The sequence below is a fragment of the Antedon mediterranea genome, chromosome 2 (assembly GCF_964355755.1).
Source record: "Antedon mediterranea chromosome 2, ecAntMedi1.1, whole genome shotgun sequence".
Lineage (NCBI taxonomy): Eukaryota > Metazoa > Echinodermata > Crinoidea > Comatulida > Antedonidae > Antedon > Antedon mediterranea.
The window spans coordinates 25,305,188-25,430,142 of record NC_092671.1 but is presented as its reverse complement, the minus strand read 5'-3'; the positions used below and the strand labels follow the sequence as shown (position 1 = coordinate 25,430,142).

Here is a 124,955-nt window from a genome sequence, read left to right as displayed (position 1 = left end):
TTGTACAGAATCTGGAATGCGAGTTAAGTGAACGGCTTTATTCCAAAATACATCCCGTTTTTATCCGACCACCTTGCTTAGTGTGAACTTATCTTCTTCTTTTTCTTCTTCTTCTTCTTCATGATTCTGTTATAATCCTTTTGATAAATAATGTTTTTGTATATATTTTAAAATAATGTTGTTGTTTTATTAGTAAAAAGCAACGCATTTAAGAATGTGATCATAAATTGCATTGATTTCATTGTCCACTGAGACGCTATTATTTTTATGGGTGGGTTTAAACTTGAATGTACTATATTATTGTTAAATGTTTTTTAATTAATGTATCAAATAATAGTGACCTTTGGTAACAAGAACCATGTTTTTTTATGGTATGATAAGATTGGATTTTTTAAACATTATGTTTAAGTTTCGTGAATATGAAGACGTAGGCTTGAGTTTTTCCATATCCACGCATGCAATCTCGTCAAGCGTGGTGCTGCTACGCGCTATACAACAAATCTAATTCCATAAATAATTCGGATTCTTAAAATAATTTCATCGAATAGATTTCAACAGATTTTCTCACTAACAAACGGAAGCGTGCGCTGTTGACCAATCGAGCGGGAAACGCGGATTTTTTACGGTTTTTTGAATAATGACACTCAATATTGACAACATACGACTCAATAGACATTATTCATGCATAGGAATATGGTTCGGATTCTACGTTTCTCTTTCCTGGTTCAATTCTATTGTGGTATATTTCTATCTATCAAACAGTCGTAAAAATAGGTTGCTTGCTTCAAAGATTACAAGTTAAACTAACAATCAACAAGATGACAACGCTTCGTGTCCGCCGGAAGCGTAGCATATACGGCCGAAATGATTGACATTTTAAAAACAGTACACATAATTTCAATCAGCAATGTGCCTACTTCGATGATGCAATTAAAGTAAACACTATTACTTGCCTGCAAATAATGTAATTATAAGAGTGTGACGTCATCAATATGCAGGCAATCAAAGTGGTTGTAAAGTCGCACTTTTTGTTCATAATGTTCGTTCAGTCGGATCATTCTTTCATCCATTTTCTCGTTCATTCACCTATTTATAAACAATGAAAACAAAAATTTAGGCCTATTGATCAAATGATATCAGACCAAATTTGTATTTCATCCAAAGTTTTGAAATTTGAATTTTTTTAAAGAATATTTATTTCTTAGCAATAATGGCGACGATCACATCTTATAATTGAGATTTTGTGTAACGCGGGGAATTAGAATGTAGGCTTAGACTACCTTTGAAAACTCAATTTCAAGAAATTATGCATTAATGTGTCACATGATATTAAATAAACTTCTCCAATGAATCCTTACGTCATCAAGAATGCAATTTTGTTATATGCGAGTTGAATTTCGTTATATGTCTGTTGCGTGTGTCGTCTGTGATTGTTCTACTCCGTGCTCACTTTTCAATTGGCTGGTCTAATGTTTTAGCGAATTAATTTAACAAATAAATAATGTTTTTATATTCGTGCAATGGAACAAATAACTTAATTCATTTTGTTGTATATTGCTATACTTATTCGTAGGCAGTCGAATAAGTGTCGAATAAGATATCTATCAATCATTTGATTGATTAATTTTGTATCACGTGTTGTTCAGTATTAGTTCTATTACACGGTAAAGTTCTATTTAATGGTTCTATTGCACGTTCAGCATTTTTACATATTATGTTAATGTTTCGCAAATCGACTGTGTAGAACACTGTTCTACTCCACTGCCACTGCAATCCGAGTGCTGCTTTTTTATGTAGGCCTACTGTATACAATATTATGATTGTGGCTTTTATTACAGCCAGGAAGGTGTGAATATCACTTACAGAGTGATTGATTCAAATAATACCACAATTAATCTTAATTGAACATTATAACTTTCCCAAATGCTCCAATTAATGTACTGCCTGTCGTGTAAACCATAGGATACATTAGTTTACAATATCATGTATTCAAATTTGATAACACTAGAGGATGAGCTCGCTTCGCTCGCTCCCCCTCTAGGAAGTGTAGGCGATGATTCTCGGAATGATAATGACTCGGGTAAAAAGTGCGTTCTCCTTGTACGTTTTTCTTTTGAAACTAACTTCCGCAACACAGTGGGCCGTTTCGGCCCCAGAAGGAAGACGTTTTAGACGGCTTGAAAAACATGGGCAGACATCTCGGTCCTAACGGGACGTACACAGATAGCCTACAGTTAGTCCTGCCAGCTTACTCAATTAAACTCGGCTATCGGGATTTCACTCGATTATAAACAAAATGTCTTATCATTAGATCTCCCTATGTAATTTTATAATAGGCCTAGTAGTCCCCACAATGTATTCCGATGCTTTATGGCGTATATTTAATTTGATCTTTATTAATCTGCAGCATAATTTTTCTTTTTTGAATTACTGTACCTTCACACGCGGTCCAATCAGAAAATAAACAAGAAACTAAAATGGCTATAGCCACTAACGGAAAACTTAGTTGAAACCAGGTAGTTGCAAGGTGAACTCGTGAATTCATCGTGAACCCGGAAATTACTTTGACCGCGTACAATTGAAATTGAGTTGAAAATCTACCGATGAAACCAGAAATGTTGTTTTAAAACTCTTTATAATATCTTAATAGTGAAAACCAATGTTATCAAATTTACATTTCGCGGTACATCTGAGATAGATCCGGTAGGTATCCAAGGCAGAGATTCGTCTAGAGGTTTTTCCATTGTGCTCGCCTATGTCAGAATTAACCATAATTTATATATAGATTATTATTGTAAATGAATCAGTAGTGATTTGTATCATGTTTGGTATCTTGATGTTCTGACGTACCTTTCATAGTATTGAATGTTAATGATGTATTATGTAATGGTGTATTATGTGAATAAAGGATTATTATGTTTTTATACTTGGATATCAAAAGTACAGGCCGGCGAATAAAGAATAATATAAATAGGATTGCCCTTTAAATAGTGCCACGAAGATGACGTAGGCCTACTCACGAGATGGAATTATCAATATTTTTAACGTAGTTGAAAAGTACGTATTTAAGTGAAAAAAGAGTCTTTATTTATCAAACCAGGTATTCTTATTATTTTAAAAATCTTTAACTTACAAATCAATGTTAAGATGATATTTTTTGGAAAGCACGTTTTATAAAACTGACCCTATGTTCAAAACATGCCAGAATTATAATTGTTTTAAATATTAAGGGGTGGGGGGAAGGATTGTTGTTTGTTACAACATAATATTTACATTATTTGAAATATATTAAGTAGTAGTAGTAGCAGTAGTAGTGGTAATATTATCACCCAAAGGTGTGCAGAACAGTTGTAAATAATTAAAAATGTGCGTAAACGAGAAAACAACGTTTACGTCAAAAGAAGATTGTAAAAGGATGTAGTCGGTCATTCTCGGATGGCTATTACGTGACGCGAATAATAATTCTCCGACTATATTCAATTGATAGCTCTTACAGTGGAGGAACGAGAACAAGCATTAATGTTGAACATCAATGATATAAAACAATCTCCGACTACAAATAGATAATATGTAAACAATCAGCAGTCATGTTTTTATCGATTGATAGAGAAAACTACTAGAAATACAATAAAATACATTAGCTTAATCAAAATGTAATCAGAAGTGTAAAACGACACCACAAAAGCTTGGTATGCCACAGTATCTAGGACACAACGCAACCACGTAGAGGCAGTGCAATATAGAGAGCAAGAAGCAAAAGATGGAAGCAGCGGATTAATTGAAGTTTAATTCAGATCAGTATGTGTGTTCTAAAAATAATAAATGATCTGTATTTGCTAAATGGCAGTATTCAACGAAAAAACATTCGTTATTTTTGTATAATAATATGTATCCCTAAATTCTAACAGACAATTCATAATTATCTGATACTATACTTGTTGTTTGACTTAAACAAGTTTGATTTTACAATGTTTCTCTCTGAAAGAAAGTTTGCAGAAAAGAAGGAAACATAACCAAACTTTGTTTGCAAACTAAGAATTTTCTACTGTTTGGAAAGTTTCTAATTTCTGTCTAGGCGGTGTAGGCATTTGTGTATGGTTATCCCATCTTTTCATTTGGTGCTTTTCTGTGATTGGTAGGTAATCACTGTACTACCTTTGGTAAATTTAATTTTGACTTCACACAATCACCATCAATAAACACGTGTGCATTAAAAAACAGTTATAAACATAATATATATATAGTTCTTTGCCTGATTTGTTTATATATAAAATTGTTTATATCTCTACCAAGCTACCTTCTTTGTTTTCTACTCTTATTCAGACTCCACCCTGGCTCCCTTTGTTATATTTCTTTTATTCCTGTCCAACCAGGCAGCACTTGCCAGCTTTATACTATGACGTTATCCAAATTCCTTCACTTGCACTGATGAAGGGCTAGTGTTGCCCGAAAGCTCTGCTAACTTTTCTGGCTGTTTACTTTATCGTTTTGATTTAGCTTATTTATATTTTATATATATATATATATATAAATCCAAAGGCAAATTACTGAAAATAATGACAATGCTGTGGGTATCAGTGGCTGAATCTCAATGGAGACACAAAAATAAAATAATCAAAAAGCTAAATCAAAACGATAAAGTAAAACAGTCAGAAAAAGTAGCAGAGCTTTCGGGCAACACTAGCCCTTCATCAATGCAAGTGAGTGTACTTTGACAAGTAGATAGAATAAATTGTTTGAAGGTTTGCACATGGCGAAATCAATTAAACTAGCTATAGCAGAGCATTGTTTCTCAAAAACAATAGTGAATGGAAACTTGCTATAGAAGAGCATTTTTTCTGATAGGTGTGAAAAGCAGGGTGAGACAAGCTAAAAACAATAGCATTGTCTCAAAGTTGGGTGTGGACTGGCCAAACAAGACCATGTGTCCAGACTGGGTTGTGAAATGTAAACTGGCCAGAAACTATGGCATTGTTTACTGTCGATGAAGATTCTTGTTGAATAAATAGATAGAATAAGCAGACAAGCGCTGCCTGAGTGAACTGGAATAAATCAAGAAATAAACACAAAAGTGGCACAAACTGGTGAATAGAGGGTGGAAAGAGTATTAAACAAAGAAGATAGCTTGGTAGATATAAACAATTTTGGAATAGAACTTAAAATATAAATCGACTGCCTCAGAAATTTATTGCCGTGTCCAATGGTGCTACTTATAAATAAAAAAAAAACTGTCAATTAACAACAGAGTCAATTCTGTAATGAGAGTATAGAAAGTGGCCTAATGGAGTGAAGGCTTATAACTCGACGGATAGCTAATACTAATATATAACTTGCCATAGGCCAATAAAATGTATTTTATTTTTGAATCAATGTACGTATAAACATTTTGTCTACATTTATATCATTTCTAAAGCTACGTTAAGCTTACTGACTGTTTTCATGTAAATATATTGTATATATAGCAGCTTTCAACATAAACACTCATATTATATTCATTGCCTCGTAATTATTTATATTTCAATTGTTATTTTGTTTACTTTGAAAGAGAAAGAAATAAATGTTATTATTATGAATGAACATTCGTCAGAAACGCTTGATTAAAATTAAAGTTAATACCGTATGAGAATCCTGTGATCGATTATTCGGCTCGGTTTTGTCTTTTTAGTGTTTTCCAACTTTTATTTTTTTGGTCGCTCTTATGCCATAAAACGATAGCTATAATAGTTTAATGATTTTTTTTCTTTCTTTACTATTAATTAAGCTCCAAATACACTATAAACAGTTTAAAAATTAATGCTCAATGTCAATAAAACGCAACATAAAAACAATTAAGAATATTAATTTTTTTAATGCCTGCAGGTAAATGTGGATAAAATTAATATTATATTGAGCTAATAAGTTATTGAAACATATGCCATACAAATAATAAATCCTCAGAAAGTGAAAAGATAAGGGTAGCGTATTATAGTTATTATTAGCCTTGAGAAATATTAAGATCATTGCGGATAATGTCATTACACATTTATTTTTAAAAGAATCTATACCGTAAATAAACAGGAATATAATGTTTTGTTCTAGTTTGGAAGATCATAAGCTTTCGTTCAAAATGATAGGCCTACATACATTTAACTTTCCTGATAACATACTTCATAAGGTTATTTTACTTTCAAACGCGGACGTTATAGTAATAGTCAATAATATTAGGCCTAAATAATAACCAAAAAAAAAGAGAAAAAACGTAGGGTAGCTTGAGCCACTGACAAATAAATCAATAACAAATATCAATGAATTAATTTTTGTCTCAATAAGATATATACAATAACAAGTTACAATAAACAATTTTCTAATTGGTAACAACCACAGCTATATTAACAGAACGGCATAACCTGGCAGGGAGATGTAAAAATAAATGTACTCAAATGAATATGGATTTTTATTGCGTGAATGGCACGTGCATGGAGGAATAATTAAACGCATTCCTTCATGGTGAGTACGAGTGCGTCATTTTTAGAGCATATCGATTATTAATGGTACGTGACAAGTAAAACAATTTATTTGCGCATTTACCATGTTAAATGAATGGTAGTTTAATATTAAGAATTATTAACCCATGGCCCTCTTGCGTCATGGGAGATATTTAATGGGTTTACAGCATAGGTATACCCATGGAACTATATTATAGTTTTATGGTATACAATAATTCACACGGCGCAGCAAAATGATAATATTTTTTCTCTCTTTCGTGGCGTGAAAAATACTTTTGTTAATGTCATATAATAACCATAACATTTTCATATAATATTTCGAATTTTTATCTTATAGTTTTTTTTATTTTCTAATGTTTTCTGTCATTTATTATTTATTCATTTATACTCCTCCTCTGAGTTTATAGCCTCTCTACCCGAACATGAACAAGATTTTATAAGAACGATTTCAATGACAGTTCATAGAATTTTATTACCATGTTTTATCTTTATATTTTAATTAACTTCTTATTTAAAATTGTAAATGAAAGCATATGGTTTTATATTGAAATCAATCATCTTTTTATGCAAATATGCCTGCATTTTAACTACTTTTAACACTGTAACAATCGTAGCAATATACAATAGAAATATTCATGCGAATAATTAATTGTTACAAATGTACCGTTATTTTTATATATAAAACAGAGAATTATAATAAAAGTGCGACGACCCCACACAAGACAAACACAAAATGTTTTCTGTCATTTATATAGTTTGATAAAACAAATATCATCATTAATATTTACATTTTTAAAATTTTGTATAATATTTCAATATATTTTCCATATTATCTACTTTTTAAAAATTACTTGCTTGTATTTTCTATACTATTATAAATATATCAAAAGGTAAGGCAAAATAATAGTTGACATACTAACTAATTAATTTGATATTTGTGCATGTCTTATTTTTGGATCGAACATTAAGTCAATGACAGATCATCCGAGCACTGAAAGAATCAGGAAAACGACACGATGTCTACCATAGACAAATATTATTGTAAATGTTTATTCTTAGGTGTTTTTATCCTTAAGGGCCACAATGGAAATAAGTTAGACCTTTGGTTACTTTTTTGTGTTACCCTGAATTCATTCTTTGTATTTTATATATTGTGTTTTTGTGAATTCGAATAAAGGAAAAAAAAAAAAGCAAAACAGATAATTATTCTTTATTTTTTTTAAAGTTTTCTAAATTACACACACAGCACTGAAATTATAGGATTTTAAATTATGAATTTTGTGTCTTTTGCATGCAGTTTTTTATCCATTAGTACAGTAGGCCTACAAAAAATGTCACATCCCCAAACGAGTAAAACTGACAACAAAATATAGCTTTTTGCTTAGTTATCACGTAATACGGTAATCAAACTAGTTCCTATTAGTGATACAATCTGTATCAACATTATCAGTTTGATTTGTTTTATTATGGCAGCTTAACATTGTTTAATACATTCTAAAATTGAAATTCTGATGAAAGCATTGTTAACGTCTTGTAACACCTTTGTAAATCATTCATGTAATGACTTTTATAGCCTAGTTGGTTAATTTTTTAAAATTTTTAAATAAGACACGATTGCATTGATAGCTTTAAAATAAAACAAATTGTGAAAATGAAAATTCAATATATTGCATCTTAACACGTGTATCATACTAATGTCAGTCTTACTCAATCGATATAGATTAGATTGTAGGTGGCAGTAGGGGGCAGATAACAATCGAATCTCGTGTAAATTTGTTCCACTCAGTCATGAGCAAGTGAACTTAAACATAATGGGAACATCATGTGGTACATTCTGCCATATTATTGTTATGCGTGTTTGATTTGTTTGATATCATACTGTTTGTTGTGTTTGTCTATGCTGTTTTTAAAGGACACAATTGGAATTAAGTTGATCTTTCTTTCGACTTTATGGGCTATCGTTGGTTTCTAATAATTATTTGCTGCATGTATTTGCTTGTAAATTTTGTGAATTCATATTGTCAGGGAAGAGTTAAATTACATGCAAAACCAGGGAAGAGTTAAATTATATAATTGTAATGTAACTATTCCCTGATATTGTCTTGCAATCTTATGCTGAAATGGGTTTTTGAAATTATGTTGAAACCGAATAAAATCAAATCAATTCGCTCAATTATTATCTTGAGAAAGATGAGAGTAGAAATTCGAGTGAATAAATAAAGTATTAGGACACACTACTGTAGTATTGTGTTTTTTTTTCATTGTCATTTTCGTCACATTCCTAAAATTAAAAACAAAATAAAAAAGTAGAAGTTGGTACAGTATTAATATTAGTATTGGTCTGATACTCATTTTGTTTATGTGCCAAGGATTGACACCGATTAATCACTCCCCAAATAAGAGAAATTATAAGCTTAAACATACCATTACAAAGTGTTTCTTTAAAGAGTACTTGTTGTTGTTTTGTCGGAGGAATACATCCTGAATTTTAAGCCTATGATTATTGGTAGCGATTCGTCTTAACCACCCTCAATATAGATATCTAAACCTGAGAAAAGGTCTTCAACTTTCACCTGGAAGAGATACAGTTTTAGTTTCAAACATCACAATTCAATTAACTGTTCAATATCAATAATTGTAATTGTTAATTAATTATATTATACCAACAGAGTGACCGGTGGTCACAAGAAAATACTTGTAAATTAGCACGTTCGGGATAGAGTTCATTAAAACGCGCACTCTCTAGGGATAAAGAAACGCTTTAGGAAAATCCTTGTTTCGCTGTATAAACATCTTCATTAGGTTACATAGACGTGTGATCAAACACAAGCTATAAATCCTATTACGAATACTTTATCACAATTTTAATGACAAATGTACACAGCTATACTTTCAACAATGGTGTAGAATAACGGCATTGTATTTGTTTTATTACAGAATAAATAGTTTTCAAATAAACATTGTAAACCTAACCCATCTAAATAGACTATCAATCACAGACATTATATGATTTTGTTACGTATGCGAGATTAAGGTACGTATCCTAAAATCTACTGTACTTAGCATCAAGGTCTAGCAAAGTTTGATCATAGACCTATTATTATTAGGATTATTACTGTAATGATTATATAAAAGTGCACTCTGAAAAAAAATAGTTGTAATATAAATATATATATTAATCCAAAGGCAAATTACTGAAAAAATGACAATGCTGCGGGTATCAGTGTCTGGATCTCAATGGAGATACAAAAATAAAAGCGAAAAGCTAAATCAAAACGATAAAGTAAAACAGCCAGAAAAATTAGCAAAGCTTTCGGGCAACACTGGTCAAGTGAAGGAATTTTGATAACGTCATAGCATAAGAACTGGCAAATGCTGCCTGGGTAGACAGGAATATAACAAAAGGTGACAGTGTGGAGTCTGAATAAGAGTAGAAAACAAAAAAGGTAGCTTGGTAGAGATATTAACAATTTTGGAATGAAACTAAAAAACAGCTTAAATGGTGGTTAATATTGAAAATTAAATTTTGGTAGTCAATGGAATAATTTTACCGATCTGAAAATATGTTCCTAATGTTAAATGTTCCTAATTAAAATATATATATTTATATATTATAATATCAGAGAAAATATTTTCAAAGCCTCTTACAATTAATGTCAGTAGATGAATATCTGAACACATTTAAGATAAATGTGTATCTTTTATCATCAAATGTGGGCAAAAATCGCGCACATTTCGTCTAGGCCTACACATACTTTCTGGTTTTTTTCTGTATTAAAAATCGAATTTGACTGAAACACTTTTTGAAAATTTAACCAGTGCTTGAAATAATAATAAATCCGACATCATTTAGCTGTAGAACATTGAGAAGGTGTATCATAAGCATAGGAAAATCAGCGCCTCCAAGCGGTTTATTATGATTTTATACCCAACTCTAATAGACGTCTGTTTGCCCGGCATTTCCCTCTATTACGTCATAGTTGAGCAGATATCTGACTATTAATTCTCTGACGCAAAAACTAATTATACTCTTGCATAGGCGTATATAATACGCAAAAATGAATAATTCAAAGAGAAAAATAACATTCGTAAAATAGTATCAAACGTAAATGTGCATGCTGTTGTTTGTTGATGAATATAGGCTACTACGCGCGCTGTACACAATTTCCCCAGTTTCTCAAACAATGGACCAATAACTAATTGTAGGTTCATGATCAAACATATATATGTATGTAAATGTATACAAATACAATATCCAAATATACGACATCTACTTCATAGTATTAACAATATTATCATAATCATGATTAACAGGTTAACAATTGAATCAAATAAAAATAAAGTTAATTCCCTTCATTCTTTGTAATGTACAATTTTTATTTTTTTAAATGTATTTCTTACTTTACAAAGAAATAGTAGGCCTAATAACGACACTCCGAGAGTGCATATATCCGCCTACTGTAACATTCTCCTACACAAGATTTAACAGAAAAAAAACCAGAATTTTTAATTGTTGTGTCATATATGCTGTGTGATTTATGGTACGTTCGCGTACCATCTACAGATGGTTCTCGAATACACAGTAATTTCAGCGTAAAAAATGTACGTACCACAGGACTATTAGTACATTGTCGTTTACAGAAACGAATAAATAGACACGATGATTCATGTAAAATTAGCACCCTGGGAATTAGGCCTTGTCTTAAAAATGAGTCCAATTTTTTTATTTGAACTCATTTAAACAAACCCAATTTGTGTTTTGTATATAACATTAAAGTTGAGGGATGGGGAAGAGGATGGGAAGAACAATTTTTAAATATATTCTCTATCCACTCAGTAACGAAATATTGTTTTAAATGTTTTATAGGTCTATCAATAACCGCTAAACACAGTAAAACATTTACGATTTATAATACTTTTTTAAACTGTCCCTGTTATAGTCGATTGAAATAGTATAGTACATGTAACGATACACCACTACGACGTTTATAGTTTTATAAGTATTAATTAATACAAACGTTGAGAAGCAACTGTCAGTAATCTACCCACAGTCACAGTAATAAATGTTCTTTGTATATTTTGTTTTGTATATAGTAACCACATTAACAGTAAGACAGTTTCGATTCAAATGACGACCAAAAATGGTTAATAGGTACAGTATTTACAATATTTTCAAAGTATTGCAATACTATATATAATTTTTATTCTCCAATCCTCGTATTATTGTGTGCAGGTATTTTTCAAGAGGACATCCATTAGACAGTGTATACCACGATCGGAAAACATCCCTATTTGGGGGCAAATCGTAGAACCTAAATTCGTTTTAATTGCCAATAACTAATTATCTAACTCAATTTAATTATTTTTTATTTATTTTTGTTTTATTTATTTAATTTCTGCCATATACATAACAAAGAAGACAAAACAATTATAAAAGGAGGCACGGAAAGACCAAACAGGTGCTAAACACCTATGCTAGTTGGTAAACCCAGAACAGAGAAAAATAAATAAATTACGTCCTACAATAAAAGCATCTACAAGAAAGCGACCAACTACACACATTTTCAGGGTAAACAGGGTTACATCAGGTGGTTAAAATCAGTACCGTACCGAGATTCTAACTAACTTTATATACCATCGACTAAACATTCTAGAAATAACGCGTGCGTAAACAGGGTTACATCAGGTGGTTAAAATCAGTACCGAGATTCTAACTAACTTTATATACCATCGAGTAAACATTCTAGAAATAACGCGTGATTTACCGAATTTTGCCCTTACGCAAATTTATATATAGAAGCATGTGTATGCGAATTTGGTGTAATGACTTTCAACTAACAATAGTTTCAGTTGAGTATTAATAGAATAGCCAACGCCAAACACAAACAGGTGAATTTGAAAATAAATAGGTTTTTTTAAAATCCAGTAAATTAAATCAAATTATGATTTAAATTTCCAAAGCCCAAATTATAACTCTTTCATCGTGTACAAAAATGAAGTTTCTTGGACAAGTAGTTCTTAAATGCAATTTCTGTTTACTTGCTACTTTAAGAGTGCTCGCCGGCTTTTGAAAATTCTGTCCTATATTTTAACACTAACAGGTCTGAAAATGATACTAAACAGTGGTCCAAAATTGGGACCGTGGTTCGGATTGCCTTCAAAAGTTGACCACATATCTATCTGTATTTTCATTTTGGTAAATATCTTGTAATTACTTTTTTGAGTAATCCTGCTAAACAAACGAACAAACAAACACACGCGATCGATTATATATTAGATAAGACAGGATAAAGGCAAACTATGGTGGCATCCTATTAGTGATTAATTAATAGAATGACGTAATGAATAAACGGCATAAATACGGAGAAAGATCGGTACTCGGTGTGTACATTACGGTTACGGGAGGAAAGTGTACGTTATGCTAGTGTAACAAAGCATATGTTTAATTATTATTTAATTTAGCTGATTGTCGTTGTTTTAAAATAATTATTGACCGACATCACAATGCAGCATTTGCTTTATTGATGCAAGGCAATCAAACAACACAGGATAGGCTTTCCTAGATCAACGGAAAATTACACAAAATGTCATTAGGATCTACGTGAATGGTAGTACCAAAACGTTATCATCCATAATCCGTACGTTATAACCTTTATCTAATTGAAAACCCTTCCCAATTAATGCCTATGTTGGCAAGCGGGCTCAGCGTCCTTTGTTTGATTACCTTTAATGATGCTAGACATACTTAATAGGCCTACTCATATTGAAAAAATTATTTAAAGACTGTTATATGTGTTATTTGATATTATGACGCATAAAACTACGTGATACAGGAACTGTTGGTTTAAAACTTAAATTCTTTATCATACATGTGCAATTTGGCTTTGACATACTCTTGCACAATTAACACACCATGTAGAATGTCCTACTGCATACCTTACAATTTAAAAATGCCCACACTAGCGATTGATAATCTCAAGAGTTAAGAGGTATGAATGTTTGTGGTTGCAAATGTAACATAACGACGCAACAACAAATTTACTAATGAAACTCGCTAATTAACTAGGACGAATTTTCCGGATATTGAACACTAGTCGAATCCCTCAAGTCCTGTTGTGGTCAATGGATAATGGGAGATACGGTTATTTCTAATGCTCCTACATGTACATACATGATCAATAAAAACAGACAGACGTAAAGAATGTAGAAATATCCTACTTAATAGCGGCCTAAAAACTTTATATTTCCGCCATAATACCGAGTGTCTGTTCACTTACTTTGTACTTGGTTTTGGTGACACACTCTCGGAGTATAGCAAAGAGCAGTATACACTGGAATTGGATTTGAGATGGGAACTTTTCGAACATAAACGTAAGCTTACTCAACCTTACCCTTCAGACAACAGAGAAGAAATCACAACCAAACCGACAGAGGCTGGAAAGTTTTTTAGCTGGTGACGTAGATGACCTCGTAGCACTACTACTAGGCCTACTACCAGGCACTACAAATGAATTCTCGTATACAAAATCGCATCCTAGCCATAATATGATATAAAACCACAATTCATGGATTGCCCGCCATTGCACATGTTAAAATTAATTTCAAATATAAAAATAGCATATTTTGATTATATTTTAAAATACTTAAAACTAAATTCGTAAGAAAATGATGTACTTTCCGTAGATAAAATTAATGACAAATTCTTGAAGCACACACGTTACTAGAGCACTCTGGCTGCGCATACGATTTATTTATGGCGACGCATGCGCAACAAACAAATGCAAGGATGGATGGAACACTAAATTAAATTGTGTTATGTCCTAAAGAAAAATCTCGGAATTCATGACAATTTCTTATATTGTCTGACACGTCACACGGAGGTATACATTGCAGTAAAGGGAGATGTCCTATCACTGGTCATTTCCATATCAACTTTACGTCGAAATTGTGTTTCTTTATTTGTTTTGGCCCCATTTAAAAATGTCATTTTTTTGGGTGTGACGTCACTTACAACAATGACATTCAAGGATACGCTATCAAATCACGTCATAGTTTTCCGGTTAAGACAAGGGAGAAACAACTGGAACGAATACCGTACTAACTTTCAATTAAGGCCTACAAGCCAAGTAAATAAACATGCTAATTCGGATGTATTATTTATTTCACCATATAACGCATGTTATAGGCCAGTATTTTGTGGCCAAGCTCTACCTTGTTGTTAAGTTTGATTTAGTATGTGGTTATTTTGTATCTTTCTAGGCTATAGGCCTCAAATATACGGTACAGAAATACTCGCACACATTTACCGAAAGATAATATATGTCGAACTCATACACATTATCATGTATTGTATATTTCACCATTAGTTACCTCTGAAACGTCTACCTAATTTTGTCCGTTTTTATTTAACAGAAACATAAACATGAGGCAGCATTGTCTGGCATTATTTCCGCATTTCTTCTGCCTCTCATTCCTTATATCCGTCGTCCAGATCTCGTTTGCAGACACTCATTAATAAACCCTGCCAGGCATAATCGTGACGTGGTCGTCTAACAAATCCCCATCTAATCAGACACCCTACTATCCAAGAACACAACATGTCACATTAACCTCATAGCATAACTTCCAACATACCCGTACATTATTCACAATTATTATGCCTATATAATTATATATATCGCACCCCAACATCATCAAGTTCCGTTTACACTGAGTTTCGTTATTGATATTTACTTATCATAGCACCAATTGTAGTAGTAGTAGTACGAACTCTGTGAATTTTCAAAACTAGTCCTACAATTATGTTTTATATAGCTTGTGTTCAGAAAGCGTTTAACGGTCGCTAAACAATACGCCTTTTTTACGAAACTTCTACGCTTCCCTACACAGCAGCATTGTTTGTCATCGATCGAAGATGTCTTCCTTTTCGTGAAAAAGGCATATGCATTCATAGCAATTAAGTTCAGATTGGAGTCATGAGATCACATGGTCGGAAAAATAGTTGCCTTATAGTAGCCCAGCATTTTCTATTTAAGTCATTATAATATCCTGATTTACTTTGTGTTTGTTCAGGTTTTCATAGGTAGGTCTATCTGTGACATTTTTATTATGATTTAGACATATTGACATAGATCAACTTTATTCGTGAAAAATGTAACATAATTTTTTGAAAATCGTCTTCCATGGAAAGATAGGATATTAAAATATATTGTAAATAATTTTATATGACGTTTAAAATACTTCTAAAATACATTTAAAAATACTATAAAACATACAAATATTGCAACATTTAACACACTGAATTAAAAAGTGCTCGAAAAAATGTGCGTATTGTGTTTTGAACAAAAGATAATTTAAAACGTGAATTGTTTAATTTCAGTCGCCTAATTCTCCCCGATATGTTGATTTTGAATTGAAAATTAATTTTGTAATGAATGAAAACGCTGCGCGAGTGGACTGGAATAAAAGAAATACAAATAAAAGAGGATGTATGTATATTGTAATACAATATAGCATGTGCCTCCTTTATTTTTATATACTATATAATACTATACTTACGAGTAAGAGATAACTAGATCTTCTGGTTACAGTGCTCGATAACATTAGTAGAGCTAGATATGTATCACAAATAAAAATAAACTTGGTTACTTTATGGTACAATTGACTACAAATTTGTTTCGTAAGCTAGCTTTGTAACTTTGCTAGCTTACGAAACAAATTTGCAGTCAATATTAAGTACCATGAAGTAACCAATTTATTTTTATTTGTGTTACTATACTATACTATATATACCATAGTATGTGTAATGAAAAAAGTGTAGACTGTGAATTCACTTCTAGATTCATTTTAAAAAAGCATCATCGTACGCCTCTTTAATGGTATTAAAATAATTGTTTTTGTTCTTTTAGTCATTTAGAAGAAGTATATAAACTACTCAACTATGCCCAATTGCTTGAATGTGGTGTCTTTGCAAATACTTATAACGTTTCTACTTGTATCGGCACTTCTACAAAATACCGGTACGTTTTTAGGTTTTCATCATCGGTAATACACTCACTGTAGTAGCGATATTTCCAACCATTTAGTTGGGAGACAGAACGCGAATTGAAATTATACATTTTACAAGGTTAGGGCAGAGCCATTATATTAAAAATATATTTCTCTGGGTTAGGGAAAACAACAAATAATTTTTAACCGTATAGGTCGATGTAAAGAAATATATATTATGTTATTGTATTCACCATAGCACTAAAATGACAATTTTGATAATGATAAGCAATTTAATATTTGTATTTGATTTTGTTTTGTTTTGTATATCTTTTGTTCAAATTTTATATTTTAAATATTGTAATTTAAATTTGATAAAAAGGGCCCATGGTTATCAGATCCTCTTTAAAAGACCTAGAAGGGACACCCTTTGTAAATATTGTTGACAAAAATAAATAAATACATATAATATTTAAATAATGGTATCTGTACCGTATATTATATTAGTATTGGTCTGTAACTTTTGTATTAAAAAGCGTTATTAGACTAGCATTATGTTAAATATCTTACAACAATTAGATTTATCTATGTTTTGAATTTTTTTAATTATTGCATAACTTTCACTAAAAGTTTTATGTCCTCCATGCATGTTTGTAAACAATGTTATCTTTAGTAAATGGCGGGACGAGCGTGGACGTCGTGAATAATTCGAGTAAAACGGCACAGCTTACAAAAGAGCTTGCTGAAAGATATCCTCAACCCCCAGCAACCCGCCCAGTACTTAACACTGATAATGTCACCGAGATTGGATTTACTTTTGTGTTAACTCATATTATTGAACTGGTAGATAAGATATAGCACTCCTGAATATATCCAATTCGGTTGGATAATTTCGTGTCATCATACGGTAGTCTATATTTTTTTTACAACTATTTGTTATTTTGTAAACATGACCAGTGCTGATTTTGCAATTTTCCCATTAAAGGCAAAACGCGGCCCCTTTTAAAATTCATTGCCTGGAACCTAACCGAAACGGGAATGCCTACGACTGCCACAGAGTACAATCTGGACACCTGATATTGTACTTCTAAAAAAGTATGTACAGTTACTAGGCATAGTTATAATACGGCAATGATGCAGATATAGAAAAACTGGCTGTCACAATTGTTCATGTTTATTTTCTTTGGGATCCTGCATGAGACAAGAAACTTCTTCTTTTACAGGATCCTCAATAATGCCTTAATTATATTATTATGTATATTATTGTTATTTTGCCATTATTGAAACTAAGAAAAAGAAAGAGAAAGTAAATAATAAAAAGATAAGAAGTTATGCAGATTCTAGTCATAGTAGTATATAGGCCAGAGATCTTATAAACATATTAATATATAAACGGCTTTATTATTGTTTTTCAGTGTAGCCTAGTGCCATCATAAAATAAAACCAAAAGTATATTTAATGGAGGTACTCAATTTACATAGGCTACTAATTATATAACATATTATCTAATCACGCTTTTATTTCAGAAATCGTCTTAAAGGCCAGGTGCGGGCAAAAAATGTCTATTGATCATAAAAATGATTTCACTAACTATTTTGTGACACTAAAACGACATCAACAAGAAACGTGAAAAGACTGTTATTTATTTATTTAAAAAATATCGTGATCACAGCACAAGGCTAAATTACAACAATATAAGCCTAACAATAATATAAAAAACAGATAAGAAATATAAAAAACATTCAAATATTAAACAATTAATATAAAATACAATAAAAAAAATGGAAAATTACCAAACAACTATATGCTGAATGCAAGAGGCATAAACAACTCGCGAAGATAAATTGCACAAGATGACCGTCGAAAACGAGAATCATTAAGAAGTTTGGCAAGGAAGGGTATAGCACTGTTGCCATATCGTTCTGTTTGAGCTGGTGGGGTGGGGTGTTGGAATAAGGAATTCGTTGGATTTTCTAAGAACCATACCGTGGTGCGAGAATTGATTCTTTAATTGTATCAGAACGGACGCATCGCTGTGCAAATTCTTTACATAATTTTTATTCTTCTCGTGTCAGGTTAGTAATATTTCTGATGGGTGTTTCATCATTGAACACTAAAAAAACAATGTCTCAACTTTATTATATTTCTTTGTAGAAATCACATGATGTAAATTATATTTTAATGTTTTTTTTTCGCCATACAAACAATATCGTTTTGTTATATGCTAAAATAATGTTCTTTTATACTTTTTTAAATTATAAATTAGTATAGACAAAGATCACAGATATTTCATGGAAAGTGTTCCTGTTAAAGTATGCTACAACGGCAGCGTTAGCCTTTCAAGCATAACTTTATTTAGAACATAATAATTGTCATATTGACATCGAAAATTATCCTAAAGATAGTCAAACATGTTTATTGGAATTTATGTCCTCGACACTTGATGAAAGCCAAGTAGACTTTGAGCCGATTGAAGCTAAGTGTAAATTTGTTGGCGATGGAATTTGGGAATTGGTCAGCTTTACAGGAAATCGATCGACTATAATTATTTATCTACTTTATATGCATCGTCAAACTTTTCGATCACATACACCGACGAGACTAATTTCAAAAAACCTTTTATATTTTTCCATACTATCTTTGTTCATTCCTGATGCCCTTTATGTTTCTTATACCGTACGATTCTGCAGGAAGATTAAATTAATTATGAAACAACTGTACTACTTGCGCAGATTGTCTTTCAACAGCTAATCGTCTTGTCTCTGCCTCCAGTAGCAGATAAAAGTCCAAAAATTGGTAATTTTTATTAACTTCGATAAGATAAGTTTTGTCTTGCTATTAATATGCCGGTATGTATAAGAGCGCATTTCGTTTCGACGACGCGGTCAGACTCCTACAAATTTACAGAGCGTGTTGGCGTCGGCAAATTGCTGCTCGGCTTTAATACGTAACGTAGACTTATTATTTGTAGACCCAAATGTCCGACTATATTCAATCATGCACTTATTTTCATATAATACAAATTCTAAAAAATACATAAATCAAATAGAGAACAAAAGCACAACAGTACGAAACGAAACAATATAAATAATAGTTAGGGAGCCAGAAAGGGTTTACGTGCACCCTCTAGCAAACTATGTTAATGTTTTTTTGCTTCCTTATATCAATACAAGTCAATTTTTTTGCTTTTGGCCGAAAAAAAATTGGGATGCTTGGTCAGTACAGGGGCCAAAAGGTCAATATGGTCAAAGTTAGAACTGTGCGTAACTTGGTAACTACTGGGTGGGTGTATTGAAATATTTTTTGTGCCAAACTACTCAGAAGACCCATATTTCTATTCACTCTAATCGGAAACTTTTGCCAAAGTGGACAGAAATCCTTTTCTGACCACTGGTCAAGAAATTGGCCATATGAATATCTCATCAATCACTGGTCAGAAAGTGATAATTGTGGTCTCAAATTACTCGCAAAGTATATTTTTATATTTGTTCTCTAATGTAATACAAATTATAAAACTGTTAATAAATTCCTAATTTTGACCTTTGACATATAGCCTGCACAAATATTGTTGGCTTGGAGCACACTTTTCATACCTCAGAAATTGTTGGGCGGATAATATGGTCATAGTTGGTGTCAAAATACTCAGAAGATACATATTTCTATTCAATTTAATGGACAACTTTTGCCAAAAAACACCTTATTTTGACATTTAACCTATAGCTGGTACAATCAGTTTTGCGTGGAGCACACATTTTTAATAACTAGCGAATGTTGTCTTTGCTTAATATCAAAATACACTCAAATTGATATCACTCTAATGAACAAGTGCCAAAAGACATATCATGACCACTGATCAAGAAAATGACCATAGAAATATTTAGCAACCAGGTCACAAAGTGATAGTTTTCTTCTCAAAATACTAGGAATGAATTTGAGACCACAATTATCACTTTCTGACCACTGATTGATGAGATATTAATATGGCCAATTTCTTGATCAGTGGTCAGAAAAGGGGTTTCTGTCCACTTTTGGCAAAAGTTTCCCATTAGAGTGAATAGAAATATGGGTCTTCAGAGTAGTTTGGCACAAAAAAATATTCCAATACACCCAGTAGTTACCAAGTTACGCACAGTTCTAACTTTGACCATATTGACCTTTTGGCCGCTGTACTGACCAAGCATCCCAATTTGTTTTCGGCCAACAGCAACAAATTTATTTGTATTGATATAAGGAAGCAAAACACATTGTTAACATAGTTTGCTAGAGGGTGCACGTAAACCCTTTCTGGCTCCCCAACTATAAAGGGAGGATTTAATTAGAAAGGCCCAACTGACTTTTAACTAAAAAGTATATGTTATTTTAAAATTAATTCATATTATAATAAAAATTTAATGTACTTTACTTTGCGCAATACTGTTTTACTAAGCCTTTCATTTTTTTTACGAAACGTAGCTTTCTCTTTCTAAGATTTCATCTTCATTTTGAAATGCAGCGTAATCGGGACACTGCTAAAATTTCACGCTACTCAGATTTCTGTCATGGCTTATTATGTTTTCATAGACTGGCCACGTCATCTGAAAATGTGCTTACATGTTAATATACTGAATTGAAATAAGTTAAAATGACGTCATTTTATTGTCTCCCTAAACACAAAATCTTTTCGTTTTATTTATCTGAAGTATTTTTCTTGTTCGGTAGGACAATTTTTTTTAGCAGTCATCGCGATTAGCGTGTTATGTCTCCTAATTGATGTAATAAAAGAGCGTGTTTCAGAGACGATGATGAAGAATGAGAAGGATGACAGACTACTACGGAAACAACTAGATCAATTGGAAACACAGCAGCAACTAAACCTCCATAGACAACTAAATCAACAACTACCACTAAATGAACCAGAACAGCAACAAGCAGAATTACAAGAACAGCAACAAGAACAAGGAATGCAACAGGAACAAGTACTCCAACAACCTATATCAGAACCAAAACAGCCACCAGTTTGGTGTTCAACAAATAAATCCTTAATTTTTGACATAGGAATGTTGGTTCTGGTATTTGTAATCATTTTTATATTACTATTTAGTACTGTTGCCAAAAAATAGTATCTAAAACGGGCCAATCTGGAAAAAAATTAGAAACAAGTGTTTTGTATTATATGATGTCTATATATCTACCAAAGTTCCAGCTCATCTGGCCTGGGAAAAGCCGCCATTTTAGATTTTCAAAATGGCCGACATAAAATACAGGTTTTGCTTATATCTCTTCTCTTTATGTATGTAAGTGATTTTGGTGGCAAAGTTTATGTTTTTAAGGGTCAAGGAATTCAAATACAGCATTTTGAAGTTAATCCAATAGCCGCCTTAAAATACAGATGTGTGCCCATATCTCAGCTTCTACAGCATGTATAGACATGATTTTGGTGGCAAAATGTAGGTTTCGAGGGTCAAGGAATATAAATACAGAATTAATTTAAGCTCATCCAATGGTCGACATTTTAAAAATCAAAATGGCTGCCCAAAAAAACCCATGAACTTTACCTTATATTTCCACTGTTCCTATGAGACATACATCTTAATCTTTCTTCTTATTATTTGGGATTTTGTTAAACACAATTTAAAAATGTAATACTTTTTCAATAATTTTTGTATTTTTCACAATAAAGAGATGCATTTCAAACAATGCAACAGCGTTACATAATATATGCTATGTAAATATTCATTAAAATTAAAATATTCATGGACATAATTGATCTATAACAAATTAAAAATCAATATTTAATCATTAACTTAGTTAATTCATTGAGATTTTACAGTGAACAATAATATCTCTATGTTAAGCAAGTTATTAATTCATTTCATGAATTGATTTATATGCTTATATATTTAACTACTCTAAGTGTATGTTAATTAATATTGTACTTTTTATGGCCTAATCTAGGCCTTTTGTCAACAATTTGTGAAAAAAAATACATTAGAGTCTGGTCTCTTAATATTCACCTTACAGTTAAAAATGTATTGTTTACAATGTAGAATAGAACTCATGTTTACTGGGTTATGGTATCTTGTGCTTTACCAAAAAACAACTCTTCCTTTGAGAGGACAAACTGTCTCCCAAAGAATAGTTGTTCGCAATCTAAAATAAAACTTGAGGTTACATTGTATGACCAAAATAAGTGTTCTATTGTCTCTATTTCTGTGTGGCAAAAAGCACCAAGTTGATATCTGCTATACCCATTAAAAAAGAAGTCTATTAGTACCCAACTGACGGTGCGAAAACCGAAATTGAAAGTATTTATCTTGGCCTTGGTAACAGTACGAAATGGAGTCACAAATATATTTGCCCAATTTCCTTGCGTGATTTTAAAACGTTGACAATATGAATAATAAGTTTATATTTGAAGAAAAGTAATTATGATTTTTTACTAGAAAAGTTACATGATTTTAAATTGGAAAATGTTATATTCTGTAATAATAATTCGTTGAACAATGTAAATTTGATTACTAAGTTTCAAATAGGAAACGAATGTCACAACGATTTGTTAAAGAAGGTACTTACAGCTATCCTTTTAGACAGCAATTAAACAAACAATAATAACTAAAATGGTCGTTTAAAGGAAGTTTTAGAATAGTACAATCCTAAAAGCAGTCATTGAAAAAACTTAAGAAATTACACCACTTTGATTTATAAACGTACGCTTAATCCCGAATTTTCTACCTTTGCGAGTATACTTTTTACTTTATCTAAAATCTCGACTGGATTTACAATCAATCTCTCAAGTTTGACAAACTTAAACTCTGGTTCCATTAAAAGCTTATCCATAACATCTTTCAATCTTAGTAGATCAAACAGAAGGTGACGCCGATCGTTTGACAGTAAACATCGTCTCGGATCAATCTTAGAAGTCATCTCGCAATCAACTTCATCATTAGAACGTTTATATGTAATTCTACAACCGTGACCTTTATTCATTTCTAACTTCAAAATGTTCTCTTCTTCCGCTTTCAGTAATCTATCAGCAGAATTACTTTTAAAAATGATCGATTTTTGTGATTGATTTTCCGAGTAAGAACCGCTGTCGTTGGCTTGAATAATGTTATCAAAAACTTTCAAATCTAAATTGTTCTCAGGAGAAACGTGCTCAGAATGGTTCTCTATGGGGCGGTTCACTTGTAAATAATGCTTAGTTTGTATGTCATCTTCATCAATACAGTTTTCGTGTTGATCTATTTCAGGGTTGACAGCTAACTTAGGCCAACTCGATTCATGTTGCATCACGATTTCTAAAATTAATCGCATTCTTGGTCTCGCGATAGTTGTGAGAAAGTTAACGAATTCTGCATAATCAATTCCAGTATTGGCTTTCATTATAAGCTAAAAACAATAAATAAATACAGTTGTCATTACAATTTATGACGATTTAATAAAGCATTAGGCATATGTCATGTCATTGCAACGGCCTATTTCATGTGTGCACCAATCACATTAAGTGTGATATTTCCCTTAAATATTAAGTGTTTCTCTTAACTCAATAAATATTTAAGTATTTCCCTTAAATTGTATTCACTTAGATAGGAGATTTTAAGGGTAAATGTTTCCCTTAGTCAGTGTAAATGGTGAATAGGGCCACACGCACACGTGTAATATAGTGCAACATGGGATTATTACAAAGATAGTAATTGTTTTCAGATGGTGCCATGCATTTTAAGTGAGGGCGTGTGGCGCAGTGTGTTGGACGTTCGACTACTGATCGTGAGATCGAGGTTTGAATCCAACTCTCGCCGCATTGCTTGAATCCTTAGGCAAGATACTTTACTTACGTTTGCCTCTCTCTTCACCCAGGTGTATAATTGGGTACCCGGTTAGATCAAGACACAATGCGCTGATTACTAGCTGCATTATGGGAGTATGTTTCCATACGTGTTTGATCCCAAAAAATGACTAATGTTCAGCGCATTGAGAGCTTGCTTATAATATGCGCTATATAAGAATGAACTATTATTATTATTATTATTATAGAGCAATCGAAACAAAATACTGCAATCCAGAATCCTGTATACTTTGAACGAGGGATTTTCGGGGAATTCCCATGCAGTATCATGTACGATGTTAGTATATACTTAAATCCATTGTGACGATGCTTTCAAAATAATTATTACTAAAATACTTACAGCATGATTCGGCAAGAAATAGTATTTTAGTGTGTTTAGGACATCTATATTCGGGTTAACTTTATTTTCAGCACATTTTAGATAAACACACTAGCAAATAATGTACACTAGGAATGGGAGTATGCAAGTCGTTAGACAACACTTTGTAATCCCACAATGAACCTAATGGATTCTCTATTTAAGTTACTTAATATTTACGACCTACATTTATTAATTCTCACATGTTATATAATAGATTAGCTTTATCGTGGCCTATCACATAACATGGCTTGAAATTCTCCTTGCTTGACACAGCAGATACAACATTGTAAAAAACTCCAAAATTATCAATATCATAAATTGGATAAAATACTGACAGTACATTACAATAAAAATGAGGTAAAAATACAAATGCAGCATAATCATTATCAAAAAAGGGTGAAAATAAAATAAATTGCGAATCTATACCTGGCACTGTTCGTCCCATTCATCCATGTCTTTGCAGTCGTAAATGGATCGTTGTACCGCTAATAGTTCGCTTTTCAAAAATTCCCAGACTATATTGACATTGCAGCCGTTAAACCAGTTGTGATTGATCGATATTGTATCGTCCTAAAATATTAAATAGACAGCAATTTATTATAAATGTTTTGTTATTTAGAATAGTAGAACCTTCTTTTATACTATTAATTCTTATATAATATATTAGATATTGTCCACATAAAAAAACATTTAAAGCCCCATTCCCTACGTTTTTTAGTTCTAATTTAAGATCAAAAACTATATTTAATGTAAAAATAATACTATATGGTCCTATTGCGATAACTTTTTTCGTCTTTAAACGGTTAAAAATGTGAAAAATAAGTCGATTCTAATAATTATAGCGGCCCGCCATAAATCCCAAAATGCATTGCGCGCGGATTGATATTTTTGTTTTTCAACTGTAATTCGCCCACTTTTCGATCGATCGTGAGGCCAAAACAAATGGAAGACTCCTAACTTTTCAGCGAAAATACCGGGTTTTCCCCAATTTGTATCAACGGAGTCTGGCAAAAATAGAAAGACAATTAATGCAGCAACTATACAACGTCAGGCTAGGTATATAGCTAGCGTACGATGTTCGTACGTTACTGATGTTTACCAGCTAGGCCTACAAAACTAAGCCTAGCTGGGCTAGGCCTAAGACCGTCCACGAGGTCGATCGCCGCGAGCTACTTAGGTAGTGCATTGTTTTTCACTTTTTATCATAATTTACCATAAAACGTACATTTAAGACAAGGAATGACATGGTTTAATGTTTTTAAAGTGATATATATGTATTATTTTCTAAAAAACGTCCAAAATTGCAGGGAAGGGGTCTTTAAATTTTTCACACAATGGTTATTCACTTCGACAAAAAATTGCATAGAGACAAAAATTACCTGAAAAAGGTGTTATTTCAAGCAAATAGTCAAATTATCTGTCAGATAACTTAAATGTTGTTTTTGTGCAGGTTTGTCTTATTATAAGTGAAATCATTATTTTTTTTTTATATGGAAGTGAAATTTTATACTGAAACTGGAAATATTCAAAGTCTAATTTCATTATTCTTCATTATCATGTTTTTGGGAGACAATAAATCGTTAAAATAAATAAATGTATTGTTACCATGGAGCATACATTATTGTTGTTCCAAGTATGGCATGGTTTGGGGAAAAAATAGAAATACGTTTTTTTTATATATGTATTCATGTTTACTTTGGCCATTAGCAAGTATTGACATAAGTAACATTCGCCTAGCATGTACATTAATAGACATCCATACAATACATTATTTTGTTTATCTTGTGGTAGATTAACGTAATAAAACGTTAATGCTATCATAGTAAATGTTTACTACTACTAGGGGAATATAGTACTCATCTGACGGTATACAGCATGTCATGCGTAGTAATTACACATTATTTTTAGCTTTTATGAAGCAAACTTCATACTGTATGAATGTACGTAAGTGGTTCAATGCTTCCCCACACCGTAAAATCTTGAAAAATATGTCGGCGTTCTTAAGTGTGGTTCCCACTAGCGACGCTACACAAGGACGTAGCGCAACGCAAGTAAATTGACCAATCACAAGCGATGGCTTATTCGCTTGTGATTGCTAACTGTCTATAACTTCACTTGTCATTGGTTAAAACGCTTGCGTTGCGTTTACGTCCTTGCGTTACGTTCTAGTGGGTGACGGTATGCCTATACTTCACCTGTAAAGCTTGGTCCAATAGCGACGCAATGCAAGGGATTTTTCCAATGAAAAACGACAGTTCGAATAATTCATCGCTTGTGATTGGTCAAGTACAATAAGTATTTGTTCCCTTCTAGGAACTGTAAGAATGGAGACACCTCATCAGAATGGTCACAAGTACTCAGATATGAGTAGAACGACGAGAGAGAGAGGAACTGTAATCGTTTTAGAAGGTAGTTCGGCTATCTTTCACATGAAATATCGCATCCCGGTCTTAACGGGACACAGATAGCCCACAGTTATTCCTGTCAGCTTACTCAATAAACTCGGCTATCGGGATTTCACTCGATTTTAAACAAAAGGTCTAATCATTAGATCTCCCTATGTAATTTTATAATATTCCCCACAATATACAGTACTCCGATGCTTTGTGGCGTATATTTAATTTGACCTTAATATTAAATTGCAGTATAATTTTTATTTTTTAACTACTGTACCTTCACACGCGCGGTCCGAAAATAAACAAAAAACTAAAATGGATATAGCCACTATTTTCCATTGTGCTCGCCTATGTCAGAATTAACCATAATTTATATATAGATACATCCTAATAAGTATGACAGACTAAAAATATTTCTTTTTTTTTAAACATCCTGTATGCAGACATTTCCAATTGGTTGGATTGCCAGAAGTAAAATTATGAAATTTATCGCATTACTGTCAGGGTTATACATAATAAATACATTACATTATTAAAATTAAGAAAATTGTAACTTTATAATGTGCTAAAAAGGAACATTTTGACACATCATATTGTATCATTATGGTTGTTGCGTAGAGTATCTGTCATATAATATTATATAAGTTAGTATACGTGAATTCTATTCATTTATTTTACCACTACCATGCTAAATTAGTTCACAAATAAAGGCTGAACAGCAACAACAAAAATCAACAATGCATTACCAGCATGGTCTATTCCTTGTCATTGCCGCATACTATTCTATGCCTAGTAAATAAAGTAATGTTTTTTATGATATAAATAAATATAAATACATGTTATTAATAGGCTACAATGTTAAATTTAATTTTTTTTTCTACCAGAAACAAGTTTAAATATTGAAATATTATATTACACCTAATATAATTCCTATTATTTGATTGAATGATTGTGGTTCACATGGCGTGCAATAGTACGTACTATTGAACTGTCGTTCAATAGTACTTTTTTTCGTGTAGGAAAAAAAAATCTTTTCTCGTCACCTATTTTTAGTTGCGTGACCTATTTTTAGTCGCGTGCAACGCGATTCTATAGCTCACTATGTCGGTCGGTTGGTCGGTTGGTCAGTAAACACTAACTTGAGCACGCGACTGCAGCCATGTATATGGCCTTTTTTACTTCCGCCACGAAGATTGAATGTTATTACTGGTTTCGCGATGGAAGAAGTACATTTTTAGAGAGATATGTACTAATTTTAGACCAAAAAGGCATTTAAATTAGATTTAGATCGTTTGTATGATTTTGATTAATTAACGGGGACATCCCTACAAGATGTGGAATTGTTGGGGAAAAAACAGAATTAGCCTAGCAGATGAGTTCAAATTGCCTGTCGAAGTTTCGTAATGGTATCACTGGATTTCTAGCCTAGCTAGGCCTGTTAGTATTAGGCTAGGCCTAGGATTGTTTGGTCGTCTATTTACATAATTAAAACTACAGTAGGTGTGTTTATAAAATTCAAATCAATATAATATTTAATATTATAAATTTTACTTTTTCAATCAATGTTTAAGAGTTTAATGGTACAAATAAATGGCATTTGTTGAATGATGAAAGGTTATATTTCAACACATTCACCTCATGCCATTATTTGTACACAAATAAACATTCATTATTTGTATATTATTCAACTATCCTTCGTGAAAACGTGTCAACAACGCCCCCGGTAGTTGACGCGAACAGTTTGTTAGTAAATAAATTGTGTAAAAAGTAATAATTAATATTTAAATATCCAAATAGCAATAAACATGTTAGCATGTAGTTAAATAAACCTTTCCGGTTGTCCGGACTTAGATAATTATGACGAACACAAAAGATACCCGTAAGTTATGGCATAGAAAACATTAATAAATGTTGCATGCAGGAAAATCGTAGATTGCTCATTCTCCGTATATACGCTTCAGCGATACCCACAAGAGAGAAAAAAGTACAATAGTTTGATAATATCGTACGGTACGTAATACCTCAAATAAAACAATGTAACATTTAATACAGAAGTAAATAATAAAGAAATAGAAGAAAATAGGTTTAGAATACGGGTTTTCTTTTTTAAAAAAGAAAAAGAAACTAACATAATGTGAAATTGGATCTGCCGGGTACCGCAGTAAAATTGTCTTATTATTTATTGCCGAGCTATTAGCAAAATCGTCTTATTGTAAACGAGTTATAATTCCACACGTTGCTTAGAGTGAAACTCCATAATAGAGCAATTTGTGACAGTAGTTAAAATGGTCAGAACTGATGTAAACGCTTGAAGTAGGCCTACTAACATTCAGTGATCAAATGACACAGATAAAAACTAATACGAAACTTATTTATATGAGAGGTTATTGACCGGAAGCTTCTGTCGCTGCTAAGAACTTCAAAAACATAGTGAATTGGATGAGTTGATTCCTGTATAATTGAAAGTGTTTCTCTTATCAAAAATGGATTCAATTGAGCTCTGCTCCAATAATATGTGAAGCACAATACGTTGGCATTTTAACTTATCCTTACATGTGGTCCCGATAAACAACAAAACAATACTAATATAATAGTGAGAACACTTTCAATAAAAGATTTATTTTTTTTAAATGTCACATACTGTAGTGCAAGGCTTCAACAGATTTAAGAAAAGAGTAACATAGTTAACCAGTGACATTTTGTAAGAGTGGACCTTAAGCACTCTCCTCGAAGACAAATCATTCTAAAAGTCTAATAAAAGTATTTAACAGCGGTAAAACATTATCATTTATTAATTAACTAATAAATTAAAATGTGTGGCTTCTATGTACAATTTCAATTTACTCAAAGGCCTACAAACTATACTGGTATGTGTTATAATTAATCTCTGCGAAAAGGGACAACTAAGTAAAAAATGTAAGGCAGTGTGTTCTAATTATATCTTATATTAAAACTCCAATGTTGTTACGAGCTATTTGTCAACAAGGACTGGTAATGTTAATTAAACTTAGTAACACAATCCTTCTTGATTTATATTTATTGTCTGAAAAGGCTGTAAAGAAAAGGTAATTTTCTTTAACACGTAAACTACGCGAGGTGTTAATATTGATGGATGCAACATCAATCCTGAATTTATTGATTTTAAACCTTTAATTATCTATCATGGGTATCCTCATCTACTGTCAGTAAGTGCAAACATGCAAATTAACTTGTCTATAGCAATAAGCGAATACTACTTCACAAGACGTTATGTATCTGTCTCTTCTCCTATCCATTGGTTAATCAATGAATGATTTGTTCATAAAGTTATCATCAAAGTTCATCGTGTGCTAATTACTACAGCTCAGTCATCGTATAGTAAATGTAATCATTGCTCAATCATGTAATCAATTAAACATTTCTTCTCTTGTAATTTTTTTTAGTATTCAAATTCTACTAGATGGAAATTAGTAAGCACAATGTATTTTTAAACTTTATACGCTAGCTAGGTTTAGTCAATTTAGCCGACGACTTGGCTAAGTCTATACCAGTGCGATCGAGGCTTTAGACTTCCGACGCACGTATTCTTAAATCAAACATAAGTTAGTATTTCGAACTAGGACTAAAGGTCACTTTCAGAATACGAGCGTTAGAATTTGAAAACATTTCAATACAACACGCAACATGTGTTTGATTTGTAAACCAGTGCTCAACTTACCGACTAAAATAGGAAGTTAAATACTCGATCCTAGAAAAAATTTCCTGTTTTACTAGCATTTTCTAGTATTTAAAAAACATTTTCTAGTATTCAAGTAACATTTTCTAGTATTCAAGTAACATTTTCTAGTATTCTAGTAAGATTTTTCAGTATTCAAGTAACATTTTCTAGTATTCAAGTAACATTTTCCAGTATTCTAGTAAGATTTTTCAGTATTCAAGTAACATTTTCTAGTATTCAAGTAACATTTTCTAGTATTCTAGTAAGATTTTTCAGTATTCAAGTAACATTTTCTAGTATTCAAGTAACATTTTCTAGTATTCAAGTAACATTTTCTAGTATTCAAGTAACATTTTCCAGTATTCTAGTAAGATTTTTCAGTATTCAAGTAACATTTTCTAGTATTCTAGTAACATTTTCCAGTATTCAAGTAACATTTTCTAGTATTCTAGTAAGATTTTTCAGTATTCAAGTAACATTTTCTAGTATTCTAGTAAGATTTTTCAGTATTCTAGTAAGATTTTTCAGTATTCTAGTAACAAGTATTCTGTTGATTAATTCAAGAAGAAACAAAATAGATTTGTCTGACGTTAATAGGTTTGTTTGAATTACGTGCCTAAAAGTGAGTAATGGCCGAACAGTTCTATATCAGGAACTTTGTGATAGTTTCTTCGTTTTGTGACCTATTACAGTAGGAGGGATGTTTTAACTAGCTCTAAGGGCAAAATATATGCAGGACCATCTTGTCAAGGAGACATTGGCACTGGTAGGTAGAACATCACTCATGTCATCCATAATAACAATTTCTACGAGCTTGAACAATTACTTACTAAATTGAACACTTGGTGATGCCAACCACTTGGAATGAATATTACTTCCCCGGCTCTCTGAATCACTTCAATGCACTGCTTAAGTTGAGACAATTTTGGAAACTTTGTCTTGTCATTCATTTCAGATGAAGTGACATCAAATGGTAGGTTGCCATACTTATCCCTGAGAAATTCCTCTTCGCCAGGAGGATAAATGAGCCAACGTTTACTGCCACAAATATTAGCCGACCAACTGAAAGATCGGAACACATCCGCATGCAACGGAGTCCTGAATTCAAAACAGAAATTTAAAGTCAATAAAAAGTACCCAATTTCCAATTTTGGAGAAACTTTATTTTGTCACATCTCAATCTTACAGGGCTATTTGAACACTCTGAACAAATTCTCTGTACCAGAGCATTTTGGCCCACATATATGTCTACAGCAGTCCATATTCCCAACATTTCCGCACATCACTGACTCCCAAACATGATAACCCTGAGATGGATGAATATTCACAATGTGATCCCAAACATTCAATTAGCCTCGATAGTAAACAACACCTTTGTTTACATTGTTCGGTCCTCTGCGCCATTTCAAAACTTCTAGGCCCTAATTATTCTTTGATGAGTTACTTTAGTACTGGACTAAACCTGGGATTTTGTCCAGGGCTATCTTAAAGCGGTATTCTTTTAAAGGAGAACTATCTTTATTCTGGACTAAACCTTGGATCTTGTTCAGGGGACTATTAATAGTAATCTTAAAAGAGGACTATGTTTAGTCTGAAATAAATGGCTGCACTTAACCTGTACTAAAATCACCAAAAGACTACAACCAAAATCGTACAGGTACTGAAATTGTTAGTGTATTACTATTTATTTACTATTACCAGATGTAGGGTCCAATGCACCCAATCCTTGCGAAGTTGTTTATTACAATTCTCAGAATGTTAATGTTTTTAATAATTAATGCCGTGTTGCCGCAGCAGTATAACACAAATTTTTGATTAATTATTTAACCAATCAAATAAAGTGCGCATTATCAATTATTATCACAATTTTTTTCAGGTCAAATGTTCAAAATTGTCAATTGTATCCAATAATTATCTGATTTGAATGCGATAATTATCGGTTAATTTTTCTACAGCGAAATCGGTTAAACCCAGTTTCCACAGGAACTTTATCGGTTAATTTTCGCCTGCGGAGAAAAACACGGCCATAGATAATATTTTTTGTCAAATTTTAATGACTGATTGCAAGATTTTAATGAAAATACGTGCAAATTCTATGATTGTTTAGGTTGTTTTTGTAAAAGATGTGGTACGGTGAATTTGTTTTCTTTTGTATGTTTTGCATGCCTTACACTACGAAAAAAAAAGAAATGAATGAACAATTCCAATCAAAGTTTTTTTTATTGTGCTACATTTTAAATCGTTGTTTGCATTATGTATTGTTCAATTCTGATAGCTAAATCAAAGTCAAATCAAATAAAAATTTACGAACTATAATGTCGCCTGAACTCTAATAAAGATATATGGCTTGTCAATCCGCGGGATTTTGCCAGCGCGTAATACATTTCAAAAAGAATTATGGGATTGCAATACGTGTGCGTTTCATTGTGCGATTTCATTTCGAACATTTTAAAGATATTCACGCTCATTTTCACCAAAGGAAAGAGGAAGAAGTCATTATTTCTTTAAAAAATAATACATTTTAAGAAAAAGCAAAAAATAGACAGCTGAGCCGTTGGAATACAGTGGTTATACATACCGTATTCACAAAATGAATTAAAAGAAAACTATTCCCATTTTACGACGGCGTTCAAAGAAGGTGATATAGTCCCATAATGCGCGCGGCAAGTGCGTGTTCTATCTACGCTTAGCAACACATTGTTGTGGCGACAGTCATGGTCATCAACTCATTCACTTCATGAAATTCAAAAGGTAAGCATCGCTAACAAAATTCTTTATAATTTAACATATTTTTTGCCGGTTATTTGTGCAAACCAAACGTTTAAATATAATGACTTCTTAAAATTAGGCTTACCCAGGTCCATTTTGAGGTAAACGATACTTCATTGCATGCTGTGACCTTATTCTTGTAGGGTTGGACAACTAGACTACCCCTGAATACTGCTCTCGGGGACACCTACGTCTTGGCATAATTATCTTCCTTCAGGATAGCCTAAGGAAAGTATTTATATAGGCTTAGCATAAATTACAACGCTATATGAAGAATGTTTCCAGAGGATGCAGAACCCTCAACTAAGTAAAACCTCAACAATCAACTAAGTTAAAAACCTGAACACTCAACTAAGTAAAACCTGAACACTCAACTAAGTAAAACCTGAACACTCAACTAAGTAAAACCTGAACACTCAACTAAGTAAAACCTGAACACTCAACTAAGTAAAACCCGAACACTCAACATAAGTAAAACCTGAACACTCAACTAAGTAAAATCGGAACACTCAACATAAGTAAAACTCGAACACTCAACTAAGTAAAATCGGAACACTCAACTAAGTAAAACCTGAACACTCAACTAAGTAAAACCTGAACACTCAACTTTATACTTCAACACGTCCAACAAATAATAATATTGCTCGGCTCGGAGAATTATACCCAGTGAACATACGCTATGTATAAAGTGTGACTAAGAGAATGAAGTGAGTTAAGCTATCTTGACAACAATATCTATGGACCAGAAGACACTTGTCCGTAATGAGTTCGGTAATGACCCAATGGGGTTATGTCACCAGATCCAGTACTAACAGCAAAAAGACATTTTTCAAAGATAGCATAAAAAGATATCTTATTCGTAAAAAGAATTTACAGAGTTAATCCACAAAGTGATAGAATGAGCTGTAACTAGGTTGTTAGGGACTTACTGAAGTTGCTGAAGTACATGTGTTCGTTGAGGTTAGATGAGGAGTCCAAGAGATCTTTGGTACACATTTGATCCAAAGTTACCTATTCCAAGGTTGGAATTGATCATTGTGAAGGTTGGTTTTAAAGAGTGCTGACAAGTGCAAGACATCATGTGTGCCTTGTACTATGACACTGGCCGACTTTTTTAATCTTAGTTTCAGTGTTTCATTAATTAATTAATAGGCGGCCTAGTATTAAACGTGTACAACTTGTAAGGAATGTTAACATCTACTGGACAACTTAATCCTGCCTGATCATCTCTTGATGTTGGATTCCATTTTACCAACAAATCTTCCAATGAAAGCAGCGGAAGATTTATACCCATTACAGGTAAATTTTTAACTTTTCCATCAATGATATTATTTATAAATCTTGAAAATAAACCAGAAGATGACACTGAAAAAGGTTCCAGCTTCGGCGAAGTATCGTTTAATCGACTAGATTCTTCAAAATAGCCCTCCTGTTGAGGCAAATCTAAGCAATTGATGAACAAGTATTTAGTTACACTTGAAGAGAAAGCAGAATGTCCTTTTAGAATTTGCAAGAAAGCTTTATTAAATTTTAAATTTAAAAAGAATCGTCATCCAGTATGTTGGACATCCAAAGCATGTTGAGTTTGTGACTCTATTTAAAGCCATCTAATCTGAAAACTCACAACTTATTCTTTCAGGTGGTCTCCACATAGCACTAGAAATAGCAGGGGCAGTTCAAATAATGCAAGCACACAGGACATTTGACATGTTTAAGCTGAACAACACTCCTGCTGCAAAAAAAGGATGTGCCATATTCTCTCACAGAGAACAGTCACCAGAGTTTAATTTCCCAAATCAGACAATCATATCTTTGGCATCATTTTCGTGGACATGGGTGCTTTCAAAGTGACATTGACAGATGGAATCACCTACAGTAATAAGGGACCAGGTTGCAGTTAGGATTAAGACATTGGATTGTTGCTTTGGAATGTAGTTGCCTACCATACAGCCCACTAAAGGTGGTCTCGAATGAAAATGTTCCATGATTGATCACAATTGCAGTCAGATCTATCTAAGCAGCTACAAAAGTTGGCCTCTCTGCCAAAAGATGGATGTTCAAGCCTTTTAAGGATTTGCGAGGAAGGAGTCTGGTTGAGAGATATGGTTTATTGTTTACATGTTTAGCCCCAAGAGCCATCCAGATTGAAATTGTACATACTGCCAACACTTTACTCGTGCTTAAATGACATACAAGACCCCATTTAAAGAATGGCTATCACAAAATACAACAGAATGGAGATTTAATCTCTCTGCCATCTCCCACTATGATCATGATGGTATATGGGAGCAGTTCATAAAAACTGGTGTGTTGTAATTTACATAATTGTCAACCATAACAGACCAATTTTGAAATTATGATCTTTGTGCCAACCATTGCCAGCACAATATCGGTCCGACATTATCATAACATCACTTGCCTTCAAAATGCTCTATGCACCAATTGAATCACAATTTCTTAAGTAATCATTATCACCTTACCAGAAAATGAAAAAGCAGAATTGGCCCTTATTGATATGAATGTTTATGATGGCGACATCATGACTTCGGAAGATTCATTCACCAGAGATTGGAAAGAAATCTTGTGTACCTCGTACCAGAGCACTGGCCAGCATAGCGAAACATTGGGCTATACTTGAAGAATGGCCTTGTACTATGACATTGGCCGACTTTCTCTTAGTTTCAGCTTAACAACTTAATCCTGCCTGATCATCTCTTGATTCTTACCAACAAATCTTCCAATGAAAGCAGTGGAATATTTATACCCATTACAAGTAAACTTTTAAATTTTTCCAGCAATGATATTATTTATAAAAGAAATCTCATTGTTTATATTTCTCAGATGACTCTGATAAAGTTTCCAGCAACGGAGAAGTATCGTTAAATCGACTAAATTCTTCAGATAGCCCTTTAAGCAATTGATGTACAAGTATTTAGTTATACTTGGAGAGAAAGCAGATGATCTTTCATGTAAACAATTTGCAAGAAAGCTTTATTCAAAGAAAAGAATATTTAGTATGTTGGACATCCAGAGCGCGTTGAGTTTGTGACTCTATTTAAAGCCATCTAATCTGAAAACTCACAACTTATTCTTTCAGGTGGTCTCCACATAGCACTAGAAATAGCAGGGGCAGTCCAAATAATGCAAGCACATACTGTAGGATCGTTCACATATGATATCGCTATAAGAAATGTTCTTGTACATTATAATGGTGAAAGAAAGACCTTGGTTCAGTCTGTAAGTAAATACACTATTTGACATCTTTAAGCTGAACAACACTCCTGCTGCAAAGAAAGGAAGTGCCATATCATCTCACAGAGAATAGTCACCAGAGTTTAATTTCCCAAATCAGACAATCATAGCAAAGGCATCATTTTCATGAACATGGGTACTTTCTCTTGATTTGAAACATCTTCATGGAATTGACACTTAGTGTCATCCCATGATCCGGACCGCCTCCCGGTCATTACTGATATCAGCGACATGTTGACAAACAATATCACTTTGTTATTCACTGCCATAAAGAAATTGCAATATTATTTTAATCAGTCTAAAATAATCATTTTAATTGTTATATCACAATGTACATTTTTAATATCAGAAAAATTTAAAAAATAAAAATAAATTTATTATTTTTATAACTAATTACACAAATTAGAAATGCTTGTCTCCTACAAGCAATGCCCATCTTTATCATCTTATTTTATATTATGTTTTATGGTGTTTATGACAGCTAACGACAATCCTGTTGCAAAGATAGAATGGCTCATTAATGGCAGAAAAAGAAACCCAAAGCTTCATCTATATATAAATTTACGTAAGGGCAAAATTCGGTAAATCGCGCATTACTTCTAGAATGTTTACTCGATGGTATATAAAGTTGGTTCGTACTTTCGATACTGATTTTAACCACCTGATGTAACCCTGTTTACTAATTAAATTAAGTTAGATAATTAGTTATTGACAATTAAATCGAATTTAGGTTCAACGATTTGCCCCAAATAGGGGTGTTTTCCCGAACGTGGTATACACTGTCTACTGCATGTCCATCGTGAAAAATACCTGCATACAATAATACGAGGATGCTTCGCATTTTCCTATCTCCTCCTACGATAATGTTTTTAATGGCTGAAAACCGGTTGAACAGCTCGAGTACAGCATCATAATGTTGAAGACAGATCGATTTTCTTTAAAAAATACTATTTTGATAGATTTAATATACGTTTATACAAATGTATTGATTTGCAATGAATGGAACATTCCAAATTATTTGGTTTAACCATACTTACATACCTCCATGGTTTAACACAAGTAGGTAAATGTATGGACCCTTGGAGAATAAACATAAATAGTATTGTAATGCTATACAATACTGCAAATAGGTACTGTATTAACCACTTTTGATCGCCATTTGAATCAAAAGTGTGTTGGTACTGTTAGTAATATAAACAAATATACTAATAAACTTTATTACTGTGAGTGTGGGTAGCGCATACTTTTAGATTATAAACACATAACAATATAATATTTTATTACTGACAGTTGCTTCTCAACGTTTGTATTAATTAATAATTACAAAAATATAAACGTAGTAGTGGTCTTTAAATGTACTTTACTATTTCAATCGACTATGAGACAGTCGGACAGTTTTAACAAAGTATTAAATCGGAAATGTTTTACTCTATTTAGTGGTATATTATTTATAGGCCTATAAAAAAAAAATATTTCGTTACTGAGTGGATAATAAAGAAATACAAAGAATAATTTAATATAAAAAATATATTTAAAAATTGTTCCTCTTTGTACCTATCCTCATCCCCAACCCTAATGTTAGATACAAAACACAAATTGGGTTTGTTTAAATGAGTCCAAATAAAAAATTTGGACTCATTTTGTGACAAGTTTCTAGGTGCTAATTTTGGTTGACTACATAAATCATTGTGTCTATTTATTTGTTTCTGTAAACAAATATTTTTTTAAGTTCTGCCGTACGTACATTTGAAATCGCCAGTTTTTTTATGCTGAAATTACTATGTATTCGAGAACCATCTGTGGGCACGAACTAGATGGTACCATCCAGTTTCTCAAATTCAGCACCATTCTTATACATTCATAGCCATGGCATTATTTTCATGAACATGGGTGCTTTTTAGTATGACATTTATTTTTGATGGGCAAGCAATGCACTCAACAAGATCAATACTTTGTAATTCAATACAATTTCATATTTGAACAATACTATAGAAACTTACCATGAATTTTTTGGGCCCATATAAACAAAGCGATAATCGTCACATGATTTGCTGTCTTGCCTTGTACAATCCCAGAATTCATTCAACCAGTCAGACGTAAAATACACAGGTGTTTCATAAGCATTATAGTCAGGAAATATCCTATAAAGGAAAATATAAAGTTGAAGGCAAATTGAAATGTTACAGAAAAAACAGATAATTAGTGAGCTGCACGATGTTACTGTTTGGCAGTGGAATATGCTTTACAAGAGGATAACGTACATAAGTCTCTTTTCTTGTAATGCTATGCCACCTAGTCTCTCCTCCTACTGTAGGTGTACAAATTAGTATCTGGTCAAAACACAACTGCGTTGATTACTGACTGTAACATCATGTGAGTATGTTTCCAGACGTGTTTAATCCAAAACATTACTGGGGTAATAATGTGAAGTGCTTTAGTTGCATTATTATAAGATCGACATATTATTATTATTATTGCAATTGGTGGTGGGTTTCCTCTAAATATCTCTAGACTGACTGGACAATTACAGTATATTACTAATGCAAAACTTCAATAATAAAATCAAGAAGAAAATTTTGAAAGCATCATTAATGAATGAAAGTAATGAATTAATCTATCTGTCATTATCATAAAGCAGAATTGGGAAAGGTCACAAGAATTCTATAAAATAAGACATTCTAAGTTTATATGGCCCTTGTAAGATTAATGATGCAGTCTCATTAACAAAAGACAAATGCCGACTACAAGTCCAGCACTCTTAATTCACCTACTAATGAAGGGATAAACAGTTGTCTTGTATTCAAGTTTACTACCACAATCAATCTTGGATACCACATCATCATCTCATTTACCGACGTCTGATTGAATGCTCTCAGAAATAATCACTTATCATGCAAGTGACGATACATTTATTATAGAAGTTTTGACCTTTAATTGTATGATTATACATGTTGGTCTATTATAGGTAAATAAAGGTTAAATTAAGTGAGAAAAGACCATTATTTTTCAACAGGATGTGAATGAATAATAAATAAAACAAACAAAAAATGTGAAAAATAAACAATTACTGTATAACCAGGGCTGGAAGGGCCAGTTGAACTTAAAGGATGGTTGCCCTTATTCAAAATTGTTGGCCCTTATAATTTAATAACTTTTATAATTTTTTTTTATTTTGCCGGGGAAGGAGGAGGGTGGGTGTGGTTAAGGGAGGTACATTTACCCCCACCCCCTCCTATATGATTTATATACTATTACACGATTATATGCAATATCATTTATCCCATCACAAAGAGAAATAGGCTTTCATTTCAATTCCATTCTCTTAAATGAGTGGTCACTTAAAATATTTTAAATTCAACATAATGAAACTGGAATTCAATAAAAAGCTTGTATAAGGGCTTTCCTTAATACCACAACACATGGGGGCCCTTACGCTCTAAAGTTGTTATCTTTAACCTAAAAGCACATAAAAGGTTTTCTACTATAATTGCTGTGTGTATTGAGACTTTAATACAAGAGGGCGCTGTCACTGTTCATATAAATTTCTTTTATTTTTTTAAATAATTACTAAAATAATACTAATAGTAAAATAGTTAAAAACAAGCACGAATGTGCGATACTCGGGGTACAGCAAAAGAAGCTGTAATGACGTCATAAGATCGGATGTAACGTCACATACACATCAATAACTTCGCTACCAAATACGGCTATACGGTACCATCTTCGAGACGTGCACATGGCTGCATCCGGCTCTAGCTTTGAGGACATGTCCCTGTGGTATATTCATGCCAAATCCAACCTCAATACTACAACGAATAAGGGAGGAGTAGTACTTTATAAATCGCACTTTTTGCTCAACAGTGTCCGGATGGAAGAAGAAGAGGAAAAGTTGAGAGAGTCCTAGACTCAGGTACCCAGAGTAATAAAACGAGATATACTCTATTATTACGTGTACAGTATATTTCACCATTAAGTTTAAGAAAAATAGGTTTCGCCAGGTGGACTCGAACCGGGGACCGGCCTTCTGCGTGTTATGCAGACTTGACAACCACTACACTACAAAACCTCTTACACCAAAAATGTGGGTTACACAAAGTTTTTTAATCCATTTAAATTACAAATAAATATGGTAATAAGCACAAAGCAAAATAAACATGTGTAAAAGTGATAATTACCGATTACATAAAATAAGTATTTCAAGAAATAACAAAAATAAGATATTTTATATCATATTGCGTATACAGTACTTTTCACCATAAAGTTAAAAAAAAAAAGTTTTGCCCAGGCTTGAACCAGGGACCTTCTACGTGTTAAGTAGACGTGATAACCACTACGCCAAGAAGCCGCATATAACTACATAACGCTGTGGTGTGTGTCACACATTGTGGCTTCTTAATTAAACAAATTAATTAATGAATGTGCGATACTCGGGGTACAGCAAATGAAGCTGTAATGACGTCATAAGACGGGATGTGACGTCACATACACATCAATGACCTACCAAATACGGCTATATGGTACCATCTTCGAGACGTCATATGGCTGCATTCGGTTTGAAAATTAAAAATCCGGCTCTATAGCTTTGAGGACATGTCCCTGTAGCATATTCATGCCAAATCCCAGCTCAATACTACAACGAATAAGGGAGGAGTAGTACTTTAAAAATCGCACTTTTTACTCAATAGTGTCCAGATGGGGGAAGAAGAGGAGGAGAAAATGAGTAAGTCCTAGACTCGGGTACCCCGAGTACTTATGTACTTTACCCAAATTGTTTGTGTATTTGAAAAACAATCAATTGTGTAAATAACTACTGCCGGGCCTGTTTAAGATTATTTTATACTAGCAATTATCAATAAATTACAACTTTTAGCTTTATAAAGCAAAATGATGGTTATTATTATTGATCACCTTTGACCTTGGATCAAGTAAAACTGTAGAATCTTAAATGTTGTCGGGTAATGTTATCAGTTTTCAACGACCCCACTGATTTTGAAACATTTTTAGGAAGGGCAAACTTAGCAGAAATGCGGTCCATAAAAATTAACACTTGTTTTTTTTATATCAATGTTGTTTTGATTTGTATAATTTCATAATAAACAATGCGAATTTAAAGCATTGAAGCTAGTGTACCCTCTCAGAAACCTACTTGGTGAAATGCCAATCTTTAAGATAGAGACATCTTTTGTTCTCATTGTAATCTTCTTCAATATATTCCTGCCAGTATTTGATAAAGTCCCTCATTAGCATGTCTGCTTTTGGTTGAGAACCATACTGTTCTTTCCCACAGTTGGAAACTGGAACTGTGGTATCACCTAGAAAAAATGACAATTTGCAAAAGTGTGTTATTGAAAAGAGTATTACTGTATGACTTAATACCCTTTTCACACCTAACAAAAGTAACAACTTGTAACCAGGAAAACAATTTTCTAGGAAAAAACACACCCACGAGAGGCTTGATTTTTTTCTGAGATTTCCCGAGAATTGCCCGTGCATGTATTGCCCTGGTATTAAACTGACCAATCATAGTAATCAAATATACTTTTCTCCCGAGATTTCTAACGATTTGCTATGCATGTATCAACACGTGTAATAAATCGGAAGATCAAACAAAATTCAAAAGTGAATTGGGTTGAAGCGTTCTAATTAGAGAATGCTAGAAATTGTCTATTTTCAATTAACATAATTTGTACTGTTACTAGTTTTAATAATAATATTATGTGCATACAAATAATAAATGCTTATTAATTACAATGGAGGTAACATTATACTATGCTTAGCCTACCATGTCAAGTTGAAAGATTGACTACATTCCAGTGAAAATATGCATTATGTGTCATTAATAGTGGTTTGAGATTGTAAAGATAAAAAGGTATGTCAGTCATAGCAGAGATTCTACACTGTTTGCATTGATTGTACAGTAGTTACATATCATTTGTGTAAACATGATGCATACTGTATCAATTTTTTTAATTGGAAAGATTCATTAGTAACAAAATATCATATTACAGTGCTTTATGAAAAAAGTAGTCACTAGTTGTAAGGTATCAAGAAATTTCCCAATACCAAAAACATGGATGGTTTTCAAGAAATGTGATATGCATTTTTATTGGTGAAAAATAATTGGACATCAAGAAGGATCATTTTTTGGAAAAGTTTATGGTTTTCAGAGAGTCTGATATTGGTTGACTGTTATTACCCTAGAAGTGACTTTGCTAACAATGATTTAACAGAATTAAAAAGGCTCCAGCCAAACTGGAACTAAAAACATATTAGCAATGTCAAGTACTTCCAGTAGTAGGCTCACCATTAAAAATAATCTATCAGAGACTCTCTGGATTTATAAAGTAAACTAAGACATTTTAAAGTTATTTTCATAGTAGATCAGATACTGCTTACCGCTTTGTATCACCAAAGATTTAGTCTCTTGCTTAAAGACCCCTTCCTTACGTTTTTTAGATCTAATTTAAGATCACAAACTATATTTAATGTAAAAATAATACTATATGGTCCTATTGCGATAATTTTTTTCGTCTTTAAACGATTAAAAATGTGAAAAATAAGTTGATTCTAATAATTGTAGCGGCCCGTTATAAATCCCAAAATGCATTGCGTGCGCATTGATATTTTTTTTTCTTCTGTAATTCACACAATTTTCGATCGATCGTGAGGCCAAAACAAATGGAAGACTCTCCTAACTTGTCAACTATACAACGTCGGGCTAGGTATATAACTAGCGTACGATGTTCGTACGTTACTGATGTTTACCAGCTAGGCCTACAAACTAAGCCTAGCTAGGCTAGGCCTAAAGACCATCCACGAGAGGTCATTCGCCACGAGCTACTTAGGTAGAGCATTGTTTCTCACTTTTTATCATAATTTACCATAAAACGTACATTTAAGACAAGGAATGACCTGGTTTAATGTTTTTAAAGTAATGTATTATTTTTACAAAACGTCACAAATTGTAGGGAAGGTTTCTTTTAATAATTAAATTAATTAGGAATTAAATAAATTGAAAGAAACCATGGCACTCTGTAACAAGCATTCTAAAATTGTAGTACAGTATAAAGATAGGTATGTACATACCAAAATGTTGGGATAAGTATTGAAAATTTGGCCTGCCATTACTGTCCACCCATTCCTTTATGCTTCGCCATTGGTTAATAGTACCTTTGAACAAGCAAGGTTGATTGGCAATCATAAACTTCTCAAAGAACTCATCATATGAGATGCTGTCATCAAGAACGGGGAGATTGTCAGATCTTTGTGAGCACGCTCCGTGTTCACCATCCTGATTGGTCATTATTTTGGCCACATGTAGAGTACTCTTGATTCAGACAGTACTGTAGTACATGGTATAAGCCTAAATTTAGGTTTATTAGTGTTCACTTCTCTTGCTCATATTTCCTGATATTCCCCGTTTCCTAGAAAAACACAAGAAGTACTGTATCAATATGTAAGTAGCAGTAACAGTATGATGGGATATACTGTACTACAAAGGACATTATTGTATTTAAAGGCCAGGTGCAGGCAAAATATTTCTATTGATTATAGTTATACATTCCAATAATCATCGATCTATAGTTTCACCTATGTTTCATAATTTTGTGATTTTATTTGTGTTACACAAGCTTGTTGAAAATAAGCACTTCCTTATCAGTGGGAGGATAGTTTATTTTATTTATTTATTTTATTTTATTTTATGTCTTTAGGCAATGTTAGCCTGGGTGCAGTACAAATTTTGCGGGAAAAAAGTATAGGAAAATTTTTTTCTTTTTTTTCTGATAGAGTATACCATATAGAATGTCAGAAAAAAAATCCCCATCCCAGGGTCTTGGGGAAAATTTTTTACGGCACTTTTAAATTTTGGCCTATATAACACACACAAATGCCTATTAACACACACAAATACCTATATATAGGGGATAGGGAAAACCAATTCACGGTTTTTTTAACTTGGAGTTGTGTTATGATTATTAAAATTAGCTGAGGCTTACTTTAATAACTACTTCTCATAGTAGTTGATAAATCGAGTCGATAACAATGACATCATCATGCCAGAATCCAATATGGCGTCCAATTTGGCGGAAAAAACAGGGTATTGCTAAACCCCCGCAAACCCCTGGAAACCTCCAAAATAACATAGCAAACCCCCACCGAACCAACATAAAAGTGATTGAATCATGTAGTGTACGACCCACTGGGTATATCCATGAAAAAAAAAAAATTAAATTTCTACTGTTAACTACTTATTTTTGGGGCAAAACATCATTTTTTGGTCAAAAATGATTGCTAAACCCTGCAAACCTCCAAAAAAACATAGCAAACCCCACCGAACCAACATAATAAAAGTGATTGAATCATGTAGTGTACGACCCACTGGGTATATCCATGTTTTAAAAAAATAAAATTTCTACTGTTAACTACTTATTTTTGGGGTAAAACATCATTTTTTGGTAAAAAATGATTGCTAATTTTTAACCAAAAAATGACGTTTTATCCCAAAAATAAGTAGTTAACAGTAGAAATTTTAATTTTTTTTACATGGACATACCCAGTGGGGTGTACACTCCATGATTCAATCACTTTTATGTCGGTTCGGTGGGGTTTTCTATGTTTTTTTTTTTAGGTTTCCAGGGGTTTGCGGGGGTTTAGCAATACCCTGTTTTTCCCGCCAAATCGGACGCCATATTGGATTCTGGCATGATGATGTCATCGTATCGACTTGATTCATCAACTACTATGAGAAGTAGTTATTAAAGTAAGCCTCTACTAATTTTAATCATTAAAACACAACTGCAAGTAACAAAAACTGTTAATTGATTTTCCCTATCCCCTATATATAGGTATTTGTGTATGTTAATAGGAATTTGTGTGTGTTATATAGGCCAAAATTTAAAAGTGCCATAAAAAATTTTCCCCAAGACCCTGGGATGGGGATTTTTTTTCTGACATTCTATATGATATACTCTATTAGAAAAACCAAAAAAAAATTTTCCTATACTTTTTTCCCGCAAATGTGTATAATAATTGTTCTGCACCCAGGCTATGTGTCCTATCAGATAGGTGGTAATCCCCCTGATACAGGGGTTATTGTGTGAACCAGTTCAAAATACACAGTAAAATCTCTATTCTTTTGTACACAAATGTTGTAAATAGAGAGGCATTTTTAAAAAACTATGAAAAATAAACAGTTAAGTTATAATAAATTACCGTAAATAACTTCTGGTATTTTTATTTAACTTCAGTTTTATTTTCATGCTATCAAAAATTATCCACCGTATATCTACCATCTTTTGTCACCTTCTAGGGAGTCACCAGACATGTTATTACATTAGGTTAAACCAGGGAGTTGTAACAACCTGAAAAAAAGTCTCCTGGTTTTTATAGCAGAATTTTGCCGAATTTTGTAGTTGACCATTTAAAGGGAAATTCATGTTTTTTCGTCTTGATTTCTGTAACAAATATTTGATTTGTGTGCAATTAACAAGATATTGTATTTAAAATTCATGCCTGTACCTAAGCTTTAATAGTGGTTTATCGAATTATCAGAGGAGAGTTCTAACTTAACATGCACTGGAGGATTTGCATGACAGAACAGATTGTGCAAATACTGCATGCTTCTTAGTAATTATAGTATGATTTTGAAATAGGCCTAACAATTTTGAAATATGTGTAAAGTGCTGTCTTATCTTTTGTACCTGATAATGTGATCATGTAACGGATAATGAGTAAAAGTAGAACTTAAGTAGCAGCAGTGCAGTAGAGGAGAATGTGCTGCACCAAGTAACTGAAAGATTAGGCACCATGAAAAGAGACAGTGGCACAAAATATGGGGGTGGGGGGAGGTGTTGGTGCACACCGTACGAGGCAAAGGAGAAAAGCACACATAACTGTACCATAAGTGAACCTGCTTCTGCTGATATCGATACGATGTTTAAAAAAACCTTACTTAAATAATCTACTCAATAAAACACACCACAATCCACATCTCTACCATCCATGGTCCATTCAGATACAGATTTTCGCGCTTGTGAATTTGGAAACTCGACTATAATTTATAGGTAGCTGCTGGACCTAAAAAACGTCTGGGAGAAGAGAGTCTATATGAAAGCCTTTGCTGATAATACAGTATTATTGAGATGTAGACGGAAATCTGTAAAATCTTGTTCAATAAATAATAACTTCGTTTTTGCTGTCAACCAGGCCGGTATTATAATAGGTCACTGTCAAATAATCATTCGATAATGGTCAAAACTTTATTTTGGCTCTGTCAACATAAAGGGAGGTATTTACATTGACTTTCTTTTGACTGTCAATCTAGGCCAATGTTATAATAATACGCCGTCAGATATTAAATCATTGAAACAGTCCTGGTAAATTTTTTTTTGGTTATCAGATGCCGTGGGGGGGGTCCAATCAATTATCGTCAGAAGGTGAACAATCAGTCTAGGTAGCAGCAGCAGATTATTAGGAACGCCTGCTCCATTAATTAATCCAGAAAAAGGTTTGCACATTATCTATTTGTTTATTAGCCTTCTCCTAACACAATTATATTTTCTTTAAAAAAAGGTTTTATAAGTGGTTTCAACATTTATGATACTAATGTCACAGTTCTGTGTCTGGACGCAAGTTCATAGACCTACTAGTTATATTATTCATATTAACTGTTAATATGAATAATATAACTAGATAACTGATACTTACTCTTCATTTACCGTAAAGTTCAGTTTTAATGAAATATATAACATAAATTGGCTTCGTAACAATTAGTGTTGAAAAGGTTAGTTTTTTGGTGATAGGTGAAAATGACATGTAACTTCGTAATCAATTTATTTTTTTTTTGTATAAAGGCTTAATTACACTATGACGATAACGACGGACGATAAATATATAGCATGCATTTTTTTTACATAAACCAAAAGAAATTAGAAAGGTTTTCGTTATAGACCTATAGGATAATCATTTATGCTGTCTTTGATAAAAATAATGTTTTTCAAATTCCAATCAAATGACGTCATGATAAATAAAAACAATAAAATCGCTGTATTGTCACGATATTATTGGTCTTACTAATCTTGACGTCATTTGATTGGACGTGTGAAAATATAATTTTCATCAAAGGAATTGTTTATATTTCTTTTGGTTTATGTATTAAAAATGCACATTTGTCTATTTATCGTCGATCGTTATCGTCCTAGTGTATGGGCCTTATGCTGTAAATGTTCAATTAATTGATCATTCCGATTTTATTAGTTGGACTCTTGCACAGTTGCTGTCTAATCGTTGTTGTGTAATATCATTTCGAACCATATTAAAATCATAAAGAGATTCATATTCCTTAACATGTGGCTGTGCATGGAAGTCTACTTACTACTACCTAGCTAGCCTAGTTAGCTAGTAGTAGTTATAGGCCTACTATCTAGGCCTAGTTAGAAGTTAGGGCCTAGCTACCTAGTATTTTAGGTTTGGCCTAGGCTAACTAACTAGAGTAGTAGAGTAGCCTAGCTAGCTAGGCCTAACTAGCTAGCCTAGTACTAGTAGTAGTAGGGTAGTAGGGTATTCCCTGCTGTATGGTCTGCCAAAGAAGCAGTTGCGGACTCTCCAGAAGGTGCAAAATTGGGCAGCTCGCTTGGTGATGTGTGCCAAGAAGTATGATCACGTCACACCATTGTTCAAAGAGTTAAATTGGCTACCCATGGAGTCACGTGTTAAATTTAAGATCCTGCTGCTGGTGTTCCGATGCCTAAATAGTTGCACTCCAAAATATCTCTCAGAATTGTTGGCAGTCAAGAAGGGAAAGCGAGAACTAAGATCTAGTCATCAGGTGCTACTGGACATTCCAAGGAGCAAACATAGTTGGGGAGATCGGACTTTCAGTGTTGCTGGACCTAGGCTAGGCTAGGCTCTGGAACCACCTACCCTTGAACATTAAACACACATCATTATTGAGTCACTTTATTAAAGTCACTACTCAAAACTCACCTTTTCTGATTTTTTACAGAGCCATGAGCAATAATGTTGGAATGGCGCTATATAAATCGAACGATTGATTGATTGGTAGGCCTATAATACTTAATAGGCCTCTCTACTACTACTACTAGCTAGGCTAGTAGGCCTGGTATCGGATCATCTCGGTCGCGTTTCATTTCGGTCGCCCTTCCGGTAAATCGAACTTCCGGCGATTTCTATGGAACGCCGCTCAATGCAGTACAGTCAACTCTCCCAATACCGGACTCTCTGAAAACCAGAAACTCTCCCAATACCAGACTTTTTTTGAGGACCAAAAGGTCCCAAATTTATATTTACCATTAAAAACACATTCCGAATACCAGACTTTCCGGAAAACCAGACTTATTTGGCTGGCCCAAAGGTGTCCGGTATTGGGAGAGTTGACTGTACTGTACACTGTAAGCTCTAATTAAAGATCGAAGTGTAGTCTCTATTATTTTTAGGGTGTTTATTTAAAAATGATTTTATATAATAATCATTATATTTAAATAAATATTTTAAAAACAGTATGTTATTAATATTAGTTTAACTTTTTTTTAAATGTTTTTATAAGCATTATATTTTGATATATTTTGTAAATATTCTATTTGTTTCTGACGGGAAAAATAACATACAAACTCACTTTACACTTTTGTCAATGATCATTCAATCTTTTTATTTTTAAAACAAAAACATATACACAAATATTTACATATATTTAAAAACAAAACATAGATACGTTAATGTAATTTAAAACAAACTCGTTTCACACTGTTTTTCAATTCAATCCTTTCATTTTTAAAACAAAAACGCATATACAAATGTTTACATTCATCATTCAAATTAAAACCTTTTTATTTAAATCTACAAACGTTATTTAATTTATCTAGGCCTATGTATTTAATATTTTATTTATTAACAATGTTTACCTCTATTTACATCTACAGACGTTATTTAATTTATCTATTTATTTAATCTTTTATTTATTATTAGCATAATAAGTTTAGTGCTGAAAGAGAGTTAAATCGGACAGTTAAGTCTCAATCCTACAATAGCATCCATTTTCGTATGCTTTATGCATAATTGACGCGCCATACACCACGATCGATATTGTTGAAAATTGACACGCGACCGAAATGAAACGCCACCGAGATGATCGTAATTCGTAGGCCTATATCTATAGGCCTAGGCCCAGTAGGCTAGGCTACTACTACCTAGCTAGACAGCGTAGGCTAGATAGGTTAGATAGGCGGTATCTCCGAACAGCTTTAGCCTAGGCCTGCCTTATTTTTTAAATTACGATAAAGTGGATGATATATTCAAATTGAAGTTTCAACTTGCCTCTCTCTCCTCTCTCTCCCTCTGGAAAAGATTGAAAAGTTTACAACTAGGCCTAGCCCTCTTGAGAGAGAGGAGTAAGTAATTTGATGATAGACTTTTTCTACAGACGCTTAGTAACCACAAGTCGTTTTGCACATGCGCTCTTCTCTGTGAATAGAATAAACATGTGGAGTCGCGTTTTTTCGACAAACCGCGTGTTCACAAATCGCAATTCCCTTTCATCGCTTGGATGTTGTCGAAGTGAGTTGCGGCTAACAACTGTTATTAAAATACGGTAAAATAAATATAATATATAAGATGTTGGTGTTATTCGAATCGCCGGCAGGATACGCTGTATTTAAGGTAAATATAATAAATATAAACATTATAACTTTATGTTTAAACAGCTTGATTGAATATAATTATTAGACTAAAAAGGGCCAGGCCTAGCTAGCCTAAAACATACAATAACATAATGGCAATGCCAGGCATGAGGCATGCTGCCGTTTGGGATGAGGCACGTGGTTGGGCAGGATGGCCATCATAGCATGGAGGTATAAAATTTATTTTATACCTCCATGATCATAGGATGCCATCAAGTAAAAGGCTAAATTTAGAAAGATTTTATTGAGTGAAATGATGAAATTTATTTTCTTGATAGGAAAAGCCGTCTGATGCGTAATTGATTGTTCAAGTTGATTTCTGATCACTCATTTTTTGCTGATATTTTTGTATGATGGTGTCATGATTTCTAGAGTAGGGCTAACACTTTATTTATTTTCCACAGAAGCAGCAAAACCATGATATTTGATCAATTTGTGATGTCCCAGATATCATTTAAATAAACTCATTCATAAATTAATCATTTACTTGCCATATTTCCTTTATTGAGTACAATGGAATAGGCAGACTTTACTTGCCAATTGCCCAAATTTGGGCCACAAAACATTTTTAAAGGGCTCCACGGTGGCTTGAGAAATTTTTCTAAAAATGCCTTGTCGAGGTCTAGTGACATCTGTATGATTTACGAAATTTGAAATTGCACAAGCATTTTCTTGCGAAATTTTAATAGAGATACTCCACAATTCAATGTTTTGATATTTTTGTTGTATTTGATAAACCAAACCTTGATATAATACAAGTAACATTAATAACTTGACAGAATAATGTTAAAGACACTAGACCTATAGTTTTTTTTCCTAATTTAAGGTCACGGATTATATTTTATGTAAAAATAAATACATACGATGTTTGTATGTTACTGCCACACAACTAAGCTAGGCCTACAAACGTCTACGATAGAACTTTCGATGTAAGCTACTTAGTGCATTGTTTTCTTTTTATCATAATTAACCTTAGAACACACATTTAAGACAAGAAATAACCTGGGTTAATGTTTTTAAATTTTAAATATATATGCATTATTTTTGCAAAACGTCAACAATTGCAGATCTAGTGTCTACAGTATAAAAAATTATAAAACGATGTTGTAATCACAGTCGAAAAATTAGATGGCAAATACTGTATGCCGAGCTTAAGTTACCTAACAACTCTTTAAGTGAATAACCGCGATCCTCTTGCCGTGGAAATATTTTTAATGATGAGCTACTGTTGCCAAGGTTGTGCGACTAAGACAATGCTTCCTCTTTTATGCTATGTTATTTTGTGTTCAATTTATACAACAGTATATTATTTTTATTTTCAGCTTCTAGATGAAAAAAAGTTAAAAGAAGTAGATAACCTGTACAAAAGTTTTCAAACAATTGACGATGCAAACCAAGTGTAAGTGATTTACCATCATGCATTTCTGTGAAGCATTTTTTTTTAAAGTAACTCTGGTTGTAGATTGAAATGATGAGTCAATTTTCTTGATAGGAAAAGCCGTCTGATGCGCAATTGATTATAAACTATCCACTCTGAATATCTACTTTGAGTTAAAAGAAAACTAATAAACGTGATTTCTATCAATATGTACAGTAGAACCTATATTTAAGAACGAATTAATTGTGCCCTTCATCCTATGAATACGGGTTAGGTTTTTCTCCATGTTCGTTTTACTTGAAAATTTCCCTTTTACCAAGGATCCCTGAATTGAGGGGTCATGAAGAACGGGTTCTACTCTATGTGGAATATATTTGTAATAAATTGTTACTTGTCACATTTTGTCAGTTTGAATTCATATTTTCAATATTTAGTTTTACAGTATATAATTATAAATGTATTTTTCTAATTTTTTAGAGTAAAACTCAAACATTTCCAGAAATTTGATGACACTCGAGAGGCATTGGCAGGTACAGTAAACAAATATTCAGCTGGGCCCCCATGAATGTCTTTTGGAATAGCCCAAATCCAACAGTCTACAGAAATAAACATGCATGAAGCTAAATTATTAGATCACAAATTTTTTCAATTCAAATGCTAAAATTGTCAAATCTATAAATTAATCTGGGTTCTCACCAGCATGTCATGAGTAGTACCTGGCCTTCACAGTTTTGAAAACAATGCTAAGCTAGGGCTGGCCAACTTAACAATGGAGATACAAATTAAAACCTTTGTCTGATCATTTTGTGGCTAGCATGCTTATTGTAATTGTAATTCAACCCCATAGTGTCTTAATTATACTGTGTGCATAACTAAAACATAAATAGGTTTTTTAGAGAAAAAAAATTGTTGGTGGTCAGCATCATAAAAGTGGTGATCGGAAATTCCGAGTGGTGGATGCTAAGAACAGTGATAAATAATGAGATTGAAAGAGAAAATGTGTGGAATGCAGGTTTTATTTTTCTATTTTTAGCTGCCACGGCTGCTGTTGAGGGTAAACTTGGTAAAGGATTGAAGAAAATGTTAAAAAAGATGGCAGCAAAAGAGGCCATTGATAAGCTGGCTGTAGCTGATGCCAAACTAGGCAATATAATAAAGGTAAATGTTGTGTAAAAACTTCCATTATAAGTTTCAATTTTCATCCAGATCTAGCCAGAACGTGCATGCTTTTTGCAGTGTATATCCAAGATACTTTAGTGTCCTTTTATAAGCCATTATTTACCATTGCAGTTAAGATAGAATGTAGACACTGTTCTATTGTGTGATGTGATTGAATACAAGTTCTAGTAAGGGTTTATCAGTGATGTATATTCTGTTGACTGATTTTAGCTATGATGTTAGACAAAGAGATTCGTCACTACCACTGAGATAAATCCACATTTTCTCACAATTACTTGGTCCCTGCAAGGGTTTGTAGGGCTTTCAATATAAATTGCATGCACGAGTGAAATTCCTATAGTACCCTCTATTTTTACCCTAGTAGTAGTTTTTCAGCAATTTATGTTGACACTGCTTTGGCAACAATTTGTTTGGCCCATATTTTAGGCTATTATATTTCCTCTACAAATGTATCATTAGTTTATCTATGACTTGTAATTTTTTCTTTCAATGACCAGGAAAAATTTGATTTGAATTGTGTTTACAATAACAGTATACAGGAACTAATGCGAGGTATTCGCTCACAATTTGAAGGCCTTGTAACGGGCCTACCAGAGAAAGAATTAACAGCTATGACGTTGGGGTTAGCACATAGGTAAGTAAACATATAGCCATTTATATCTAAACAATGGCTAGGCTAAGGCCTCTTAGTTGCATAGTTCGGCCTTCTTCTGTTCAAAGAACTATATATCAATAATGAACTACAGTACACTAAATATTAAAACCAACAGTAATTTCTGAATACCCACCACATTTTATTGCTTTTGTGACAGGCATTAAAAATAAAGCTTTTGATCGCGTACTACACTTAGCGATCTTTTAAAACTTTGCATCCAATTTACAGCATGCATACGAATAAAACTAAACTTCCAGGATTTGGCATTGCCTGGAGGCAGTTTATGTAGGCACTTTTGACCGTGTTGCAAAGACAATCGTGTCCTGTAATATTGAAACGGGTAATATTCAATATGCAGAAGACATCCAACTGCATGTATAGTTGACATACTTGGACTTCTGCCTCCTTGTATCGCTAATTCGAAAGCTCCTCTTGTGGGAACCAATGTCCAAAGTTTGAAGGAACTACTAGGGACAGATGATTTAAATGAGAATACTGGATTGAAGGTTAAATAATGATCTTTCTTCATTAAGACCTATTCATCCATCACTGCCATTCTCATGATGTCCTCTTTCTCTTCAAATAGTCTATCCAGATACAAGTTGAAGTTCTCTCCTGACAAAGTAGATACCATGATTGTTCAAGCCATTTGTAAGTGTATAAACCTAAATGATAGCTATCATTATTATTATCATATTTCATTGGGATAAAAAATCTCTTGAATGACATTAATCAGAAACGACAAGGTGTTATGAGAATGTAAAGCTATGTTCATATTAGCCTAGATTTGGTCTGGTGGTTTCTACCATTCACACCGTGTTTTGTATAGAATCTGGAATGAGTTAGGGTAAACAATATGTTGTTTTTATATAGGGCTTTTAAATACAAAGCTTTTTAAGTGTTTCACATTATTACCCCATTCATTTTTTATGAAACATATTCCAATAATCTTGCAGCCTGAGCAGAGTTCTGTCAAACTCGCCACTGTACCACGCGACTTTACGATTAAGTAGTATTAAAACTAGCTGTATTTTTCACCACCATTCTGTATCCAGGATGACTGTAGCTTAAAGCTGCCTCGAATTAATGTATCAAATCTTTATCTATTTAAAAGTTACTCTAACTTGGGACAAAATTTGTCTTGGTATTAAAGTAGTATTAAATGGAGTAAGGTTTTTATTCATTACCATTTTTATGTTGAAAAAAAGACTTCCTTGTTAGTACAGTACAAATTTTAATGTATTAAATAAAATAACATGCCATTTATCATTTGTTTTGACTTAATTTGATATTCATCTTTTAGCGTTACTTGATGATCTAGACAAAGAGTTAAACAACTATATTATGCGTTGTCGAGAATGGTATGGATGGCATTTTCCTGAACTTGGAAAAATTGTCACTGATAACTTGGCTTACTCAAAGACTGTCAAAACAATAGGTACGTCAATGTATGTGAGTTGCAGTGCAGCTCTCAAAGTTAGCGTAGGCATTCAAACAATGCCGGCATGTCTTTTGTCTACCACGACAACCATTTCAATCAATGTTTTCTAGGCTAAAACAACAAAATTCTAGGCCAGGATAATAAGGCCTAAGGCTTAGCATATTTAATAAAATAATACACTCTGTTGGGTTATGACAATGATTACCTTTACCTTTTTAAACAAATGAAATATAAGTGCATTTACCAATTCTTTTCTATATTGTGGAAAAACAGGGTTATCTACAACATGCTATGCGTTAGTAGTTGATCATACAAAAGTGAAAGTAGTATTCTCTTTTCCAATGTATATTTTTTAGAAGGATGTAAAATAAAAATTATCCTTATGGAATAGTAAATAAGTAAAATGCTGCTTTTGCTTAATAAATACATTGCTTTTGTTGATTGATAATGATCTATCAATGATGTATATATAAATACATTGCTTTTGTTGATTGATAATGATCTATCAATGATGTATATTCTGTCGACTGACTTAAATGTGATGTTAGAAAAAGAGATTCGTCACTACCACTGAGATAGATTCATTTTAAATCATGCAAAAAAATCCCTTTTTAAAATTCCTCAGTTTACTTCCCATCAACCTTTGTTGCCAAGCAGTGAACTAATACATATTTTACTTTAAATAAGGAAGGCAATGAATGGTTACAAATAAACAAATATATTTATTTCATTCCCAGGTGATCGTACAAATACTGCAACCACAGACCTTTCAAAGATCTTACCAGAAGAGGTTGAAGAGCAGGTTAAATCTGCAGCAGAGATATCAATGGGTACAGAGATCTCTGAGCATGACATTATAAACATCCTTTACCTATGTGATCAGGTTAGTTGTTCTAATTTGTTTTTGTACCAGTATTATTATTAAACCACATATTTCTCTCGATACTAATGTAAGTTATATTGTTTGAATTGTTATCAGCAACTGCTTTTTGTATGTTGAAAATAATCTTAGTGGTACCATACCAAACTTGTTTTCAATCTCATAAACACCGGTTGTGCTGGCCTTGTATGAATAACATGCATGTATAAAATGCTTTGTTTTTATAGTCATGCTTGATCCGAGCCTAAAATAATTGCAAAAGAATCACATTAACTTATGTTTTATATATTTCGGAAAATATAACAATTTTGCATGCCACATGCCACATCAATAATATTTATTTTATTCTTTTTATAGATTATTGAAATCTCTGAATATCGAGCACAACTTTATGACTACCTGAAGAATCGTATGACAGCCATCGCACCAAATCTGACTACACTGGTTGGTGAATTGGTTGGTGCAAGGCTTATTTCACATGCAGGTAAGTTGGTCAAGTCAAACTTTATTATTGACCTCAAGGTCAACTGACCACGGTTAAACCACCTTGTCGGAGTGCCTCTCGTAAGCAAATTATTTTTCTAATAATGCATTTGGTACCTCTCATACCACCAGTAGTTGGATGTGGCCACTTTTTAAGCATGTAATACTAAATTTATTTAAAACTTGATATCTCCCATAAACTAAAAAAAAACCTTTTTAAAGGTTTTTTTTATTTGTTGTTAAATGTTAGAACATTTATCATCAAATAAAATTCTATAGAAAATACTGAACATCATTACTGATCTAACAGATGATCTTCCATAACTAAATACATAAAAATAAGGTTTAAATAATTTACAATGCCTAAAAAAGTTGAGGCCCTCTACTTGTGCAACGATACAAAATGTCAATTTCGGAAACGTATCCACATTTTACTAGATTTGTTACATATGTAAATTATCAGATTATTTATTTGTCAATTAGGTTCCTTGATGAATCTTGCTAAACATCCAGCATCAACGGTACAAATTCTTGGAGCTGAGAAGGCATTGTTTAGAGCTCTCAAAACAAAGAAAGACACGCCTAAATATGGTCTCATCTATCATGCATCGTTGGTAGGACAATCAAATCAAAGAAACAAAGGAAAGGTATGTGTATCGAGAAAAAGCTACTATAATATGATCCAAACTCCAAAAATCTATTCACGAAATACAATCTTTAGATAATAGAATAGATCAACAAACATAGCATAACAGCCAATGTAAACAGACGAGAGGTAACAGTAATTAAAATATAGAATCTGTTATTCCTTTTGACCATTTACACACAGCTTGGAGCGGACAGGTGGTTTCTGCTGAGGATTTTATACAGATTTTCCGCCTACCGTTGCCACTTGTCTGTAAATTGGTCTTAAGAGCATGAGGTGCATTTGGATTGATCGGTTAAAATCCAATGCTTGTTGCATTGCTTGTGTCCTTTCGTGTTTGCCTCTCTCCAGCCACCAAGTTGTACAAATGGGTACTTGGTAAGATCAAACCACAAACAGCGCTGATTACTAGCTGCACAATATACATGTGTAGTATGTTTCTGCACATATAAAAAATGACTAAGGTAATAATGTGGCAGTGCTTAGCATTAAGCACTATATAAGAACCAATAATAAGAATTGTAAAGAAGTTTTTAACTTTTTATGCCTGACAACACCCACCCCTGAAGAATATCCGTATCTTGAGGTGGTTTATACAGGCTATATTAAACTATTTCTAACCTTACGGTCGTCGGCTGTCTTATTTCATGACATGCTGGCACATACCCAGGTTAGAAACAAACTGATGTTTAAACAGAACATGTATGGATAAATGTGAGCACACAAGGTTTACATCAGTCAGTTTTGTTTTTGTATGGACAGTGTTGAGCACAAAATTGATAATGGTAAAATACAACAAATTTTTTTTTTTACAGATGTCCAGAATGTTGGCAGCGAAGGCATCCTTGGCAATTCGTGTTGATGCCCTTTCAGATGAAACGTCCACAGAGATCGGTATTAATTGTCGAGCCAAGTTGGAAAGCAGAATGCGGGAGTTAGAGGATGGCAACGTATGTTGACCCTCTCAATAAATTTTTGTGTGACCTAGTACTAACCCCCTACTCGTCTTGAAAGATGTACTAGGTGTTCGTTAAAGTGTACCCAAGCATTTTTTAGAACACTTGACCTACGGTTCATAGTCCTTACCGAGAATACTCATTACTACTAGAACTTTGGAGCTAGTGAGTCTTGAACCCTTTCCATAAGACAATAGATTACGGTTCCACTGTCTTAACCACTCGGCCACTCATTAAATGGTAGTAAAATTAAATATATTTGATGAATTTTTTAATACCAGTCTCTATTTATAATTTCAGATGAGGAGAATAAGTGGAACCGGAAAAGCTAAAGCAAAGTTTGACAAATACGAAAACAGAAGCGAAGTGAAGACGTACAACCCCGCTCTTGACTCAACCTTGCCATCCAGTGCGACCAAGAAACGTAAAATTGAAGAGGTTGATGATGAAGAAGATGGTGGTACGAAACGTGTGAAAGTGAAACTTGAAAATGGTTCCAGTGAAGAAGGAAGCACAAAGAAAAAAAAGAAAGTGAAGGAAGAAGTTGAAGGTAACTTAAAATAATTTAAAAGTAGTTACCGCTTCACCTCTCTGGTTTGCCAGGGCAATACAATTATTGTCCCAATAATTGTCACCAAAATCAATTTGGCATAATCTCAGTGTATTCCGTGTCTTAATTTCAAGTTACTCTTTTCTTAATTTATTGGGAATTAATTTGTGGATCCTGTATTTATTTCGGTGTTTTAATCCGATTGCATTAACATGTGTTTTCAGAAGAGACGCCAAAGAAGAAAAAGAAAAAGAAAGCTGCAAAAGAGGAGGAGGAGGAGGAAGAGGAAGAAGAACCAGCCCCAGTAAGTTACATTCTTTTTTGGCAGCAGCAGTCATTATTAAGAATACTTTCGGACATTCAATAATGTTGTTAGGGCAACATTTAAGACCATAATGTTAATCAGAATAGGTTTTATTCTTATTTTAGCGTAACTCAGGAAATGCCTTATCTACAACCTGCAAAATCTAAGCTCTTTGTTTAGCATTGCAGGTGATAATTGACCTATTGTCATTTTAAACTTTGACCTTTAATTTGTGTTTGTCTCATTGAATTGCTTGAATCTTCAAGTAAACTTGAGAATGATGGAGTCCAAATGCCATTCCTCCTTTTTTTAGCATTATTTTTCTTATCAATTTTAATAAGCGTACTTTTAATTCATTTATTAATTATTTTGGAATTACTTTACCTTACCACGAAAACAGGTTGGTTACAGCTATTTGCTTACTAACATTTACATACAAAACAAACAATTTGAAAATGTTGATCTTGTTTGTTTATTAAACAGGATATGATAGGTAACTTTTACAATTACAGGAGTCAAACTTTGAATAGCAAAAGTTATTTTCACATAGTGTATTGTATTAAATAAAGTTGTAAAAAGAAAATATATCTGGATATGACATGGATTATTTTTAGCTTGATTGAGTGTATTATACTAATAAATTATAATGAAATTTGTAGTTATAGTAAAACTGATTTGTAATATTACAAAAAAACTTGATTTTGTGTTGACCATGTTTCATCATTTTTATACTTCAGGTCAGCACTGAAAAGAAAAAGAAGAAAAAGAAAAAGAAGACATTAGAAGAGGAAGATTAAATATCAGAATATATATCATGGCAACCTGAATGACATTGCATTATTTTGATTATAATTTCAATTATTGAAATTACAAGATTGTATTCACTTTATTTTTTAATTTCAATATATAGTTTTTCATCTGGCTACAAAATGTACCCCTAATGGTTAAAACCCTGGTAGTGGTGTTAGTAAGGTGATGCTATGATATCTTGTCAATCATGTGATGAAATAAGTAATACTTTGGTCATTTCCTAGACTCTGAATAACTATTATTCACTTTATTTCATTAAAAAGAACAACACAATAGTTGCAAGAAGTTACAACTTGTGACCAACATGTGACAGTTGGAAACACCAAACTTACATGGAATATACACAAAATGATAATGTAATAATAATCAAACAGTAACAAATTGGTTGGTTCTGGATGGTAATATGTTACTAATACTGTGCAATCCCCTGTGGCATTCAAACCGAGTCACAGGAAGTGCTTTACACAAAAAATGATCTATAAAATATCCTAAGATAACCAAAAAAAAATGAACAGTCTTGGATAATCCCTGGCAAATTTAAGACCGAGATTTTCTGCTAGTCAGACTATGGTATTTTGAATACGATCATTCAAGGTTTCCGAGTGAAATTTGTTCTATACCCGTACATAAATGTCTGCTATGGTTAACAAAGGGTAAAGAAGTCTCAACCTTTTATAATTGTAAAGTTGTCAACTTCACTGGCAAAAAGACATCAATTGTGAGAATTTGTTTGCATTAGTATGCAGATAGTTTGTCATAAGAACCCTGTTGATTTTAATTAAACGTTAATAAACGTAAACAAGGTGTGTCATTGTGTTTATTTTGTTCTAGGCCAGTTTGCTGATTAACAATGAAAATGAGTGTGATTCAAGTCTGAAACATAGATTTTTAAAAATGTAAGAAAACTTTAATGGGTTAATGCGTATCCGGACAATTACCACCCGGACAATAACCCCCTACAGTAGGACAAATCCCACCCGGAAAACTACCCTATAGGATAACTGCTATGCCCCTAGGACAACAACACCCTCTGAACAACCACACCTATAACATGACACCTATACCTTGGGTTATAATTACGATCCTGTAGAACTTAAGCCTGTTTTCCTGTCGACGCTATCGTTAACAATAATCGGTGATCATTACGTAAACATTGAAATGTTATCGATTTTAACAGGAAAAAGTACTTGCTATTGTCATCATTTCGTTTTTCAAACGATCGTCGTTGATCGTTGACAGTTCAAGCGTCGACTATCCAATTGTACAGTTTAAAGTCATATCAGATAGGAGAAGAAGCTGTTGCGATATGTTTGAGTGAAACGACATATCTTGAACCTGAATTAAAGTGGGACAGGAGAACTGAATTAGAACCGGTTGGTATCCAGTGGTTTGAAAGATGAAAACCAAAAAAAACATCACACATAAGCGAGTTCACTCAAATGATTAATGATTGACACAATATCATTATTGGTAGGCCTGCAGACACGGGTGTATCAATTGTCCACAGGCTTAACAAAATGTATAATACTGTATAACTCGTTTTTCGCGTTTACTTGTAATATATGTTCAAATGCAGTCACCTCTACATATTTTCTCATAAATGTGTAAATTTGAATGTTTTAACAGTACATAGAACGTTTAACTTTGCTATGCTGGTTGCAACTCTCATAAAAAATGCAACATAGGCCTACTACAGTTTCCTTTCTCATGAATGTCAATCATCAGTTTACAACGTCATCTTACAAGATGGGAGAAGATGCCGTTGTGATATGTTTAAGTGAAAAGACAAACCCTGAACCTGAACTAGTGTGGGACGAAATATTAGAATTGCATGACAACTAAATCAAATACTACACATATTTAGATTCTGGTATCGGAAAGAGCATCTCCATTACAAATGTGTGTAAACTTTAACAGTACAAGATGAAGTTGCTTCAAGATATGCTGAAAGCGAACTACTTTACGTTGTAAATGAACATTTTATTGTACTGTACTCATTTTGTGACTTCGCTAAAAAGAAATCACCTCGTTTGTTAACAACTGCAATTCACAAGATTTCGCACAAAAACTACAAGGATACTGTTCTTGTACTACTACTCACAATAGCTTTCTTACTCGGTTATATTATATTAAAGGGCAGAATGAGGGTCAACAAAAACACATTTGAAGTTGCTTCGAAATACGGAATGTCAAATAACATGCATGCCGTATAAATTCACATATGAGTGATGAATTTGTTAATTTCTATGGAAAGTAAAACAATCGCACATGAACAACTTGTTAAGAACGTAATTAGGCGATGGACATTTGGCAGAGATAGACAGAGAATACAAACATTACAATAAAATGTATGATTTAATAATTAAAGCATGTTCTATCTTATATAGTATGATAGGTTCAAAGCTTCAAATAACTTCAATTTTGCAGGATAAATACTTGTTGCTATAAATACTACTGTAGGAAAAACGTCGCAAAAAATGGATACAATTTCTTATTAAAAACCGTATCACTTAAATGCCATGAAGACGAAATGTTCATGTAAAGTGTAAGCATTGGTAAAATTACAAAACATGATTACATAATATTACATTCATAAAAACTGTTCAAATAATTTATGGTATTACATTTTCAGGAAATACAAAGATCAAACACTAAGTAAGCCAATTTACATGCATGTATAAAATTAAACTAAACAAATGTTATATAAAATGTTTTGCGTATAAAAGAAATAAATGTTTAAAATAACTAAAAATCCATTCATTCCGAGTCAATTGATTTTTTTTCTTTATATTTTAGTTCATCAGGTAACTAAATTTGTTTCTATCCAGGATTTTGTAAAAGTGAATAATTATACATTAAAGCCTATTCAACAACAATAAATCGTTTTGTTCAGTGGGACAATACATCTTTAAAGCTGCGTTTGCTATAGTAATAGGCCTAATAGACTTACACCCTCAAAAGAATTGTCTCTGTTTAGTATAGTTGTTTATTTGTCAGTTGTTTTACCACCATCATGCATAAACATTAATTATTTGTATACTATTTTGATTACCAATATATTATGCACTCATTAAGTTCAAACGTTCATCCATGGAACTATACAACTGTATTGGCACCTAGATATACTTTGTAACAGTATTATTTAGTGCTGAAGATGAACAATAAAGTTTGAAATAAGTTTAAAATTTTTAATTTCCTTTCACTCTTCAAAAGGTTTAAATCATAGAGTTTAATCAAAACTAGGTTAACTGTTTTTAATTTAAACGTTTTACTAGCTTGTACTTGACTAAAAATATATATATATATAATACTAAATATTAAAAATCTTAAGCTACTGTCAAGATACAAATTGCACGATTCATAGGATAAAATAACACTAACTTTCAGCACCTTTCAATGCAAAATTAAATAATGAAATCTATATATATATATTTACTATCAACTACAAATTTGATGATAGAATAGCAATATAGTCTGGTATACTGTATATGAAATTGCGCACAGAAAAAAAGGGGAGTCAATCATATGGTACTTACTACTGTACATTTCACAAACATTCAGTGTGCTTTTTCAACAAAAAGAAAATTTACTCCTATTATTATTAGAATTCACATGAAATTATTTCAAATAAGAATTCCTAAAACAAATTGTTAAGAAATCAAACATCTACCTGTATATGCTACAGTAATTGAATGCAAGAATACAAATGTATTTAGTTACAGAATATCACTAAAGCTAGATATTGAATAATAGTACATTGTACAAAATGGTTCAGCCTGTGTCTATAGTAGAACCTCTATAAAGGGGACAGTGTCAGGATCCAACATAGTGTACACATTTCAGTTTTGACTGCCTTGTATACACTGTATTTTGCTTTATATACTGTATACCTTGTGTAATGAAGTTTCCATTTGTCATTACATTAAAATGATTCATTTAATACCACTCGTTCGTTCCATGACAAAATGTTCACCTTAAAAGGATTGAAGGGCTCTATTGTATTTCTAGTATCACTTCACTCATGGTTTTTACCTTGTTTAAAACTTTCAAAATGCTAATTAAATTATTTTTAAATGCTTAAAAGAAAATTACTTTTTGGTAGCGTTTCTTCTCTTTGGCTATTTTCTTCAAGTTAATCCCATTTCAAAAGGAGTTCAACTTACATTTAAATTTGTACATTAACAGCTATTTTTCTATAAGGTAAAATATTGGTGGGTTGATGTAAAAATCATAACCATTTCAGATTAAACAAAAATTAATACATTTGAAATTTAGTGCAACATTTTTAAAAGAAACCAATACATTTATACTTATTTTTTCAAGTCATCTTTTCACCCTCTAATGTACAATAATTGGAGAATTCATGTTGAGAAAATAGCAAGGAATTACTAAACGCTGCATCCAAAATTGGTCTAAACATAAACTGTTTCAACATAGCAGAAAGGCTAAATGGGAATTAAAAGGTGGCCTAGCTCAAACAGCAGGAGAGAAGATAGAGTAACAAACTTCAGCTTTGAGATATTATAATAGATAAATAGATTACGTTAATTGTTGATGCAGCACTAAAATAATTTACTATAAAAAAAATATGCTTGGCAAGTCCAGAATAAAGTATAGCAGGCTACTGTATCGGAAATAAATAACAGCACCGCTATTGGATGAAAATTATTACAACTTCAAAACAAGGAGGTATAAAAATAAGCACCTCCTTAATATGATAGTAGTATTGTTGTTTTAAACTAAACTAAACATATTGCTACTAATGTAATTATCGTATAAACAGGTTACTCACAATAAATGTACTTATTGTATAAAAGCAATATTACTGTCAGTTTTTAATACTAAAGAAGACTTTAGAACCACAAGTCATGGTCTTCATGGTTCTATGGATCATGTGACACACATTAGGTCATTAGCACTTGATTGACCTTTACTGTGTGTTGCCTTTGTTATTACCTGTGGACATGTTTCCACATTACCACTTCAAAGAGCGTGTATACATCAGTTGCAGATTGTGGCCAGTGATAAAGTGGTTGTAGGATGACCAACAAAGTTAGCAATCAATCGTTGATGTTTCTATATTGATTGGAGAAGGCTCTTCACCAGCTATAATTGCCAGGTGCTGCCCATGACTGATGGAAGGGCCTGTTGCAATATAAATAAAATAATAAAAATTATGGTATTAAAAGGGAATAGTTCAAGTCTTTATCACAATTACTTATTGAAATGAATATTAACTTTAAAAAAAAAAAAGAATTCTGAAATTTGGCCTTGCATCAAAACACTTTTCGTCTTTTTTTAAATGTTTAAAGAAAACTGAAATCTAAGGTTAGTTTCAAGAATCTAAAAGTTTAGGACTAACTGCATGTAGACCTTACTAGGTTGCCACACACTTATGATCTGTGACACAGGTTATGCAACACTGTGAGTGTTTGCGTAACTGGTGATGAAAGATCACCAAATTTAAAATCCTGCAAACAAAATGTTGATCGGCCAACATATTTTGTTGTAAAAACAAAAAGTACAGTACTAATTAAATATTAACATTCACAGACATTATTTTATTATTGGCTACTGCATGACATCATGTTTCTATAGCAACTCGCTAGTTAGTTACTATACTCGAAATTTATGTAACTAAAATTATTAACTTACATATTCTCAATAAAACTTGAAGATCTCCAGATTTCCTGCTGCATGTCAGGGTTCCCACGCACAACAGACAGTGCCCTATCATCGAGTGTCCTGGGATCTATGCGTGGGTCAATTCTTGGATCCATCCGAAGATCTGATCTTGAGTTGAGGCGTAGATTCTGAGGTTGCATCATGCGATAGTCCATTCTTTGCTCTGATCTAGGATCAAGATTAAGTGACTCTATTCTTTGAGGTAATCGTCTGTCACCTGCCATGCGATGTTGATCAGTCATTTGTTCCGTCCCTGGTTCCTGACATATCAGGTTGTCTCCACTAGAACCTGAAGAGTGAGTAATTACAGATTCTGAACCCCTATTTTGCAGTGAGTACTCCACCATCTGGCTTTTATTTTCTTCAGATCTACTTTCCATAACATTCAATGGAGGCTGAAGCATCTGGTCCACAGCCAAAGACATCACCTGAGGAGGAAGGTTTGCTCGGTTGGCAGTGTCTGGCTCAGAGTATCGTGTGCTTGGTTCACTGCTGCTACTCATCCTGTTACGCTGTCTAGGGCGAGGAGATTTTGATTTGGCAGAAGGTTTTCGCTCGACACCATTATCAGCCCACCAATCATAACCGTGAACAGATTTCTTGTGTGTTTTCAGGCTGACATTATGTGCGAAACTAGCAGGACAATCTGAGCATTGGAAAGGTTTCTCACCAGTGTGGACCCGCATGTGAGCAACCATACTATGCTTCTGAACAAATCCTTTGTTACAAACTGTGCAATGGTAAGGTTTATCATTCAAGTGTATTAATTTGTGGCGTTCTAGACGATGGCTAACGGTAAACGTTTTCCCACACTCTTCACAGATAAAGCTACGTTCTCCGTGGCTTTTCCGTGTATGATTTCGAAGGTTTTGCTCAGTCCAAAATTCACGTTGACAAACTGTGCAAGCAAACGTTTTTCCACTTTCCGAATTCTCATGCCACTTTTTATGCTGATTAAATCCAGAATGAAAAGTAAATGTTTTTGAACATTTTTCACACTTAAATGGTTTATCTGGAAGATGTCGTACACGATGACGTTGCAGTTGGTGCAGATGAGAGAAGCCTTTCCCACAAAACTCACAAACACATCGTACAAATGGTACGCCATGAACTGTTTTTAAATGTTTCTCAAACACAGGATGTGTTTGAAACTCTTTCTCACAATGTTCGCATTTATATGACTTTCTGAAAAGACCATTATCGTGCAATGCCATGTGATCTTTGAACTCTTTCTTTTTTATGAATTGTTCCTGACATTTGTCACAAAAGTTCTGTTTTTGGTGTGTAAGTTTATGCTTTTCTAATGAATCTTCTGATCTGCATCTTCTTGGACACACATCACAGCCAAATTTAGCAGGTGGCCTACCACACCTAGAAGTCATTCTCTTTCGCGTTGTGTTTTTTTTTCGTAGTTTACTCACTGGACCACCAGACGAATTTCGTAACGGTTGTTTACGTTTTCTTTTTTTAAAGCTGTCACATTTTTTTTCATGAGTTTCTAATAAATCTGGATCACCAAATACCTTTCCACATTCTCCACACACCAAGTTGAAATCATCATCGTCGTCGTCAATGCACTCATCCACAGTGTAATCTTCGGTTTCCTCTTGATAATCATAGTTCTCTACAACAACTGAAGCAACTCTCCGTGTTGGTAAAGACTTTCTGCGATTCAACTTTTTCTTTCCTACAGGGATGCTACTGTTTATGGTGTCTGAAATAGCCTTTCCACTTGTTTCTGTTGCATTATCATCAGATGTTCTTTCAGAATTAAAGCCTATCACTTTGTCAAGCATGCATTTTCCATCCAAGTTTCTGCCATACATCTTGTTATCTTGGTTCTCGATACCTAGTCTGTTAATTCTGAAAAGGCAACATTTAAATGATTTACATTATAATAACTACAGTTACTACTACTATAACTTTTATTAATTTATTATTTCTTAATACTGAACTCTTCAAAGGCCCAGTTATAATGATTGGCTGTGTGTGGCAGTGGCTGTGTTGTACTAGTATACCAGGGTAACCCCCTACTCAGCTCGAAAGATGTACTAGGTTCCTTCAAAATAGATGTGTACACTGGACCTAGGGTTTATAGCCCATATCTGAGAAGATTACCACCAGACCCATAGAGCAAGTGAGCCTCTAACCTATGCCAATGTTATGAGTTAATGTGGGTTAATCCTGTTTTCTGTTTCATTTCAGCCTCCAAACATAATCCTACTTACCATAAATTCTAATAAATGAGTATTTTATGACTTTGCAAAATAAAAATACTGAAAACAATATGATAGTAATACTGCTACAACAGAATTAAATACATACCCAGTTCCATTCCTTCTTAGGCGCATTCTACTTGTTGAGGGCGGTCTAGTTTGGTGTGGACTTTCATAACTTTAAAGTGAACATTTTAAAATAGAAATTAATTAATTAGAATTTAATTAAAAACAATATAGTTTATTCACTATGATTGTTGGAAATTCTGTGTGAAAAGACTATGTACGAAACTTGCTGGATAAACTGACATGTACTCTAGGATAGCCCTCTTCTTCTCAAAGGGGAGCGCATAACTGGTTAGGTATAAATAGGCAGGAGTCGCTAAAACTATCTTTGAGGGAGGTTCAAAGTTTTTGTTACTTTTCGAGATGTACTCTACTCGGAGGGAAAAAGCTTGTCGGTCGACCCAGAGTAAGCTAGGCACAAAATAGACAATACTCACTAATCAATAAGAAAAACAGCAAGCTCTTCAAGATTACTCATGCGTAAAGCTGAGGCAAGGTTATGCCATCGCTGCCAGGCCTTTCCAAGAACAAGTTTCTCTGCAGCAAACATTGCATGATTCACCTCACTTTCTTCATCTTCTGATTCTCCATCATCATTGTCTTCATCCTCCGTGTCTTCCATCACCTCCTTTTCCTCGTTAAGATTGTCAGTGTCATCCTCCTCTTTTATGTTCTTTTGTAATTGCTTATTTTCACTAAAGTATGAAAAAAACAACAACAAACAAGTACTGTATAATAAACCTGTTAAAAACCATTAATGTAATAATATTGTGTGTGTTCAAGTGACAGCTTTTAGTATACTAAAACCATTATTGGTTGAATTGACCGATAAACAACAAATTAATATCTTACACATCATGGTCAACAACCGGACCAGAATCGTGCATCACAGCATCATAAAATCTTTTCTTTAGAGGGTGTTGTGATGTTCTACTACCAGCCGAAGATAATCCAGATGTTTCCCTTTGTTGGCCAAGTATATCCAACCTAACATTGACATTAGCTGGTTCAACCTTGGGCAAAATTACACTAGAGGCTGTTTTCCCAGTATCAGTCAAAGAATTCAATGTGTTGTCTTTATGTATGTAATTAGAATTGGTCTCCGAGTAACTATCAGCTTCAGTGACCAGGTTTGTGGATGACGGATACTTCTTATTTACAATCTCCTCTTCCTGTTCTTCATCATCCTCTTCCTCCTCACTTGATTCTTTATCACTACTGCTACCATCTGATTCTGAACCATTGTCTTCATTTTGTTGTATGGCTGTATTCTTGTCTGATATCATTTTTGACATCGGCTGACATGCTTCCTCATTGTAGCTATTTTTAATTTCATCCTCCTCTTCATCACTATACTCAGACTCTGATGTTTCTTCTTCATCCGAGGATCCTAAGCATTCATGGCTTGTCCTTCTATGTAGGTTTCTGGAAGTGTTTATTTTATTGTTATATCCAGCATTATGTCCGTGTCTCAATCCTGCCTCCTTTTTGACTACTGGTGTAATCAAAGCAAATTCAGATTCATTAACATTAGTACCTAAACCAGGTTCAGAATCAAATAGGTGGTTGGACATATCATCTGTTTGTGCAAGACTGCCATGACCTGCTAAGTTATTGGTTTCGGTAGAGGTACCATAGTTAGCTGCTTTGGCATCCTCCATTATGACATGAAGATCTACATTGAGTCAACAACTTTTAACCAATGCCTTGAAATTTAAAGCAAAAAACATTGTATTTCATTACAAATGAATAATGCACTTTAGTTTTAATTCAGTATTTTTTGTATTTACAGTTACAGTATTTACTAAAAGAGTAATTTATGCCTAGGCCTAGGCCTAATTTAATTTATTTAATTAAATGTAAAATATTACTATTATACTATTAGTATTAGTGAGGGGAATGTAGTTATGATGGCAACAAACTTGCATGATAATAATAATATTTTTCTTCTTTTTTTGACAATAAGTAAGTCATTAGTTAAATATCTTAATATTAATAATGTATAAGCCTGGGCCTAGTAAACAGGACACATTAATACTGTCGTTTGGACGGTCAGGATAGTTTCTAGTCTACACATCAGGTAAAACTATCCCAGCAGCTACTCGACTCCGAGCCCCTGCTGCAGCATCACCCAGAAGAAATCTAATGAAAACAAACAAACTACGTACTCGGCCTTTACAACCCGAAGCCTATAAAATGATGTGGAATAACTTGCAGTGGTTCCACCCATTCATTCAATGATGCACTATATCCTGTTTTACCATGTATATAATTGTCTTTAAATACTACATTTTACGTTGCTCATCTTCTTTCTTATACTCATTATCATAATAAAACCAACACATTTCTCGCGAACCTCGACACCACACTTAACATCAGCCAACCTATGCCCCACTGACAATCCGTGGCCAGGTATGCGTTTGCATTTAGCCCAATTTTTATCTCAAGTCTCAACTTATTCTAAATATATTTATAAATATTAAACGAATAAAATTATTATTAACCTTAAAGATGTATTGTCCCTTGAAACACAAAAAAAATGAAGGTCAAAATATTCTAAATTTAAATTGACCATATCAAAGTAATATTAAAGTTATTCACCTTAAGTCGAAAATTCAAGCCAAAAACAACAATTTTACGTTTTTAACAGCTAAATTAATTTGATTACATTTCGTCTGGATAATCGTCCCGAGCGAAAGTAAACAACGATTTTAAACCATGAGTATACAGTATGCATGATGCTAATTAGGATTGTTTACAATTCGTCACAAATGAGAAGGTGTTTTCACACAGAGATCGCGAGGAAGTTTTATGATTATGCATACAGAGAGTAGCCAAATAGTGTTGCATTATGAGATATGTTTTGATAGAAAACTTTGACTGGAAGTCAAAGTTATTTTTTGAACCAAAAAACGTCTGTATTTCAGTGAAATGATTTTTTTTCGACTCATTTTTGGTGAAAATTAATAACTATTATGATACTTTAAAATGACCCCTTTTTTTTTTTGGAATTTGACAAAAAACGTCTGTATTTCAGTTAAATGATTTTTTTTCGAATCATTTTTGGTGAAAATTAATAACTATTATGATACTTTAAAATGACCCATTTTTTTTTTAAATCTTTTTTTTTTTTTGGAATTTGACAAAGGGACAATACATCTTTAACCCTAACCCTAACCCATAGTTAAAGTTAGGCCTACTTCTATTATGCTCAAATCGAAAATATTCCTATTGAGTTTATTATTAGTTATTTCCTTTAATGTTCTATGTTTTCGTTTCTTTTTAACGTTCTTGAACTTAGCTTTGATTTTATTCCGATTTTTAAAAATGCAATGCCAATGCAATAAATTGTGATTGTGATTGATGATAAATATTCAATAGCGCCATCTATCAGTTAAAATCTATTAGTAAGAGTAGCTTGCGTATTATTTCACGTACAGTACTAGTCTGGGTTCCAGACGGAGTTTTGTCTTAATATTAATAAAAATATAAATATTTTTGCACATATGGCTTTTTACGGAAGCCCGTTCGGGCCACAAGATAACTATATTTTAAAAGCTGTTATCTGGCGGCCGCCACTTAATTATCTGGCGGCCGCCACTTAATTATCTGGCGGCCGCCACTTAATTATCTGGTGGCGGCCAGATAATTAAGTGGCGGCCGCCACTTAATAATTAGTACATGTCCCGTCACGTGACATGTACGTGCATTGGATCAGAGGCGATGTTGCATATGGAACGCCATCGCTGCCTCCGGCAGCAAACTTTAATTCTATTCGGCTCTTTTACCATTCGGCGCATTTCTATTCGGCCCATTTACCATTACGTTCGGCTCTTTCAGCATTCGGCTCTTTTTTATTCGGCCCATTTACCATTACGTTCGCTTCTTTTTTTTTATACGGCGCAATTAGATTCTAACCTTTTTTACATGGGGTCAAATGGAAGAAAATCAACGGCTGGAAATGAGTCTATGAAAAGTTTACAAAACATATAGATGCAGCATGTAGAGTGTTTGGTTGGTTGAATTAAATAAATTTGAAGGCTATTTCAATATGACTAATCATTTTATTGACATGATTAATGTGTTATAGAGAACTTGTCCCACCTTATTGGCTATTTTGAAAGAGAAAAGGTTTGATTTATGGCCTAGGCTAGCTAGACCTAGTCTAGTGTCAGCCTAACTTTTAGCAATAATAATTTACCCTTTCTCTCTCAAAATTTGTAAAAAGATGAATTAATTTAGGGTATTCAACACATCTTTAATCGTAAATATGGTAAATGGGCCGAATAGAAATGCGCCGAATGCTAAAAGAGCCGAACGTAATGGTTGTAAAAGAGCCGAATAGAATTAAAGTTTGCTGCCGGAGGCAGCGATTGCGTTCCATATGCAACATCGCCTCTGATCCAATGCACGTACATGTCACGTGACGGGACATGTACTAATTATTAAGTGGCGGCCGCCAGATGATAATTAAGTGACGGCAGCCAGATAATTAAGTGGCGGCCGCCAGATAATACAGCTTTTTAAATATAGTTAACTTGTGGCCCGAACGGGCTTCCGTAGCTTTTTATACGTGTATTACTTGAGTTTGTATTTTCAGACAAACATCGAAATAAAAACAAATAGGCCTACATTTTTTAAAAAACAATGAATACAGGCTTGGGGAAAGTCTAGTACAGTACGTGAAATAATACGCAAGCTACTCTTACTAATAGATTTTAACTGCAGTTTTGTTAAATCTTGATTATTATTTCAAGTACTGTATCGTAAATTGTCAAATTTCGACAAAAATATTTTTGAACTATGATTCTACTGTATAACTCCGATGTATGCTTAAATTGAATAATTTATAGTAATTAGTATACAGTGTACACACATCTACGACGACACGCGAGGAGGGTGTATAGAAAGCCCACCCCACCCCACGCGAGGACGACTTCTCGCGCATCTCCATTTTGAAGGCTAGGCTATATCTATAATATAGCAGGGGTGGCGCCAGGATCTTTCCGACGCGGGGGCTAAATTCCCCGACGGGGGGGGGGGGGGGGCTATGCGAGTGAAGCGAGCATCACTTGGCTGGGGGACAGGGGGGCCGCCTGGGGGTCCAAGGGGGGGGGAGCCCCCGGAAGCAACACGTTATAGCGTAATTTGAGGCCGTTTTAATCAGATTTAGGGTAGCCAATTTTTTCAATTTTGTATGGTGCATAAATAAAATACTGTGTGAAAAACACATTGCAAGAGGTCCGGTACGATGACTGTGTAAATCCATTCTTTCAAATTTAAAAATGAAGTTTTTAAAGTTCAATAGGCCTATGCCTATCATAGAAAATATACGCGAACGTAAAACCTACCCACGGGCCAAGAGGTATATCGTTATAATCGCAGAGACGTAGGCAGGTTGCTGTCTGGGGGTGCGAAAATTGTAAATGCGCGAGATATCCATGGCCTGATCTGTAAGAAAATGTTGTAAAATAGAGCTGCTAGGTCCCCGGAAATTGAAATTATACATTGATATATCAAACGAAATTACAAGTCTATCAGAGAACAAGCCCACCGAGGTTGAGAGATGGAGCTAAGGACATTTAAACAACTAGAGTTGTTAGGTCCCCGGATATTGGATTATAGTATTTCGAAAAAAAGAAACAAAATATATAAGGCTCCAGGACCAGCCCTACAATTAGGGTTGAGCTGCTAAGAAAATTGTGAAAAATAGACCTGCTAGGTACCTGGAAATTGCACTTATATATAGGCCCATATTGATAAATGAAACGAAATTATAAGTCTACAGAACCAGAGCTAAGAAAATTGTCAAAAATAGAGCTGCTAGGTCCCTGCAAAACATTGAAATATGAAACGAAATTATAGGTCCAGCCCACCATGGTTGGGGTGGAGCTAAGAACATTCTGAAAATTTAATTTATTATACTTCGAAGCATAAAACAAGATACCGGTAAGTCTCCAGAACCAGCCCTACCTTGGATATAAAAAAAAAATTGAAAAAATAGAGCTCAAGGTTCAATGCACTGACTGTATATTGTACATCGAAATATGAAACAAAATGTACGGTAAGTATACATGACCAGCTCTATAATTGGGGACGGTTGAGCTAAAACAATTTTGAAAACTAGAGATGCAGGTCTTCAAAAATTACACCTATACTTTAAAAAAATTCAGACAGGCCTAAACAAGTTACCCTTTTTACCTTTTATTTGGAGGGGAATGCGTCCACAAGCGTAGACCATTTTCCGTCGGGGAAACCAGTTTATTTCCCAGATGTGAATCTGGAATTTCGATGTACGAGCAGTTCATGACATACAGGACATTGGAAATGTAATAACTTAGCTATAATAAGATGTTGGCTAAACGAAAATGGCATGTTTTTTGTTTAGTAATGTAGGCCGAGCCTACAGTGAAAAACGTCTATTTCAGGTTCAGGTACCTACCCCACGATAATCGTAAATTAAAAAATTGAACATACGAACAATAAAATAGATCGCGAAGATAATTCGTACACTTTTGCTGTCGATACACAGTAGGCCCTACACGACGTATCATACATCACTGCATCATCAGTATTAGTATTGAAATAACTACTTCGTATGTAATATACGTATATATAACGCGTCAGTAAACTTCTCCTGGAAAGTAACTACAGTACACATTCTGGTCCCTGTAGATGAGTGGAAATAGACTTTTCAGTCAAACAAATTGCAACAGTTTGTTTTTTTGCTGAAACATGCTCAACTATATGTAGATATTATCATATCCAAAATCTACCCTGATCTGCCCATTATAAATTACCTAATTTGCATAAAATCAAAATGGCTGCCATTTTACAACTTTGATCCCAATTATCTCTTAAACCATAAAGAATTTGGTATAAGAATGTATTGAACACAAATATAAACATGACCCCAAAGATTCAGAATAATATATTTGATTTGTCTTTGGGGTCAAGGTCAAAGGTCATTTCAGTTTGACATCTAAAATATGCTAATTATCTCTTAATCTCTTAGGTATTTTGAATAAGAATGTATAAGTACAAATATAAATGTGACCCTAAAGATTTAAAATAATGTATTTGATTTGTCTTTGGGGTCAAGGTTAAAGGTCATTCCAGTATGGCCTCTAAAATATGCTAATTATCTCTTAATCCATTAGGTATTTTGAATAAGAATGTATAACTATAAGTACAAATATAGGCCTAAACATGACGCTAACGGTTTAGAATAATGTACAGTAATTGAGTTGTATTAGGGTTCAAGGTTCAAAAGGTCATCTAATTACACTATATAAAATTTGAAAATAACTCTCAAAACATCAGGTATTTTTAACAAGAATGTATTTAATATATGACCCTAAATATTCAGAATGATGCAATTGAGTTGTATATGGGGTCAAAGTCAAATGTCATCTAATTATGCCATATAAAATATGCTAATTATCTCTCAAAACATCAGGTATTTTTAACAAGAATGTATTTAATATAAATATAACCCTAAATATTCAGAAAGATGCAATTGAGTTGTATAGGGTCAAATGTCATCTAATTATGCCATATAAAATATACTAATTATCTCTCAAAACATCAGGTATATTGAACAAGAATGTATTTAATAGAAATATACAGTAATATGTTCTTATGATTTGCATTTGATTTGTATTGGGTCAAGATAAAATGTCATTATCTTACAATATAAAATACTCTAATTATGAAGTGAATTCATTTCAATTTGGATGATGTACCTATGAACAAATCATATCTATTTTGAAAAGCTCATTTGAGTTAACTTCAGTGATCAGACTATTAGGAAAGGTGTTTTAATTGTAAGGAATTACATTTATTATATTTGGGTTTTTTTTTTTAGATTATAGTACACTATGCTAAAATATGTCGCACAAAAACTGTCAATCCTGGCTGGTTGTGTGAAGTGTTTAAATTATGGGAAAGTGTGGAAACACTTTTACCCTTACAAAATTTGTAACTGTGAAAATTGAGGTCATGTGGTTCAAACAGTAACCGACCACTTTTTAAACAGTAAAACCTGACCCTAACATTGGGAAAAGTTAAGTTGTACTAACCAAAGTGGGTGCAGTAGTGAAAGATGACATATTCTGTGTATTAAGAATACAGAGACTATGTGAACTAAAAATATTTAGAACAAGTGTCTATAGTTTACTTTAGTATAAGAACGAGTCCTCTGCTCTCAAATGACACAAATACAGAAAATATAGAGTTGCATTAAAAAAAATAGAATCTTTCGTAACACCCTAAATTTTTAAGTTTGAGATGAATGAACATTTTTTAAAATCCAGCCATTAAAAACAAGTGTAGTTTGTATTCATATTTAAATACCCTTAGTGTATGTTAAAATTTATCACAAACATTTTAAAGTATCAGTATATATTAGGATTAAGTAACAGTATTTATTAATACTTTTATTAGCAAAATGATGCTTCAATCGAGAATGATTACAGTAAGACAGTAATTTCATTGTGATACTTACTAAAGTATATACTTTAACAAAACTAGTTCTTTGCAACTGTTGTTGCTTAGTTTAGTTGTTGTAGATAATTTGATTTAAAAAAAAATTATAGATGATAATTTAAATTACTAATTATCAGAAAGCTAAGTTTCTTGGTCTACTCTGACGTAATTTTACTGAATTCTCAGTGAAGCGAGAATTGTCCAGAGTATGGCAAAAACATCTTAAAAAGTAACTCCATTGACGATCGAGTCCGACCCAAAAATTATTTTGACATTTTTGTGACCAATGTTTCAGAAATGTATGGTTATAAGCTCGTAGGCCTACTAAAGTAGGTATGCCTAAATGTAAAAAGTAAATGTCAAAATAAGCTATACTGTATGGTATAAAGTAAATTACCTACAGATCCCATGTCAATTTTGCAGTTATAATATTTATAAATAAACAATTTTTTCAAAATGTTTAAGGTAAAATCATTGACCTAGTAATCTCTGGGTGGGAGGGGTGTGGGCGCAGTGTGCATACATCAATCTGCTGCAATGTCTGTACTGTATATGCTGTGTTTTTAGTAGTAGTAAGACTACTATGCAAATTGATTTAAAGGATAATTTGAATTTTTTATATTGTGACCTTTGACCCAGTGACCCCAGGGTAAGATGAAAAATCAAATGTGCTATTCTGAATCTTAAGGGTCATGTTTATATTTGTACTTATACATTCTTATTCAAAATACTTAATGGCTTAAGAGATAATTAGCATAATTTAGATGTCAAACTGGAATGACCTTTGACCTTGACCCCAAAGACAAATCTTTGGGGTCATGTTTATATTTGTGTTCAATACATTCTTATACCAAATTCTTTATGGTTTAAGAGATAATTGGGATCAAAGTTGTAAAATGGCAGCCATTTTGATTTTATGCAAATTAGGTAATTTATAATGGGCAGATCAGGGTAGATTTTGGATATGAAAATATCTACATATGTTTCAGCAAAAAAACAAACTGTTGCAATTCTACTGGGTGGAACATGATATCACGCGTAAACCGCAATGGGCCGGGCCCAATGTTAAACGATTCGTACAAAGGGACACCGCCAGACAAGTGCATACCTATTGTTTATTAGATCGCTGGCAATAATGCATGCATAATAAAGTGTAATAGCCCTCCGACGTACTTAACAAAAATGGAACTTCGCGGTTTTCTAGTCGCTGAAGCTACGAAGTGAACCCGAATGATTTTTACTTTATATTATATTCCCCGACGAAAAGTAATCGCGTTCCCCGACGTGGGGGCTAGGCTCCCCGTATCCCCTCCCCGTAGCCCCCCCCCCCCCGCTGGCGCCACCACTGTTAGAGATTCCATAGTCGATCCAAGGAAATGGCAGCGATACTTCGTCGTGATAGTCTTGGCGAAAAACGAATTCAGTTAAATACCCTTGTATTAATAGTTTCGTTATGTACGAAAAAAAAAATCGTGGCGTACTTTATATTATATTCCTTCCTATTATACTCGCGTTCCCTACGTGGGGGATAGGCTCCCCGACGAGGGGGCTACAGCCTCCGTAGCCCCCCCCCCCCCCCCTGGCGCCACCACTGTAATATAGTACTTTTCCTTTAGAATTTGTTGCGTTTGCGCGGGTGCCTCTTATTGTAGACGTAACTCCATTCTATTTTTCATCAAAAAGGTCACCTATAGTCAAAATGACGAGAATTAAAATCTGGTTTTGGCCTCCTGTTCTTCTCTATCTCATAATGGCTATCGCCTGCTGTATTGAGAAAAATGTCTAGCTTTAATTATTACCTTTTTCTTTTTTTTCTTTTGTATTTTATATGTTATATTTTATATTGTGCACTTTTGTTTTATAAATGTGCCACCGATTTAAAGCCTAAATCTAAATAAATAAATACACATTTTTCAGTTCTTATATTCAAGAGAACGGAATCATTACCGTACTCATTAGGGAACAGTTACCATGTGCGATCTACGCCTATTGTTTACTATGGTTGGAAATGGGTACATTATTTGGAAACTCGGACTGGGAATGCTCAAATCTCAAAGCACGTCTGGAAGAGGAGAGTCTATGAGATGTATAAACAGCCAATAAGCAATGTTTTCGTTCTGTCATCGTAGGCATTATCATTGAATTAAATGGTCAAATCCTACTTCTGTGGTACTGTAAATAGTTTTGGCGAATGGTGTGTCAAGTGTAGTGTGTGTAGATAGGCCTAAAGTATTGTTTGATTGGTGAATACGGTGTAGTGGCTTTACGAAGGTTCTGGGAAATTAGAAATTGAAATTGATAATAAATCATTATTTCTTAAATTATTAAATAGAATATCAATTTAAAAAAACATCATTTAATGATGAAAGAACAATAGTTAACACTGTAAAGCTCAGTTCCCACGATCAGTTTTTTTCTTCCGTCTTCCAAAGGGACACTGTATTGATTGATGGAAAGTGCCTGTTTCCAGTCACCTTTAGGGTTAAATCTATTATTTTAACTGCTCCCTTGTGTATAAAAGAGAGAAAATAGTGACTTATAAGTTTTAGTGCATGTCCTATTATTAATGAAACTGACACCAGTTTTTTACACCAATAGCCAATCAGATGGGCAGGAATTTGGCTTGGTAGGGATCAACATCTGAATATTGTAGCAGAGAGATATAATATAGTTCACAATATATCTTTTGATTATAGATACCTGAAACAACTTTAGTTAGGAGTTGAATGGAATACAAAGATTATAAAGTGTTATTAAAAGTCATAATATATTATATATTTATATATAATTATAGATAAAATTATTATATTATTATGTCTTCTACTTCCAGTTCCTTTATTAAATCATGGTATGCTTGCAATCCCACAGTCATCTCTTCACTTGGTCACTAATGACCTACTTTTTGAATAGAATGTCATAAGCTTGCAATTTAGGGACAATCTTTGTATATTGTAGGTATTCAAGGATTGACCTTGTCAACCATTGTGTAAATACTTTCTCTGCTCTCTGCTTTGCTATTCTATTTTTCATTTAGAATTCAATTGTGATATTGTATATTCTTAATACAAATCGAAATGGATTTATTGTTACTTTCGAAAGTTTTGATCATTTTGTATATGGTAAGAGAACTAAATAAACGCAAGCAGAAGAAAAAAACGATTGCAAAAGAAACGCAGTGTGTGGGTGAAACCATGGATACAGCGGCGAAAATCCCACGGAGCAACAAGTCCCTTTGGAAGACGGAAGAACAAACCCGATGGTGGGAACTGAGCTTAAGAAATACTTCTTGTTTTATTCCCCGACGTCTAGGGCAGAAATAAAAAATAATTCATAACAGATAACAAGGCCATATACATAGCTGCAGTCGCGTGCTCAAATTTAAGTTAGTGTTTACCGACCGACCAACCAATCGACATAGTGAATTGTAGAGTCGCGTTTGCTTCCCGTCTTTAATAATTCGCATGAATAACAATTTATGATCTACCAAAAAAAAAACTCCGTTTTGATTAATTAAGGAGGAAGATTGAAATCCTAATAAGGTGCAATTGTATATACCACTTGACCTTCTTCTTGTCCGCTTTCATTTTTAATGTCGCATTTTTAACTTCCAAAAAGTGAGCGCGCGCCTCCAGCTATCGGGCCTGGATCCGACATGGTGACCCCACATCCCCACCCCATAAGATTAAAAAGCAGTATTGTAAAATCTGATTGTTGTTACAAACTGATGTAATATATAAATCGTTTGTCCGTGATTCGATTCCTGAACCAATCATGTTGGGGGTAGGGGGGGGGGGGGGTGAACCACGTCGAATGATAAATTGGATTGGATAAAGTTAAAACAACAATTTAAATTTCTCATTAAATTATAAATATACAACGCTCCAAGTTTTATTTACGGAAATCCAATTACAAATTGAATAGACCTAATTAGCAATAAATTTTATTGATAAAATTCCTCTGGCTGCAGGCAAAGAAAGGTAAAACTGATTTTAATTTCATTAAAATGAATGTGCATCATCAAGCAAAAAGAAAATATCTTCATAATAAAATAACATTGAAAAACATTGTTTAAAAACTGTTAATTCGGAGAATCGATAATTCTGGGTCACTAGAAATTAGGCTACCTCGACATCCGGTATATTCAAAAGGCTGAAACCAGACTTAACAACACTATTAGCATAATAAACGATTAGTCCATTGTAATGACAGGATCCCGATTAATATTAATGTAAATAGATGTAACTAAAACAAATCACGTTAGGTTAGAGTCAGGTAAAGTAGCAAATATAAATTTATTTTATCTGTTTGAAGAATAAAAGAATGTATTGCGTATTTAGAAATATTGGTAAGCATTATACAACAATAATATCGCACCCTAAATATACAATAGGTATGGACCAAAAGCACGAGCCAGCAAGCAACGTCACTAGTTAAACGCCTGTCAGGCTACAACAGAAAAATAGCGGCCTGACGACCTAATTTTGTCTGAACTGAGGGGGAAGAACTAGCGAGCGCACATGCGTATGATACTTTTGGACATCTCTCTCATTCACAATTCATTTAGATCTAGACGAAGAAGCAACCTTTGCAGATTCAAGCTTCCGCAATTATCAGCTCAGAAACTCATTTTTTCATAATTGGTAAGATTTGATAAATTATATTCAAAAATTTAAGTACAGCGCGCTCTATTCTAAGTACCCAAATTTGCCACGGATGACGTGCGCGCGAAAGTGCCTGTTAGCATGAACACTGCGTTATTGCGTAAGAGCATCCTTCGGCCTACGGCAAAATTGTAATTTTAAATAAATATACATCTAGTCATACAGAAACTGTATGATTCTTGGAATACAGTAACCATTTAGATGGGCCTATTATATTTAGGCCTGTGCTTTTCACTTTTTGTGTTGTTTATAGCCAAATCTGATTTGTAGTCTAGATTGTGTGCCTGCAAACTTTGTGTGACAATTGGACACTCAAATTTGACACTATTTTATTAAAAATGATAAATTACCATTTATTTTGCATTATTTTTTATTATGATATCACATTAATGCTGTATTGTATTTGTACTTAAATGTATGAGTGAGGTAAAATAATTTTAAATGAACATAAGACTGTGTATAAAATGTAATTTAAAATCAGGAAGATGTAAAGTGAATATGATGCTGGGGTGCCTAATTTCGTATTAAGAGTTACAACTTTGTTAAAATTTACATTTCATTTTTATAAAATTAAAAGAAATGTGTAGGTATTTTTTTATGGAAAGTGTTTACACCTTATAAGCTGTTAGGAACATTAAATGAGCCCTACAATATGGAGGATGTACAAGTTGAAGAATCAAAAGATAAAGAGCCCATCAATACTGTCTATATAGAAAAACAATGAATTTCCTCTTATTTGAAGTACCACTTTAATATACCTAAGTAGACAACGTTTACATAATATAATTTGAAAAGGTAAAAGTTGAGAAAGAAAATGTACTTAAAACTCAGGAACCTGTTTAGTACCCTTCATAGAAATCAAGTGAAGGTTTATTATACCCAATAACCAGGATACCCTTGATGATAACAAAATAGTCTGTAGCAATTAATCAATACATTTTTTCATTGTTTTACTATCTCATTTCCGGGTGGCAATCTAAACACAACAAAGTCTGAAAATTGGCTATATCCTCAATATTAATATTAAATCGTGTTTAGATGAGCAGTGCTATAAATGCCTGTGCACAAAAACAATTTTGTAGAATATTTACCAAAGTGATTACTTACAGTGTACATATAGTCAGAATTTGTTGATGAATTGATCTGCGTCATACTGTACATGTCCTGCATTGAATTAATAAATTTACATTTTGTGGAGAAAGAAAATATCATTTTTTTTTTACACTTTTATTTTCCTCCTTTATTATTCAGGCATTATTAATATTGCTTAATTTCTTTAATTTAACCTTCAAAATGCATGGATACCGCCATTAGTAGGGCTGGGTTCCATAAACTAAACGGGGAGGTGTTTCCTTCCCTAAAAATAAATATCCTAGAAAACATATTTCCTTTTCTTACAAATCTGAATCATTTATAGAGAGTAAAAACTGTTATTCTACCTATGTTGTCAATTAATTTTTATCTTGTTGTAATTGTGTGTAAAACATAAAACACTTTTATGTTTATCTGACACAGTAATATGGTAAAACATATACTAATAATTATTAGTTTAATACATATTACAATTATGTTTAGGCCAGTGGAAATGCATTGTTTGGTTCTCTTCAGCACCTCTCAAAATGTTGGTGCTTTATTTTCTTATTTTATCTTCAGATTCAATAGTCTTGTGTGCAACTTAAGATTAAGGTCACAAGTATAGCCTAACCAGTTATGCTCTGTATAGCCAGGCCTACATTTTTAGCAGCCATGGTTTGTGATTTAAATACAGTATATCAACATAAACAATTAAATATATCGCCAGTTTCATTTTTTAGGTCTCAGTTTATTTCGAACAAAAAAAACAAGGATGAAAGATGAGATTGTTACGATGTTGAATAGATTTTCACATGAACCATGGCTTCATTACCTAAATAGTTTTTTGTTTTTATATTAAAATACTGTATCTTAATTTCTATTTTATTTCTATTTAAATGAATTAATATCAAATTTAATTGTAAATATTTATGTCTATAATTATTGTTTGTGTGTGTAAATGACTGTACTGTGTACATATAAAACACATACCAGTAAATATTAACCTAACTGAAAATATTTATATTCATAAATATTAAAAAAAGAAATTATTAATTACTTATGACTTTCTTTCATTTAATTATGATTATGTTTTCCGCTGTTTATTTTTCTTGCAGGGAATTATGAATGAAAACAAACTATTTAAAACTTATTTAGCAGTATTTGTGAATTTAAAAGCGAAACACATATCCTCTTATGAATCTTAAGGGAATTAAATTGTTTAAATTTAGTTAAGAAAACCTAATAATAGCAATATACTACTTTAATTTTAAGATAAACAGTTTCCCTTCTGGATATTTATTAATTACAAGATTCTGTAATGGGTTCTCTAGAATCAGGATGTTGTGAATTAATAGATTTTAAATCGATTCCGTTGAAATGTTACAAATCTATAAATATAAACCTTTCCTACAGACAGGACTTTATTTTCTAACCTCATTTACTAGTCTAGTTAAATAGTTTCTGTTTTCTACACAAACATCTATTTAAATAGAAATTATATCATCCTGTTTACTATGAGAAGCATTTGCATTATTATTGTTTTAGCAAGTCTGAAATTATTTTCAGCATGCCCAGAATACCATACAAACAAAAATACTGTAACAAAAATATTGTAGTATTATTATAACACAGAATTCAACTCAATAAAACTTGTATAATATGCTGAATTTGTGTTGTTTTTCCCCTGAATTACTTGTTGGTATAGGTCATGCTAAATGTTTTGTTTATCATGCATAACAAAAAAAGACTTTCCTGTTTTTCATGTTTCCTTGTTTTGTCCCCCAACAACATGAAAAATGAAGATTAATTAAATCAGACTTTGAATATATTATTTTGTAGTTGTAATAAAGTTAATCACTTCAATAGAAAAAAAAAACAGAAAAAAATAATGTTTTCACTTATAAAATAACATGATAAATGGTTAAATTCAACCAAAAATCCATTGGCTGGCAGCCAATTTGACCATTTTTTGCTTTAAATTCCATTTTTTTCAGGTAAATAATTTTTTTTTCGATCCAAATTTTGGTCGAAGTCAATAACTATTATGTGACATTAACATGGCATATTCAAAAACAAAAATTTAAGAAAATTATTTTTCAGGGGAGCAATACATCTTTAAAATTGCCAACTGATGTTTAGTACATGCATTATTTTTATCCTAAAAGAGAAAATAATATCTTATATGCATTTAGGTAATGATGATAAATTATGATTCATAATTGAAAAATAAATAATTAATAAATTATAACTACTGTATTTTTACATTAAAACACGGAAGTTTTGAGCATGTGTGTCTATTTTATAAATAAATAAATAAAATTTAAATAATTAGAATAAAGAAATTATAAAATAAAATTAAAGTATAATTAATTCGTATACAATGATATTTTTAAACCAATAGGCTCTAGTCAAACTATAAAATTCCTGACTGGTTGTGCATTTTATTTAAATTTATTTATATTGTGAATGCATGCCTAACGTTTTTATTCGCCCAATTAAATTTGCCTAGAAAATAGTTAAATAGGGTCAATCACTCTCTAAACAGATGAAAATAAGATGTAAAATTAACCACTAGAATAAATTAAAATTATATTACATGAATATATAATTATTATTTGTATCTTTGTGGTTGTAAATATTATTGAAATTATTGAAACTGTTGTTGAAATCTAAACAGCATCTGTATCACCTGCGTTTTTAGATTATATAAGTTTACAAATAATCTTTGCTTTTACTGGACTTGATTGGTTATAATAGAATAGATTGCATATTGTGGCTAATTTTTTCCAAAACCTTGACGCCTATCTCTACTTTTGTTTGAATTTATTTAGAATATATTGGGTACAAATGATATTTTTAGTTAGCCAATCATAAAGCAGAACATTATATTTTTTTTCTTTCCATATTTTACATATTTATACAAGATTTTGAAACCATGGTTAGAGAATTCATAGGAATGAAAAGCAAAACATTGTATATAATTTTTCAATGTGAAATAATTCAAAATACTGACATCATTTTTTAATACATTTTATTATTTATTCCAAATCATTTCACAAAGCGAAATATATAAATCATAGACAAAGTGATATTATGCCAGGCTGTAAAATTATATTGAGGACGGTTTTCAAAATAATGATACAATAACTATTTCACACAAAATTGAATTAAACCTTTTTACTAGCAATTTCAAAGGGATATATAATTATTAATTATTTGATGAAAATACTGTTATTAAAAATAGAAACAGCATTTACAGTATAAACAACAACAACACAAGTAAACAATATTGAAAATAAATCATAAATTGGGAAGAAAATATGTCTAATTGAATTATATGCACATCAACAGTATAGTTCTCATTAGTTTCATTTTTAATATTGTAAAATTATTAGTTTTAAAAGAAAAGTTCAACAAAATAAATTAAAAAATTAATCTCTAAATCCTGCCTATACTTGTTTATGTATTATTTTTTTAGCTATATATTTAGAAATATTAATGAAATTGGAAATAAAATCACCATTTGAATTTTGATGAGAAAAACCATTTAGTTTCCATAAATAGTCATGAAATACTAGGTTTGTTGCTTGTAGTATGAGCAAAATGTTACATATTTATTATGCGCAAAAAATTAATGTTGATTTGTGAACAATTTATGATAGGGTTACATTCATCAGATTGCTGATCAGCTTCCAGTTGTGTAACCAGCAACGAACTGTCCCAATTTCTAGTGCCTTCGTGCAAAGCAAAGAGGTGAACGATCTGGTATTGTAGAACTAGGACGAGAATCCACACTGTTTCACTTAACTGCTATTTTTAACGCTCTCTGGAGGCTGTGATAGGAGTCAAATAAGTACGAACTGCCAAATGTAAGCAGAGTGACCTTGAGCCCATTTACACCATCCAATCACAGTAAAGCTTTTTACCATTGCGTGACCCATTTCTATTAGTGATGTCAAGCCTACAGCAGTTTTCCTGGAGTATGTATTAATGTGTTTATTTTGTCTGTGGATGCTTCGGTCAATTCCAGTTCGGTCTCTAACCTTGTCCAAGGCCAGCCTATTTCCAACTATTGATCCTTTTTCAGTTCCTACTAGACTATTTTTGACCTAATTTTGAGTGGTCTTTGTTCAAAGAGTTTATAAGGGGAAATGAAAAAGTGGTGTTTACATTACATACCTCTCTAACAAAAAAAAAGTGTGCTCAAAATCATTGTTATAATTGTCACGTTCTAGTCCTATTTGATTGTGATAATGTAAACAACTATTATATTTAAAACAGCCTCCTTAACAAGTGTATTTGAATCATATGTCTACTTAACTAAATATTTATTTATCAACTTGATATTAAAATATAAATAATGATAGTTGGACCATGGAGCTATAAATCTTCCATGACATTTCTCAGTGATATTACAGTACTCATAATAATTTTAATTTTCCAAAAGAACATAAATGAGTATAAATTAGTGATTATTATAGCTAAATTTTGAATATGTAAAATGTATAAATTATGTAATTAAATGTCCTCTATGAATTTATTCGTACATAAATTAAAATTTTAAACCTTCGATAATATTAGGGATATTAAAATTAGATTTGTAGCATATATAGAGAAAACTTTAAACTGCCCATTGATAATATGAAATAAACAATTATAACACTTTGATAAGTTATTTAAAAAAATACTGTACTGAATTTATATTATAAATAATAGAGTAGAAAAGAAAGATTGATATTATTTATATCCTCATGTGCAAATATTTTTTTATATATTCTAAGAATTTTGTTTTGTCTCTTTGTAGATTTAGATTTTCTGTTGTGAATCCTTTTGCCTATGTGAGTGCTGCAGGAAGTTCTCTAGTGCACTTTCCTCATTGCTTGGTAGATTTTGACTTGTGTACTTGACCTGTTGTGGAGTTCCCTATAGATTTGATGGGGACTACAAACAGAGTTGATTAAAGCAACATCAGGGTTAACCTGGGCCTCCAGTGAGCTATTAATTGTGTTAGACTTAATGGTCGGCCAATGGCCTATACCCCTGGAGAGAGCAACCTTGGTTAGGGCCTTGCTCTGCTTTGTCTACTGTATGCATATTAGGAAGATGAGCAGAGGATGAACATTTAAAATAACATTAAAACATGTTGAGAGAAACATTTCCATTTCTCCAAAATGTAAATAATTTCTATACAGTACATACATAAGGTGTTGATATGATTTGATGTGTTTATACTTGCCAAACAAAATAATTGTCAATATTTACAAAGCAATTATATAAAACCTGAAAAGTACAACCAACCTTTATAACCTTTAACCTCCACGCTCCTAAACATATAATATATATTTTTTAATAATAAATATTTCTGATTTCCACAAATTCTCGCTTTTTAATAAATTATTTATTATCGTACATTCTCATCAAATTTTAATGACTTTCTCATAAATAATAATTATAATTGATTGATGTTTTGTTAATAATTATTTAAGCAAATTTTAGCTGCCTGAAACTAGAACATTTCTAGGTTAAGCAAATACGACAATCGAAATAGGTCGTTCGATTTGTATTTCTGAAATTTGCATTTCGCATCTACGCATTTGAATGCATAACAAATGACATATTAACTACACTAAATTCACATTTGAAATAATTATTGTACAAGGTCATTCTAAAAGTCTGTTGTTCAATTAATCTTGGCAAATAGAAAAATATTTTAAGAAAATGAATCTTATTTTATTCTATTATTTTCTGTATCCATCTTTTATAGGATTGTTTCTGCTAAATGCTGAATAAACTGTAATGACAAAATTACCACATTTCATTTTGTCCTCCCATAATGGTTTGGGAGTCAGAGAATCAACTATTAGTATTATGTCAACTCAATGCGGAAAAATGGTCAAGATGTTACTCTAGTTGACTCAATAGAGGTCAACCAAATAATCAATATTTTGCATAGAATAGCATCAAGTTGAATGGCATTAACAGGTTAAAATGGCATTTACATACCTAATCGATTGGTTTTTAAAAATTTCATCAGAGATGTTCACAGTTGGTCTTGAGATTTCTTTTTTTCGTAAAAAAAAAATGAAAAAATACAAATAATTAATGTTTATGAGTGTAATAGTACGAACAATGGCATGAGTTGAATGTTGAAAGGTTATATTTCAACAAAGCCATTATTTACTAAGCCGGGGAGGGCCCAGACTGGTTTCCAATATCCCCACCCATGGAGCTCCAACTATAGTGCTCACTGCTGGTGTTGAATATAATGATTAAAAAATGAATTTGTACCAGTTCATACATACAATAGACATGTACTCAAGTCATATATCTATTTTATCATACAGACATTTTGAAGATGACACTTTGATTGATAATCCAATTACTAAGTAAAATAAATGTGTCTGCAATTTCTCTACATTAATTTAAACTTTTGATTCCTTGTTCTAGACAATTTTATCTAATTGATGAGTTTTATTTATAGACAAAGGGAAAGTTTTTAAGTAATCTTTTTTTTTTATGTTTGTAATGAATTTGTCTTGTTTTATCATGGAGTAAAGGTTTTATAAAGACTTCACATCACACATGCATTCAGCAAATTGTGTTAATATGTTGGCCAAAGTTCTTATATATATATACTGTATATATATATATATAAATCCAAAGGATTGTGAATGCTGTGGGTATCAGTAGCTGGATCTCAATGGAGATACAAAAAAAAAGCGAAAAGCTAAATCAAAACAATAAAGTAAAACAGCCAGAAAAGTTAGCAGAGCTAGCCCTTCACGATGAAGGGATAGTGTTGCCCGAAAGCTCTGCTAACTTTTCTGGCTCTATATATATCGTTTCAAATTAATTAATTAAATTTCAGTATATCACCGGGCGGTTTAGAATTAATGTTCTTTGCCTGATTTGTTTATATATATAAAAGTATCTCTTCGGAGATCCCGCCTCGTGAATAAAAATACTGTAAGATGAGGGCGTATCAATTTGATCTCTGGTGCGCGTGCGTACAACTGAGGACTAGTGCTGTTCCGCCGTACCACGCCGAGAATGTTAAAGAGTCGCTATCCAATCGAGTTCGAACAATACCATGAAAGCCCCAGTGGTCTAATGGTTAGGACATCTGCATATCAAGCAGGCGGTCCGAATTCGAGTCTCGGTTGGGGCGACTTTTTCTCATTCTCATAGATTTCCTCATCTTTATCGTTTCAAATTAATTAATTAAATTTCAGTATATCATCGGGCGGTTTAGAATTAATGTTCTTTGCCTGATTTGTTTATATATATATATCACTTGCACTGATGAAGGGCTAGTGTTGCCCGAAAGCTCTGCTCACTTTTCTGGCTGTTTACTTTATCGTTTTAATTTAAAATGTATCTCCATTGAGATCCAGCCACTGATACCCACAGCATTGTCATTTTTTTCAGTAATTTGCCTCTGGATTTATATATATATATAAAGTTCTCATATATATATATATATATATATATATATATGAGAACTTTAGCCAATATAGTAGCACAATTTTATAACACTGTATATTGAAAACTTAATATTATAAGGTACAATCAACTTTTAAACATAGAATTACCTTATTCATAAATTGTGAATACGTCTCAATTTGACCAATGTCTGGCATGCATATCTACGCAGTCAACTTTTAAGCATAATGTTAATTCGCAACTGGACCGACATGTTTCTGTAACAGTTTTCTTCCAGGTTTTTAAAAACCAATCAATAGAAGATGCTATAACATTAAACCTAATTTATAGTAGAAAAGAGATGAGCAGTAGAAATGTTTTAACTTAAAAGCTTAAAACACTGAGCGACATACTGTTAAGAGATGTAGCCAAAGACCATAAGCAATGGTTGACTCACCTTCGTGTTGGACAGATGATGTTTGTCATACATGAACTAACAGACTCTGTACCCATAATAATAATATGGATTTACAGTGTTGGGAAGTTTATATATATATAACATTATTATGAAATAAAAACGCAGATTAACATGCATCTTCCAGCAGAAGTTACTATATTTACTGACAATGAAGATTGTTTTATTTAGTTTAATTTTTGTCTTTAACACTTTGACTGCCAGAGGTTTTTCCAGTTAGAAACTGCCACCGCCAGCGTTTTTAGCCCAATTCGGTGTTTTTATTAAAGCTGATTGAAACTATGTATGTGATCTGATTTATATGTAATTTAGACTAAAATAATCATAAAGATTTTAGCTTTAGGCGTGTGCGCCCAGAATATTTCTATTTCTATTCGATTAAGTGTATTAATGTTATATGTTTGTTACAACTCTTTATATAACTTGTATATAATTTCAGTTTATTCGATATATTGATCTGGTACGCATGTATTAATTTAATGTTATAGTAAATAGTAAATATGTTAATGTAGTTATTCAGTATATTTTAATAGGGGCAGCCTTAAGTAAATGATTGTATTAAGCTATACCAATACCCTAACATATACTTGGTAGAGGGTGGCTGCCCCAGTATTACAATGGTACCAAGAACGATTTTCAAATCGCAATATGTAAATCGTAATAGTAAAATAAAAGTAACCCACTTTTTTAGTTTTTCGTAGTTTCGCGCAAGAAAGTCGACATATTCACGATTTGTGTAAGACATCACAATATGAAAATATCGCCTGATGAGATCAACAAACAATCAAAAAGTTACTTACACGGCACCGATAGGCCTATAAAAACAAATTATCACTATCGAAAAATGTATTACATTTTATAAATCATAAATCTTACATCAATGTTTCGCCAAAATCCACATAGTAAAGACACCAGGCCTAGTTAACCAGGCCTAAAGTTGGTCCGGAACCGTTTTACCACTAGGCCTAGGCTAGCCTCTAGTACTACTAGGTAGCCTAGTAAACTGATGATAATATCCATACCATTTCTAAACAAGTTTGTTGCGTGAAACTCGGTCACTTACAGTGAAACACCAAAACAATTAGAGTATACATACAATAATAAAATTAAAGACTTCATATTGAAAATGACTCCATTATTTTTTATTCAGATAACAAACAAACATGCCAATCCACAAAAACCTTTGTAATGCTTCGGCGGCATACAGTAGCTAGCGCGCGACCGATACACAATGCGCCAAGCCATCGCTCTACGCGCTACTGTGATGCGTGGTGTATGTTATTTCGACAGGTACCATTTTGACAGTTGTTCGTAACCAGATTAGTTACTTTCAAATAGTAAAATATTAACGGTCCAGACCGAATATAGTGTCCATATTTATAGTATATACCAATAATTAACCTATGTACCGGATTTCGTAAAAAAACGCGAAACACGAAGATCTTCATGTTTGGCAGTCAAGCGTTGTGTTTCCAAACACAAAGATCCTCGTGTTTGGCAGTCAAAGTGTTAAGGAAAATCTAAAACCAAAGCTGTTAAACCTATTAATTAAAAAGCCCATGTGGAAAACCTATGCTTTTATGCCTCAAATCTACCAACTGTCCCCATTTGCAATGCCTCAAACATCCAACCCATGTTCATTTAGCATTTTTGACCTACTTCCAAAATCATGATGACTGCCCTGCCTTGTTAAATAGAACATTAAATCTTTCAACTCATGATATATTCTCACCATTCCACTCATAAACATTCATTATTTGTATACCTCACCTACTATTCTAAGGTAAACTTTTATTCAATCAATCTGCTGCTTGCATTTTGAATGTCAAAGGCTAGACAGAAGACTAGGCCATCAAATGATGTGTTATAAAGGATTTAACAAATACTGTTGCACTAAAATATAGCAATGAATACTTGATTTTATGTGGAAATGAAAGAATTCTCAATTAAGAAAGTCTTTAAATAGCATCCTAAAATAGTCTACAAACATCCTCCGCCTCCACCTTATTTGTTTTCCCCTGTTGTATGATGTTGTTTGTTTTAAACTTAACTGGCTGTTAAAGTACACTCAGAGGCTAGGTATCTGACCTAATTTCAAATCCTAATTGTGTGTTCTCTAGAGACAATGTGGGCAATTAACCACTGGGAAATATTCAATGTGGATGTGATGTAGGAAACATAACAGTATGTGATAACTTGATTTTATTTTAATTGCCATATAGTGATAGTATTAATTAATTTTATTTACAAAAAACATTTACAAACCGGAGCCTAATTTTTGTTATTATCACACATTTTTTCCAATTAATTTTTAATATTTTGATGACCGGTCATGGTTGCAGACTTTCTTTTTCATATTGTTCTTATTAAACAGATTAGGAGTTTGCAGACAAGTTATTTCTGGTTATTTATAATTAACTTTAGTAAACTTCCTGTTCTGACTTTTTCCACACTATACTACTAAGCATTTGGATTATTTCCTGGAAAATATCAGGGGAATTGTATGGAAATAGTTTTTCTCTTAAGTGTCCAGTATTAAACAAGTTTCAATTCTGGAAACAAGTCAAATACCGTACATTGTTTTTGGCAGATGATCAATACAGAAAACAGCTCTGTGATACTACTTATTTACGCTGTATATGCTATATATATACTGATATTTTAAGCCTAGTTAACATAAGAGATTTACAGGGTAGCCGAAACAGGTAAGATGTAGATTTGTTTAGTTTATAAAATATCAATTATTTTGTTAAAAACTATTTTTTTAAACAATTTAAACTATTTATCATTGAAATACTAATTTTCTGTGATAAAGTACCTATGAATGGTTAAAGTACCTATGAATGGTTAAAGTACCTATGAATGGTTAAAGTACCTATGAATGGTTAAAGTACCTATGAATGGTTAAAGTACCTATGAATAGTTAAAGTTCCTTTTAATAGACCATAATTATAAGATAGTAATTTTGGGAATTGAGTTATTGCACTTTGAAGATATTGGAATTGTGAATTTAAATTTCCATTAATTTTGTTTGGCTTGTCATTAAAATGTGGTCAATTCAGGTAAGTTTTACAAAGTTTGTTTAAACTTATGATATTAACTTAAAGCAGGGCTGTAGTCACTACTAGGTTGGTCAGGTTTCGATGATGACGATTGATGATGACTTTTTAACAGAGGCCTTTGACAACTCAGTTGCTTGAACAGAGATTGTTCCCTTTTTGCGACAACTGCTGGAAAGTGTATACATTTTATACTGTTATATAGGATGATCATTTATCAGAACCTTTCTAATGGTTTTATAGGTCAATGCTCATATAAAGACTATAAATGTGAATACATATTGACAGCTACATTAAATAAACAAAGACATTCTTTTTAAATATCATTGTGAAAGTTTATTATTTCAGGAGTAGTTAATAATAACCTATATCCCCTTAGCCAGCAAAAAATAGACACATTAACAATACTGAACAGTATGCTATTACATACAGCTGACACTGACGTTACCTGATTACCAATTTTTTTTTTTTTTCGTACATTTATTATAAACATCCCCATTTTTAGGGGCTATTAAGGCCATGTTGTTAACATGGTGTACTTTTTAAATTTAAAACGATTGAAAATACTAAAACTGTACTGAAAAAAGACTTTCAAAATGTTATCTTTTTCTGAATCTTTTTTAAATAATTATAAATGTTACTTTAAATGTATTTAAGGCTAATGGCAATAGTTTATTTATAAATGTATGTTTATAATGCATTAAAGGAAAATTAACAATTTAAAAATATAATAATATACTTTCAAAAACAAGGTATTTTTGTTTTTACTTTCTAATCTTATTTTAATACAGATGTTAGTTTTTATTAATTTAATGTCTAATGCCAGTAGTGTAGTTTATTTATAAATAAATTTATATTTATAATGCAGAAAGCTTATTCAAAATTAGATAAACTCCACAAATACTTTGGACAAAATCAAAGATCAGGAATTACTCTAGTACATGGCTCCGGAGCAAACACTCATGGATCTGGGATTTTTGTAAGAAATATTTCTTGTTTAAATTCAAATTGGAAATGGTACTATAAATAGTGTATTTGGTAATTGATTTGATGTAATTTGGCCTAAAAAATTGATGTGGTCTAGCTTCTTTAAATTAGTTAAGTACGTAATTTTTTAAGCCGGAAATTTACTTTTACGATGGTTCAGCTTACACAGTGAATTGCGTACGCTTTAGTTACAGTTAATTGATGGCCATGTAAAGTTGGTAGAGACTTCCGTCTACTTCCGTGTTATCAGTCCTGGTGATGCGTGATCTACAAGCTGTAGTAGACCAGCTAGCCACGACGCAGCTTTTCAACAGAGAACTGTTGTCGTAATAGGCAGAATACTGATATAGGCAGAAAGAAAGATAGTTTGATTGTAATCCATAACTACCACTATAACAAAATCCTTTAATGCCTTTATCCCACATGTAGAGTTATAGTACAAAGAACCACTAGCAATTTACCATTGGTATATGGCCATTGACCACTAAACAGTAGATCCTATATCGATCATTGTACAACAATAGATCATATTCAGTAGGCCTACACATTTCATACTTAATGGTAATTATTTTAGCCAATGGGCTAAAAAAAAAAGGCAACAAGAATGAAAATCAGTGTGTAAACTATCAAATTAAATCGTCACACAAAGTATTTGCACAAAGTTTTTGAAAGCAGTGCTTTATAGTATGATGTGATTGGTGTACCCTTATAAAACTACAACCTTTTGGTCCCACTAGAACAACTCAAAAGTATTTGATCCAAAAACAGCAAGTAGATTGATTATGCAATCTTGAAATTGTTTTGCGTTTACATCCTTGCATTGCATAGAAACAGGTTTGCAGTGAAGTGATACTATCCATTGTTAGAAAACCAACATAAAATTTAATATAATAAGGAGTTAATATACCTGTATGTTGGGATGTATTTTCAAGCAGAATATCTGGCAGTTTGGTATCGGAAATAGTAAATTTAAGTTTTAATTAATGTCTAATGTTTTAATATCAAGTTTCTGTTAGTTATGGGTATATACAAGTCGTTAGATTGCATTAAAAAAATGTAGACCATACTACACCTTCTGAAAATTGGATTTATTTATTTTTTTACAACAGGTGATGATTTTTTTTTGTAAGTGTCTGCGTAATTACTGTTGTTGGTTTGCTGCTACCTTCTTGTCACGAAATATATGTTGTATTCTCTGCAGATATTGCTAACTTGGAAATTGCCTTAACTAGGTCACCACGACAATGAACCTCAAGGGATGATGCCATGAAATCTCTATAGAATTTCATGTTGTATTTATTGCTAGTATAAATGACTGCGCCAGTGCAAAATCTATGGGATTGTTGCCAGTGCATGTTCTTAGATAATTCTATTCTTGGCATTTAAGATGAGTTTGTGCTAACTAGACTTCATAACAAAAATAACTTTAATGAATAACCTAGTACTAGTTCCAATCAAAAAAGTAAAGTAAATTTTCATTTTAACTCTTAAATCATTATATATTATCAATGTTTGTTTACATATAAAATATATATATGTAATAAATAAAATAAATTGTATATCGATTTAAAAAATATATAAAAGCAGATTAATCAAATTCTTTATATTAATCATTATTTAAGGGTGACTCAAAACGGAAAGGCTGAAATGCATGAGACCCTCAAACAGTTACAAACAAAAAACAAGATACATATACTGGTAGTGTATGTTTCTGGTATAGTAAAAACATTAACATTTTTTTTACATACTTGACTGGATCTCAATATATAATATGAGTACCATTGTTAGTAAAAAGGTTCATCTGGATCTCTGTATAGTATTCAGATAATTTTTGTTTTGGATGATCCAAAGTCAAATAAAAATCGTAAAACTTAATTTTTACCATTTTTATTTGACTTTGGATCATCCAAAACAAAAATTATCTGAAAGAGTACCATTGTGTTTCATGAGAAGAACTTTAAATATAAGATAAGTTCAAATTAATGCTTACTGTTTTTGATAATGGATTTTTATATTTGCATCCATGAAAATAAAACATAAATAACAAATTTTGTGTACACAAATTCCTGATATAAATAGACCTAACAATAGCTGTACTTTATAGTACAGTAATAATTAATGTTGAATAAATACTGGTACTCTAATAGTGTACTCTATATTTATATATATAATAATAATACTGTATATAAAACAAGCTTGTTCTATTTAGCAAGAGTCCATTGTCTTGAGGAATTAGGTTAATTTAGATAAAGGTTGAGAATACAGTCTATGGCTGTTAAAGTACCATTTGATGTATACTGTTTAAAGGCCTACCATTACCTATTATACTATTTTCCGGTTTAAGGGTACATTCACCCATATTTCACCTTAAATATTTAGGTCATTACACAATTTCCTTCAACTAATCCAGTGGCCTTGATAGAGCTTTCATGTTGAAAGCATCAAAATAGAAAATAGGTGTTATTGCTATTTCGATCAGTCTATTGTTGTTCTACTTTATTGAATAGTTCTATATTTAGTTCAACTTTATTGTTGTTTTTTGTAGATAAAGTGGAAAACCCATTTCTGTTTTTATACTATGATTTTACTTTTTTTATTGTCATACTATAAAATTAAACATCATTGATACTGTATCTTCAAAGACATTATAACTAGGTCAAATCTTTCTCATTTTCTCTCTATCAATATATTTTATATTTTCAAGTGCAAACGAAATGAAAATCGTTTCTACCTCTATTCCCTTGTGTTTTGTATTGCGTATCTTAGTATCGGAATTCAAAAGAAAAGAAATATTATATATTATTTTTCCAAACGAAAAAAGTGATACTATAGAAATGAGAATCCATATTTCAACATCATATTTTACACATTTTTATCTCAAAATCCTTGATGCAATTCTCTTTAATAATAACTATATATCGACTGAAACATTGCTGGCACCACGTCTCTTCTATAGTTAATGGATCTTGCTTGAACGAGCAATCTGCATAAATAATGGAAGAACGAACTAGGTTAGCTAGATTTCAAGGGCATCGACCTACATATTGTTTTCTCTCAGGGTGTTTTCGTAGTTGATCGCTATTGCGATTGTAAGGTGTAGTACTTCTATGTGTTTACCAAGAGGAAACGTATCCTCACTATATCTTGATTATCGTTTTGAAAGGCTGTTACAGAGTCATTCACTTCCACTCTAATTTACTCACTTATTAAGGTTCTGCTGTATATACAAGTTTTGAGTTTATTATTAATATTAAAAATGAAGCATATGAATGCATGTAAATAAACTCATCTAATATTATTTATTAACTGTGTGCATGAAATATATTAATAATTGTTTACAATTAGAATTATAAATTATTTTAGAATATAAATCAGACATATGGGCAGATTCAGAAAGTTGAACTACAGTATAACAGCATGCCAGGCTACAACATGTTAACACATTAGAAGTACATGGTACACAGTATAACAGCATGCCAGGCTACAACATTTTAACACATTAGAAGTACATGGTACACAGTATAACAGCATGCCAGGCTACAACATTTTAACACATTAGAAGTACATGGTACACAGTATAACATCATGCCAGGCTACAACATGTTAACACATTAGAAGTACATGGTCTAAAGTTGGCCAACCAAATTGGAGTGCTGGCAAACCTTGCACGCTACTTTTCAACAAGCAGGATGTGCGTGCAAACACAGAGTATTAAATATTATGACATTCTGCGTAATGCTCAACTACAAAACACTACAACATTTTTAATGATTTACCTATAAAGATAAAAACTGAACACTACAGTGGAATATACATTTTAAAATTTGTATACATATGAAGGAAATATTTGTAAAAAAATCACCTGGTTGAATATGGTATATTATTAATATAATAATTCTTGAAAGCACAATTTTGAAACAGTAGGGTTTTGTGAAAAGTTTAATGTGTCCAGGTTGATTTAACTAAATTAATAAACAAGAAAATTAAAAATTTGAAAGTCTGTATTTTAAAAATTGACTTTAATATTATAAAATAAAATATTAAGTAATGTACACATTGCCTCTTACAGAACCTCTTGAATATTTTCCATTGATAGAAACAAGCAGACATCACTAAATATCTGATGACGCACATTTTACAAATACATTTTAGTCGAATATTCACACTATAATGAGTTATGAAAATTAATATATTCATAGGTAATAACTATTATATGATGATAATTATATTTCACTCATTAAAAGTGTGCTAACCTAGATCATGGCCTAGTTAACATCTTACTTGCATACTGGATTGAAATGATTTGTATGGCTATCTAGGACAAGCAGAATTGCAAAATATAGATTTTTATAAATTAAGTTTAACCATTGGTGAAAATATAGCTATATAGAATAACATGCAGGATTCTTTTAAATTAAATTTCTAATTGTTTAGCTATTCAATATTTCAGTGAACATTTTGGTGGTGGGGCGGGAGGTGGAGGACCAGGCAAGGGGAAGAAGGTTACCATGTCTTAATGAGTGTGAGGAAGTTGCTGGGGAGTTCTAATAATAAAGTTTATTTTTATTTTAGTATAATATTAATAATGTGATTATGGACATAGTAACCTCGAAGAAAAGGCAGGTACAGGTAGTTACTGTATACTCATGACCATTTAAATTAAAGAGAACCTCTTCAATTTAAATTGTGCGAGTTATAATTTTTTAAGTATTGTGTGTTGGCTTTCCAGTTATTATTATTACAGTATTAATAAAGTAACAATTTTTGTCTTATTTTTTCCTTGTTGAGGTAACATAGCGCCACCATTGTGACAGTCAGTGACATCAGTGTAGGATACTACAGAACTGTTCTAGAACAATTATGTATATAGGCCTAATATTGTAAAGCATAAAATTAAAATATTTATTTTTAGAATTTCCTTTTTGCTGGTTGGTGTTCTATATTTCTTCAGACAGTTAAAAGTTTAAATTGAAGAAATGCAGGACATGATAAAATAGATGCTTTCCAATCATCTATACAAGTTGCCATTTGAACTCCTTCTATTATTCAATGTCAATATCAAGATGTTTTCTTTTTAAAAGACAACCCTGATTTATCGCTTTTATGACCTGATTTATACTCTAAAGATTGTTGGCATCAACCATTTATTATGTAACTTGACTGGATTGCATAAAAAAAGGAGAGAGGTTTTTAAATGAGGAATACTATAGTAGGTACATTCCATTCCTTGTAAATATTCCGAATTCAATCAAATTTATTATATTTTTTATTCTTTGCTTTTTTTAACCATTGTGCCTGACAACATCTCTTTAAAGCATGAGCATACATATAGTACATTTTCAACTTTAACAATAACCATAATATGTAATAAAATTTTTAAAAACAGAGGCAGTTCGAAAATCAGGTGAGGGCGGTGAAGCTTAACAACATTTTGTTGGCCTTTTTTTTTTTGGCCTATTGCATGGAAAGATCACCTAACTTGTCATAGGACCAGTTCAAAATCTAGTTGACATTTTTACCTGACTTGCTTATTAATAGTACTTTGTGTAGGCATTGACTTTACAATGGCCTTTTCATGACCTTTTGATGTTTAAACACATAAATTTCAAGTTATGTTTATAGTTCTGACACCAGAATCTAGGCCTGTTTATAATGTTGTGCATGCATGTGACAAATTGGTTTCACACATAATTGTGTATACTGTATTTTGTACTAGTGCTCCTGTGCTATTACTGTACCATTTATTAGTTTGGAATTGTTTTGCTGTAAATATAGCAGAATTTACATAATATGTTAAAAGATATAGTATTTGTAATGTATACGCTTTATTATTTAAATATCATATGAATGAATTCAGCTGAACAAATGTTTTTCTCTTTTTGTATTTTTCTTTTATTATTAATGTGCATGTAAGTTTGCATAATATCCAGTAATGGAGAAAGATCAAATCCCTTTACCACCACCATCTAGACTTCAACCTACCATTAAAAAATCTTTTACGTTTCCAAGTCTGGAGCTCAAATTGATATAGTACTTGATTTGATTTGAATTTATTATTTAATAGGTAAATTGTCATACAAAATACATACAAAGTGATAACATAAATTACTGAAATTACAAATAAATACATTTATAAAAGATTTTCCAGGATAGCCCAAAAAGCTTATTAGCTTATTTTCGTTTTTCGATGTTTACTTAAGTCTTTATACTTGATGTTAATATTTTTCATATACTGCATATATGTATTTATTTTTATGCACTGGTAAAAATCAGATATGCAAATTCATAAAACCAATAGTGTAACAAATTGTTTTAATAAACTTATTTTTTAAAATGCAATATTATTATTACCAGTTTTAGTTTTCTTGCATCATTAGTCTAAAAAAACTTGCCCGAGGTACTTCACACAAAGCTGGTGATGTTAGATGTATCATCATTAAACATACGTGCATACACAATAATGAAAAATTATTACAAAATGGTTTCTTAACTGTCTAGAGTTGTTGACTGTATGGAGTATGTAGTACCGGGTCATCAAATTAACCTAGATGTATAAGGACCCCTTTTCCCTCATTTTTCATTTTGATAAGTACTGTACAAAACATTTCTATTTTGATTAATTGATCATTACTCCAAACAAATTTCTCAACTGTGTTTGTTGAAAATGCAATAAATAATTATCTTAAAGAAATATTCCAAGCTGTGTTTGGTAAATATTTTTTACATATTTGCTTGTGATAACAATTCATAAAGTTATATTTTATCTTCTTGTGTCATCAGCAAAAATATCTGTCCAAAAATAAATTGTATTTTCTCAGTGACAATATCTTGAAAATATCTTGCCTACTGATGTACATACTGTAAATCATAATAGAAAAACTAAAATTGGTGACATATTGCATGTTAATGTAACATAGATATACTGCACTAATAGGCCTACTTTTTTTATTTTTTCCAAGTAGTAAGAAAGTATCCTTGGATAACATGGCCTATGTTATGCGGATAAAAATCACTTGCCAGGACAAAAAAATGGTTGTCCCATTAATTATTGGAAATGGCTTATTGTTTTTCAGTAGAACGTTAACATTACTTTTATTGAAGTGCCATTTTATATCCATAACCACTTATTTAGGCCATCTTGCACAAGTAGAGACCTTTCACAAGATGTACTGGAAAGCTACAGTAAATAAGTTAAACTATAAATAAACCTCTATAAATTATTGCCAAATGGCAAAAGAATATAAAAATAATTGTTCATACATAGGTCTTTTATTTTCGATACTTTATTTTATAGCTAAACCACTTTGGAAATGTTAAAATCAAAAGTGTAATTTTAACATTCATTATGGTATATCAGTCATATAATTTTTCTCATTATGTTGTACTCCGTTCCCCATGTTGGTTTTTAATTATATATTGGAAAATAATTTAAAATTCTTCACATTTAGTGAGTAAGTTAAATGGTTGTTTTAAAATGTTTAATATCATGTCCTATTGTCTTACTCCATTTATTTTGTTCCCTTTTACAAATGTGTTGTCAAAACAATATAGATTATCTGATAAAAATACTAGAAGGTAGGGCCCTGTTTCTGGTGCCAAGAAAATACCGTATTTTATACGGTATTTTTTGAATACCGTATATATACCATATTTTTTTGACAGCAGAAACTGCACTCATAAAAAAAATACCTTATTTTGTATACCATATTTTTCTCACAAAATTTGTGGATAAAATACGGTATTTACAAATTTATACCATATTTTTTGTACCCTTTTCTGCTGCCAATAAAAAAAACGTATTTTTTTGACCTGCACCATGAGGTCAACATCGTTTTTTTATTTTTGGTCTCTGTCAGCTGTTTTGCACACGTGTATAGATATATTCGGCGAAAATGTGGAGCGGAGACCTCACAGTATTTACTATATAAATCTGTGTGGGGAAGCTAAAATGTCCGGGCAACTAAAAGGTAATAAAAGGGACAACCACATTTATAAAGACATTTCTAAAAAAATAAAGCAGGAGTACGGAATAGACTTGTCTCCAAAGCAAGTAAACTCAAAGCTGAAGAGCCTGCAAAAGCAGTACAACATTGCAAAAGACAATAACTCAGGGAGGGAACGAATTACTTGTCCCCATTACGATGTTTTCTGTGCTCTCACAACATCTCTATCACTAGGGCAAGGCTGTTGAAAGTGAGGCGTAAAACTTCCTTTATTGCGACTCTTAATTATCGACCAAATAAATGAATGGCAATTGGTAAAAAGGATGAAATTTAACACGACCACCCAAGAAGTATTGTTAGCAGAAACGGGGTACTAACCGTATTTTTATACCGTATTTTGAGCAGTTGCAGCAGAAACAGACCCTAGGAAACCTTTTGCCATTTTTCCCCTGACTGTTTACATTATTATTGAATAAATGTCTTAGATGTATGTTTAGACTACAAAATAGTTGGGAAATAGAACATAACCATATTAGATAATAGCTGTGAATATGAAACTTGATAGGACTATACTGTATAGTAAACATTTAGGACAATATTGTCTACTGCATGTCTACTTGACAGAATTATTGAACCCTACTTGGAAATCTCCTCCCATTGGACCATCACAAGTGTTGGACCAAGTCCAGTGGGTATTAGCTGGGGAGACTTAAATTTATTTCATGCTATCATTAAAGTGAGAAATTTAATCAGGCCTGACAATTTTGCTTTAGCCTGGCCTTGGATTATTCCCAATTTAGTTTTAAAATGTTCCTTCTTTAAAGTGCACAAAACTGCTTGTATATTATTTCTAAGAATTGAGAATTCCAAGGAGAGGAATGGGGGTGTAAGATATGCATGAACTTTTAATCTGCATAACTTGACCTTGTTACATTATAATCACTGTAATGTAATCTTCTTGCATACAGTATTTTTTCTGCTAAGCAGCCGTATATTTTCACATATGGTATATTTTTGTGGCACCATTTCTGCTGCCTTCAAAATATACCGTATATTGTGCGTTTGTTGTGCATACGTTGAACAACGGCTAAAACGTCACGGTAGACAGGAAATATTACGATTGCTATTCACATCATATATGGTGGAGGTGAGGGGAAAGGGGCTGGAGAGGTTACAGGGTAACATAAGGTTTGGGGTTTGGTTGTCGCCAAAGCAATAAGCATAACAAATATGCACTTTTATGGCATAATATGATGAGCACTTATAATATTTATTTCTAAAAATCTATCATTTGAACGTTTAATTCCTTGTCTTCCTGCCTTTTGGATTAAATTTGACCACATTTCTGTTTTAAAAATTGATTTACTATAGCCTACCACATGTTGTTTTTGTAGATCGAAATGAGTGTAGCAACTTCGAACGGATATCCAGTCCTATGTCGTGTTTGTGGTGACCGTGCATCCGGGTTCCACTATGGCGTGCACGCCTGCGAGGGCTGCAAGGTAAGATTATGTACCTGTACTATAAGCGTAAATTCATTTAGATAGCAAGTTTTAAAATAATCCATAAAAATGTTACTTGGTATCACAATCATTCTATACATTCGTTAGTAAGACCTCCTAAATACAACACAATTTAATGTTCATTTTTAATTATTTATAACATATGTTTCTAAAAAAATTAAACTAGGAATCAGGGAGACATTCAATAATTAAAATTCAAGCTTTTTTATTAGTTTGTAACTGGAAATTTGACATTCATTGGGCATTTATACAATTAAATTAATTTTATTGACTTTCATTGAACATTACAGTATTGTTCATAAATAAATGAGCAAATGAAATACATATAAAATAGATTTAAACATTTACTAGTTCATATGATTTGTAAATTGATGATAAACCTTTACGATAAGAACAGAAACAGAGGCTATCTGATAAATTCCATCATCTTATTTTCCACTTAAATGCTCATGCAATCCTCCACCCTCTAACTTTACCCATTTGTGTACAGTACCTGGATTTCTTATTAAATAAAAAAAAAAATACTGCTGGTTAATTTTAGACAAAAACAATTCATCGTAGTTAGATTTGACTAGCGCACATCATTTAGTTTAGACTTAACTGTTGAATTATTATGTTGCATCTGCCTACAGACACAAAAGAAGATGGCATCCCACAACATGGCATGATGGGCTAGTGCTCAACCATATGTCATACTAGCCCTGCATTACCATATAAAAACAATTCTGTTTTCTTTTGTAGGGTTTTTTCCGTCGCAGTATTCAACATAATGTGAAGTACAGAATATGTAACAAGGGAGATGAATGTCTAATTATGAGAATCAATCGCAACAGATGCCAGTATTGTCGACTTAAAAAATGTTTATCTGTTGGCATGTCAAAAGATGGTAAGTTTTCCAACTAATAAATTGAGAATCATTTTTCTGGACTTAGGTTGTGGAGGTGAAACCTGGGGTTTGAATCCCATCAAAATCTTTGATGCTTTTTTAATAGTTGAGAGAGATTATTTAGAGGGTTAGGTTAAGTATAATTAGAACGTAGATCGGCTATTTAGGAAGTAGATCTCATGCATTATTCATGATTTCAGCCTGATGTACAGGAATAAAAATAAAATGAGACCCGGCCCTTGTCTGGGATGAATTAGATGTGTACACCCTCAATAAATCTAATTGAGGAACACAGCCTGTGTTACAAAATATGATCATAGAATTGTACAACATTTAATGAACCATGACTGAAATTGGGGGAATTTTTTATTCTTTATATCAAACCAACAGTGTAAAACACCAATAACAGGTTGAAAATAAAAGCTAAACTATAAAATATGAACCAATATAAATATATACAAATGAAAAAGAAAATTTAAATAATTTCATTAATAATACATTTTTCTTGTACATATAGCGTAAAATGCTGCCCATGTCCTAGATAAACCCACCTGCTCAATTATTCAGCCATATTATATAATATTCACAGTAAAACACAAAAAAACCTGTTTATACTAAAATCTATTTCTCTTGTTTTCTCAACTAGCTGTGCGTCTTGGTCGTTGTCCAAAAAAGTGCAAACCTCAAGGTACGCCCGTTCCATCTCCTCCACGCTCTCCGCATGGCGATAACCAATCAAATCCAGAAGACTCGCAAATGCGTATGGAACAGCTGATATTAAGCATTCATGAAGCTCAGAAAAAAACATCATGGGATGGTGGAATTCTAGGCAGGTGGAACGAGAATATTCAAAATAAGGTGAATAAAGAAATAAAGTGTAAATTAACATTCAAATAAATAATATTCTTTTCAATGCATTTGCAAAATCAGAATAATTAAAAAATATTCTAGAATCAATATTTCATGTCATTGCTAGTTGGTCTGGCTGATACTGTTGTCCATAAGACCCTTTCATATGAAACCATACTACAAATGCGGTTCAAATGATATATTTTGGTACCGGAACTTAGCTCAGTGCAAATTAGGTTCAAAATTAAATCAATCCAGTACACTACCAACAAATTTCAAAACTGCAACAGACCTACAGAAAAACAACATCTGACAAAACGCTTTAAAGAAACTTCATAGCAGAAGCAGTGGCCGAGACTATTGACGGTGTTAAATAATAACTAGAATTTAATTCGTCACTTTGACGAATTATAGGTGATCATTTTTATCATTTTAATGAAATTAACACTTTTTAAACATGCACGTACGTTAACATGCGATCGTAAAAAGCTGATGTACGCCATCCTATGACATGATGCATATACACTTTTAGTGCTGAGTTGTACCTATTATGTGTCGTATACAATATGTACAGTATCTGTATATCTATATACAGTGTAGCAGAGGTGAAATTACGGGACCCACATCATGTTCTATTTTTTTGGTATGATGGAATTATCAAAATAAACTCGAAGATGACAATTTCGAAAGATAATTAATTGAGCAAATAAATATAAGGATTGGAAGAGAATTTGACACGTAGAAGCGCAATGCGCGCTCTTTGAAATTTGTATAACTTCGACTAAAGAAATTTAAAAACAACGTTTTAACTTCAACTAGCCATATGATAACATCACAACATTCGATAGGCTTAATTTTTATATGAATTCATATCTACATTTCATCAGCTTTCATAATAAATTATAATCATCATGAGAAAGATAATTAAATGAGCAATCATATACAAAAAATTTAGCGAAAATCGGGCACAAAATAACCGAGATGCGCTCAGTTGAATGTGATAATCTATGACAAAAGAGAAAAAAACCTAATTTTTAAATTTGAGTGGCCATTTGGTGACCTCACAACATTTTGTACGTCAAATGTGTACATGAAATTATATCTAGAACTCAATGGCTTCCAGAATAATTAAAAAAAATTGGGGGTCATCGTGCATTCTGAAGAATGATTTTCATTTTAAAAATGCCTTATTTTTCATCATTTTCAGCACTTTTATGCAGTTAATGTGCGCATTTTGTCATTTTTAACATGCTCGTATAGCGTTATTTTAAGTCGGAACGAACTCAAATTCGGTGAATGTACTAAGGATGGTGAGTAGAATGCGATTTCTACAAAAAATTCGTATTTTTACGCTTTTTAAGAATCGCGCGCTCAAAAACGCATTTTTGCGCAGTAATTTTTTGAAACACGCAAATGGCCTAATTCATGCTCTAAATTGATTAAAACTTAATTTGAGCTTTTTAAATTTTGAATGCGCGATTTTACGCGCATGACCCTACGTGTGCGTGCGTTTTTACTTGCTAATATTTTTACCCTTGACCTGAAGTTTACGTGTAATAAATTTCATTAATATGTGATAATGAATTATGGAGATATGATTGATAATGTGATTTCACAAAATGGCGTATAAATGACGTCACGGTTGAAAAGTTTATTAGGATTAAGTTAAAGTATTTGGAAGATATTGTAAAATTTTTGTGATCATTGACATTTTATTTTTTGAGATAATTGACACACAAAATCTGTACAGAAAGAAATAAAGCGGAATAAGATTTCATACAATAACAATAGGTGATCATTTTATTCTAAATGATCACCTAATAATAAATGCAGTAAGTGAAAAATACAGGTTTATTCATGGATTTTCTTCATATTTTAAATGCTTTCAATTCGTAACCTGTTGTCTTAATTCATCTCAATATTGAACCTATTACTAAAGCATTTCTGACCAGTGTTTCACCTCTACATTAAAGACACCTTCCCTACAATTTGTGACGTTTTGTAAAAAATAATACATATATATTACTTTAAAAACATTAAACCAGGTCATTCCTTGTCTTAAATGTACGTTTTATGGTAAATTATGATAAAAAGTGAGAAACAATGCACTACCTAAGTAGCTCGCGGCGACTGACCTCTCGTGGACGGTCTTTAGGCCTTATAGTCTAGCTAGGCTTTGTTTTGTAGGCCTAGCTGGTAAACATCGGTAACGTACGAACATCGTACGCTAGCTATATACCTAGCCTGATGTTGTATAGTTGCTGCATTAATTGTCTTTCTATTTTTGCCAGACTCTGTTGATACAAATTTGGGAAAACCCGGTATTTTCGCTGAAAAGTTAGGAGTCTTCCATTTGTTTTGGCCTCACGATCGATCGAAAAGTGGCCGAATTACAGAAGAAAAACACATTTTTAATAATTTAAAGACGAAAAAAGTTACCGCAATAGGACCATATAGTATTATTTTTACATTAAATATAGTTTGTGATCTTTAAATAGATCTAAAAAACGTAGGGAAGGTGTCTTTAAGTAAAGGTTTCATAAAATTGATAACAATGGATTATATCGAAAATCCGCTCCTGACAGCTAATGAAAGAATTGTAGGATGGTTAGCCAAGTAGTTTTCACTTTCACAGTGCCCTATATAATTTATATTCTCCTCTAGAAGTGGCAACCGGTGCATCAACCTCTTAATACCTTTATTTATCTTTTCATCAACATCAGTCTTGTATTAGAATGATTTTGTTTTTGTATTAATAGTAGGTTTTAAACCTTTAAACAAATGTTTTTAGTATTTTTAAATTTTAGTTTATATAATTTTCTGTTGCAAAATAGATTCATTTTTTCAAACATACAAATAATATTATTCATTATTTATTTAAAAATTACACTGCATTTTGTTTCATATTTTTCAGGCTTATTTTGATAGCAATAATAACAGTGCTCTGAAAAGTACTGTTCTACTTGAGGTCATCACGAATAACTTCACGCCTTCTATAACGAAAATCATAACATTTGCGAAAATGATTCCTGGGTTTACATCACTTCACAAAGATGACCAGGTCACGTTGCTGAAGTCTGCGTCCCTTGAAGTATTACTCGTTCGTATATCCCATTGGCTAAACGTTAAGGACGACCAATTTATATTCGCCAAATACAAACAAATGTTTAGCATAGTCGATTTCAAAGGAACGCCTATGTACGAAATTGCTTGTGACGTTTTAGACTTCGCCGCAAAATTCAAGGCAATGCAGTTGACAAACTGTGAGGTCGCCCTCTTTACCTGCGTCATACTTCTAAGTTCAGGTAAGACAAAATAAATTAATGGTTAATATCATTGTCAAGATGTATACAAATATCATGGGTAACATCATTACATAACCCTTGAGAATTGTCAATGTCTTGATTGCTTGGTTGACATTTTGTTTAACTTAATACAACAGATCCCAGCGGAAGCATACATGTTATGTAGCATAACTCAGCCAAAGTGAATTGATATTATTAAATACCACATAATATAATGAATACTGGATTAAATTTGCTACAACCTATATTAAAAATGAAGAAAATTATTAATTACACACTTACTAGTAGTGGTAGGTTAGGCCTATAGCCATTAAAGACATAGACCAACGGCTATATTTTATCAATCGAATAACTTCAATATCATATGACTTTTGTATTTAGTAGGCTAGTACATCTTATATATAAATAATTTGATTTTTAAATTGGGGTTTGAAAACTTTAAAACAAATTAGAACCATTTAAACTTAAATGATGTTTAAAATTAGAAACTAAATTCACCAAAGCCTTGTTAAAAAACATTCTAAAAATTCTAAAAATAAATGACATTTCTTTTTCTCTTTGAAATTTGAAACTATATACTTGAATTTAGAACTGGCGTCTATTTGGCATCAATCGAAAAAACTTCACATCAAAATTGTGCCAAGACTGGTCAATTTCTGTTCCAAATTTAGTTTCTGTTTCTATTCTGAAATCATCAATTAATAGATTAATATTTCACTTAAAACGTTTTCCTTTTATATGGCGCCGTTTGAACATTGCATGTTCGATTATCCGCTGCAGTTATAATTAACTAAAATAAACAGAAAAATTGAGTGCTATATCCGAATGCTACATATAGGTCAGACAGTTCTTTGCTGATTGCTTGATTTAGAAAGACTGTCTTTTTTTAGCATTTGTGTGTATAAATATATCTATATAGATAAATAAAAAAAGATAACATTCAACATCACTTTTTGTATTGATGTAATATCTTAAGATCAGTCGCCTTTTGAGATACATTTAGCATAGGTCACTAAAGTAGGCCAGAAATTCTTGTTTTGATTACTTTCCTAGGACTTAAAGTTGGTATATGAATGTTTAAAATAAAAATATTTAACAAATTCAATCCAAATTAATTATCAACAATAGTTAATAGATTTATGTCAAAACGACAATTCTCAATCAATAACTTTACATTTCAGCCTCTATGACCAAAAGCATGTTTCTACATTTATTTTTTACACTGTCACTAATAAATGAATTTACCAAATTTAAGGTATCGGTGAAAGTGTAAATATATTGCTATATTTTTCAATTTTGAGCAAGTTAAATACATACAAAATATTTGATAATACTCTATTAAAATGAAAACGAAAACACCATCATCGTAAATGTGTACTAGTAGTACTGTATATATAACTTTACATGAATACAATTTTAATAAATTTCACAATTATAATACTGTATCAACTACTTCAAGAAATTGTAATAACCTTTTAGAGGGTTGCTCTCTATTAGAAACACTAAAAAATGAAGGTCATCAGAACAGTGGTCCAGAATTAGAGATACCTGTATTTTATGAATAAATATGCAGGTAGCCTGCTGTATGAGTTTAATTCAGGTTACTGTCCTTACAGTGTATTTTCCATTTGTCCTTCATAGGTGGATCATAGTGGATTTAGTATTAGCATGTAGTATCCTGTACCATATATAACAGCAGAGAATCTACTTAACCTATGTACTACTTGTTTTACATTCATTACAGCATTTTTTAAACTTTACCTGAACTCGCATAAACACAGATTCATATCAACATCATTAAAATTCTTAGCTTTTATTTTGTTTGTGTTAAAAAGTTGTTTTTTCAAATGTAATTTTTGTTGTTGGTCAGTGGTTCCTCTTTGTCAGTGACTATATCGTATCCCATTCTCGCTGCTTCTTTTCCCATCTTCTTTAGGTTGTTTTTTTTTTTACATTTACAAAGAATGAATATTTATGAGTTGAATGGGCAGAATATTTTCATGACATTAAGATCATGACATCTTTTGTCAGTCCTACCTGGTTGTGTAACTATTTTGACTCTGGTCTTTTATTGGAGGTCTACTCTATATTCCATAACACTTTAATGATAACAAAATGTCTTTCTGTCCATGAACCATCTCTATGTTTGCTATTTTCATAATTTTATCTTCAATCAGAAATATTAATAGACCATAACAAAGCATGTTTGATGCGTTCCTTGACATACAGTACAGGTATTTTTAATCTCAACCAATTTGTTAACAACTAAGATGGATGGAATTATATACATGATAAGACGGCTATAAACACTCTGATCGGCTAACACAATATTCTAAAGTCAATTAAATATTGTGCCAACGGGTTCGGGTGAATGTTTCCTTAATTGCTTATAAGATGATAAAGGTGAATGTAAATTGACCTTTGAATCTGTTTTGTTTGTCTTTTTGTTAGATCGTGCTGGATTGATGCTTCCTCATCACGTGGAAGAGTTGCAACTTCAAGTTGTCGCTGCTTTACAATCGCAGATACTGTTAAATCACCCGTTGGACCGTGCAGTCTTCCCGCGACTAATGACCAAGCTTTCGGACATCCGTCAATTTAGCGTTGTTAACTCGGACAAAATGTTAAACGTGTTTGACGGACATCAACCTTCTTAATGTCTTCAATTTAGTTACAATATTATGGCAATTAGAATTAAAGTATATTATTGTATGAAATATTTAAGTTTAAGATTAAGTATATAAAAAGTGTGAAAAAATTGTGCTAAAATGGAAAATATATCTTCTCTGAATTGAAAAAAGATTCTAAACAATATTTATATATAATTTCAAGATGGAGATATGTTTTTTACAGTTGTTTACCATATGTAATACTTATTACTCGATGCTTATAATAACTAATATTATTTTAGTTTACCAGCCTGTTTAGAATATGTTTGAAGTGATTAATTTTTTAAATGCAGTAAATATTGTTTATGCAGTATAATATTTGTTATTTATTCATCGCCATTAAATTCATGTTTTTTAGTCATTACCAGTTTTAATGAGGCTAATGGTTTAGGTCGTAATGATATAGTGTATATGCCTATTTTAAATATATAGAGCAATTATTCATTGAAATGGCTGATTTAAAATCAATTATTCACAATGTTGTAAATTATATTCATACATTTATTCATGAGCCAATTCTTTGTAGTATCATGTCTAGCTACAATAAACAGCCTGCAGTATCATGTCTAGCTACAATAAACAGCCTGGCATCTTACTAACCCATTAACTTAATCCCTCTAAATAATAAAAATGACTTTGATTAAGGTATGTTGTATAATTAATGGAAATTAATATTGATGTTAAATTTTATTATTATATTATTGATACAATTTTCGCTATTGTCATGTTGTTGTAATCCAATTTTTTTAACTGTAAGTACAATTGAAATAAATTAAAGTCATTCAGCTGGTTTGAAACACCGATTTTGAGAAAAAAAATATTAATTTAAGGAGATGACCTATACAGTAACCCAATTTAGGACCAAAGTTTCTGTCATGAGACACGATACTGCAAGCTGTTAATTGTCGGTAGACATGATAGCGTAAATTTATACTAGGGTGCATTCATCAAGGTATATCAAATATTCCAGAAAAGTGGAGAATCGGTATCGCATAGCCATTAAAGTTCCAGTTTATCCCACCATAGTTATAGTACATTTCCAAAGTTAAAATATAATTATATAATTACATAATAATATGTAATATAATTATTGTTTATTGTGATAAACTGTGGTTATGTAAAGGTAGAGATCTTTATATATATTTTATCTTTTTTTAAACATGAAACGCAAAATATCCAAAATTTCATAAATATAATAAAATCATTAACTATGTTTGTCGAATTATAAAGATAGTTTTTAAGAAAATAAATTTTAAAATATGATTAATAGGTCATGAAAGAGAGACAATTGTTTTTTTCATAACATATTGAACTTTAGAAGAAAATCAAGAAATATGCGAGATACACTATAATGAAATGAATATGATAAATGATGAGAGAGATTAAATTCCAATGTTTTAAATACAAGGCTAAAATTGTACATAAATTCATATATAAATATAAATAAATGATAAAGACGCTAGTAAATTACCAACTGAACATTTTATTGCACTACAGGCTGTTTCATGAGTATGAACTCAATCTTCAGGTGCTTGGCTCTAGGTGCTTGGCTCTGAAGCACCTGAAGATTGAGTTCATACTCATGATGTTCAGTTGGTAATTTACTAGTGTCTTTATCATTTATTTATATTTGGCTCTACATTTTGTATCGAGCACTTTCGCTTTCATGATTTGCGTTAAATTTACCACGATTTAAATTCATATATATATAATATATAACTTATAATTAAATACAATTCTATCTTCCTTTAAGCACAATGGTAAAATATCTGTATGCAATTCAAGTGATGGGCCAGCATATAGCTAGCGGCCAATATAATCAGTAGGCCTATATATAGAAATGTCTTCTTTTTTTGTGTTAAAGTACATACATCACTAATGGATGTTAATGTAGGCACAAATAATTATTCATTTGATGAAAAATCTAGAATTAACGACAGTGTAATTTCCTTTGAAATCACATCCGAATCTCATGATATATTTTGTACAGTCTCGTGGATAAATTCTGTGATACAGCATGCTGTAAAATAGGATTACTTTAATGATACTGTAGGTTAAATACTGGATAACAATTGACATTTTTGGTATTACCATATACAGATCACATGTGGTATCTTGGAATTTGTCTATGGTACTCTATAATGTACAAATACAGTAGGTGAATTTGATAAAACACATGTGTTAAAACAGAGATACTGTAAAAACTGGGCATGGTAACGTACTAAATAACATGTTTTATGTTTTCATTTCCAAAATGTCTAATGTTTTGTAAAATAATTAAGTGTTTATAGACTAGGTAAAACTATTTGTTTTTATTGACTTGCATACATTGGTTCCTGACTCCAGAATAAATGATAACTTTTTGTATTTTGAATTGTTGGAAAATAAAACAAAATTAAACTAAAATCATAAATAAAATATGTCAAAAGATACTGTTTTTTTAGAATGATATTGTAGTTATTGAATTTGCTATTGTAAATTACTGTCTTAAAATAATATTTGCAATGTGCTTTATATATTTTATAACATTAATAATATACCGTTGTGTAATTTTTCTATTTTTGGAACAACATGACTGTAATGTTAAGATGTCAGCTTGTTTTAATCAGGTTAAACCAGACTTGGGACTCAAAATGTATTGGATAGGTTTTGAAATTACATATTTCTTATTGAAAAAAAAACTAATTTAAGTGTGATTTAAAATGTGTTAAATCTTTTTGAAAATTACAAAATGAGAATGTCATCGTAATATCATTTTCTCTTCCTTTTTTAAATTTTTTATTTTAAAATCGTATTGACTCTACATTTGTTTGTTTTTAACCTTCACTGGATACATCCATTGTGAACAGTCCAAAGGTGTATGGCCAACATTATCCTTTAAAGCTCTGTCTACACTGTCAAACTGTTATGTGCCCAAATATGGCAGTGATGTCCATGGACAAAGTTTGATAGTGTAGACAGGGCTTTAAGCCTTTTCTATTCTGTAAGCTAAAGTAAGTTCATACTATTATATATATTTTCTTAAAATCAAGATAAATATTGTAAGTTATATAAAAGCAGTGAATTACCCCGGCTACAGTATAGTATGTATGACACATTTTGAAGTTGCAAAAATAAAATAATAAATATATTATATAGATATTATTTTCCCATATTGCCCAAGGGTTTCTCTCTATGCCTGTAAATTTATATATATATATATTAATTTATGTACATATTGAGTTGAAGTTTTTAATATATTTTGTGCTTTATTTTATTTTAGCCTGGTAAAAACATTCCTTTTGCTTTTATAATAAAATGTTAGGCCTATAGCAGCTGGTATCTGAACTGTGCTTATTTTTTACAATGTTTAATTCCCCTCGAAATGTATTTAGACATAGGCCTACTGTTATATAAATACTGTTATTAAAATGAATGGTATTAATTACATTACAATACTGTGTACAATTATTTAAATCAAAACTATTTAATTATTATAGATTATTAGGTATAAATTGCTTTATTTAAGTTGAAAAAAATTAATACAATCAAGATTTCAATCCAGACAAATGGAAACTGTTCATAAATGTATAGTAAATTCATGAAAAACCCTGTAGAAAGAATAAGATAGGCAACCACTGTATCTTCCGTTGTAAATACAAAAAAGGTGTGTTTGTTGAATATTAATGAAATGTTTTTACATTAAATTATTTAATCAAGTCGAAATCTTTTTCATTTGTCTTGTATTTTGTGTACATCCTTCCTTTAATAAAGGTTGGACACTTCCTGCACCACTCCTCAAATCTTCAAACCTAAGAAAAATAATGATTCCTTTTATCAACAAAAATAAATAAATAAATGGCCAAAAGTGTATTTACCATTAAAAAAGTCATGCACTGTCTCTCTTCAACTAATATTATGTATATAGCCAAATTATCCTCTATGGATCAACTCTAAAAAATTGTATCAAATATTCAATAATTCGTCAATCTGCTACCCGTTTCGTCGACATACGGACAACACCTAACCATACTGTTCAATTCGATGTAACATGTATTTCTTTCGTTTTTGATTGAAAATAATAATGGAAAAAAATTATATACAGTTTGTATAAACAGTGGAACACTTCCTTTGGGACACTTCTATTAAGGGGAAATTTTCCCATGAAATGAAAGAGAGGAAGTATATTCAACATTTTTCCCAAAAAGGAAGACGCATTTGTTGGGTCCTGAAGGTGTTCCCTTAGAGGTTCCACTGTAGCTAAATATTTAGAATACCGTGTAAGAGAATAAAAAGAAAGATACGCCATGACGATGAAGATGACAATGAAATAACACAATAGGAGTTCTAGACCTCGAAGTTGAAATGGTAGATGGAACAAAGTTCTATTCCAAGATGTAAAGTCTAAAAGTTTAATATATAATGAAGTTCTTTCTATAGAAATTTCAGAACCAAATTATATCCCTAAGTTTTATTGTACATTTCTGAGACATTTCTTTATAAAGTTAAGCTCCAATTATTAATTAATAACAAAAACATTACACAAAGTGTCGTACATTTCGCTTTTTTGGCCAACAAAAAAAAGACAAAAATCTATTATGCAAAACAATCATGTAGAAATTAATTAGCTTTTACTTTTGTAAATTATAAAGGCCTATGTATGTTCGAATAAAATTTCTGAAAATAATATTGAATTGAATGATGATGAGTCGAGTGCCGGAGACACATCGAAGGGAAGAGAGACAACCAGGAAAAGGACAAAGGACAAATCGACAGTAAACAACCAGGACAGTATAGGCCTAAACATGGACGGGAAAGGAGAGATTTTGTTACCTTATTAATATTAGAAAACGATTATTTTTGTGTGCATTATTTGGAGTATATTACCCGCCCACTATCCCCTAGGACAATTTACCCAGTACAACGTACGGTGTTGTTATTAAAGTTTTGATTAGTTGGGATTGTTTTGGGGGGCGGATTCAGATAAAGCGCTAAGGACTTTTGATAGCTGAAATGAAAACTCATTTTGACATCTGTTTTTGATAGACTATTTTTAATAATTAATAAAATTAAAATATTGATCCGACCGTGAGGTAGTTGATGACCAGGAGTAATTTTTTCAAGGAGTAGTTCTTCTCCTCGAGGAGTTGTCTGCAGGGTGTAAATCGTATTGCATTTCATAGAATACTTTAGCAATTCATTGAATTCTAGTTACTAACTTTATTTCATGTTACTGCATAAATCAGCAACATTTTCAAACAATCTTTGATTAGTATTTCTTTTCGCGGAAACGGACAGCACGAGGTATGCCACTTTAAATTAAAATTCTACTTTAATTTCTCTTATAAAGTTTATAAACTCGTTGTCTCGAGTACTTCTTAATTTCTGTGTATCAGTCACACCTGTGTTTTCCAATGACCACTGGCTGAAGGTAAATGTAGGTTTGTCTGTTCTGTCAATTTGTGTGTATTCCAACATTTTCAAATCAATTTTTTTTTTAAACCGCAGTATTTATCTGTTTTCTTCAAATTTTCAATCTTTAATTGGAAAGAAAATTTTGAAAGAAAATGTTCAGGTGGGTCCACCAAAACCGTCTTTGGTCTCTTGGAGATTCAAGATTCAAGATTCAAGATTCAAGAAATTTAATTTGTCCATAAAAATGGAAATTCACTTTGCTTGGTAGATTAAAACAACAATATTGCAACAATTTAAAACGTGCAGTATAATAACAGATTAAAAATACAAGATAAAAAGTTTAAAATACTGTTAAAAATGTAAAACTATTTAAAAATTGCATTAACGTCTTACATTAGAATTAAAAATATGCATGCTATTTACAACGAAGGATTTTCTAGTTCTACAAAGATTTGCTCTTGGAGGTCGTAGCCTAATGCCTGATCTATTTAAGTTATAACAGTAATGAGTGGGGTCTTTCATAATATTGTTTACTTTTTTTTAAATACTCTTTTCATAGATAAATGAACAAGGCATTAGATCAGCTTTAATAATACGTTGTGCAATTTTACGTGGTCTCTCAATATTTTTCTTATCATTTTCAGTAAAGTTACCATAAAAACATCCAATGCTAAAAGATAAAATACTTTGAATAATACTTTGATAAAATAGAATTAAAATAGTGTTATCAACTCTAATTTGCTTGAGTTTTCTGAGAAAGTAGAGCCTTTTAGATGCCTTCTTGGAAATCATGAGAGAGTTTGACTCCCAATTTAATTTGTTGTCAATTATACAGTAGTACCTAAGTATTTGTATTGGGTTACTCTTTCAACCTCGGTTTCTTTAATAGTTATTACATTATGTTCAACTGCGGTTTTACGAAAATCTATTACCATCTCTTTGGTTTTAGTAACATTAAGTATTAAGTTCATATCCTCACACCAATTTACAAATCTTCCAACTTCATTAACAAATTCATTTACATTATGCTTACTATCGCAAAGAAAACCACTAATTACAGTATCGTCAGCGTACTTTACAATATTGCAATCTTTACTTAAAATATTAAAACTACTTGAATAAAAAGAGAACAAAATTGGAGAAATAACACATCCTTGAGGAGCTCCAACACTGATAGATTCTTTGTTGTATAGGATACCATTGCACTTAACCATCTGTGGTCTATTAATCAAAAAACTATATATAACTTTGGCGAGCTGAGGTGGTGAGACATTAAAACTTAATAATCTATCAATTAAAACATGTGGTAAAATAGTATTAAAAGCACTGGAGAAATCGAAAAATATAGACCGTACATAATTTCTTTTTGAATCAAGGCGATGATATGTATCATGGAGATAAGAATTAACAGCATCGTCAACCCCTCTGTTTTTATTGTATGCAAATTGATTCTTATCTACATTACCAATATTTTCCTTAAGTCTAGAAACAATCAACCTTTCTAAGCATTTCATTAAATTTGAAGTAATTGCAATTGGTCTAAAATCTTTTGGTACACTAGGTTTATTAACTTTAGGCAATGAATTTATAATAGAAGTTTTCCATGTGCGTGGAACAGTACCATTTCTAAAAATAATATTAAAAATATAAGTAAAAATTGGACATAGTTGGACATTGCACACTTTTAAAATTCTGTTTGAAATCCCATCTGGTCCAGTTGCCTTATTGACTTTTACACGGGCAAATTCTCTTAAAACCTCGTCTTCATTAACAACAACATTATTATTATCATCATTACCAATATTGTTATTATTATTATTATTATTATTTTTACTATTATATTCATTATCTTTAAGATTGTTAAGTTTCTCACTGGTAGCCGATTTGTCTGTTTCATATTGACCATCATCAAATCTGCAGAAAAATTTGTTTAAGGAGTCCACAAACTTCTTGTCACAGTCACCTACGTATTTTTTTCGGTTTTTCTTTGTAGTCAGTGAGCATATACATTGCCTTCCAGGCCGAACGCGTGTCTTTATCCTTGAAATGTTTTTCCATTTTAGCTTTATATTTTTGTTTTGCTTTTAAGATACTAGCATCAATCTCCTTCTGAATTCGCTTCACTTCATCTTTCTTACCGGCTGCATATTCTTTTTTCTTTTTAACTGTGAGACATTTCGTTTCATGTAAAAACCATAGCTTGTAATTTGGGTACATTTTTGTCTTCCTTTTAGGTATAATGGTATCAGCACAATAGTTTATGTATGAACAAACAGCATTTACTTCAACATCGATAGAATTTTCGGATTCTGAGAAAACACCCCAGTCCGTAGATTCAAAACAACCCTTTAGCATAGGAGTCTTTAATTTAAGGTATTAACAACAAATGGTAAACGGCTACCTATACCTCCTTGGCGGTGGTAAAAGATACGATAGGCGATCACCCGGCGACGCGTACGGTACATTAGTCTTTAATTGGAGAGAGACCTGTAGCTAATATCCTGTCCACCACTCCTGCCCCCAAAAGACGTTAATTGTCCGGTCAGGAACAACTGCTGTCAAACTGGTGTATGTTAGTTCTTTACATATCGTGATAATTCATCAGGGGAATAAAGACATATTTTATTAAGTAACAAAGTATGTAAACGATTTCTTCTTTAATAACTTTTTTTATTCGGTTTGGAAAATCGCCACAAATAGAACACTTTGAAATGTGCTCAATAGACAGCAGTAATGTTTTCCATGCCATTGCAAAGCATCAAAATATGTTTTTCTCTTAAAATAGCAAAGAAATTGTGACGATCTGCATCGAAGTTGCTGATTCATCATCACGAGTCATCTGTTGTAGTTTACAGTTTGTTTTGCTTGATTAGTTCAAGTCTTAATAGCAATCTCATGCGATGACCGAATGTTGCCCCTGGAATAGCCAATTACGCGTATCAAACGTTAGGCTTGGCATTGATCATACCCGACGCGTTGTGTGTGTCAATCGCGACAGCAATTGTCTATTACGCATCTGATCTTCGTAAATAGCACCCGTCGTCAATTACGCATCATTTATTCAAATAGGCGCACTTACATATAAAAATAGACCCATTTGGTACACATTTTCAGTCTATCGTAGCAGAAATAGACAAAGTAGGCCTACCATGTTATAACCACTGTTTATTTTTTAACATGTGTTGATTAATCTAGCTAGACGCATTGCATCAATTGCACGCACACAAAGCAAGCAATATTATAACGAGACCTGATACACATCTCGAATTACGCCAAACCAGCCAAACATACGGCACTGTATAGTATGCATTGTTTAAGCAAAGACAAAAAATGTATGTCAGTTACGCGCATCGTGTATACGTCAATGGAAGCAGACATGCAATAACCAGTAGGCCTATAACTTTCAATTTTAAATCATCAGTGTGATTGGTTGAAAGTTTCATTAGGTTTATCAATAGCTCAGAAACCGCAGACTCGCCAGACAAATCATATGATTGTACAACCAACTATTCAAGAGGGCCATGTTGCTCAATAAAAACTCATCCTTATGTAAGCAAATATCGTATACGATATTTGATATAAATTAAGTCACTGAATACTTTCCTGTGAAACGAACGCCGGCAAAATGTTGAATTTTACATTGAATTCCGTCGACGCATTTTAATGTTTGTTTAAGTTTTCGTCATTGTTAACATATACCTGTTTAACACAGATATGTTGCTTAATGATTTTAATGTATTTAGGTCAATATATAGCCTACATACAATAAATACCAATCAATTACCCATATTAAAATAATGTAATGTTAAATTGTATATAATTATTGCCCTGCGGGAAAACATGCTATAATTTGTGTTTGTGTGAACTGATATAGTAAGCGTACATTTTATACTGGTAAAAAATATAAACACAGTCGTGTATGTTATAGGGCCTTGTACGACCTGATGTTTAATATACACATGAGTAGGACCCTCGCGTGTGTCAGACGAGTTTACACGCATCAGTCTCGAACGGGTTTTCATTTCATTTATTTCAATATCGTCATCGCAGCCTTAGCTGAATTACAAAGATATTTACATATTCTCAATATTAAAATTTGTATAAAAGTATAAAACCAATGATAATTATATATAATAAAGGATGCAATTGACACTAGAAATACTATACAGGAACATTATAAAGGTTTAGCTTAAAATAGTAAAATTAAAAAAAATATCCTAAAAGGACCAATAAGAATAAAATAGATATTAAAAATAGTGATTAAAAGGAAACAAAAAACTGAATATTGGGTGATACATATATTAATATAACAAAATTAGTTTATTTAAGTATTTTTTATTTGTTTATAATTAATTTATAGATTTTAGGACAAAGAGGTGAATGAACAGCAATGTGATGTCATCTATGAACAAATGAACTTTGAAATTTAAACTAAGATTATAATCCATGATCACTGCTGCCGTCGTCTCTTATAGCGTACTGTATTTTATAGAAACGACCCCGTTTACTGTGATAATCCTATACGGTATTTCGATATAAAATATAGCAATAATGACCGAAATATTACTTAATATAGGATGCGATAACACACGAAGGTTATTCGACATATTCCTCCTCGGTTTTCATTAGTTTGAAATGATTTCCGTTTGAACCAGACATTGTACTTTGGATGACACTGGATCTGTGGATTGATTCGCAACAACAAAGTGCGCATGCTCGGCAGCATATAGCAATGGCATGTTTCCATTCCTTTCACATTAATCAAGTGATTCAATCAAGTTGTAGTAAAAACATAAATAAATAAATAAAATATTACAATGATATCTTATTTTGTTTTCTTTGTAAAAGCATTTATTTATTTATTTATTTATTATGTAGATTGAAGGCCCATTTACACTGGAACGATAACGATCGACGATAAATAGATAAACATACAAAAGAAATTAGAAAAGTTTTTCATTCTATAGGATAACCATTTATTGTGTCTTTTGACAATTAAATCAATGGAGTGTTAAATAAATAATCAAAGGCAGCAGACGGTTATAGGAGGTAATTGTGTTATTTCATTCTTCCCTGGTTATCCTATATTTCTAGGAAGAACAATTTTAGATTTCTTTTGTTTGAAACGTGCATGTTTATCTATTTATCGTCGTTCGTTATTTCATAGTGTAAATGGGCATTAGAGTGGTTCATAAGACAAATCTATGTTAGTAGAACAATACCTACGCCTCCAAAATTAAAACATTTGTTAGGAATCATTAATTATTATTTTTAGTATAGTCCAGCTACTATAATATCGTGCGCAAAATGTATTATAGACGTATCTATATTATAAGTGAGAGAGTTTGTCTGTCTGTTTGTCTGTCTGTTTGTTTGTTTGTTCGTTATACAAAATTGTGTTACTGCACATAATCTTACATATGGGGTATCAAAATGACCGCAATTGTACCGGGAATGTTCTAAGCTATATTTCAATATCATCCGCCACCTAGGATCCAAGTTAGGGACCAAAATGTGGTCAAAACCCCCACTTTCGATGTTTGTTCGTTATAAAAATTTCTGTTTCTGCACGTAACCATACGTATGGGGTATCAAAATGATAGCAATTGTACCCGGAAGGTTTTAAACTACATTTAAAAAAAATTCCCCCGACTCCTGGGGTTTTTGTGGGAGGGGTGGGGGGGGGGGGGGTGGTGTGGTGGTTTGTGATGTCATTTTTTGCTAGGGCTCGGGGTTGTAGGCTATCGAATTGTAAAATTATACTACAAAAGTTTAACAGTATTTTAATTATCCTCAGCAAGGCGTATATAGATATACATATTTTATTCAACCAATGTGACACCTATTCATTTACACATTTAGCAAAGTACTTTAACCATATCCAGCTATGTATCGGTCTCTTGGATTGTCTCATTATAGACATCCATTCCTGTGTGAACATACACACGTTGTTTACTTTTACTGTGTTCAACTACATCACCATGCCTCCAAGGAAAAAACGTCAATTGTGGAAGAGGGGCGTTGGGAGATAGGATTTGGGAGTTGGGGTTCAAGGGATAGTGGGGATTTTGCTTACATCAGAATTGTGGTTGGAAAATGTTAAAGTATTTAATTATGCCCGGGAAGCGGCTGGGAGTTTGGGGAGGGGATGTAGGCCTATCACCATGACCGAAACTGTATTTGGAATGTTTTAAACTAGATTTGAAAACTGCCACTGACGGATTATGGGTTGGGAGTGATAATAACATAATCTGTACTGGAACCGGCTTCAACACATCACCCAGTGTATCTGGGGTGTGTTTGTAGGGGGAGGAGCGAAAATACTAGCGTAATGAAAGTTACTAAATTCAAAGTTACTAAATTTGAACTGTCCAGCGGAGGAGTTAAGGTTTGTTGGGGTGGTGAAAGGAGAAAGAAGGCTGGGGGACCGCAGTATCTAAATTACATATTTTAATTATCAGCCAATATGACACCTATTCATTTACACAATTTACAACGTACTTCAACCATTATTAGACCCATCGTAGCTATGCATACTCCTCTCAATGCGAAGCTTAGGTTGAATTGAATTTGTCCATCACTGGGAAGAAGTTGTTTTAAGAAAGAGTATGGGGTGTTATTGAAGAGGGGTGGAGGTTGGTGAGTATAGACAGATACTGGCGTCGAGTGTTATGTACTGAGAAGACTGTAAACTAATTTTGAAACCCGCCCTGGGGCGGGTATAATTGCTAGTTAAATATAAAGTATCAGGCCTGTACAAAATGCGTAAAATATCAACAACAGAATTTATTCTATTTGGGTAGTTCTTAAGCACAGTCCTCCAAAGAGTGAACATTCAATCTAAAGGAGTGTATTTTCACAATTTACGCTAATAGAATTTAACGTAAAATTCACTCTTTTAGGAGTGTGATTAATATATCAGAGCCAGGCTCTGAAAAGAGTAAAAGTTACTTAAATTATTTCACATGATTTTGATTAACCAGTGAGTGCTCTTAGAGCGTTACATCTCCCTCCCTCATTTGAGCGAAAGTTTCACTCTTATCTTAACAAAGAGTGGAATTTCCATTCGTTTACAAGGTAGTTGCGTATAACCAGTTGAAAGTCATTCAAACGTTGATCATTGTGATTTTCCTGGTAAAGATATATTTGTTGCATTTCCTACTTAATGGAAAAATATAAAAAGACAACTTTCAATCATTTCTGAAACAGACCCTAGTCGACGACTCACTGACCTCTGACGGTTTTTTGAAAGGGAGGGTAGGCCTACTACAACACAGCTTATAATAGTTACAAAAAAGTTCCGATATCAACGAAAATAGAGGGCGACATTCAGTAGCAGACAGACAGCATGCACGACACACGGCCGGCCAGCGGCAGCAGTTAGCTATGTAATGTAGCAGCGCGCACCACCAAAGCAAAGGTTGTATAGCGGCGCTATACAATCTTTGCCAAAAGTTGCACGTAAACATAAGATCTTTGACGTAAACTTTGCTGCAGCAGCACGCGGCAGTTAAATTTTGCATCAACAGCAGAAAGTAGGTGGTGCTCGTTTTTGACTCCTACACAAAATACACGCAGTAATTTATATCTTTATCCTAACTAATTGTTTATTAACTGCATAAAAGTGACAAATTAAATTAACTAGGCTAGGCCTAGCCAGGCCTAGCTAGGCCAGCAGTAGCCTAGGCCTAGGATCAAAATACTAAATAAAAATAGGCCTGCCTAGGCTAGGCCCCTAGCTAGGCATACCTAGGCCTAGTCCTCCTAGTAATACTGTAAGTAGTAGTACTAGGCTAGTAGGGCCTAGCTTGGATCTTGGTTAGCCTAGTAGGCCTAGCCTAGGCCCTAGCTACTGTCTGTAGACTGTATTGTACTGTCTGACTGTAGGCTATGCTGCTTCGTCTGGTCGGCATATGACCGTTTCGGCCACAGTACAGACAGTTTCGTCCACAACAGATTTCTATGGCGCGCCATTCATGTATAGGCCTATACAGTATTACTATTAGACCATGCTATTGTTTTTAAAGCATCGCATGCTTTGTTGTACAGTATTTTTATTACTATTACAACAGTGTTTCTTAACTTTATTCTACTACAATTTGCATTTATTAGAGTTGTTGTTTCCAGTTTAATTGTATTTAATTAGTCTGCTGGACGAAATAGTTAGAGATCAGGGGTTGCGCCAGGATCTTTCCGACGCGGGGGCTAAATTCCCCGACGGGGGGGGGGAGGGGGGGCTATGCGAGTGAAGCGAGCATCACTTGGCTGGGGGCCAGGGGGGGGGGAGCCCCCGGAAGCAACGCGTTATAGCGTAATTTGAGGCAGTTTTAATCAGATTTAGGGTAGCCAATTTTTTCAATTTTGTATGGTACATAAATAAAATACTGTGTGAAAAGCACATTGCAAGAGGTCCGGTAGTACGATGACTGTAAATCCATTCTTTCAAATTTAAAAATGAAGTTTTTAAAGTTCAATATGCCTGACATAGAAAATATACGCGAACGTA

General features: G+C 32.5%; 5 protein-coding genes and 2 non-coding genes across 9 annotated transcripts in view; 5 read left to right on the top strand and 2 right to left on the bottom strand.

Annotated features, from left to right (window-relative positions):
- Window positions 1-22,177: 22,177 nt before the first annotated feature.
- On the bottom strand, window positions 22,178-50,157 carry LOC140040778 (2-oxoglutarate and iron-dependent oxygenase JMJD4-like). Of its 2 annotated transcripts, none has more exons than XM_072086948.1 (7): window positions 50,105-50,157; window positions 43,859-44,196; window positions 41,919-42,084; window positions 38,773-38,913; window positions 31,582-31,849; window positions 25,085-25,228; window positions 22,178-23,840 (listed from the first exon to the last, which is right to left on the bottom strand). In XM_072086948.1, the coding sequence occupies exons 2-7, from the start codon at window positions 44,073-44,075 to the stop codon at window positions 23,151-23,153; spliced, it is 1,626 nt and encodes a 541-aa protein (XP_071943049.1). In that variant the 5' UTR covers window positions 44,076-44,196; window positions 50,105-50,157; the 3' UTR covers window positions 22,178-23,150. The 2 variants fall into 2 exon arrangements, with proteins under 2 accessions (XP_071943049.1, XP_071943050.1); XM_072086949.1 differs by lacking the exon at window positions 50,105-50,157 and adding an exon at window positions 45,986-46,000.
- Window positions 50,158-50,327: 170 nt separating this feature from the next.
- LOC140040777 (nucleolar protein 58-like) lies at window positions 50,328-60,550 on the top strand. Its single transcript, XM_072086947.1, has 14 exons — window positions 50,328-50,446; window positions 51,789-51,865; window positions 52,322-52,374; window positions 52,878-53,002; window positions 53,521-53,657; window positions 54,265-54,329; window positions 54,982-55,116; window positions 55,857-56,002; window positions 56,357-56,483; window positions 56,966-57,129; window positions 57,944-58,078; window positions 58,385-58,634; window positions 58,859-58,938; window positions 59,676-60,550. Exons 1-14 carry the CDS (start codon window positions 50,402-50,404, stop codon window positions 59,733-59,735), a joined length of 1,599 nt encoding a protein of 532 aa, XP_071943048.1. The 5' UTR covers window positions 50,328-50,401; the 3' UTR covers window positions 59,736-60,550.
- LOC140041326 (small nucleolar RNA SNORD70) lies at window positions 53,192-53,283 on the top strand. Its single transcript, XR_011842931.1, has one exon. It is a non-coding gene; the product is annotated as a small nucleolar RNA SNORD70 (small nucleolar RNA).
- On the top strand, window positions 55,616-55,705 carry LOC140041324 (small nucleolar RNA SNORD70). Its single transcript, XR_011842929.1, has one exon. It is a non-coding gene; the product is annotated as a small nucleolar RNA SNORD70 (small nucleolar RNA).
- Window positions 60,551-62,084: 1,534 nt separating the features above from the next.
- On the bottom strand, window positions 62,085-70,046 carry LOC140040776 (uncharacterized). The gene is made up of 6 exons (XM_072086946.1): window positions 69,884-70,046; window positions 68,568-69,421; window positions 68,153-68,410; window positions 67,759-67,827; window positions 65,404-67,296; window positions 62,085-64,893 (listed from the first exon to the last, which is right to left on the bottom strand). Exons 2-6 carry the CDS (start codon window positions 69,374-69,376, stop codon window positions 64,848-64,850), a joined length of 3,075 nt encoding a protein of 1,024 aa, XP_071943047.1. The 5' UTR covers window positions 69,377-69,421; window positions 69,884-70,046; the 3' UTR covers window positions 62,085-64,847.
- A 10,673-nt stretch (window positions 70,047-80,719) lies between these two features.
- Window positions 80,720-114,751, top strand: LOC140040775 (nuclear receptor subfamily 1 group D member 2-like). 2 transcript variants are annotated; one of them, XM_072086944.1, is made up of 6 exons: window positions 80,720-80,842; window positions 103,218-103,325; window positions 104,088-104,232; window positions 104,879-105,090; window positions 107,996-108,386; window positions 110,838-114,751. In XM_072086944.1, the coding sequence occupies exons 2-6, from the start codon at window positions 103,224-103,226 to the stop codon at window positions 111,041-111,043; spliced, it is 1,056 nt and encodes a 351-aa protein (XP_071943045.1). In that variant the 5' UTR covers window positions 80,720-80,842; window positions 103,218-103,223; the 3' UTR covers window positions 111,044-114,751. The 2 variants fall into 2 exon arrangements, with proteins under 2 accessions (XP_071943045.1, XP_071943046.1); XM_072086945.1 differs by lacking the exon at window positions 80,720-80,842 and adding an exon at window positions 92,405-92,539.
- A 9,158-nt stretch (window positions 114,752-123,909) lies between these two features.
- LOC140039796 (putative transferase CAF17 homolog, mitochondrial) overlaps window positions 123,910-124,955 on the top strand; it is a 15,049-nt gene continuing 14,003 nt past the window's right edge. The window contains exon 1 of the mRNA XM_072085395.1: window positions 123,910-123,984. The gene's annotated coding sequence lies outside the window, so the exon portion shown is untranslated. The remainder of the gene's footprint in view (window positions 123,985-124,955) is intronic.

Excerpts from the sequence above, each read along its gene's own strand:
- LOC140040778 (XM_072086948.1), bottom strand. The coding sequence starts at position 44,075 with ATGACCAATCAGGATGGTGAACACGGAGCGTGCTCACAAAGATCTGAC. Across the intron at positions 42,085-43,858 it reads ATACTTATCCCAACATTTTG|GTGATACCACAGTTCCAGTT; the intron begins GTATGTACATAC and ends CATTTTTTCTAG. Across the intron at positions 31,850-38,772 it reads ATGGGCCCAAAAAATTCATG|GACTCCGTTGCATGCGGATG; the intron begins GTAAGTTTCTAT and ends TTTTGAATTCAG.
- LOC140040777 (XM_072086947.1), top strand. The coding sequence starts at position 50,402 with ATGTTGGTGTTATTCGAATCGCCGGCAGGATACGCTGTATTTAAG. Across the intron at positions 51,866-52,321 it reads ATTGACGATGCAAACCAAGT|AGTAAAACTCAAACATTTCC; the intron begins GTAAGTGATTTA and ends CTAATTTTTTAG. Across the intron at positions 53,003-53,520 it reads AACTAGGCAATATAATAAAG|GAAAAATTTGATTTGAATTG; the intron begins GTAAATGTTGTG and ends TTCAATGACCAG.
- LOC140040776 (XM_072086946.1), bottom strand. The coding sequence starts at position 69,376 with ATGGAGGATGCCAAAGCAGCTAACTATGGTACCTCTACCGAAACCAAT. Across the intron at positions 68,411-68,567 it reads CCGGTTGTTGACCATGATGT|TGAAAATAAGCAATTACAAA; the intron begins GTAAGATATTAA and ends TTCATACTTTAG. Across the intron at positions 64,894-65,403 it reads TCAAGTTTTATTGAGAATAT|GCCCTTCCATCAGTCATGGG; the intron begins GTAAGTTAATAA and ends ATATTGCAACAG.
- LOC140040775 (XM_072086944.1), top strand. The coding sequence starts at position 103,224 with ATGAGTGTAGCAACTTCGAACGGATATCCAGTCCTATGTCGTGTTTGT. Across the intron at positions 103,326-104,087 it reads ACGCCTGCGAGGGCTGCAAG|GGTTTTTTCCGTCGCAGTAT; the intron begins GTAAGATTATGT and ends TTTCTTTTGTAG. Across the intron at positions 105,091-107,995 it reads ACGAGAATATTCAAAATAAG|GCTTATTTTGATAGCAATAA; the intron begins GTGAATAAAGAA and ends CATATTTTTCAG.